Source organism: Bubalus kerabau, chromosome 19 (assembly GCF_029407905.1).
Source record: "Bubalus kerabau isolate K-KA32 ecotype Philippines breed swamp buffalo chromosome 19, PCC_UOA_SB_1v2, whole genome shotgun sequence".
Classification (NCBI taxonomy): Eukaryota; Metazoa; Chordata; class Mammalia; order Artiodactyla; family Bovidae; genus Bubalus; species Bubalus kerabau.
The window spans coordinates 26709062-26853240 of record NC_073642.1 but is presented as its reverse complement, the minus strand read 5'-3'; the positions used below and the strand labels follow the sequence as shown (position 1 = coordinate 26853240).

The 144179-nt window shown below is 43.4% G+C and overlaps 3 protein-coding genes and 2 non-coding genes across 9 annotated transcripts; 2 read left to right on the top strand and 3 right to left on the bottom strand.

Annotated features, from left to right (window-relative positions):
- Positions 1 to 25718: 25718 nt before the first annotated feature.
- On the bottom strand, positions 25719 to 25790 carry TRNAC-ACA (transfer RNA cysteine (anticodon ACA)). The gene has a single exon. It is a non-coding gene; the product is annotated as a tRNA-Cys (tRNA).
- Positions 25791 to 30216: 4426 nt separating this feature from the next.
- On the top strand, positions 30217 to 30882 carry CTXND1 (cortexin domain containing 1). Its single transcript, XM_055556656.1, has one exon. The coding sequence runs from the start codon at positions 30277 to 30279 to the stop codon at positions 30454 to 30456; it is 180 nt and encodes a 59-aa protein (XP_055412631.1). The 5' UTR covers positions 30217 to 30276; the 3' UTR covers positions 30457 to 30882.
- An 11146-nt stretch (positions 30883 to 42028) lies between these two features.
- On the bottom strand, positions 42029 to 74161 carry FAH (fumarylacetoacetate hydrolase). 3 transcript variants are annotated; one of them, XM_055556017.1, is made up of 14 exons: positions 74033 to 74161; positions 70290 to 70400; positions 68780 to 68901; positions 68214 to 68263; positions 62327 to 62417; positions 60060 to 60157; positions 59902 to 59954; positions 57591 to 57690; positions 56189 to 56319; positions 54156 to 54231; positions 53680 to 53726; positions 52172 to 52273; positions 51275 to 51392; positions 43573 to 43793 (listed from the first exon to the last, which is right to left on the bottom strand). In XM_055556017.1, the coding sequence occupies exons 1-14, from the start codon at positions 74111 to 74113 to the stop codon at positions 43714 to 43716; spliced, it is 1260 nt and encodes a 419-aa protein (XP_055411992.1). In that variant the 5' UTR covers positions 74114 to 74161; the 3' UTR covers positions 43573 to 43713. The 3 variants fall into 3 exon arrangements, with proteins under 3 accessions (XP_055411994.1, XP_055411991.1, XP_055411992.1); XM_055556016.1 differs by lacking the exon at positions 51275 to 51392 and having other exon boundaries at positions 43470 to 43793; XM_055556019.1 differs by lacking the exons at positions 51275 to 51392; positions 56189 to 56319; positions 57591 to 57690 and having other exon boundaries at positions 42029 to 43793.
- TRNAW-CCA (transfer RNA tryptophan (anticodon CCA)) lies at positions 64752 to 64824 on the top strand. The gene has a single exon. It is a non-coding gene; the product is annotated as a tRNA-Trp (tRNA).
- Positions 74162 to 85946: 11785 nt separating the features above from the next.
- ZFAND6 (zinc finger AN1-type containing 6) lies at positions 85947 to 140256 on the bottom strand. Of its 3 annotated transcripts, XM_055556573.1 has the most exons (7): positions 140031 to 140179; positions 109593 to 109753; positions 95339 to 95509; positions 94014 to 94122; positions 93008 to 93108; positions 89159 to 89272; positions 85947 to 86862 (listed from the first exon to the last, which is right to left on the bottom strand). In XM_055556573.1, the coding sequence occupies exons 3-7, from the start codon at positions 95490 to 95492 to the stop codon at positions 86714 to 86716; spliced, it is 627 nt and encodes a 208-aa protein (XP_055412548.1). In that variant the 5' UTR covers positions 95493 to 95509; positions 109593 to 109753; positions 140031 to 140179; the 3' UTR covers positions 85947 to 86713. The 3 variants fall into 3 exon arrangements, with proteins under 3 accessions (XP_055412548.1, XP_055412551.1, XP_055412549.1); XM_055556576.1 differs by lacking the exon at positions 109593 to 109753 and having other exon boundaries at positions 140031 to 140256; XM_055556574.1 differs by lacking the exons at positions 109593 to 109753; positions 140031 to 140179 and adding an exon at positions 129728 to 129825.
- Between the last annotated feature and the right edge of the window lie 3923 nt (positions 140257 to 144179).

Below are 144179 nucleotides of genomic sequence, written 5' to 3'. Positions count from 1 at the left end.
TTCTGGAGAGGAGCAGCCTGACGGACCATAGCTTGGCAGCCCTACGCTGCCCCAGGGTATCAGCCCTGAGATCTTCTATTATTGACAGATGATTCTTGCCTAGGCTCACAGGAGCCCCTGGTGGCCCAAGGGAGCCTCTGCAGTTTCAAACTTGCCACCAAATCCCTGAAAACACCCATGCCTAGTCACTCAGTTGTGTCTGATTCCACTCTTCTGTCCATGGGATTTCCCAGGCAAGAATAGTGGAGTTGCCATGCCCTCCTCCAGGGGATCTACCCAACACAGGGATCGAACCTGTGTCTCCTGGATTGGCAGACGGATTCTTTACTGTGTGAGCCAACAGGGAAGCCCCCTGAAAACACAGTGAAGGGCATCTGGAGAGAAGGAGCTCCTTTCAGGACCCGTCCATCTCTCCTGCCTCTCAACAGAGCCAGTCACTTGGAGTGACCGTGATGCAGTCATAATGCAGCACCTGTCTCTCTTTAGGGTGTGCCCAAGTCTTCTCAACCTATGTCACACATAACGGGCCAAAATACTGGAGTTGGTAGCCTTTCCCTTCTCCAGGGGATCTGTGTGATACCTAAGGAACCAGTTTCTTTATTTCTAAAGCAGCTACTAAGCTGCTAAGTCACTTCAGTCGTGTCTGACTCTGTGCGACCCCATAAACGGCAGCCCACCAGGCTACCCCGTCCCTGGGATTCTCCAGGCAAGAACACTGGAGTGGGTTGCCATTTCCTTCTCCAATGCATGAAAGTGAAAAGTGAAAGTGAAGTCGCTCAGTAGTATCCTACTCTTAGCGACCCCATGGACTGCACCTACCAGGCTCCTCCGCCCATGGGATTTTCCAGGCAAGAGTACTGGAGTGGGGTGCCATTGCCTTGAGGTACCATAATTCTCCCTCACTTCTGAGACCAGGGGACAGTGCATGAGCACTAAGTCTTTCTGACATAGCAGCTGGTACTGGCCGAATTCCAGCACTTTCCCCCGTAGGGCTGGTCTCCCAGGGGCCTGTTAGGAAGCAGGACCAAAAGGAGCAGAAAGTCAGGTTTCTCTTGCGGACTTGCCTACATCCCAGGATGTCCGGTTGACTTCGGAATCACGATGCTGGCTGCTAGAAAGAAAATAACATCCGTCATTAAGGGCTCCTTGAGCATTTACATGCTTGTTTTATTTTCCCTTAAATGTGACAGTTGCCACTGATTTTTATATCTTGTACAAAGTGCCGCCAATAAACAGATGTATTTTTAAAGAGCTCCCATCAGTGAATCAGTGAGATAAATTAGCTTCTAAAATCCTTCTCCCCTTAACAGATGTCTGGAAAGTCCTCAGGACTTCCAGAAGGGAGCCTTCATGGAGAGACATCTCATTTTACCAGGTGATCAGGAACTGATTCTGCTGCAGAGAGTGTGGCATGATGTGTTCAGAGCTTCATCGCAGCTTCACGGGTGTCAGTATTGCATGCCAGTCCAGTAAGAAATCAAGAGGAGCCACATAGATGGCTTGGCCAGGCCATTTCAGGCTGGGAAAGCTCCCACACAAGACAGTGGTGTGGAATCCACTTTGGGGAAGTGGGGTGTCCAGGCTGCTCAGGGGCCACGAGACAGGAAAGCACATGGGAAGAGATGGAGCGTGGGAAACGGTGTCCGGCGCTGACCAGGCTTTGGAAACAGGCTAACCAGTGTTTGCTTAAGGAAGCAGGGACTTCCTTGGCGGTCCAATGGTTAAGACTCCACCTTCCAATGCAGAGAGTGTGGGCTCAACCCCTGCTCAGGGAACTAAGGTCGCACATGGAGCAGTGCAGCTCCATCGCTCGGTCGTGTCCGACTCATTGCGACCCTATCCATGGACTACAGCACACCAGGCTTCCCTGTCCAGCACCAACTCCAGGAGCTTGCTCAACTCATGTTCACTGAGTTGGTGATGCCATCCAACTTTCTCATCCTCTGTCGTCCCCTTCTCCTCCTGCCTTTGATCTTTCCCAGCATTAGTGTCTTTTCCAGTGAGTCAGTACTTCACATCAGGTGGCCAAAGTATTGGAGCTTCAGCTTCAGCATCAGTCCTTCCAATGACTATTCAGAACTGATTTCCTTTAGGATGGACTGGCTGGATCTCCTTGCAGTCCAAAGGACTCTCAAGAGTCTTCTCCAACACCACAGTTCAAAAGCATCAATTCTTTGGCACTCAGCTTTCTTTATAGTCCAACTCTCACATCCATACATAACTACTGGAAAACCATGCTTTGACTAGACGGATCTTTGTTGGCAAAGTAATGTCTCTGCTTTTTAATATGTTGTCTAGGTTGGTCATAATTTTTCTTCCAGGGAGCAAGCATCTTTTAATTTCATGGCTGCAGTCACATTCTGCAGTGATTTTGGAGCCCAAAAAAACAAAGTCAGCTACTGTTTCCATTGTTTCCCCATCTATTTGCCATGAAGTGATGGGATCAGATGCCATGACCTTAGTTTTCTGAATGTTGAGTTTTAAGCCAACTTTTTCATTCTCCTCTTTCACTTTCATCAAGAGGCTCTTTAGTTCTTCTTCGTTTTCTGCCATAGGGTGGTGTCATCTGCATATCTGAGGTTATTGATATTTCTCTTGGCAACCTTGATTCCAGTTTGTGCTTCATCCAGCCCAGCGTGTCTCATGATGTACTCTGCATATAAGTTAAATAAGCAGGGTGACAATATACAACCTTGACATACTCCTTTCCCAATTTGGAACCAGTCTGTTGTTCCATGTCCAGTTCTACTGTTGCTTCTTGACCTGCATACAGATTTCTCAGGAGGCAGATAAGGTCATCTGGTATTCACATCTTTCAGAATTTTCCACAATTTGTTGTGATCTACACAGTCAAAGGCTTTGGCATAGTCAATAAAGCAGAAGTAGGTGTTTTTCTGGTATTCTCTTGCTTTTCAATGATCCAACAGATGTTGGCAGTTTGATCTCTGGTTCCTCTGCCTTTTCTAAATCCAGCTTGAACATCTGGAAGTTCATGGTTCATGTACTGTTGAAGCCTGGCTTGGAGAATTTTGAGCATTACCTTGCTAGCATGTGAGATGAGTGCAATTGTATGGTAGTTTGAGCATTCTTTGGCATTGCCTTTCTTTGGGATTGGAATGAAAACTGACCTTTTCAAGTCCTGTGGCAGCTGCTGAGTTTTCCAAAGTTGCTGGCATATTGAGTGCAACACTTTCACAGCATCATCTTTTATGATTTGAAATAGCTCAACTGGAATTCCATCACCTCCACTAGCTTTGTTCGTAGTGATGCTTCCTAAGGCCCACTTGACTTCTCATTCCAGGATGTCTGGCTCTAGATGAGTGAACACACCATCCTGGTTATCTGGGTCATGAAGATCTTTTTGTATAGTTCTTCTGTGTATTCTTGCCACCTCTTCTTAATATCTTCTGTTAGGTCCATACCATTTCTGTCCTTTATTGAGCCCATCTTTGCATGAAATATTGCCTTGGTATGTCTGATTTTCTTGAAGAGATCTCTAGTCTTTCCCATTCTATTGTTTTCCTCCATTTCTTTGCATTGATTGCTGAGGAAGGCTTTCTTATCTCTCCTTGCTATTCTTTGAAACTCTGCATTCAAATGGGTTTATCTTTCCTTCTCTCTTTTGCCTTTAGCTTCTCTTCTTTTGTTAGCTATTTGTAAGGTCTCCTCAGACAACCATTTTGCCTTTTTGTATCTCTTTTTCTTGGGGATGGTCTTGATCACTGCCTCCTGTACAGTGTCACAAACTTCTGTCCATAGTTCTTCAGGCACTCTATCAGATCAGATATCAGCACATTGGTACAGGATGTGGTCAAAAATTAAAAAAAAAAAAAAGACTCAAAAGCCTGTCATGACCACCATAAACACATGAAAGCCAATACAGTGGAGTCTAAAGATCAAGTCAGACAAGCCATGGTTTGAATCTTGCCACTTTATAGCCAGGGAAACCTTGTTATGCGTGGCCTCTTTATACACAAATCATTGTGGACCATGGAAATCCACTCCAGTAATTCAAACTGAATGTGTTTCCAACTGAGCTTCTTCTTGGCCTGATCCCCCAAATGCTGCTGATTCTCAAAGGCCTTAGACTGGAGGGGACATGAGGCCAGGGGTAGGGAGTTGGAGTAGAAAGAGGCAGTGTTCTTTTTTTCAAAAAACAACACAACAAGTTTATGTATTTATCTATTTATTTATTTGGGTCTGCATGTGTGTGTGCGAAGTCACTCAATCATGTTTTTTCACCCACCTGGGAAGGCCCAAAAGGGTTATGCTCCAGTGAGGCTCAAACTCACAGCCTTGGCATTGCTTTGCATGTACTACTGTATAAGTACCATGTACTAACCTATTGTGCCACTGGAGCTCCTAGTTGTGCTCAAACTGGTCATGAGCATAGTGCCCTCATGAATGAAATTAGCATCCTTATCATAGAGACCCCAGAGAGTTCCCTGGCCCCTTCCACCCTGTGAGGACACAGTGGGAAGTCTGCAACGTGACAAAGGGCCCTTACTTGTCCATGCGGGTACCCCGGTCTCGGTCTTCCAGCCTCCGGAAGTGTGAGAAATACGTTTGTGTTGTTTCCACGCCAGCCAGTCTGCAGGACTTTGTCACAGCAGCCAGAACAGACTGAGGCCTCCGCAAAAGATAAGTCCATAGAGACAGCTGGTTGAGGAATATTATATAGTATTCGCTATGAACCAGACATGTTTCTTTCTTTTTTTAAAATTAATTAATTAACTTGGTTGCTCCGGTCTAAGTTGTAGCACGGGGGAAATTTAGTTGTGGCATGTGGGATGTAGTTCCCACACCAGGGATTGAATCTGTGCCCCCTAGGTTGGGAACACAGAGTCTTAGCCACCGGACCACCAGGGAAGTCCCCAGATGCTTTTCTAAGTGCTTTGTGTATATATTAATTCTTCTTATTTCTCATCAGCACCCTTTGGGGTAGTTACTTCTGCTGTTCCCATTTTGCAGATGAGCAAACTGAGGCTCAGAAGGGTTCAATAGTTTGCTTCAGGCCATCATCATGAGGGGACAGAGATAGGTTCAAGCCTGTGGAAGAGGAAGGTGTTGGCAGAGTGGTGCTGCGATGTCGAGGGGGTGAGGGGTGGGTGGAGGGCTATCTAACTACTGAACTATACCAGGGCACCTCTCTGTGGCCAGGAGCAACAAACCAGGACATCCCAGGGAGGACGTCCAACTGGCAAGATGGGCCCTCAGGACAAAGGTCGGGCTGGAACTAGAAACAGGGACTTGGTTTCCCTTGCAGCCTTCCAGAGTGACATGATGCCACCCACCCCCACTGCTCCCCACCAGACAAGCTTACAACTAGGTTATGCAGATGAACACGAGTTGGGGCAAGCTCATTCTGAGATGCTGAGCTGAAGAGGTCAGTCAGGCTGGCCAGTTCCTCTCCCTGGGAAACACATGTGCATGCAACATGGCCAAAAGATCGGAGGGTGGGGGGTAGCTTCTGTCCTGAATCTCTTCTCTAATTCACACTGAAATGCACTTCAGATACCCAGAGAGAGAGAGAGAGCATTCTCTAGGTTTTTGCTACTCAGGTGTCTTACCGAGTCCCTGGAGGCACTGGGGTAACCCAACAGGACACCCTAAATGGAGGAACACAGGAGCCTGTACACTGGTTCTCCTTCTGCTTGACTAGATGAAGCTTCTCCTGCCTCATCATCTCCCCCAGACTCCACAGGGAAGAACAAACAGCTGAGGGGCAGGGGAAGGGGATGGACTCTGGTTGAAGAGCACAGAGAGGCCATGCAACCTGACCAAGGTCACACAGCCATCAACAAGCAGAGCCATTACTCAAACTCCACGGGGATTATCCCTCAGCCTGCTGCTCTTTGCAGCTCACTGTCCCTGCCTCACTGAAGAAGGCCACAGCCAAGCAGCAGCCTTGTGTTCAGAGCTGACCTGGGGTATCCGGAACACTGTGGGGTATTGGGGAGTAGACCAGTGAAGCTGCAGTTGTGAAGAGAGGGGCATTAAAAATTTTTTTTATTTATTTATTTTTGGCTGTGCTGGGTCTTTGTTGTTGCACCAGCTTTTCTCTAGTGTTGGAGAGCCATGGCTATTCGCTAGTTGTGGTGCGCAGGCTTCTCATCGTGATGGCTACCGTTGTTGCAGAACATGGGCTCTAGAGTGTGGTCTCAGTAGTTGTGGCACCATGGGCTTAGTTACTACTCCAAGGCACGTGGGATCTTCCCGGATCAAGGATCAAACCTGAGTCCCCTGCCTTGGCAGGTGGATTCTTTACTACTGAGCCATCAGGGGAGTCCGAGAGGGACATTTTGACAGAGGCAATGTGACACAGCCAAAGCAAAGAGTCCTCATTTTGACTTCTAGATGTTGTGCATAATAATAGGCAGCCCATCTTGCTCTGCCCTCGACCCAGCTTCTGCCCAGACTCGCACCCACCCCTGACCCCCATCACCCTCCTATTTAGCACATTGCCTGTTGTTTGTTTTTTAAATATATGTGTGTGTGTATATGTACATATATTTAGTGATTTCTTTTCCAAGTTTCATCCAAGTGCCCCCGGTCAGAGGGTCAGCCTCCAAAAGGTCAAGTTGCCATATTCAATCCTTGTCACCACCCCACCCCACCAAGAAGTCTGCAAATGCATTGAAGGAAGAAGGCTGGTGCTCCTTGGTTTCTGGCTTTCACATGGTGCCCTGCGCACAAGGATGGAATCCCCCACAACAACCTGCCTGTTTTCCTGGTGAGGACGCCGGGGCTCAGTGACTTGCTCAAGGTCATTTGGACTTTCCATAACAGTTTGCTCCCACTCTGAAGGATGCCCGCGGGGGCATCATCTGTGCTCACGAACATCTTCACATATGCAGAGGAGTCTTGCAGCTCCGATGCACACAGCCACTGTGGCTGTCTGCCTTGAAGGGGCCGTCAGTTTCAGGGAGATTAATTACTCCCGGGGACAGCCAAGTCAGTGTCCTGCAGCGTGCCTCTGCTGGTCTGAGTCATTTTGGAGACACTGGCTTGTGCGGCTCCCCTGAACCCCTCGTATCAGCAGGTGCAGCCAGCGGACTGCGGCCCCCAGCCCTCTGATCCAGCCTAGGTCACTCAGTCACTGTGGGATGTCCCCTTGTCAGAGGACACCAGGTGATCTGCCATGTGGTCTTTTGTGTCCCGGGGAACCCAGCTCTGAGAGCAGGTGTGCAGGCTGAAGGATGAGATCCAGTTTACTCCGGCAGTCAGCGTGGGGCACGGACACCTGTGGAGTGTATGCATGCTCAGTCACTTCAGTTATGTCTGATTCTTTGTGACCCCATGGACTGTACCCACCAGGCTCCTCTGTCCATGGGATTCTTCAGAAGAATACTGGAGTGGGTTGCCATTCCATCCTCCAGGGCATCTTCCCGACCCAGGGATCGAACCAGTATCCCTACATTTTCTGCATTGGCAGGTGGGTTCTTTACCACTAGCACCACCTGGGAAGCCCTGAGACACCTATGGAGGGAAACCATCAAAAATAAGAACAACAGTGACTTTTAATAATGTGTTTACTCTCTGTTGGACACTCCACTTAGCACTTTTGACATATATCCTCATTTATTCTTCTCAGAGATCCAGTGAGATTTGTGGGCTATCATTATCCCCCTTTTATAGATAAGATTGATGCTTGAAGAAGTTACATTACTTGTCCAGGGTTACCTCGCCAGTAAGCCAAGTGGCCAGAATCTGAGTCTGGACATCTTGTTCTAGGACCTGAACTTGTAACTACTTCTCTCCCCTCCTAAGAAAGGAACTTCCTACAAGCGTCTGCTGTTTTCCCATGAGAAAGGGCTTTGAGATTTTAACTATAGTGGTGAGAATTAACCAGAGAAGGCAATGGCACCCCACTCCAGTACTCTTGCCTGGAAAATCCCATGGGTGGAGGAGCCTGGTAGGCTGCAGTCCAAGGGGTCGCTAAGAGTCGGACACGACTGAGCGACTTCACTTTCACTTTTCGCTTTCATGCATTGGAGAAGGAAATGGCAAGCCACTCCAGTGTTCTTGCCTGGAGAATCCCAGGGATGGGGGAGCCTGCTGGGCTGCCGTCTGTGGGGTCGCACAGAGTTGGACACGACTGAAGCGACTTAGTAGCAGCAGCAGCAGGTGAGAATTAACAGCGGAAACGGCTCAATATACCTGAGTCAGCCTGATTATTTATTAAAGGGACCCCCTGCTGAGGCTTTGGGTGGGGAGGGGGAAAGGAAGACTGAGCCGAGCTGGTTGTATCACTTTCCTCAGGGACTCACTGCTCATCCATGTCGTGCAACCCAATTTCAATATGAGGAGATAAAAGGCCGATTCTCTCCCTTTATTTTTTTTTAAACAGATTTATTTATACTTATTTTTGGCTGTGCTGGACCTTTATTGCTGCACAGGCTTTCTCTAGTTGCGGGGGCTACTCTCTAGTTGCAGCGTGAGGGCTTCTCACTGCAATCGTTTCTCTTGTTGCAGAGCACAGGCTCAGTAGTTGCAGTAGCTGCTCCTTGGCGTGTGGAATCTTCCCAGACCAGGGATCAGATCTGTGTGTCCTGCATTGGCAGCAGATTCTTTACCTCTGAGCCACCAGGGAAGCTCTGATTCTCTTCCTTTAAAAGAAAAATCTGTTAAAGGCTCTTTGCCAGTGTTGAAAAGGTAAATAATTACATAAGGACGCAAATGAAATGGCACTCAGATTAGAAATGTAGGTTCAATTTCCTAAACATCTCTTTGGCTACTGGTCTGTTGTAAGACAATTAAATCGCTCCAAATGAGTGAGATTTGTAAATGAGTTCTTTGTGCTTCAGGAAAAGAAGGGAGGGACAGAAAAGCCAAGGGTTTTCCCTTTTTCACTGACCTCTTTGTCCACACTTTGCTGGTCCTCACTGCCACTGCCCTGGTTCACAATGCTCACATCGCTCCGCTTGTTGACAGCATGTCTTTAGGTGTTCAGTGTTCCAGGCAGATCACACCCCATTCTAGCCTGGCTGTCCCCATGCCCACCCTTCAAACATAGGAAGGTAGGAACTCCTCAGAGTCACTGTGGATCCTCACTTCCAATCCCACTCTGCTCCCAGAAGCATCGAACCATCTATGTGCCCAAGACTGAGACATAATCTCATGAACCTGCTTAGCTCAGTAACCAAAGCAGTCCATTGTTATTGCTTTAACAACAACCGTGAATGGAAACCGTGTTCCAAAATAGAAACTCTGTACAGGTATTGACCATGGCTGCTCTCAATGTGCACAGACCCTTCCATAGTTGCAAGAAGGGAAGTATTTTTACCAAGTTAATGGGATTTTCTCTTTCACCTTCACCTGATTCATCCTGAACAACAATCTGCTGGGGAAGAGATTAGAATGCTACTGGCGGGATGCAGAAAGGAAGGCCACACTCATATTCAGTTCCTGACACAATCAAAAATATGATTATGCAGCAGAATAATAGCCTTGCAAGCCAGACTATTTTCCTGAGAAGAAAATTTCCAAACTCCCTTATTTTCTTCTTTATTTAGTGTCTTACAAACCAATTTAGAGGACTTGGCTCATAAATTTCTCCTGTGGTTTAGAGCCTTGTCCATATTCTTAATGAGATATTAGCTGCATTCAAGAAGGAGAATTAGACCCAGAGGAAGTAAAATTAAAAAAAAAAAAAAAAAGAAGGCAGGACCAAAAAATGGCAGACAAAATGGGAAAGAGAGATTGAAGGTGATGAGATGTATCTCCCAACATCTCTTCTCACTTGGACTTGGAGGGGCATGGTGCATTAGATAAGTTGAGGGATGACTGAGGACTGGGGGTCCCCGCCCCTTTAGGACAGTGGGATGGACACAGAGAAGTAGTGGTGGACTTCAAAGCAGCATTAAACTCGATATCAATATCAATAACAAGAAGGCAACCAGAAAATCTCTAAATGCTTGGAAATTAAGCAACACACTTTTAAATACCTATATGTCCAAGAAGGAATTGCAGTGTAGATTTAAAAATATTTTGAGGACTTCTCTGGTAGTACAGTAAATAGGAATCCATCTGCAAATGCAGGGGACATGGGTTTGATTCCTGGTCTAGGAACATCCCACATGTCTCAAAGCAGCTAAGCTGGTGCAGCACAGCTACTGAGCTTATGCTCTGGAATCCAGGAGCTGCAACTACTGAAGTCCATGCGCCCTAGAGCCTGTGCTCCTCACAAGAGAAGCTACCACGATAAGAAGTCCTCACACCACAATGAAGGGCAGCTCAGGCTGTCCACAACTTGAGAAAGCCTGCATGTAGCAGCAAAGATCCAGCACTGCAAAAATAGATAGATAAATCTCTAAGTAAATACAAACTTAAAAAAATATTTTGAGTTTGTGGGTTACAGCTAAGCACTACTTATGGGAAAATGTATAGCTCTAAATGCACAGGCTGGAAAAGAAGAAAGGTCCAACATCAGTGATATGTGCTTCCAACTGAAGGAGGTGGAAAATGAATGGCAATATCAAAGGAAGGATATAGGAAAGTCAAGGTAGATCTCAATTAGATAGATAGCAAACATGCATCCAAACCATCAAACCCAAGCATGCATTTTGAAGGGATTCATAGAATTGATAAACTGGTAAAGAAACAGAAAGAAAATGCTAATTACTGATAACAAGAATGAATGTGGAATCTAGAAAAATAGTATAGATGATCTTATTTGCAAAGCAGAAATAGAGACACAGACATTGATAAACGTATGGATACTAAGGGTGGCGGGGAGTGGGTGGAATGAACTGGAAGATTGGGAATGATATTATTGACTGATACTACTGACCCATTATATCAATACTACTGACCCATCATATCAATACTACTGACCTGTAGTATCAATACACACTATGTATATAATAGATATGTATATATACACACATATATATGTATATAATAGATATGTATATATACACACATATATATGTACATATATACATATATATGTATACATGTATTCCCAACCCAGGGATCGATCCCAGGTCTCCCACATTGCAAGCGGATTCTTTACCAGCTGAGCCACAAGGGAAGCCCTGCATTTTTATACTACATATAAAATAGATAACTAATGAGAACCTACTGTACAGCACAGGGAACTCTTCTCAGTGCTCTGTGGTGACCTAAATGGGAAGGAGCTCCAAAAAAGAGGGAGTGTATGTATTTGTGTGATTGATTCACTCTGCTGAGTAGCAGAAAGTAACACAACATTGTAAAGCGACTCCAATACACATTAGTTAAAAACAGGGGGCTGCTGCTGCTGCTGCTAAGTTGCTTCAGTCGTGTCAGACTCTGTGCGACCCCATAGACAGAAGCCCACCAGGCTCCCACGTCCCTGGGATTCTCCAGGCAAGAACACTGGAGTGGCTTGCCATTTCCTTCTCCAATGCATGAAAGCGAAAAGTGAAAGTGAAGTCGCTCAGTCGTGTCCGACTCTTAGCAACCCCATGGACTGCAGCCCATCAGGCTTCTCCGTCCATGGGATTTTCCAGGCAAGAGTACTGGAGTGGGGTGCCATTGCCTTCTCCAAAAAACAGGGAGGGGGTGGGATTAAAGAGCTGCATTATAGATCCTACAGATCTATAGATCCTATAGATCCTACAGATATTACAGAATAGTAAGAGAGGGGTATAAACAAACAACTTGTGGTCAGTTTAACAATTTGGATGAAGTGGACTTGTTTAAAAACACAGCTTACTGAATGTAGTGGTCCCAGTGAGGTGGCTGTGGAGTTTGGCTTTGTCCAGCTTCTTGGTTTTTGTGTGTCCTTGGAGCCAGTGCTGAGGCTCACCACCCTCTTCCGGAGCTGCACAGCCGTCAGGCGGATGGAGTAGAGAAGAGGGCTCAGAGATTCTTCCGCCTAGGCGAGCTGGTGAGAAGCTATGTCAACCAAAGCACTGAAACACCAGCCTCAAGTTACTAAGCCGACAGCTTGAACAGAGAAAAGCTGGGGGTCACAGAAACCAGGATGACCAGGAGACACAGAATCCACACCCTCTACCTCCCTGGAACCCAGGTACCACCTTCTGTGTGTGCTCATTAGCTCAGTCCTGTCCAACTCTTTTGCAACCCCATGGACTACAATCTGCCAGACTCCTCTGTCTGTGGGATTCTCCAGGCAAGAATACTGGAGTGGGTTACCATTTCCTCTTCCAGGGGATCTTCCTGACCCAGGGATTGAACCTGCATCTCCTATATTGGCAGGTGGATTCTTTACCACTGAACCACCTGGGAATCCCAGTATATAAAGTGAGCAATGATTTATTCAATTCATTAATGAAGGGGCTATCAGGCTGGTAAGGCTGACTCCAAGAGAATTGGAAAAAGTAAATTGTTCCAAGTCCCTGAAAGCAAGACTGCTTGAATACAATTGCTGATTTACAGGCAAAATTTCTAACATGCTACAGAGCAATAAACTGTAACCTTTGGGGTGATTTTTCTTCCAGGCAAAATTCTTTGCCTTGCTACCAGGCAAGAATCATCTGCATTGCTATCAGTTTTCCACAAGTTACATCCACTCTTCAGATCTGTAAAATAGTCTTATCAATAATAGTAAGGAGTGGACCCAACAGAGGCCCACTGGCTGAGGTGGTACTCCTGGCTCCCCACTGCCTGGGCACAATGGGCAGGGCACCCAGACATCACTAAACATCCTGGGATGTGACATGTGAGAGGGGCAAGAACCCAGGGGTGGGAGGAAGTGAGACCATGGAGGACGACCCGGAAACAGGCAAAGCCCGTCGTTCCAAAGGTCCAGAAGGGACCAGCAACACTCCAGCAGTTGCCCTTCCAGGAACAGAAGCCAGCAAAGATCCAGAGTGGGATGCTCGGATCTGAAGGTCTTTCTTTTCCACCACTAGGACGTCCTAACCCCTCATATAGCCAGAATCAGCTGGAGGAAGAGGAGGGAGGAGAGAGAACTCAGAGAGCCAGCTCGTTTACATAAAGATGCGGGCCATTGAGCATCACCGACTCAATGGTAATGAATTTGAACAAACGCCAGGAGATAGTGAAGGGCAGGAGAGCCTGGCATGCTGCAGTCCATGGGGTCGCAAAGAGTTGGACACGACTGAGCGACTGAACAACATCAGTAACAACAGACCATTGAAGTCAGCCTCCGTGCAAAGCAGACAGTTGAATGACAGATAAAGAATGAATAAAGGAAACCGAAATGCTGAAGTAGAAGACTGTGATATTTACAGTGGAAGACTATGGTATTGTTGATGAGTCAGTGCCCCGACTGCTCGCCAAGGTGGGTGCCTGTGAAGGACATTCAATCTGCTGTACAAAACACAGGGACATTTTCTTTGCATGTCAAGTTTACTGTGTTTGATTTGTTTTTCTTTGTAACATTAAGGAAGGAGCTGGAATTCAAGATTTGGGGGAAGCACGAAGGAGATTATGTATTTCACGGAACAGAGGTAAAATTTAAATAGAATGTGCTATGCTCACTCAATAAAACTCAGTAAACCATGATCCCCAGAAATAAGATACGAAGACTAGACTGGTTAATAGACAAAAGAGCAAAGATATGGGTGAAAGGGAAAGTGTTAGTCTCTCAGTTGTGTCTTTTTGTGACCCCATGGGCTGTAGCCCGCCAGGCTGTTCTGACCATGAAACTTTTCAGGCAAGAATACTGGAATGGGTAGCCATTCCCTTCTCCAGGGGATCTTCCCAACCAAGAATTGAACGTGGGTCTCCCATATTGCAGGCAGATTCTTTACTACCTGAGCCACCAGGGAACTCTCAAAAAAGATATAGGTGGGAGGGGGACAAATCTTGCTCATTTCAAAATGAAGAACTGATTATGTTTTTCCTTCTCTTGGTTCTTTACATCCACTAAAATTACCAAAGAAATAAAATGCAGACCAAACAGGTACTTCTCTTGTGGTCCACTGGTTAAGAATCTGCCTTGCAATGCAGGGGACACGGGTTTGATCCCTGGTCGAGGAACTAAAATCCCACATGCTGTGCTACCACTAAGACCCGATGCAACCAAATAAACAAATTAATTAAAAAAAAAAAAAAGCTGACAAAATGTAGACACAGACATCTGTAACAGTGCTGGAAAAGGGGTTAGGGTGTCCTCAGTGGAGCAGAAGGGTATAAAAATTTCTGGAAGCTGTGAAGCAGACAGAATCAGGTTGACACCAATGACTGAATGCTCAACTCTTATGTCAGAGGCTGACTCCCACAAGACAGGAGTGGGGTCTGTGTCCCGCAGCAGCAGAAGGCTCAGGGCCAGAGCAGCAGGCACGGGCAGCAGGAGCACTGGAGCACTCAGCCCCAGGGAGCAGGAGAAACTGACAAACTCCAATCTGAGAACCATGCCAGAGCCTCCTGCAGGAGAAGCTTGCCATTTGCCCCCAGGGCCTGGTGCATGGACTGCCTCCTAAATGAAGTAGAGAATATGCTCTTGGAGACTTGCTAACCCAAGCAGGAGAGCCAGGGAGAAGAGCAGGGGGAGGGGACACTTGGCGCCCTACCCTCACCCCACCCCCAGCAAATACTGAGCAGGAGGAGAACTCTTCGGAAAGACCTCACAGCAGGGAGTCCAGTGTTACGACTTCACCTTCCAGTCCCCGGGTGGGTTCGGGTTCAATCCCTGGTCGGCAAACTGAGATCCCACATGCCTTGGGGCCAAAAACCAAAACAAAAAAACGGGAGTAATGCTGTAACAAATTTTCATAAAGACTTTTAAAATGATCCATATCAAAAAAAAATCTTAAAAAAAAAAGACCTCACTTCAGGAGTTGGAGGAGAAACCAGGTTAGGCCGGTGGATGTTAGAGAAACACGGACTTACAAAGCTCTGCCCTCAACCCATCACAGAAGTTTTTTAAACTTTTTATTTTGCACTGGGGTCTACCCGATTAACAATGTTGTGATAGTTTCAAGTGGACAGTGAAGGGACTCAGCCATACATACACACGTATCCATTTTCCCCCAAACTCCCCTCCCATCCAGGCTGCCACATGACATTGAGCAGAGTTCCCTGTGCTGTACAGTAGGTCCTTGTTGGTTATGTGCCCTATTCTTTCTTTATTGGCTGCAACTGGGATTTGCTTCTCAGAGTGGCTTTTGAGCTGCCACCTTCCCTAGGGAGGAGGGAAAAACTAAACTCTTCCCTCTGGGTCTGGCCCAAGTTCTCCGAAATAAAACTCGCCCACTGCTCTCCGCTTCAGTTACTGTGCCCAGGGTGGAACCCCACAGCTCTTAGAGCAGATGACTGGGGGCGTCAAACCCAAGTAATTGCTGAAGGAGCCACGGTGGCTTCCAATATCATTTCTACAGCTCCTTTCGTGGAAGTGAGCAGACAGAAATATGAGGATATCCAACATCCCAACAAGCTGAGCACGACTCAGGATAAAGCTAGCATAAGAAAATGTGGTTTTGGTAAAAAGAAAGACAACAGAACCAGGATAAAGAAGTCCAGAAATAGACGGTTCTGGTCATCTATTACTGTGTAATCAACTACCCAAATCTTGACTTAATAGTAACTATTTAACCTAGGGGAATGGGCTGGGGGTGAGTGGGAGGGAGGCTTCAGAGGGAGGGGATATATGTATACATATAGCTGATTCACTTTGTTGTATAGCAGAAACCAGCACTACATTGTAAAGCAATTATCTGCCAATTAAAAATATTTTTTAAAAATAGTAATCATTTATTTTGATCACATATCTGGGAGCTGAAGTAGGCTCCACTAGGCAGTTCTGCATCTCTCAGGTCATGGCAGCCAGATGCTGGTTGGGAGTGGGGTCTCCAAGTCTCCTCATTCACTTGTCTGGCATGTGGGTTGGGAAGACTCACACAACTGGAACGGGAACAGCCTTGCCCACGGGCGGTTGAGACCGGGTGGCAGCCCCAGGCAGTTCCTGGCCTGATGGCAAAAGGCTCCTAGAGCCAGTGTCCGAGAGAGACCACAAATGTTATGTGACCCTTTCTAACTCAGCCCTGGAAGTGATACGACATCACTTCCACCTCATTTTATTCCTTGAGGCAGCCACAGGGGCCCATCCACATTCAGGGGCCGGGACCATGGACTGCCCCTTTTGGAAGGATTTGGGGATGTATTTTTAAATCACTACATCAACCCGCTTATATGGATCACTTGACTTGTAATACAAAAAGAGAAAACATGGTGTTATCAATAAATGGTGCAAGAGAGATCAATGTCTGGGGAAAAAATGTGAACCTTACTTAACACCAAACATGGACATTCATTTGCTCCTAGAAATTATATATTTTCTAATTCTGGGATATAATATATAATTTTAGGGAGCAAACATAGGAGATCTTTATGATTTGGGGGTAGGAAAAAAATTCTTACATAGGATGTAGAAAGCACTAACCATAAAAGGAAAAATTAATGATCTGTATTTTATTAAAATGTAGACCTTCTGTTCACTAAAGACATCAATAAGGGAAGGGAAAGGAAACACAAAGACTGAGAGAAGATATTTGCAATACATGGATCTGACAAAAGATTCTTATCTAGAAATACGTCATGCCTACGAATCAAAAAGACACATAGCCCAATAAGTAAATGCTCAAAAGACATGAATAGGCATTTCATAGAGGAGGCTAGACAAATAACTAAAAAAAAAAAAAACCCTTCTCATTTCACATTAAGGAAATGACCCACAATATAACCCATCCGAATGGCTGAAATGTAAAAGTCTAAAAATACCAGATGCTGATGAGGACACAGAGGAACTAGAATTGCTGAAAGGCATGCCAGTGTGCGTCTAACTTGGAAAACTCTTTGGCGATATCTGCAGAAGTTGAGCGTACAGCTACTATACAGTCCAGCCACCTGACCTCAAGGAATACAACCAATTGTAATGAGTACATACATTCACCAAAAGATAAGCAAAGAAGTACAACAATTTCTTAGCAGCACAGTTCATAAGAGGCCCAAGCTGGAAATAACCCAAATGGCCAACAGCTGTGGAGCGAATAAATAAATTGTGCTGTGGTCACACAATGGAATTCTTCACAGCAATAAAAAAGATCTATTGATAGATGCAGAAATGTGGTTAAAAAGTCATAGACCATAATATGAGCAAAAGAAGTCAGACACAAAAAAGTACACACTTGGTTTCATTTATATGAAGTTTATAAACAGATAAAATGAATGCATGGTGATATCAGAATAGTGATTTCTTCTGAGGAACAGGATACATGCATGTGTGTGTGTGTTGTGTGTATGTGTAACAAACAGGTATAAGAAGTTACATTATATAGTCGTAACTGCAATACCTCTATCATAACCAACAAAAATTAACTCTAACTCTACTTAACCCTAATATCATACAGTATTCAATCTATGTTCAATTTTCCCCAATTATGTTAAAGAAAAATCATAACATATATATTAAGTACTCAGAAATAAGCAGAAAATAAGCATTTTCACATAGAGAAAATGATGAAAGATGATCTATGAACATGTATGATAGCCTGAGTAATTTTGTCACGAGTAGAAAGGCTCCATGCCATCAAGATGGCAGTTCATTACTAATTTATGAATTCAGTGGATTGCCAGTCACCATCCCAGCAAAATGATTCTAACATATATGAGGAGCCAAGGAGCTCTTGAATAAAATTACAAGATGGAGGTCTTCGACTAGTATATATCAAGATGTACTATAAAGTTTTTATAATGGAATTGAAGACAGCATGTACTAGCACAAGAAGAGACAGTAAAGAGATTTTAAAAGGATAGAGAGCCCAGAAGTGTGTAGATGGAAGCTTAAGGTTGTGTTACAAATCACTGGAGAAAGGACAGACTAGTCAATACATGGGGATAAGATGATAGTTTATCCATAGGGGGAGACATAGCTCTAAACTCCGTATCAGATAACATGAAAATCAGTTTCAGATGGATGAAAATCTAAGTTAGAAAAACAAAATTTCAAACTTCTAAAAATATATATAGGAGAATATATCCAAGACATCAGGATAGGAAAGGATTTAAGAAGTCACAAATGGGACTTGCCTGGTGATCAAGTGGTTAAAACTCCACACTTCCAATGCAGGGGGCAAGAGTTCGATCCCTGGTTGGGGAACTAAGATCTCACATGCTGTATCAGTTTAGTTCAGTTGCTCAGTCGTGTCCGACTCATTGCAACCCCATGGACTGCAGCACGCCAGGCTTCCCTGTCCATCACCAACTCCAGGAGCTTGCCCAAACTCATGTCCATTGAGTCCTTTTCCAATGAGTCAGTTCTTTGCATCAGGTGGCAAAAGTATTTGAGTTTCAGCTTCAGCATCAGTCCTTCCAATGAATATTCAGGGCTGATTTCCTTTACGATGGACCTGATTGATCTCCTGCAGCCCAAGGGAATCTCAAGCATCTTCTCCAAAACCACAATTCAAAAGCATCAATTCTTTGGTGCTCAGCTTTCTTTATAGTCCAACTCTCATATCCATAATCCATCCTATCCATCACATCACATCCATCATATCCATCACATCACATCTCACATACTGTATAGCACGGCCTTAAAAAAAGTTACAGAAAGTATAAATTATAAAGGAAAAGATGAATGAGGGTGACTATATTAAAATTTAAAACAATTTGAGCAAATACAAATAAGATTCTCTGAACAAATTTAAAGGACAAGCCACAGATGAAGCATGGGGACATTTTGCAAAGCACAGGACCAATAAAGGAATGAGATCTAAAATGAAAAAACAAACAAGAAAAAGAAAAGTAACCCAACAATTCAAAAAGAGAAAAATGAAATGGCCAGTAAATGTAAAAAATATACCCAACATCATTAGAAATAAGGGGAATGCAAGTTAAATCCACAATGACATACATTCACGCCACCAGAACAGCAGTAATGCAAGTCTGACAATTCCAAGTCCTACAAAGGATATGAATGGTAGCAGCTTCTAAAGAATGCTGGAGAAAGTGGGGATTGGAACAACCACTTTGGAGGAAAAATTGGCAATATACAAGGGGCTTCCCTGGTGGCTCAGAAGGTAAAGAATATGCCTGCAGTGCTGGAAACCTGGGTTTGATCCCTGAGTTGGGAAGATCCCCTGGAGAAGGGCATGGCCACTCACTCCAGCATTCTTGCCTGGAGAATCCCATGGACAGAGACGGAGTCACAGAGTTGGACACTACTGAACAACTAAGCAAAGTACAAGGGTCTTTCCCAATTGCTCATTAGGTAAAGAATCTGCCTGCAATGCAGGGACACAGAAGATAAGGGTTTGATCCCTGGGTTGGGAAGATCCCCTGGATTTGGAAATGGCAACCCACTCCAATATTCTGGCCTGAAAAATCCCATGGACAGAGATGCTTGGCAAGCTACAGTCCAAAGGGTCGCAGAGAGTCAGACACCACTGAGCTACTGAGCACAAGAAAGTTAGAGATAGTCTAATTATAGGACTAAAGAATTGCAGTCCAGTTAACACACCGTAGCAAAAAAACCAAAAACCAAAAAAAAAACAAAAACCTGGCCCAATGGTATATGCATAAGAAAGTTCATTGAAACGTTATTTTCATCATTAAAAATTTGAAATAATACAAGTGTTCATCATTTGGAGGGGAAATGAACAAATCGTGGTCCAACCACAGAATTCTATGCAACAGAGAAAAGGTATGACCTAGCATGTATCAATATGGGAAATGAAAAGTGTGAGTGGCTCAGTCATGTCTGACTCCTTGCGACCCCAGGGACTGTAGCTCTCCAGGCTCCCTTGTCCATGGGATTTTCCAGGCAAGAATACTGGAGTGGGTTGCTATTTTCTTCTGCAGGGTGTCTTCCCAACCCAGGGATAGAACCCAGGTCTCCTACATTGCAGGCAGATTCCTTACTGTCTGAGCCACCACAGAAGCCCCAGTAAGAGAAAACCATTACAATTTTATGTCACTGAAGTTGAATATTTACATAATATGGACAATTTCTTCCTGCAGAAAATTGTTTCCCTAATTGCTATAAGAAGAGGAAGAAAATCTAAATACGCCAACATCCATTAAAAAATTGAAAAAGAGGCTTCCCCGGTGGTCTCGCGGTTAGGAATCTCCATGTCAATGCAGAGGACACGGGTTTGATTCCTGGTTTGGCAAGATTCCCATAAGCCCCTGCACCACAACTACTGAAGCTTTTGTGCCCTAGAGCCTGTGCTCCACAAAAACAAGCCACTGCAATCTGCAGCTAGAGAGTAGCCCCTGCTCGCTTCAATTAGAGAAAGCCTGCATGCAGCAACGAAGACCCAGCACAGCCAACATAAATAAACATTTTTTTTAATTGAAAAGTATTCTTCATCACGCATTTCCAAAAAAGATCACACAAGTTGAGTTCAAAAAACTTCTAAGGAACAGATATGAACTACTGGAGACAGAATTATACAGAAATCTTCCTTTTGTGCTTAGAAATTAGCATAACCTTGATACAAAAATCTAACAGAATAGCACACAAAAGAATCAATAGATCCATTTTACTTAGTCATGGTAGTAATATCCCCTAGATAAAATATTAATATTTGAATCCAGCAGTGTTTTAAAAATAGTATACCAAGTAGAATTTATTCCAGGATGTAAATTTGGTTCAACATTAAGGTATTTATTCATAGACAGTGAAAAATCCACATGTTCATCTAGAAAGGGAAGTCCCATGAAAATTGTTAGAATACTAGAATTAATAGGAACAGCTAGCATTTATTCAGCATTTACTAGGTGCCAGTTTCTGTGTTGAGAATTTCCCATGTTTTATTTAATCCTCACAATAATCCTATCATCCCCTTTTTTTCTACGTAAGCAAATTAAAACTTAGAGAAATAAAACTTACTTAACTTGGTGGAAATCATTTACCAGGAACCAATAGCCAACACCATAGTCTTTTTTTTTTAACTTTTTATTTTGTATGGCAGTGTAGCTGATTAACTGTGTTGTGATAGTTTCAGGTTCACAGCAAAGGGACTCAGCCATAGGTATACATGTATCCATTCTCCCCACCCCGCGCAAATTCCCTTCCCATCCAGACTGCCACATAACACTGAGCAGAGTTCCCTGTGCTATACAATAGGTCCTTGTTGGTTATCCATTTTAAATACAGTAGTGAGCAAATACCATAATCATTGAAATAGGACTCCAACCCCTTGCCTGCTTGAATCTCCAGCAGCCCTCATCTTTGGCAGTTTTGTCTCAATTTCCTAGATTTTTCTTTTTAGAGCTGTGTTGCTATGCAATCCATAGCAGGACAGAGGCCCAGCTTATCACTGGCACAGACAAAAAACACAGGATGAATTTTCTGCCTCTGGTCCTGGCACTAGCACCTACCTTCTGTCATTGGAAGGAATTCAGGAAAACCAGAGATGTTTGTTGGAGAGATCATGGAAAGTGTCACATCACTGTCCTCTCCAGCAACCAGCATTCCCATGGAGGTCTGGTGGTTAAGACTCTACGCTTCCACTACAAGGGGCATGAGTTTGATCCTTGGTTGGGGAACTAAGATCCCACATGCTGCATGGTATGGTCAAAAAAAAGAAAGAAGAGTGCTGGTCCTATAAAGGGATCATTAGTCCCATCATTTGCCCTCTCTAAGCCTGTCTCCCTAACTCCAAAATAATGGCACTGGGTTGGATGATGTCCAAGTTCATTGCTTCTGACTTTACAAGACTGATTACCCAAAACAAGGCTCAAATTACTTTTGAGAATTGCAGCATAGGAAATGTCAGCTTGTTGGCCCCCCTGCTGCTAGATAACACTTGTAAAATTTGTAAGAAGGAAGTGAGAACATCTCAACTCATGGCTGGAAATGAATTATGTTCTTCAGAAAAGAAACACCTCTTGCCAGTTTGCAAAACTTTGGGCTCTTGTTAGTTTACCCTTCAAATGCAGGAAGGCAATTTGTGGAGCTCTGCAGAGGGGATTTGTGTGAATTTGGGGGAAATACTGTCAACAGAAAGTGTTCTCTTTTGCCATATGTGTAACACAAGTAGAGGCAGAAAACATACGTGCCGTGCAGTTTACGGAGCCCCAGCCCTCTCAAACAGGAAGACGGTCTTCAAAGTTTTCTATCGCTGGAGGAGATAAAGACAGACATTTTTAAAATGTCATGTTGGTCCTATGTGGCAGAATATTCAAAGAGGTGGAACTCTGACATTTCTTTCTGGGAGATAAACTGCTGATGCACAGATCTAGAGAAATGCTGGGAGAGGCGGGCATATTTGCATGAGTCGTCTGAGAGCCTCATGAATGGATACTGATTGAGACTCTAACCCTTTGCCCCTGAGATTCATGTTCTGGAAATCTGCCTCAGTAGCTCACGCCTTGCCTAAACAGTATCTGGAGGGAGGAAAGAGCAACACAGCCTCTAAAATAAAGTCATCGTGAGGATAAAAGCATTAGACTTTGGGGCAGGTCCCTGCCTGGAATTGGGGGTCTCTTAAGAAAGGAATGGGTTGGTTTTTGGTTTTTTATTTTTATTTTTTAATTGGATAATAATTGTTATGTTGGTTTGCGTTGTACAAGAGGAATGCTTTTTTTTTTTTTTTGCTTTTGCTTTTCTTTTTTAATTTGGATGGCAATTGTTCTGTTGGTTTCTGCAGTACCAACAAAGTGAATCAGCCATAGGTATACATAAATCCCCTCCCTCTTGAAGGGGAAGGAGAAAGTGGGATGAATTGAGAGAGTAGCATTTTCGTATTTATTTGGCTGCATCAGATCTTGGTTGAGGCACATGGGATCTTCGTTATGATGCCTGGGTCCTCTAGCTGTGGCACATGAGCTTAGCTGCCTCAAGCCATGTAGGATCTTAGTTCCCCAATCAGGGATTAAACCTGCATCCCCTGCATTGCAAGGTGGATTCTTAACCACTGGACCAGAAGGGAAGTCCCAGGAGAGGAATGGTTTGAACCTCTGGGGCTGTGGATCCTGGGATGGATGGCAATCAGCCATCCTGGAGGTTAACTAGAGGCCCAGGAATATGGTTGGTGTATAGCAGCAAAGCTAAGAAGCTGGGTCTCTTCCCAGGGTGTCTTGACCGAGCTCTTGGGAAGGCTGGAAGAGCCCACACCTGGGAGAACTACCTATGCTGTAAAGTAAAAACTTCCTAGCTGTTAATATCAACCATCTTCCCCAGGTGATGTGGCATCCTTCGGGTACTAGGAGGACACTCTATCTGGAAGGCATGAGCCAACTCGCCCTTTGGTCATAAATAAGCACCTTGGGGACTTCTTAGTCCCAGGAAATGTATTCAAACTTGGTGACATTGGCGCTTGAGCTGTTCAGTAGAAATATTGGCAAGGAATGTGTTCTTGTTGTTTTGTAATCTCAGAGTGGCAAAGGGGAGCACAGATGAACGAGAGGAGAGGAATCCTAATGGTGGCTCCCAGGCTGTCCCCAGTTCTCAGAACAAGGAGGGGTGCCCTTCAGTCCAGGGGCACTCCAGGTAGACCATGATGCCCTGGAGGACTTTATGCAGCTTCACGGACTTGGCCTTGGTCTGGCTGCTGTACCCCAGCCCAACTTGGATTGCTTAGACCCTCTTGACAAACACCTCATGGAGATTGCTTAATTTTATGTTCCAGTACATTTTTAGTCCATTTTGACCATTTACATTCTAGAAAACATCCATATCATTGAGTTTTCCAAATGTACTGATGGGTTTTACACAGCACCACCCCTTCTGTTTTTAATCTCCTTAGAATCCTTGGTTATAGCCTCTTTCTCACTCCTGTGGTTGTTCAGTCGCTCAGTCGTGTCTGACTCTTGGCGACCCCGTGAACTGCAGCATGCCAGGCTTCTCTGTCCTTCACCATCTCCCAGAGTTTGCTCAAACTCACGCTGATTGAGTCGATGATGCCATTCAACCATCTCATCCTCCACCCCCTTCATCTCCTGCCCTCAATCTTTCCCAGCGTCTGGTTCTTTTCCAGTCAGTTGGCTCTTCTCATTCTTAAAGGTGTATACTTGTCTTTCCTCTTTCTTTCTAGATTAATTTTGCCAGAGGTTTATCCAGGTTCAAACTATTATAAAGACCTTTCTCTGTGGTTTATTTTTAATTCTACTGGTGCTCTGTTTTGTGAATTGTTAAATTCTGCTTTTAATTCTTATTTCATCTTCCAGATTTCCTTGATGCTGTTTTTATAATGGTCCCAGTTTATTTCTTCTTTCCCTGCATTTAATTCTTCTTGTTCAATCATGAAAGCTATGGTTTTGGCCCTGAGTATAATAAACAGCTGTCACTCACCTCACTCCATAACTTCTAATATGTAGTATTCTCATTAGAGTGATTTTCTAAATATTCTGTAATTATGCTTAATTTTCTCATTAGCTCAATCATTATTTTTTAACATTATTAAAATCAAATAGCTTGTTGCTCTGTTAGTTTGTTTGATCTTTTGTGGTCAGAAAATATAGCCTGTAAAATTTCTACTTTTTAAAATGTATAGATGTTTTCTTTGTAAATAAACATCAAATCAATTTTTGTAACTATTCTGTAAACATTTAAAACCAGTGTATATTCCCTATAGGCAAGAAAAATGTCTATTCAGCTAACTAATTTAATAGTCAATTATTTTATATCGTTCTCCTAGAGTTATCTTTAAATGTATCTTAATCTACACTGTTCTATCAGTATTAAAATAAAATTTGCATTAAATTATTGAATTTATTAAAATATTTACACTACCCAAATGATATAAAAATTTTATTACATTTTGATTTAGTTCCACCTTCCCTCTACTAGTTTTTATTGAAATAATGCAGAATTTTAGATACAAGTTATCTTTATGAAGTTTTTGTTATGTAACTTTTATATTTTTAATTCTTTTTTTAACATTTACATTGTTTTATAGCTATATTTGGGCTTCCCAGGTGGCTCAGTGGTAAAGAATCCACCTGCCAATGCAGAAGACACAGGTTCCATCCCTGGGTGGGGAAGATCCCCTGGAGAAGGAAATGGCAGCTCACTCCAATATTCTTACCTGGAAGATCCTATGGACAGAGGAGCCTGGTGAGCTATAGTCCATAAGGTCACAAAAGACTGGGATACAATTTAGGACTCAGTTCAGTTCAGTTCAGTTAGTTGCTCAGTCGTGTCCAGCTCTTTGCGATCCGATGGACTGCAGCACGCCAGGCCTCCCTGTCCATCACCAACTCCGGGAGTTTACTCAAACTCATGTCCATTGAGTTGGTGATGCCAGCCAGCCATCTCATCCTCTGTCATCCCCTTCTCCTCCCACCCTCAATCTTTCCCAGCATCAGGGTCTTTTCAAATGAGTTAGCTCTTCGCATCAGGTGGCCAAAGGATTGGAGTTACAGCTTTAACATCAGTCCTTCCAATGAACATTCAGGACTGATTTCCTTTAGGATGGACTGGTTGGATCTCCTTGCAGTCCAGGGGACTCTCAAGAGTCTTCTCCAACACCACAGTTCAAAAGCATCAGTTCTTCGGCACTCAGCTTTCTTTATAGTTCAACTCTCACATCCATACATGACTACTGGAAAAACCATAGTCTTGACTAGACTTAATTTTCTCATTAGCTCAATCATTATTTTTTAACGTTATTAAAATCAAATAGCTTGTTGGCACAGTAATGTCTTTGCTTTTAAATATGCTGTCTAAGTGAAGTCGCTCAGTTGTGTCCGACTCTTTGAGACTCCATGGACTGTAGCCTACAACGCTCCTCCATCCATGGGATTTTCCAGGCAAGAGTACTGGAGTGAGTTGCCATTTCCTTCTCCAGAGGATCTTCCCAACCCAGGGATCGAACCTGGGTCTCCTGCATTGTAAGCAGATGCTTTACCATCTGAGCCACCAGGGAAGTCTATGCTGTCTAAGTTGGTCACACTTTCCTTCCAAGGAGTAAGTGTCTTTTTATTTCATAAAAAATTTAGGACTAACAAGTAACATATACACTTTAACAATGTAGCGTTATCTTTTTTTTTTTTTTTAACCTGCTCCTCATAACCAGTAGAAAGCTAGTGCCCTTCTTGGCACTATTCAATTTACTGCCTTTCAGAAATGAAGATTTCTTTTTGAGAATCATCTAGAGTCACTAGAAAGTCGTGTTTTCTATTTGAGAGTGATTCTATAAGGAACAGAAGTTCACTAAGGTTACCACAAATAACAGATCTTTTAGTATAAGGACAAGAAGAGCCTTGACCCTGTTCTCCTCTCATTGCCTCTCATGGTCTCTTAGTGATGCCCTTCCTCTGACTGTTCTTGTCATTTTTGCCACAACCAAGGCTATGACTGCCACACCTGGTGGATCAGCAGACTGGGAAGGGCACCGGACTTTCTTCTTTTATTTTTTCTGCCATACCACACCGCATGCAGAACTTCCCCAGTCAGGGATCGAACCTGTGCCCCCTGCATCGGAAGAACAGAGACTTAACCATTGGACCACCAGGGAAGTCCCATGCCTCAGATCTTGATGTTACAGTGTCAGCAAGACCGCTGATGAAACCCTCCATATCTTTGTGCAGTTTCTTTCCCCTCACTATATGGCTACTTTTGTCCATGGAATTCTCCAGGCAAGGATACTGGAGTGGGTACCCATTCCCTTTTCCAGGGGATCTTCCCGACCTCGGGATCAAACCCAGGTCTCCTGCATTGCAGGCAGATTCTTTACCATCTGAGCCACCAGGGAAGCCCTGTCTGACTGCAAAAGTGCCCAAAGCTGGTATACTCTTGTTCCACCTTCATTTTAGTTTTCCTTTCCCTTCTAAGATGCATTTTTCCAACAGCCTCCCAGTGAGTCGCTTCTTCTCTAGTAGCTGGACAGTGTGTTCTTAGGCACCTTTGACTGATTTGTTTGCATTTTTCCATACCTGGGGAAATAGAACAAAAATAGCCAATGTTTTTTATAAATCAAATGTAAGAATCAAAATATTTAAATATTAGAAACTAACAAATTCTCTCCACAATATTGCATGAAGTCCATCCCCTCCATGTATCTTTCCAGCCCTAGTAGTAGTTATGGTATGTATTTTTGGATATACCATTTTATTAATATTTAAATTTCACCAAGAGTTCAAGTATATGCTAGCTTTATGTTCAGATTTTTGAAATGAAGATAAAATGAACAAACAGCTTAAGGGTGCAGTGTGTTTAACACTGCACAATATATTCACTTGGGATTCTCAGGTGGCTCAGTGGTAAAGAATCCGTCTTCCAATGTAGGAGACTCAGGAGACATGGGTTCGATCCCTGGGTCAGAAAGATCCCCTGGAGGAGGAAATGGCAACTCACTCTCGTATTCTTGCCTGGAGAATCCCATGAACAGAGGAGCCTGGAGGGCTACAGTCCATGGAGTCCCGAAAAAGTCAGACACTACTGAACAGACATTCCCAGTATATTTAGCAACTAGACGATGTAGGGGGTGGTTAACTGTCCACTTACGAACACAAGTATAGGGACAAGGCCTGCCAGTGGAGGAAATACCCACCATTCAGGTCTGAACAGAGGTCCTTGGTTGCTGGCAGAATCTCCCCTCGACTTCAAACTTGAGACAAACCACAGAACATACAAAACTTGATTGAGACATGCCACTCAGTATACCAAAATCGACTTCAGAACAGTAACAGGATAGACTGGGCAGAGCCAGTTCGGGTTGTGGGGCCCGGTCTGAAGCAAACAGGGTTGCCCAGAGGCTGGGAATGTGGCAGCTGAAGCCTAGAACAGGGAGACGAGAGCAGCCGTCTTCTAAAAATCGCTGATTTCCAAACAAATTCCTAAGTTGTTTTTGGTCTTAATCATCTCAGCACAGACTCATCATCTCCCTCTGGCAAGCCTGTTAACTGCTCTGATGAAAGAGTGGGGCCACCGAGGGCACTCCCACAGGACAACACAATCAGTGTCGGGTTATGACACTGGGCCTCTTCTGTGTCCTGAGCAAATGCCTTCCACTTAACCCATCTGTCATCTGGGGAAGTGATTCTGATGGGTCACCTTTCATAATGACTCCGCCACTATTTATAGAACCAGCAGATTACTGCACGTGATCAGCTCTGGTCTTTGTTACCTGATTGAATTCACACTGTCGATACAGCCGGTTGTTTAGCCCCGAAGTAATAAGTGATGTGCTTTTTCAGTCTCCTTGCCTTCCTACCGTTAGTGTCCGGAGGGCAGAAGCTAAGCAAGTTTGCATCTTCTCTGGTATTTCCTGTGAACCCACAAGGCAGGGGCCTGTCCTGGGTCCAGGTTGGTAATGGCCCTTGGTCAGTCTTGGAGCCTGCCCTTGAGAAACTGACATGCTGCTCTGACTGCATTCTGCACCCCCAAATCCATATGCTGAAGTCCTGACACTCAACAGGAGTGTAGTTGGAGATAAGGCATTTAGGAGAGTACATGCTCAGTCTCATGTCCAACTCTTTGCAACCCCATGGACTGCAGCCCACCGGGCTCCTCTGTCTTTGGGTTCTCCAGGCAAGAATACTGGAGTGGGTTGCCATGCCCTCCTCCAGGAGATCATCCCTACCCAGGAATGGAATCCATGTCTCCTGCATTTCCTGCATTGGATTCATTACCACTAGCGCCACCTGGGAAGCCCCCATTTGGATCTGCTACACCCAAACCCTAAAACTGCTTGCTTTCACAATTGTGCCAGGTCAGCCCACCAGCTGTTCCCTTCAGGGTTGCTCACTGGCCCAGATCAGAAACCCTGACTTGGGAGCAAGTTCCACTCCAGCCACCCCGAGAATGTGGCAGATGGAGTGTCTGGCCTGTGCAGGCTCCATGCTGAAGGACGGTTACATTCTGCTGGGGACCACTGAGCTGACCCTTGGGAAGGCCAGCCCCTCAGCTCCCAGGGAACGGCAGCTGGGATCAGCTGCATCACTGCTGGGCGTCAGGTCCTCACTGGGAAGCGGGGCTGGAAGGGATGTGTGTCCGCCCTGTAATTAACGTTAATCAACGCACACCATCTGGAGGATGGAAGAATCTGTTCTTTGCATCCACGCTCTTGGCTTTCATCCCAGCTGAAGGATCCAGAAAAATGCCCATAACCTTCCTCTGGGGCACGTTGCCAGGTTATAGGGCCCAGTTCTGGCCCCAGACAAGACAGGGGAGAATCACCAGACAATTTTTCCAAGGTCTGACTTTTATAATCGGTGCGGGGTCTCTGATACTAACTTAGGGCAGACGCTGAGCCGAGGATTTCGGTCTGAGTTTGAGAGGCCAGACTGAGTCCAGCTGTGAAACACAGCCCTAAAGCCACTGAACTGTTCACCTCACCATGGTCACTTTGGTAAATTTTATAATATGTATACTTTACAACAATTTTTTACAGTTTTATTTTACCTTTAATTAATTTTTATTGGAATATAGTTCTCCAATGTTGTGTTAGTTTCTGCTATACAGCTAAGAGAATCAGACTTACATATACATATATCCCCTCTGTCTGTATTTCCTTCCCATTCAGGTCACCACAGAGCATTGAGTAGAGTTCCCTGTGCTGCACAGTAGGTTCTCAGTAGTTATCTATTTTATACACAGTATCAGTAGTGTACGTATGTCAATCCCAGTCTTCCAGTTCATCCCAGTTGTTTCATGGGCACAGTTTCAGTTTTGCAAGTTGAAGAGAGCTCTGGAGACGGATGGTGTGATGGCTGCACAACGATTTGAACGCCCTAAAGCCACCGAGTGTGACTTAACCATGGTCACCATGGTAAATTTTATGTTACGTCTATTTTATCACAATTTTTAATGTCATATTTTTTAAAAGAGAGAAGGAAAGGAAAAAAGCATCGGTGTAAAGTGTGACTGCTCCCACCACGATGTCCAGACAGGAACTCTCCAGACCAGACTTTCCTGCCAGTCCAGCTCAAGTCTGGGTGTCATGGGAAGTAACCAGCCTTGTTCTGTCATATTCTGTTTCAGCTGCTGCCAGTTTGGGTCCCTGCTCTCTAAAGGAAAGGCCACTGCTCTCTCTGGCTTCCAGCTGTGATGTCTGGTCACCCCCGCCTCCCTCCTGAAGCAGCCGTACCCAGGGTGCGTGCCCACCCAGTGGCCCTTATGAAGTGGTGATCACTCTGACCAGCAGGTGAGTGCCCTCTGGGAAGAGACCTCAGTGGGCATCTGAAAATGCGGTCTCAGCTCTCACGTGCAGGAGGGAAGGGGAAGAGGCCAACTTTCACTCCAGGGGGGCATATAAGAACCCAGGGTTGTGCTCTGCTCCCCACCCCTACCCCCACCGCAGGCAAATGGGCATGACCCTTTGATCTGCACTGCCCTGGCTTTCTGCAGGGGTGGAAGATGGTACCAGTCAACCCTGTGCCGGAGGAGGAGCCAGAAGCTGCCACTGAGAGATGGAGGACCCCACGCCTGAGCCCGTCTACGTGGACGTGGACAAAGGACTGACCTTGGCCTGCTTCGTCTTCCTCTGCCTGTTCCTCGTCGTGATGATCATCCGCTGCGCTAAGGTCATCATGGACCCTTACAGCGCCATCCCCACGTCCACCTGGGAGGAGCAGCACCTGGATGACTGAGGCGCGGGCGGGCAGGGGCAGTGGGGAGGGACCAAGACCCTGGCGCTCTCTGGACGAGGTTGCCCCGGGACACACCTCCGTCCCCTGGCCACCAGCCTGCTAGCGCCTGGGGGCAAGCAGGAACAGATTCGGCTACTAGGGATGGAGGTGGCTCACCTTAGCCTTGTCCACTTCCACACGAGCAGCAGGTTGAGATGTGTGGGATGCTGTGGGCGGTGCCATGGCCAGCCGGTCTGGGGATGAGAGGTCTGCGAGTCAGTAGGCCCAGGTTCCAGGCTGGGGCCTCAGTGTGAGACTATGGGTGGTCACCTTCCCTGGCTCCCAAACCCCATTTGGCATTGGATACAGGACAGATCATATAACAGTGGTCCAGTTTTGAGGAGACCCTTGCCCTGATCATGCCAAGAAGCACACGTACTAGCCCCAGGGTTGCACAGCACAGACATCCACCTGAAACCCAGCCCCTTCCCAATGGGCTGGCAGTGGAGCCAGGGTGGTGACCCAGGGAAGCAGATGGATTCAAATTCACAAAAGGCACAGGGGCTGCTTCCCAGCAATATTTTTTTAAACTAAAATATAGAAGGGTATATTTTTTCCTGTTATAAATGAAATGTGTATTTTAGAAGTTTGGAAAAATACAGAAAAATAATAGAAGGAAAGGGGGAAAATAATACTTATAGTTCCACTTCCCCAAAGCTGCCATCTTGATATATTTTCTCTCAGTATTTTTACATATATTTTTCAATAGTCAAACTGTGTGCATGGTGTTGCATCACTTCACATTAGAGCATGAACACTTTCTCATGTCATCAAACTCTCTTCAGTTCAGTTCAATTCAGTTGCTCAGTCATGTCCGACTCTTTGTGACCTCATGAACCACAGCACGCCAGGCCTCCCTGTCCATCACCAACTCCCAGAGTCTACCCAAACCCATGTCCATCGAGTCGGTGATGCCATCCAGCCATCTCATCCTCTATCGTCCCCTTCTCCTCTTGCCCTCAATTTTTCCCAGCATCACAGTCTTTTCAAATGAGTCAGTTCTTCGCATCAGGTGGCCAAAATATTGGAGTTTCAGCTTCAACATCAGTCCTTCCAGTGAACACCCAAGACTGATCTCCTTTGGGATGTACTGGTTGGATCTCCTTGCAGTCCAAGAGATTCCCAAGAGTCTTCTCTAACATCACAGTTCAAAAGCATCAATTCTTCTGCACTCAGCTTTCTTTATAGTCCAACTCTCACATCCATATATGACTACTGGAAAAACCATAGCCTTGACTAGATTGACCTTTTTTGGCAAAGTAATGTCTCTGCTTTTTAATATGCTGTCTAGGCTAGTTATAGCCATCATTTTTACTGGCTACAGAGTATTCCATTGGTGGATAGGTCATGGTGTAATAATTATCTGTGTTGGTCATATGTTTCTTTTTTTCCCCCACTATTCTTCATGAAAAATTATTTCACCCAGTGACCTCTTGAGAGCACACAGTATATGAGATGAATATCAGACAGGAAGACCTGGGTTCTACTCTTGTCTGTCACTCTAAGGCTGTGTGACCTTGAGCAAGTCACTTTACCTCTCTGCGTCTCCATCCCCTCGTTGTATAAAGGAGGAGGAAAAACCTTGCCCTTTTTGTTTTGTGTAAGCCTCATGTGAATGAAAGGGCAGGAGGGGGAGTGCTTTGAATGTAAATGTGCCGTGGGGGGAGACAAGGAATAAGTTTTTGATTATAATGACTCCTTTCCCTCTTTTCCCACCCTTCTCACCCCCCTCACACTCCATCACCTAAATCTACGATGTTGCAGCAAGAATAGTGGACCAGAGTCCACAAACCTGGTCCCAAGTCCCAACTCCTACTTTCTTGCCCTATGATCCCGAATAACTCAGCCTCTCTGATCCCCAATTTCTTCATCTGTAAAATGAGGGAATAACATCTACCTCACAAGGTTGTTGTGAGGATGAAATGAGAGAACATGGGCAAACATTCATGTCTTTTCTTGATTTTTACCACCCCCAGGAGAAGCCAGAGGTCTGAACTGGGAGAATGAGGGGTCTGGATTCCCCTCTCTCAGAGGAACCTGGAACCCTGGGTTTTCCTTGTTTCCCAGGGCCCTTCTGAAAGACCAGAACTCCTAGCCAGGACCTGGTCAGAGGAATGCTCATAGCAAGCTCTCCCACCCAGCACCTGACGTCAAGGACTATGGTGTCTATTAATCTACATAATCATCATTATCATCAGTAATCCTGCAAACACAATATGAAGTTAAATGAGACCGCCCGAACACCCCCTGATTCTGAAGGTATTTATTCTATCCCTCTAAGGCATGCCTGCCATCTCCCTCAGAAGTGACCTGCAGCTGGGAAGAAGCTCAAGGCTCCCTTCCCATCACCCGCGTCCCCGCCGTCAGTACCACCCCATCCCGGGTCACCTGCGAAATAGCTTTCCAAAGCACCGTCACCACTAGGTGACCACCTTGAAAGTGAACAAGGGCACCGCTGTTCAGGTGGCATTCCAGGGCATTTCCAGCTGTTCCCTATGCCACCCTCCACGGTGTGGGATGCAGTAAGGGACAGCTGGCAAAGGCAGTGGACTGAAATGCATTGGAGGCTCCATCTGAGGGGACAGACTAGAGCAAGGACCCTGCACATTGCCTCAGGCCCAGCAGCAGCCTTCACTCTGCAGACTACCTCAGAGATACCAAGCACTTCTGTGAACAGCTCATCAGCATGGATTTACAGTGCCAGTCAGAACCAACTCCCAATCAGCAAAGATCCTGAGGAAAAAGAGGTCTTGAAGACCTCACTTGGAGATATTTTAGAGCTCTAAGGAGTGAACAACAGGTGCCCGAGGGCTGTACTACTCAAGCCCTGAAGAAGGACAAATAGCACCTGCAGCATTGAGGAACTTGCTAGAAATCCAAAATCATGGACCCCCACTCCAGACCTCCAGAACTCTAATCTCTGCAGGTGGGGCCCAGAAATCTCTTACCAAGATCCACTGAATGATTTCTGTGCATGAACGTGAGCTTCCCAGGTGGTTCAGTGGTAAAACATCCTCCTGCCAATGCAGGAAACCCAAGTTCTATCCCTGAATTGGGAAGATCCCCTGGAGGAGGAAATGGCAACCCACTCCGGTGTTCTTGCCTGGAAAATCCCATGGACAGAGGAGCCTCGCAGGCTACAGTCCAGGGTGGTCACAAAAAGTCGGATGTAACTGAGCATGCGCACACATTAATTAAATGCATCAATATGTTTTTAGAGAAGGATATGATCAATTAGTTTGAGAAGCACTGCCTTGAGGGTCCTCTGGTCTCACTTATTTCTTTCCCACACCTAGAGTTGCTAATATTTCCCACCCTATCTCTTGACTTTTTTGGTGGCAAAGGGAAATAATAACATTTCAGCAAAAGATGGAAAATGTCAAAATCACTCCTGTTCTAAGCCTCCAGATAATAGTGATTTCCATTGTGTGTCCATGTGTTCCCTTCTCATCTTTGTCCACATGCAAAATATATTTTTTCATAAAAGCCTTCTGTCACAGTATTTTAATCAGTATCTCATAACATTTCTTCATAAGCATGTTTCTGCTACAGTCTTCCTATTTATCATTTTAGTGGCCATAAACCATACCACCTAGTGCATGTGCATAGTTATCCAGAATCCTGTTATTAAGCATTTGGATTGCTTTCATTTTTCCCTAGTATACATGTTGCAAAATAAAAATAAAGAAAGCTTAAGACAGATATGATGAACCCTGGGGCTTGCTCAGGATGGTGGATAATAAATATTTAAATGACACCCGCTGCACCTTAGAGACACATGGGGGAGGGAGAGCCATCTCAATATTTGATCATAATAAGGGAAAACCAACTGAAATTTCAAGCTTTTGTTGTTGCTTTAGCTGCTAAAGGATGGAGGAGATGGTCCTTTGTCATCAGAGCATCTTAGCCAGTTTGTAGCTGGCTGAGACGAAGTTAGGGCTTGGGATGGAGAGGTAAACTGTTCAGCGAAAGAAATGGAGAGAATTTTTGAAGACTGGAAGCTGGCAGAAAGAAAATGCAAAGCATCAGAGAGAAAGAGGTGTTGACCTCCTCAACCCAGGATTTAAGGCAAAATATGATCAGAGAAAAAGTCCCCCTGCAGGGTATGGGCGATGGGGTCTCCAGACAGTGGTGTTTTGTGGTTGATTTTAAGGTGTTGCCTGTTCTGTGCTCTGCTCCAGTCCCTTCCTGTTACTCCAAACTCTCAGTAAAGTCTGATACACAATCCACCTTGTGGCCATGGTGTTTGCGGGGCAATAAAGACATCTGGGTGGGGGAAGATATCTGGGAAGTGGGTGATGTGAAGAAATGTTATCTGGAAAGGGATGTCATGCTAGGGACAGGTGAGGTAGAGAAAAACAGCAGAAGCAAGAAATCAATGACGGTCCCTAGCAGAAACATGAGCCCTGAGGATGCTCAGACAGGCTGGTATGACTAATAGAGGACACTAGTTTTACCCGCCTGGTCTATCAATTCCCATCAACTCTGTTTCAATTTTTTCCAGTTAGTTGCTCTAATCTACATGTTCTTATTGAATTGCTACTCTTTTTTTGGCGGGGGGTTGGGGGGGGGGGTGTTGTGCCATGCTGCATGCAGGATCTTAGTTCCCTGATCGGGGATGGAACCTTCCCCACTGCATTTAATGCGCAGAGTCTTAGCCACGGGACCACCGTGGCTAAGAAGGGAAGTCCCTTCTTATTGAATTGAAACACCCATGCTTCCCTCTCCTATAAAATTGCCATAGAATTTGAGGCTAACTCAATCCAAAAGGAGCTGGTTCTGCTTCAAAACATCAGGTGGGGAGAATTTCAAAGCCTGGCATGTCCACAAGTGTTTCCACGTCCACAGTCCTGCATGTGTGAAGGAGGACAGCCTGCAGTGCCCTCTTTGTTTATGGCCCAGTCTGCTGAGAGGCACTTGAGCCGAGCTCCCTGGTCCATGTTCACATACCCAGTCATTTCGTCCAAACAGTACACCAGGCTGGCTATGTCCAAAGGGACAGACAGCCTCAGCCATGCCAGCCCTGAATCCATAGGTCCTTGGTCATCATCAGCTAAGACGACCCAATATAACATTGCAAAGCAATTATCCTCTAGCCAAAAAAAATAAAGATTAAATTAAATTATAAGAAAACGTAGCAACCCTAGGATGCACCCAGTACATGCAGCAGAGTGGTACACACGAAGATACTACACATTGCCTCAAAAACCCAAAGAGGTTCATAAACCACTGAGCCTCTATCTTCATAGTGGATGGCACAAGGAAAAGCGAGGTTTCTCACCTACCAGGGGATATCCCAACATGCCCCCAGTCGCTGGAACCCAAGAAATTTCTGCAATGTGGAGGGCACATGCAGAGGCCCCACACTGACCTTGGAGGGTGCCTGCTACCCACTGGGTCTTCCAGACACAGGGTGATGGCAGAAACTAGAGACAGGGCTGCCATCCTTACTGCCCAGCCACTGAGCAGCCCCTCTGCACCAGAACAGAGAAGAGAGGTGCCTGGGGGTCCCTGCCTTCAAACAGTGGGTGGAAAGAAAGATGGACACATGGCTGCTGAAGACTTTCCACGTTAGACCAGAGCACACACTTAAAGCCAAGTCATAAGAAACCCGAAAGGAGATCTATTCAGATCAGAAGGGCTAGTGTTGAACTTGGCCTGAAAGATTGCTCCAGAGAGTGGGCTTTAAGAGACAGCAGGATCTGCATGAACAAATCATTTCCCCATGGAAGTGGGGAAAGCGAATTTTATTTGGAACAAAGGTTTTCATTTTAAGAAGTAAGAGATATATTCACTTGTTTGTTTTAATTGGCGTTAGTATACATTGATGATGGGCTTCCCAGGGGGCTCAGTGGTAGAGAATCCTCCTGCCAGTCCATAGGGGTTTGCTCTCACCTTCTGGCAAGCCCGTGCCATTTGTGGTCCTTGCTACATTCCACTCAGCAGAGGCAGTTAGCACCATGTCATCAGTACAGCACGACTGAGCAACTGAGCACAAGCATCAATATAGCAGCCATTCGTGAGGTGCTGTGGGCTGACAAGATGATCAGGGTCCCACACAATACAACGAAGAGAAGAGCGGGCGAACCCTGGAGGCAATACAATTAACGTGTGCCACCACCTCCTGCCTGATGAAGGTGAACTCTTTCTGTTATCTTTATTGATCGGGATGCAGCAGAATGTACTTTCTGGTACAGTGGTTCTCAAACTTTAGCATGCATCAGAATCACTTGGAAAGTTTGTTCTCACACAATTTCTGGACTCCCACCCCAGAATGTTTAATTCAGTTCATCTTATTGTCTGTCCTTTAATTTGTCAATCAAAGTACTATAAATTTTTTTTGGGGGGGGAGGTTGTTTACTTTTTAAAGTATAGTTGATTTGCAATGTTGTGTTCATTTCTGCTGTACAGCAAAATAGACATCCTATGGTTTGTATTTTTAACAAGTTTCAAGGTCCTTGCCTCAGCTAAGAGACTTTATTGACACACACAATTACCTGGCATTGCACGGTTCCCTGGCACTGCAACTCTGCAAGCCAGACCTTTGTCTGTCCTACAGCTGAGGAAAGTCACTTTACCAGGCACTGCATGCATGCCTTCTGCTTCTCCATCTGACACTTCAGTTATGAATTCAAGATTTGGAGTTTATCTTGCTCTTTACGTAAACTCTCCAGGGCAATCAAGAGCAGCCCACCCATCCTAGAATCCATGTAATCAGCAATATTCCCCTAGCAACTAAGTGCCAATGATTTTTTTTTTTAATATCTGTTCTTTCATTCATTTATTTAGCTGTGCCAGGTCTTATTGCTGCACACGGGATCTTCAATCTTCACTGTGGCATGTGGAATTTTTAGTTGTGGCTTGTGTGATCTAGTTCCCCGACCAGGGATTGAACGTGGGCTCCCTGCATTTGGAGCACAGAGCCTTAGCCACGGGACCACTAGGGAAGTCCCACCAGTAACTCTTCTCCTAGTGCTTTACTCTCAACCTGCACTCCATCCTATGCCAACACTGATAATATTCCAATAACTGTGATAGCATCACACAGTACAGACTATTCATGTCCTGCCTCCCCCAGTCAGGAGGTTACTCTGTGCTCATCTAATATGCAAGAAACCCAATCCCAGCATTTATTTTGAGAGCCTGTTTCCTGATGCCACTCCTGGTACCAATGGCTTTATTAGTCAGGAAGCAACTGAAGAGGGTTTGATTGATTGAAGAGGGTCTAATTTAGGGACTATTTTCAAAAATGTAGGCAGGGTTTAAAAACGCAACACAAATGAACATATCTACTAAACAGAAACAGACTTGCAGACATAGAGAGCAGGCTGTGGTTGCCAAGCGGGGAGAGGGCACAAGGGAGGGAAGAACTGGGGGCTTGGGATGAGCAGGTGCAAACTGATATCTGTACGATGGATAAGCAAAAAGGTCCTGCTGTATAGCACAGGGAACTATACTCAGTAGACTGTAATAAATCAGAATGAAAAACAATATATATATATTATATATATATATACACACACGTATATGTGTAACAGTCACTTTGCTGTACAGCAGAAATTAAATACAACATGTAAATCAACTATTTTTCAATAAAAAATATTGAAAATATTTTTAAAAAGAGAGAGAGAGAAAGGGATGGTGGCTAGTTCAGGATTGATGACCACAAGAAGGCACTGGCAGCCCTTGCTTAGGGAGGGAATGGTGGAATCAGAAACAAGCAAGTGTTATTGAGCCATAGGTAGGCAGGGAGACGCTGGCACAGAGCCACCCAAACCCTAGCCCAGCAGGGAAGGGGTGACCAGCCTGGGTACCCCCGCCTTCTTTCTCCTCTTACATTCCACCCTCAGCTTGTGCCTCTACTGAAGCCAGGCAGAAGCCAGAGGGTGGGAACCTGGGTGACATCATGCATGGAGGTCTTCCTCCTCCCAAGACATGGCAGGACAGGGAAGGATGACCAGCAGTTCTGGAGGAACAGAGGGAGAGGAACCTGCATGGAGCCCCGGATGCTCTTCCTGCCAGCAGATCTTAGGCATGGCCCAGCAAGAGCTTCTAAACTGGCTTTCAAACTGTGACTATCTGGGAGAGGGGATCAGTGTCAGTCATTGATGCCTCTCGGGCTTCTTATGAAGTTTGGTCCACTCTCTCTCCTCCCTTCTGCACCAAGAACAGGGTGACCTCACTAGGTTCTGTTGTGCTCACTTCTCCAAGAAAAAGGGTGTCCTCTGGCCTAATACAGTCATTAAGAGGGACTGGGGAACTCAGACTCCTTCAGCCTGACTATACAGAGAAGCAGCTGATTAATCCACAACTCCTCCCAGTAATTATACTCCTCCCTTAGGGGTCATGTATCATATTGTTTGATAGCATGTAGAATCTCCAGCTACCTTCTACTGTCATAAAATATTATAGGGCTAAATCTGGTTTTTGTATTCTTGTATTGTTTCTGTGGGGGTTTCCCAGCTGGTTCAGTGGTAGAGAGAGAGAGAGAAAGGATTCGCTCAGTCGTGTCTGACTCTTTGCGACCCCATGGACTGTAGCCCACCAGGCTCCTCCGTCCATGGGACTCTCCAGGCAAGAGTACTGGAGTGGGTTGCCATTTCCTTCTCCACAGTGGTAAAGAATCCGCCTGCAAATGCAGGAGATGAGTGTTTGATCCCTGGGTCAGGAAGATCCCCTGGAAAAGGGAATGGCTACCCACTCCAGTATTCTTGCTTGGGAAACCCCATGGATAGGGGAGCCTGGCAGGCTACAGTTTATGGCATCACAAATGAGTCAGACATGACTGAGCAACTAAACAACAACAAATACTACAAGTCAGCCCTGTTTCATATCAGTCAGTCCATTAAGTGGGGAAATATTGGGTGTCACCTTGAAGATGGAATGGGGGCTCTGGCTTCCTATGAATAGACACTAAGGAAGGAATGACTCCAGAGGGCTGTGATGGGATGACACCCACAGGGCTGAAACTTGGGCTACATCAGGAATGCTGCAATGCCAATCCTTAAACACATGATTTTTTCTTTCTCTGCTCTGCTCAGATACTCAGTTGTGTCCAGCTGTCTGTGACCTCATGGACTGTAGCCCACCAGGCTCCTCTGTCCATGGGATTTCCCAGGCAAGAATACTGGAGTGAGGTGCCATTCCCTTCTCCAGAAGATCTTCTTGACCCAGAGATCGAACCTGAATCTCATCTCCTGCATTGGCAGCTGGATTCTTTACCACTGCACCACCTAGGAAGCCCTTTTCCTTCTCTTGGATTACCAAATGCAGCTCTAATATAATTTGGAAAAGCTTCATATTGAGCTCATAGTGATGAGATAGGCAACTTTGTGATGCAATGCCACACATGTTTATGAGCAGCTACTGTGCTGGGTTTCCCTGATGGCTCAGTGATAAAGAACCTGCCTGCCAATGCAGAAGATGCAGGTTTGAATCCTGGGTCAGGAAGATCCCCTGGAGGAGGGTATGGCAACCCATTCCAGTATTCTTGCCTGGAAAATCCCATCGACAGAGGAGCGGTGGGCTACAGTCCATGGGGCTGCAGAGTCTGACATGACTGAAGTGATTAAATAGCAACCTGTGTAAAGGGGTTTGGACACAAAGATAAGTCAAGCACAACCCTGCCCTGAGAAGCTCCAAGCTTCCAAGGATCAAAATCAAGGTTCCAACCACTGTTTCACAATTAGCCCTAGAAGTCCAAAGCTGTGGAGTCCAGTCTCAGTTCTACCACTCTCTAGTTATGTGAAATGAACAAGTCTCTTCATTTATTTTTTTTAATTTTTTTTTTTTGATGTGGACCATTTTCAAGGTCTTTGTTGAACTTGCTGCAATATTGCTTCTGTTTCATGTTTTTGTTTTTTTGGCCAAAAGGCATGTGAGATCCTAGCTCCCTGACCAGGGATCAAACCCACACCCCTGCATTGGAAGAAGTCTTAACCATGGACCACCAGGGAAGTCCTTAAGTGTCTTCATTTATACAAAAAGATATCTGAGACAGTGTGGGGGTCCAGAGATAGAGGTAAAGGCGCAGTATTGCCTGTAGGCCTGGGGAGGAGGTAGGCTTTCCCTGGGATCCATGCTCCAGAGGGCCTAGCCTATCACAAACACACACACACAAATGAATGTATTCAAGAGCACATGGGGGGACTTCATTGGTGGTCCAGTGGTTAAGGCTCTGAGCTTTCACCACAGGGGGCAATAGTTCGATCCCTGGTCAGGGAACTAAAATTTCACATGCCAAGTGGTGTGGCCAAAAAGTGAGAAAAAAAATAAATAAATAAAGAACACATGGGCCCTTGTCTCCTTGGGACTCAAGCCCCAGGGACTCTTCACACCTCTGGGTGGTGCCCTCAAAACAAAAGTGCCATGTGAATGCCACACAGCTGTGTGGTGGATCAGAGCCAGCACTCTCGATGGACACTTCCTCCCCCCTCCAGGGGGCGCAGGGCAGCAGAAGCACTGTGGTAAGAGAACCTGATGGTCAGTAACTACTTCCTACAGCATGAATGCAGAGGATGATTGCCCCGGTGTCATTCCTCAGTCCTACCCTAAATTCATTTCCTTGCTTTTCAATGTGTGGTTCCGGCATGGCATTCACAACAGCTGCACATGGCAGCTAGGGCCCATTTTGCAACGTCAACTAATTCATATTAATGTATCCTTACATAAAATAAACAGAGAGTGATATTAATTCTTTACTTTGCAACTAGGTGACGCTGAACACTAGGATTGCAAATAGTTTTATTTTTATAACAAGTATTTAGTAGAATTTAATTGAATTAAAAAAAATTTAAACATTTCAACTTGATTTAAATAAATTTGATGTTAATGTTCTTTAATTATAATTTGTATCTTACCTTTGAATTTTAATAGATAATTTTGAATGTCAAAGAAAAATTATTGAGGACTTCCCTGGTGGTCCACTGGTTAAGACTTCTCCTTCCAATGCAGGAGCTGTGGGTTCAATCCCTGGTCAGGGAGCTAAGATTCCACATGCCTCAGGGCCAAAAAACCAAAACGTGAAACACACGCAATATTGTAACAAATTCAATAAAGATTTTAAAAATGGTCCCCGTCAAAAAATCTTTTTAAAAAAGAATAACTGGAAATGAATATAAATTTTTCAATTTTTAACATTTAAGGTGTTGAAAATATTTACATTTCATACACTTTGAGTGTAACTCAATTTACTTTATCATCATTTACATTAGTCTGTCAATAAAACCCAAATTATGTGAATAGCTTAAGAGAGTATAATTAGTGATTCTAATGAAATTAAGGCAAGAAAAACTAACTTAAATAATAAAATTTTATTTTAAAAATATTGATATAGCAATTCATGAATTTGTACATCTTTAGTGCTCATCCCACAATCGCCATCCCATTAACATTTTTCAAGGGTAATGATAATTATATTCATTTATAGTTGATATCTGGTGAATTTTCAATCATATAAAAACCATAGCTTTGCAAATATTTTTTGTTTTGTAATTATGAAAACATGTAGGCCAGGGAGAAGAATAAAGAGTATTTAATAGTTTGTTGGCTTCGCTCATTTCTCTTAAATATTGAGACATAAGTGAATCTCCATGTATATTCTTGGCTAGGCAGAGGTGGACCTATGAATACAATCTGTCTAAGCACAAGTTAGAAAAGAATTTCCAGACACAGAGCATTTCAGAAAGAAGCGAGTTTATTAAGAACAAAGAGCAGAGATGATGTGAGCTCTGCAAACACAGCAGGCTGACCTCCTGACAGACCAGGGAGACTCCACGGGATGCTGTTAGAACAGCGGGCTGGCTCAAGGGAGAGCCGACCGTTTTCATGGGTCAATAGCCAACCTTTATAGTCTCAAGACAAGGAAAATTCCTGCTAGAAGGGTGGCATTAGGTGGTTGGTTAGGGTGGGTATTTTTACTGGTCAGGGAGCTAACCACTAAGGATCAGGGTGACTCACAGCAACCTTGGCTAGGGGGCTCAGTCAGTTCCAGAGGTGACCTCGGTGCTGGGCTCTGCATCTGTGGCCTTGGAACAAGACCTCGCACCTGTGACCTTGGGATAGGACTCCACAAATGTGAGAGGTACTGCAATGGGTAAATCTGTATGTCAACTTGGCTGAGCCACAGTACCCAGAAATTTGGTCCAATATTAGTCTAGATGTGGCTGTGAAAGTATTTTTCATATGAGATTAACACTGAAGTTGGTGACCTTTGAGTAAAGCAGATTATCCTCTCTAATATGGGGGTGGGCCTCATCTAGTCAGCTGAAGCCCTAAGAGAAAAAGGCCTACTCTCCCTGGAAGAGGAGGGGGCTCTGCCGGGGATACCTTCAGACTCACACTGCAGCTCTTCCCTGAGGCTCGGGCTGCCCAGCCCACCCTACCCTGTAGATTTTGGACTTTCCACAATCACACATGTGCTCGCTAAGTTGCTTCAGTTGTGCACAACTCTTTGCTACCTTATGGACCCACTAGGCTTCTCTGTCCATGGGATTCTCCAGGCAAGAATCCTGGAGTGGGTTGTCATGCCCTCCTCCAGGGCATCTTCACGACCCAGGGATCAAACCCATGTCTCTTATGTCTCCTGCATTGGCAGGCAGGTTCTTTACCAATAGTGCCACCTGAGAAGCCCAATCACTTGAGCCAGTTCCTTGAAACAAACCTCTCTCCCTATAAATCTCCTATAGGTTCTGTTTCTTTGGAGAACTCTTCACCAATACGAGTGTCATTCTTTTCCCATATTCCGGAAAATACCAGGAGGCCCAGGATGTCTGATGAAAAGCATCAGACCCTCACCCTCACTAATAAAAACCGAAAAACAAGTTAAAGAATGCCTCTCAAGGAAGCAGTACACACCTTGACCCACCAAGTCAAACCAAGAACACAAGGACTTCCTGGTAGTCCAGTGGTTAAGACTCCAAGCTTCCAATGCAGGGGGCATGGGTTCAGTCCCTGGGATGGGAAATTCTGCATGTCTATGGTGTGGCCATGAAAAAAAAAAAAAAGCAAACTAACAAAATAACAGAACAAAAACAAACCAAGAACATGAGTAGCCATTGTGCACAGCCGTGCCAGGCTCAGAGCATGAAGACAGAGCACAGCAGCTTTATTATTGAATGAAGAACTAGGCCCGCAGCCACAGTGGGGGCCCCTGGTCCCCCCAGGGAGGTGGAGGGGGCGGCGTGCCAGTCTGGTGTTTCTGGGAGAGCAGAGAGGACCTCAGGCGAGCGAGAGGGCAGGCAGCACTTTTCCCGCACACTGGCCGAAGCCAATGCGGTACCCATCCCCCTGGCAGTGCCCTGTAACAGAGAGAGGACAGGGGGTCAGCCACAGAGCCGCCAAGCTCAGGGAACCAACGCCCAGGCAGCCACAGCACCGGTCAGCACACGGCTGGGCCCGGGGCAGAAAGGCACCATCAGGATGACAAATAGGTATATTCGACAGAAAACTACCCTCCCCAGGACCTGGACAGAGCACCAAGATGGAACTCCAGGCCCATCCCACTGTTGGGGACCCCAGAAAGTAGTGCAAGGATGGAGCGATGGCTCTCCTGAGAGGCGAAGGAAGAGACAGAGGTCAACTCTCCCTCTATGAGTCTGAGTTCAAATCCTAATTAGGTCTGCTAATTAGCCTGAGGCCAGGGTTCAAAGTCTGGCTCCTGCATCTACTTGGGTTTCCTGGGAACTCAGTTTCCTGATCTGTGAAATGGATCTAATGATAGTACCCACTGAGCAAGACTATAACAAAGATGACGTGAGTTAATACACAGAGAATTCCCAGAAGTGCTTGGCCCAGGGCACATGCTCAGTGTCAGCTATTAGGAGAATTATAAGCTGGGGGTCTGGGGGCAGCTTGTTTAACCCCTGAGCTCAGCTACTCCCTTGTCTACAAATGGGAATAGCAATCATTTCCTCTTGGGGTGGTGAGGATTTAATGACAGACTTGGGTGAAGTCCCAGCATGACACCTCCCCCAAAGCAGATGTTTAACAAATTCAATCAATTCCAGAAAGGCAGACAGCAGGAGGCCTTTGTCCCTGTACCTGAGAAGGGTCCATTCACCAGGAGCTGCCCAACTAATATGAATTAGAGTAGAAAAGTCTATGAGGTGCTGGGAGAGCAGTGTGGAGAAGACAGGAGAAGAAAGGAGGGAACTTGCTGCTGATGGGAACCCCACCTGAGTGGGGATTTAATGGGTGGGTAGGAGTTCGCCAGGAGGGGCACAATGAAAAGGGCATGCCCAACAGAGGAAATAGCATGAGACCAAAGGCAACCTTGAGAGATGGGTCAACTCAGTTCAGTTCAGTTGCTCAGTCGTGTCCGACTCTTTGCGACCCCATGAACCGCAGCATGCCAGGCCTCCCTGTCCATCACCAACTCCCGGAATCCACCCAAACCCATGTCCACTGAGTCCGTGATGCCATCCAACCATCTCATCCTCTGTCGTCCCCTTCTCCCCCTGCCCTCAATCTTCCCCATCATCAGGGTCTTTTCCAATGAGTCAGTTCTTCACATCAGGTGGCCAAAGGATTGGAGTTTCAGCTTCAACATCAGTCCTTCCAATGAACACCCAGGACTGATCTCCTTTAGGATGGACTGGTTGGATCTCCTTGCAGTTCATGGGATTCTCAAGAGTCTTCTCCAACACCACAGTTCAAAAGCATCAATTCTTCTGGACTCAGCTTTCTTTATAGTCCAACTCTCACATCCATACATGACCACTGGAAAAACCATAGCCTTGAGACAGACCTTTTTTGGCAAAGTAATGTCTCTGCTTTTTAATATGCTGTCTAGGTTGGTCATTGGAGAAGGCGATGGCACCCCACTCCAGTACTCTTGTCTAGAAAATCCCATGGATGGAGGAGCCTGGTAGGCTGCAGTCCATGGGGTCGCGAAGAGTCGGACACGACTGAGCAACTTCACTTTCACTTTTCACTTTCATGCATTGGAGAAGGCAATGGCAATCCACTCCAGTATTCTTGCCTGGAGAATCCCAGGGACGGGGGAGCCTGGTGGGCTGCCATCTATGGGGTCACAGAGTTGGACACGACTGAAGTGACTTAGCAGCAGCAGCAGCAGGTTGGTCATAACTTTCCTTCCAAGGAGTAAGTGTCTTTTAATTTCATGGCTGCAATCACCATCTGCAGTGATTTTGGAGCCCCCCAAAATAAAGTCAGCCACTGTTTCCACTGTTTCCCCATCTATTTGCCATGAAGTGATGGGACTGGATGCCATATCTTAAAGTCTTCTGGATGTTGAGCTTAAAGCCAACTTTTTCACTCTCCTCTTTCACTTTCATCAAGAGGCTCTTTAGTTCTTCTTCACTTTCTGCCATAAGGGTGGTGTCATCTGCATATCTGAGGTTATTGATATTTCTCCCAGCAATCTTGATTCCAGCTTGTGCTTCCTCCAGCCCAGCGTTTCTCATGATGTACTCTGCATATAAGTTAAATAAGCAGGGTGACAATATACAGCCTTGATGTACTCCTTTTCCTATTTGGACCAGTCTGTTGTTCCATGTCCAGTTCTAACTGTTGCTTCCTGACCTGATACAGATTTCTCAGGAGACATGTCAGGTGGTCTAGTATTCCCATCTCCTTCAGAATTTTCCAGTTTATTGTGATCCACAGAGTCAAAGGCTTTGGCATAGTCAAAAAAGCAGAAATAGATGTTTTTCTGAAACTCCCTTGCTTTTTCGATGATCCAGCAGATGTTGGCAATTTGATCTCTGGTTCCTCTGCTTTTTCTAAAACCAGCTTGAACATCTGGAAGTTCATGGTTCATGTATTGCTGAAGCCTGCCTTGGAGAATTTCAAGCATTACTTTACTAGCGTGTGAGATGAGTGCAATTGTGCAGTAGTTTGAGCATTCTTTGGCATTGCCTTTATTTGGGATTGGAATGAAAGGATGTCCCCAAAAAGCCCTCCCAGTGAGTCCGCACAGCCACCTGTGCCCTGCTGTCCCAGCCTGTCTCCTCCCACCTCCCTCCTCCTGTCTGACCAGCCACCTCATTCTCCCTGTGTGGGCTATTCCAACTACACCCCCAAACCTGCCCCTCACTGTCCCTGGCATCCCTGAGGACATCCTGGCCACCCCAGCACTAACCCCTAACACTCAGGGTCACCTTTGGTCCAGAGCAATATCCTTGCCTATTCTGTTGCTCAGTTTCATTATTGTTCTATCAGTCACTTTTGAATCTTGATGCTCAGAAACATTTGTGTCCCCGGGGCGGGGGTGGGGGGAAGCCTATTAAAGCAAAACCTGGCAGAAATGCATCAATCATCTATCAAGACAAGTCACTCCAAAAGGCAGTATTTTTTAAGAGCCTTCTTCCTGGAGAGCTGCAAACACTGATGGAGTGTCTTTCTCCTCCCCACCCCCAACGCTAGGCACTGTCAGTCACATGGCTCCTTCCTGCCCTGGGCACAACAGCACCAACCCTCCCAGCAAACAGCACTGCCTGCTTCCTTAAGCACAGATACACAGTGACATCCTGGTAGGAGAGCCAGACACTTCCTCCCCATCTTACAGCTGGAGGGCAGGTGCTGAACAGGGTTTCTGAACCTTAGTGACTAGTGACAGTTAGAGCTGGATGGATGATTCTCAAGACAGGCTGTCCTGTGTACTTGGGATGTCTAGCAGCATCCCTGGCTGCCCTTCAGAGTCAGCCAAAACTGGCTCCAGTTGCTGCCAAATGTCCCCCAAAGACCGTGGCCCTGAGGATGGAAGTGATGCTCTGCACCCAGGACCATCTTCTGGGCCCTCAGGCCGCTGCTCCCCAGGCCAGGGAGGAGAAGCTGGGGGCAGGTGTATCCAGGCAGGGACCAGGGGCCCAGAGAGGCCAGAGAGTGAGGAAAGTCCACTCCCAAGTCAGAGCATGCCACTGAGACCTGGGCAGAGCGGGAAGGCAGCTCCCTGGCCTCACTGAGTTAGTTCCATCAACCGTGAACACGGAAGGGAAAAGCGTGCTCGTCTCCTCTGGGATGTCAGCCAGTCGCTGGCTTTTTCCTGGAGACTGACCCTCTGCCTGGGGCTTGCCTGGTGGCCCAGATGGTAAAGAATCCACCTGCAATGCAGGAGACCTGGGTTTGACCCCTGGGTTGGGAAGGTCCCTTGGAGAAGGAAATGGCAACCCACTCCAGCATTCTTACCTGGAGAATCCCATGGACAGAGGAGCCTGGTGGGCTACAGTCCACGGGGTTGCAAAGGGTTGGATACAACTGAGTGGCTAAGCACAGCGTAGACCCTCTGCCTGCTCCCCACTGCATCCCAAGGGGAACGAGTGTCCTAGTGACAGCTCAGTTTTCCAGCTTCCCAAAATGCCCCACCTGCCAAAGTATAATTTTTATTCTTGTTCCTGAGACTTCCACCCATCTATCTCCATTTTCCTCTTTTCTTTCTAAAAAATTTTAAAAATTTCATTTATTTGTTTTTGGCTGCACTGGATCTTTGCTGCTGCACGAGGGCTTCCTCTAGTTGTGGTGAGCAGGGACTACTCTCTAGTTGGGGTGCCAGGGAGTCCATTGCAGGGGCTTCTCTTTCGTGGAGTAGCTCCAGTTTGCAGAAACTAGAGAAAGCTTGTGCACAGCCGCAAAGACCCAGTACAGTCATTAAAATAAGTAAAGAAATAAAATTTTAAAAATAATATGCATTTAAAAAAAAAGAAGAAGAAGGGGTCAGGATGCTGGGCCTTCTCAAGAGTGGGTTCTGGAAAAAACATCAATAATGATGAGGACAGGGGTGACAACCGTTGCGAATTTTAAGTGCTCACAAAGTAACGCGTGCCTTGTGAGGCTCTTTAGATGTTATCAAAGGGGTGAAGAATCAGGGTTCTGAAAACCAGCTACCTGGATGGGAAATCTCTTCCTGACTTACTGGTTGCAAGATCCAAGGCAAGTCATTTACCCACTGCTGGGCCTTCCATCTGTAAAACAGTGCTGCAGCGGTGGTGGAGCACAACCCCAGACGGGTGGGCCCTGCACCTCCCAGTTCACCACGGGAACCCAGGGGAATCCACAGCCCCTGCCCTGAAGGATTAAACTGGGTCATGCCAGCAAATACGGAAAACTCAGCAGTGGCCACAACACTGGAAAAGGTCAGTTTTCATTCCAATCCCAAAGAAAGGCAATGCCAAAGAATGCTCAACTACCACACAATTGCACTCATCTCACATGCTAGTAAAGTAATGTTCAAAATTCTCCAAGCCAGGCTTCAGCAATACGTGAACTGTGAACTTCCTGATGTTCAAGCTGGTTTTAGAAAAGGCAGAGGAACCAGAGATCAAATTGCCAACATCTGCTGGATCATCAAAAAAGCAAGGGAGTTTCAGAAAAACATCTATTTCTGCTTTATTGACTATGCCAAAGCCTTTGACTGTGTGCATCACAATAAACTGTGGAAAATTCTGAAACAGATGGGAATACCAGACCACCTGACCTGCCTCTCGAGAAACCTGTATGCAGGTCAAGAAGCAATAGTTAGAACTGGACATGGAACAACAGACTGGTTCTAGATAGGAAAAGGAGTACGTCAAGGCTATATATTGTCACCCTGCTTATTTAACTTATATGCAGAGTACATTATGAGAAACGCTGGGCTGGAGGAAGCACAAGCTGGAATCAAGATTGCTGGGAGAAATATCAATAACCTCAGATATGCAGATGACACCACCCTTATGGCAGAAAGTGAAGAAGAACAAAAGAGCCTCTTGATGAAAGTGAAAGAGGAGAGTGAAAAAGTTGGCTTAAAGCTCAACATCCAGAACACTAAGATCATGGCATCCGGTCCCATCACTTTATGGGAAACAGATGGAGAAACAGTGGAAACAGTGGCTGACTTTATTTTGGGGGGCTCCAAAATCACTGCAGATGGTGATTGTAGCCATGAAATTAAAAGACGCTTACTCCTTGAAAGGAAAGTTATGACCAACCTAGATGGCATATTAAAAAGCAGAGACATTACTTTGCCAACAAAGGTCCGTTTAGTCAAGGCTATGGTTTTTCCAGTGGTCACATATGGATGGGAGAGTTGGACTATAAAGAAAGCTGAGCACCGAAGAATTGATGCTTTTGAACTGTGGTGTTGGAGAAGACTCTTGAGAGTCCCTTGGACTGCAAGGAGATCCAACCAGTCCATCCTAAGGGAGATCAGTCCTGGGTGTTCATTGGAAGGACTGACGTTGAAGCTGAAACTCCAATACTTTGGTCACCTGAGGCTAAGAGCTGACTCATTGGAAAAAACCCTGATGCTGGGAAAGATTTAGGCCAGGAGGAGAAAGGGATGGCAGAGGATGAGATGGTTGCATGGCATCATCAACTCGATGGACATGGGTTTGGGTGGACTCTGGGAGTTGGTGATGGACAGGGAGGCCTGGCGTGCTGCAGTTCATGGGGTTGCACAGAGTCAGACACGACTGAGCAACTGAACTGAACTCATTTTTACAACCACGCTGTGAGACTAGGCACTGTATCCTTAGCTCCATTTTAAAGATGAGGAAACTGAGTCTCAGAAAGATTCAATAACCTGAGGAAGGTCCCAGGGCTACTGGCGATGTGGGAGTCCAACCTGAATCTGTGTGACTCTGACCACGGTGGCGCCTTCCTCTCCAGCAATATTAAATGATAGGCATAATGGCCCCTCAAAGGGGTAAGGGTGCCCTAACCTGCTTGAAATGTGCGTGCTCATACGCTCAGTCATGTCCAGCTCTTTTGTGACTCCGTGGACTGTAGCCCTCCAGGTTCCTCTCTCCTTGGGGATTCTCCAGGCAAGAATACTGGCGTGGGTTGCCATGCCCTCCTCCAGGGCATCTTCCCAACCAAGGGATCGAACCTGCATCTCTTACATCTCCTGCATTAGCAGGCAGGTTCTTCACTACTAACAGCACCTGGGAAGCCCCTCAGAATGGGCCGCTAGAAATCTTGTCACTAACTCAGTCAGGTAATAGGCACAGGGTCAAAGGGCACAAGGTCAGAAGGCACAGGGTCTCTGCAGTGCAAAGTTCAGAACGTGAAACCTGCCATTATTTTATCACTTTGATCTGGGGGGAAGGAGACACTGAGCTGGACTTCCTTGGTCTTTTTGCTCCAGGAAGACTCTGATTTAAAGTTCTCGGCAGGGACTTCCCTGGTGGACCAGTGGTTAAGATTTTGCACTTTTACTGCAGGGGACACGGGTGTGATTCCTGGTCGGGGAACTAAGATCCCACATGCAACATGGCTTGATTAAAAGATTAAAAGTAAATAAAGCCAGTCCCTGGCAGGCAGGGCTAGGGTGAAGGCCAGAACAAGCAGACACAGAGCTGGGACTTCCTGGTAGTTCAGCTGGTAAAGAATCCACCTTCAATGCAAAAGACCCCAGTTCGAGTTCTGAGTCACGAAGATCCCCTGGAGAAGGGTATTCCCGGGGAATACCCACTCCAGTATTCTTGGGCTTCCCTGGTGGCTCAGCTGGTAAAGAATCTGCCTGCAATGCGGGAGCCCTGGGTTTGATCCCTGTGTTGGGAAGATCCCTTGGAGAAGGGAATGGCTACTCACTCCAGTATTCTGGCCTACAAAATTCCATGGACTGTATAGTCCATGGGGTCGCAAAGAGTCGGACACGACTGAGCGACTTTCACTTCACTTCATTTCAGTCCCTGTCAGGCAGGGCTTGGGTGAAGGCCAGAAGAAGCAGACACAGAACCGGGAAGGCCGGAGTGGGGACAGTTGGGACAGATGGCTTCCCGGCAGACGGCGAGGACGGCGAGGAGGAGATGCCGCCCGTGGGCCTGGCGCCCTCCCTCACCTGTCATGATGACTTCATCCCCGTCCAGCAGGAACTTCCTGGTCTGGCCATTCCCCAGCTCTATGGCCCTTGTGCCCTTCCATGACAGCTCCAGCATGCAGCCAAAGCTCTCTGGCTCCTTTATAGCAAGAAGGGGCAGAAGTTGTCACAGGCATTTACATCACAGTGTTTCCATCACCGTGGGCGGGTCAGATCTGGTGCGGACAGTGGTTAGCAAGGCGAGGGGTAGGGGTGAGGCCTGGGAAGGAGCAAGGGACCCCACAGCCCCCAGAGACCCTGCCTTGGTGGGAATCACCCTGGAAATGTCCTCAAGTCCAGGTGCCTTATGTGCCCTACTTACTTCATTCAGGATTTAGGCGTTGGGGGGATGCTGGGCCAACCTGCCCAGGCCCATCCTGCCAGGCGCCTGCCCACTCTGGAGGCTGGGGCTTACCCAGATGCTGTTACGCTTGGCACCCCCCCACCCCACCCCCCTGCTAGGAAGAGACTTTCCATCAAAAAGAGCCTGAGGTCTGGACCTTGCAGGAAGTGGCTAGTCTGTGCACCAACCAAAGTCATCACCAAAGGTTCATGGTGGGGGCGGTTAGCAGTGGGGCCACCTCATCCTGGAAGGATGTGCTGTAAGGTGGTGACAACCAGATACAACAGTGGCCCCCTGTGTCATTCTCACTCCCCCCAGTAGACAGAGGCAGCCTCTCACCCCTATCCCGATCTCTTCTGCATTTGAAAAAGGAGCCCCTTCTGCACCCAGAGATGGATGAAGCTATGAGGTGGACAGGGTCGTAAGATATGCATGCTCAGGCTGGACTCCCCTCTCAAGGGAGAACCTTCCAGTCTGTACAGGGAATAGGGATGCTCCACGCAGGCAGCTCCCAGGGGAACCAATCACATACTTACCGGCCCACTGATGGTTCCAGAAGCCAAGAGGTCGCCCGGCTGCAGGTTGCAGCCATTGACAGAGTGGTGGGTAAGCTGCTGCAGCATTGTCCAGTACATGTACTGCGGGCGAGGACACAGAGATGGGGACGGGCAGGACAGGCTTCTCCTGAGCTGCCCGGAGCAGCAAGCCCCACTCACAGCAGCCCGCCCCGGCCTCTCTCCCAGTCCCTAGAGCAAGGACAAGCTGTCCTCCTGCACTTACCCTGTGACCTACCCCAGTTCTCTCCCTGCCCCTTCACCAGCTAGAGCCCTAGCTCCTGGGCTCCTTCTAGCCCAACCCTAACCCACCTTCTCCAAGAAGCACTCCTGGAGTTGCAAACCTCACTGCTCAGACCCTCAACGTGCAGCATGCTCAGGAGTCCATAATCCCACTTTGTCCTGAAATCACCCCAGAGTCCTGAGTTGACAAGGTCTAGGTCCTCACTACAGCAAAACTGTCTCATGAGCAAAGACCTCAGGCCTTGGAACAGACACTGGGCAACAGAGCTGAACAACTCAAACAGAACCTCAGAGCAGCCTAAAGGATGAGGGAGCACTACGGGAGGTCAGGCCTGGTGGGAAGTGACCAAGGACCACGTGCCCGCTGAGCATCTCAGGGGCTGCACTCCTGCGCCTCAAGCCCACAGCTCCTCAGGTCTGCCCCTCCTGAAGCTACACACCCAGGAAAAGGAAACCTCAGAAATGGATTTTTGCACAAAAGCCCCCTTAAGCAGGCTCCCCCATTCCTTCTTAGCAGCCTAAGGAGTCCAGAATAAAGTTAAATTAAGAGGGAGACTAGAAGAAACAGGAATACATTGAATCAGAGGATGTTCAGTGGTCAGCAAGCATATGACAGGATGCCCAGCTGCATTCGTCCTTGTCATTGTTGTTCAGTCACTCAGTCATGTCCGATTCTTTGCAACCCCAGGGACTGCAGCACGCCAAGGCTTCCCTGTCCTTCACTATCTCCTGGAGTTTCCTCAGACTCATGTGCTTTGAGTCGGTGATGCCATCCAACCATCTCATCCTTTTCCGCCCCCTTCTCCTCCTGCCCTCGGTCTTTCCCAGCATTCATCTTTAGGGAGATGCAAAGCGAAATCACAATCCCCAGAACAGCTGAAATGAAACTGCCAGCGGCTCACCTGTTGACCAGGATGTGGAGCAGCCGAAATGTCAGATGCTGCCCGTGGTGAGTGCAAACTGTAACAAGCCCTTGGGAAAAGTCTCTGGAAGGACTCCTCGGCCAAGTATGGATATACACTCTCTATGACCCAGCACTTCTATCCCTGGATATCCAGACATATGCACATTCATGCACCCAGAGACATGGACTAGACTGTTCACGGTAGCTCTACCAAAAAAATGGAAACAACCCACCACACGCTGACCCATCATCACATCCCGACATGGATGCTTTTCTCCTGGTCCTGCCAGGAAGAAAGGTCTCCCCCGTCTCCAAAAGCAGTCTGCCCAGCCTTAAAGCTTACCTTAAAATTAGACCTGCATATGGTAGCTGCCTGGCTCATTCCTTCTCCTGTTAGGAAGACAAGTAACATTGACCAGAAGACTTAATTCCATTAATCAAGGAGTGGGGATCCCACCTTGTAAGGGGAACTCTTTTGTGGCTTAGGCTTTCCATTGTCTAATATGACTCCACCTAAAGAGTCTATGAACCAATAAGCTCATAGGCTAGGGTCTCAGAGCTGGGGGACTTCCACAGAGAAGTCAATACCATCATTATCCCACTGCCAGGTGACAAACTGGACAGATTTAGTAACAGATAGATTCAGTAATATGCCCAAAGTCCCAGAGCTGGTCAGGGGAAGAACCAAGACTTGAACTTCAGCTGTAACCTTCAAAGCGGGGCTCTCTCACTACTGATCCACTGGCCTTTAACTCAGCCCAGCCGAGCAGCCCCAGGGGTCCACCCAGTTGGACACAGCCTCCGACCCCCAGGCAGTACCTTTCAGGGCAACAGAGAGGTTGATGTCGAATGTGTAGGGCTGGTCATGGCAGAGATACGGCAGGGGCTTGGGGTCCTGTGAGGGCAGAGGAACACAGAGGGGCTGGGTTGGCTGGCCGAGCTGGCCAGGCTGGCCCCACAGCAGAGCAGCTGGCCAGGAGGACCTGAGAAGAAGGGGCATCCCCTCTTTCCAGGACAGTGCTGTGTCCCTGGACACTGGGGGGTGAGGGTGGCAGAAGACAGAGTGGTCAACAAAGGGTGCACAGTCCCCCTAGTGCTCCTGGACTCAGTGATACAGGCCACTTTGACAGCCAGGCCAGAAGGTCTGTACTTTGTCCAAAAGCAATGTCTCCCCCAAGAGCCATCTGTGACTCCCTAGTGATCCATGAGCTAATGTGGGGTGACTTTATTTTCATGATTATGTGTTTCTTTTCATGATTGACTTGGTGGCTAGTTACATGGATAGGGACCTAGAAGTTCCTTTTCTAAATATACTATGTTTTCAAATGGAAGCTGCTTTAAAGAAAAGCATTCAGTAAGTCATCATTCACAAGTGGCAAGAATCCTGAAGGTTGCACTTTAACAGTATTTGGGATGGATTGGTATATAAGGAGATAGAGCCCAAAGGTCTTTGGTGAGGGTGAGCAGTGCCTGTGAGCGAAGAGCTGGACCAGGGATAAAGCCTGGAGGGGACAAGCCAGGGATGTGACTGCGGGCCAGGCGGTCCTCGGAGAGTGGGACTCACCGAGGAGGGAGGAGACAAATCTCAGAGACTGAAAAAGATGGGGAGGGAGATGCTGGCAGGAGTGGTGGAGGAGGGAGCCTCACGAGGAACTGGTCTGCAGGGAAAGACTCCCAGTGTTTCGGTACAGCTCCATGAGAAGACAGCAGGCTGAGACATGTCCAGGGAGCCACATGTGAGGTGGAGGCAGAGGCCATGAGAAAGCAGGGTCAGATGTTCAGGGGAGCAGAACCGGTAATGAGGGAAGAGCAAGGCTGAGAGCTCAGCCCGGGCTGCCCCCACATGGAGGCTAGAGTCCACTGGAGCATTGCAGGAGATACAGGACTGAGACTGGTCACATGCCAGAAGCCAGGGGCAGAGCGTCTAGGAACAGTAGGGGGCTGCCAAAAGGTCAAAAGAAGTTCAAACCAGTCGATCCTAAAGGAAATCAACCCTGGGAATATTCACTGTAAGGACCAATGCCAAAGCTGAAGCTCCAACACTTTGGCCACCTGATGCGAAGAACTGACTCATTGAAAAAGACCCTGATGCTGGGAAAGATTGAAGGCAGGAGGAGAAGGGGACGACAGAGGATGAGAGGGTTGGATGGCATTACAGACTCGATGGACATGAGTTTGAGCAAACTCCGGGAGATGGTGAAGGACAGGGAAGTCTGGTGTGCGGCAGTCCATGGGGTCGCAGAGTCAGACACAACTGAGCGACTGGACAACAGCAAAGAGGTCCATACTGAAGAGGGCACAAGACCATGGCGTCAGTCAAGGTCAAGTGCACTTTGGTGGAGGTCACTGGGGGTGATGGGATGGAGGCAGCAGCAGACTGTGACAGCCTGAGGAGTGAGGACCAAGATCCGGAGTCGGGCCAGGACAGTGGTACAGGGACCAGGAGGCTCGGCAGCAGGATGCCCTGTGGTCTGACTCCACACTGCAGTTTGTCAGTCGGCCTCCAGGGGGCGCCATCACACAGACCACAACTTGGCGACCCGGGAGGTTGTGCAATGTGATACTGGAAGGGACCCCTTCTCCTGCCAATTGGCCAGTTCCTGTAGCCTCAGAGGATTCTAAAGGTTACAAAACTCCATGTTTTTTCCCAGAACTGTGCAAGGAACAGGGAAAACACAAGGCAGAATGACTGGCGCCATGCTTGCCTAGAGGTCCCTGCAGTCAAGACCCCCCAGCACGTGGGCATGCTGGGGACACGGCACTTACCCTCCAGACCCTCTCCAAACTGGATGGGTAAACAGCTGGGAGGCAGAGGGGCCCGGGTTTGGGACTTCTCATAGAGGACGTCTTACCTGCTCCGGGTTGGGCACAGCAAAGGGCATGAGGGCATCCATGGGCACCACCCATGGAGAGATGGTGGTTCCAAAACTCTTCCCAAGGAACGGCCCAAGGGGGACGTACTCCCATTTCTGGATGTCTCGAGCTACAGGAGAAGGGACAAGCAGGGCTGACAGAAGCCAACGAGGCCACCAGCCAAGTCTCCCCTCTCCCCTTGACGAAGGACCAGACGCTTGGCTCAGCCTTGCTGACCCCTGGTGCTCCAACCCCAATGAGCTGGTTGCCCTGGGACCAAGGACAGAGGTCCTCTGAGGTCACCGTGCCAGGCTGCGGCCAAGAGCGAGATGACCAAAGGGCAGGAAAAAGAAAAGTACTCTTCCAGTACCAGGAGGGAGAGAGACGTATTTGTCACAAGAGACAGGAATTCAAGGCCAAGAAGAGACTGCAAACAAATCTTGTTACTTCTTCAATAATTTAGCACCCCAGACCCAAAATCCTGTGTTTTGTCTATTGTTTACAAATTTATTATTTGTTTGTAAAAAGGTATAAAAGCTGCCTGCTTTGTTCACTTCCTTAATTCTCTTCTGTGCACTCCTGTATTTACAAATTATATTTGTTTTTCTGCTGTTTAACTAAAAGGGGGGAGCAGGCAGGATATTTCCCCATGAAGGGTCTGGAATCTCAACCTCATAGTTCCTGGGACACCTGGCACCAGTTTCCTCCTATATAAGGCAGAGGGGTTGAGACGAACTCAGAAATGGAGCTTTTTGGTTTGAAATCTTAGCTCAGCAATCAGCTGAAATCACTCTGTGCCTCATTCCTCACCTCCGTAAAATGGGAATAGTAATATTATCATTGGGCTTCCCAGCTGGCACTAGTGGTAAAGTGCCTACTGATGCAGCGGTCATAAGAGACGTAGATTCAATCCCTGGGTTGGGAAGATCCCTTGGAGAAGGGCACGGCAACCCACTCCAGTATCCTTGCCTGGAGAATCCCATGGAGGACCCTAGTGGGCTACAGTCCACTGGGTCTCAAGAGTCAGATATGACTTAGTGACTAAACAACAAAAATATTACCAGTGCCCAATTGGTATCTGGCAGGAGAGTCCACGGGAGGAGTTCAGCCCTGGGGCCTGGCACAAAATTGCTCAAACATATTAGCCATGTCCCTCCGTTCAACTTACAAGAACACTGGAGCTCAGAGAGGTCAAGTGACTGGCCAAGAGCTCAGAGCCGAGAGGTCTGTTGGATACCCAAGCCTGCGCTCTCAACCACTGACCACCTGCTGCCTCTGACCAAACCAGACCCAGGAGACCACCTTGGCTTCTGCAAAAAGTGTCCCAAACACCCAGCCTTCCCCCAGACCCAAGAGTGCACAGGATGCTCAATACCAGGATGCCCGGCTCCCCATAATTACCACTCCAGTCGTTCATAAGGACCATTCCAAAAATGTGCTCGTGGGCCTTGGAAATGGGGATTGGCTCTCCGAGTTTGTTCCCAGGGCCTACAAAGAAAGCCTGACATGGGAAAGCTGATGAGAATCTGGCTCTAACCTGCTGCCCTTGCCTGGAAGGCAAAGGTCAGGCATTTCCAAACCCTGGCTGATACCTGGACTGCTACGTGCAAATCCACCATACTTCTACACTGCACCTGAGTTGACAGACAGCCACAGCCCTGCTCACACCCCTGCTCACAGCTGGGGCCATAGTGAGCAGCAGCGGGCCAGTGCCCACCCAAGACCCCTGCACATGGTCCCTGATCACCACGGCAGCCCTTTTCATCTCCTTCAGCCCACACCTCTGCCCTTTCCCACACTGCATTTTCAGATTTGACAGCTACACAAGGCTTGTGAAAAGTGAAAATACCAGGGTTTGTATTCATGTCATAAAAAATCAGAAGGCTGACTCCATGATGTGGCAAAGAGAGCCCATGGGGGCAAACTCCACCCCTTAACCCATCATACAATTCCAAGTAGATGAGAGATCTAAATATTTGCAGAGTAAGGCTCTATCTAACAAGTACTAGAAAAACAAAACATCCCCCAAATCTTCAAATTCTTCAGATGGAGAGAGTCTGCTGCTGCTGCTGCTAAGCCGCTTCAGTCGTGTCCGACTCTGTGCAACCCCAGAGACGGCAGCCCACCAGGCCTCCCTGTCCCTGGGATTCTCCAGGCAAGAACACTGGAGTGGGTTGCCATTTCCTTCTCCAATACATGAAAGTGAAAAGTGAAAGTGAAGTCGCTCAGTCGTGTCCGACTTTTAGTGACCCCTAAGATGACATAAAAGGAAATGCCATAAAGGAAGTGATTGACATGTTTGACTTTATAAAACTGTAAAATTTCTGCATAAAGAAAGACAACAAATAAAGGCAAAATGATACCACACTGGGAGTAACATATTTACAATGTATTACAGTGAAGTGTTAATTTCTATTAAATACAAAAGTGTATTAGTCACTCAGTCATTTCCGACTCTTTGTGACCCCATAATCTATAGCCCACCAGGCTCCCTTGTCCATGGGGTTCTACAGGCAAGAATCATGGAATGGATAGCCATTCCCTTCTCCAAGGGATCTTCCTGAGCCAGGGATCAAACCCACATCTCTTATACCTCCTGCACTGGCAGGTAGGTTCTTGTCCATCTGAGCCCCCAGGGAAGCACTTCAATACAAAACAGACTTTCAAACTGCTAAGAGAGCACTGTGCAGAAAACTGGCAGAGAGTAGCCGAGAATATCTGTGAAAGGAGAGCATCGCTAACACAACATCCAGGAAACAAGAGAGCGTCTAGACATCACTGCGGGAACATGTTGGGAAAATAACTACCAAAAGCGCACAGAATCAACTATGACGTTTGCAAGACCCAAGTCCCAGTTATATTCATTCTATGATGGTGTTTAAACATCGCACATTTTTCATCAAGATTATAAAAAGAAAGATGCTGTCTTATAGAGAATCTCACCACCATCGTCAAGATGATCTGTGCTCGCTACCCACCCAATACACCATTTCTTCACACTCCGACTTTCCATTTACCTTCTGCCCACCCCTTCTGCCCCCCGACAGGAACCACCATAGGTAAAGCATCTGCCTGCAAAGTCCTCCATACTCCCAGAGAGAAGACCCTGGTCCCATTTAAACTGGGGCTCTGCACCCTGCTCTGGGGCATCTGGCTTGGGGACACCATCTCTTAGGGGCCACGTGGCAGCCTCACAAAGGCAGTGAGAGGCAGAGGGCTGGTTCGGCATGCCCTCCTGGGACTAGTGACTATTTGTCTCCCCTGGATGGAATCCAAAGATATCACCAGGCAGGATTGGAAATACAGGGAGATCCAGCCTGCCTCCAATCAACCTAGAGGCCCACGCTCACAGTCCAACCAGGGGACCCCAAAGCGTACACCAGGGAACCCACACCAGGAAACACTCCGAGGACCACCTAAACCTGAGATTCAAACTGTCTGCCACCCTGTGTGTGTCCTCAGGTGACCCCTCAAAACCTCTCCGACTACTGATTTGGAGGTTACAAATGAACGGTTAATGAACTTACACATACAGAATCAGTGAGTAAGGAGGCTGGACGGTACTTCCGATGGCCAGGTGGGGACCCAGAACTGCCATTAACATGGTTGAGATGAAGGAACCGCCCATTGTCCAGGGCAGCCACTGGGAGAGCCCTCTTGCTCTAGCGTATATACAGACCCCACGCCAGTAAAACACCGAAACAAGGCTTACCATCTCCAACTCGAAGTCCAGGAGTTTGCAGGCACCATAAACGGGAGGCTTAGCTGGAATAACAGCAGAAAGAGAGGTTAGTGGGTGCCAGGCATGGACTTGGGCGTGTGGGGACAAAGGGCAGAGCCCGGCAAGGCCTGGGCACTGGGGGCACTTACAGTCGTCGGGCCGCATCTGCCCCAGGGGCCTGCGGATCGGGGTGCCAGACACCACCACGGAGGAAGCGCGCCCGTGGTAGCCCACTGGCAGGTGCAGCCTGAGGAAGGAAGGCGAGAGGAAGCCTTGATGCTGTTACATGTACAAATGAAATTTCGAAATGTTTTCAGATGAAATGAAAGGGAGCCAACATATATATACCTGAGCTTCCCTGGTGGCTGATGGTAAAGAATGTGGGAGATCTGGGAAGATCCCCTGGAGAAGGGAATGGCTACCTACTCCAGTATTCTTGCCTGGAGAATCCCTTGGACAGAGCAGCTTGGTGGGCTATGGTTCACAGGGTCACAATGAGTCTGACACAACTGAAGCAACTTAGCACGCACACACATATATAAAATAGATAAGTAATAAGGACCTGGGGCTTCCCAGGTGGCACAGTGGTAAAGAATCCATCTGCCAATGCAGGAGATGCAAGAGATGCAGGTTCAATCCCTGGGGTGGGAAGATCCCCTGGAGTAGAAAATGGCAACCCACTCCAGTATTCTTGCTTGAGAAATCCCAAGGGCAGAGGAGCTTGGTGGGCTACAGTCCATGGGGTGGCAAAGAGTCGGACATGACTGAGTGACTAAATTTCAAAATGCTTTCAAGATAAAAATGAAAGTGAGTCAACACATACATGATTCAAATATCGAAAAGAACTCCCAAGTGTCCAGAAACAAATAAATGGATGAGCAAGAATGTGGTCTCGATAAGACAATGGAATATTTTCTGTTGTTGTTCAGTCTGTCAGGCTTCCCTGTCCTTCACCATCTCCTGGATTTTGCTCAAACTCATGTCCATTGAGTCAATGATGCCATCCAACCATCTCATCCTCTGTCATCCCCTTCTCCTCCTGCCTTCAATCTTTCCCAGCATGCTCTTTGCCTCAGGTGGCCATTGCTCAACATTAAAAAGAAAGGACTTCCTTGGTGGTCCAGTGGTTAAGAAACTGCCTGCCAATGCAGGAGACACAGGTTCAATCCCTCCTCCAGGAAGATACCACATGCCAGATACCAGATACCATGGGGCAACTAAGCCCAAGCACCCTAAGAACCTGTGCTCCACAACAAGAAGCCACCACAATGAGAAGCCTGTATGTATGTAGGTATATGTATGTATGTATGTGTGTACATGTATGAGTGTGCATGTATGTGTGTGAGGCTAAATAAAAGCCCCTGCAAAGATACCCATGTCCAGCACAGGGACTTCTGCTCAGTGCTATGTGACAACCTGGATGAGAGGGGAGTTTGGGGAAGAATGGATCCATGTGTATGTATGGCTGAGTCCCTTCACTGTCCACCTGAAACCATCACACCATTGTGAGTTGACTATACTCCAACATTAAAAAAAAAAAAGATATCCAGGTCTTAACCTCTGGAAGCTGTGAATATCACCTTCTGAGGTAAAAGAGACTTGCAGATGTGACTTAAGTCAATGATCATGAGATTATGGAGATTATTCTGAATTATCAGGTGGTCCCTACATGTAACCATGTGTGTGTGTGTGTGTGTGTGTGTGTGTGTGACTGCTCAGTCATGTCCAACTCTTTGCGACCCTTTGGACTATAGCCCGTCAGGCTCCTCTGTCCATGGAATTTCCCAGGCAAGAATACTAGAGTGGGTTGCCACTTTCTACTCTAGGGGATCTTCCCAGCCCAGGGATTGAACCTGAGTCTCTTATGTCTCCTACATTGGCAGGTGGGTTCTTTACCACTGAGCCACCTGGAAGGATCCTTATAAAGGGAAGAAGGTCAAAGGAGGAATTAGCACTGTTGCAGATGGAACCGAGAGGCTGCAGTCATCTGAGGAAGGGGTCCCAAGCTAAGCAGTGCAAGCAGTCTCTGGAAGCCAGAATAGACAAGGAAATGGATTCTTCCCCTAGAGCCTCCCAGAGGAACCAGCACTAGAATTCACCAATAGAACTGTAATTCACAGCTTACAAATCAAAGGAGTTGGAAGGATGTTGGTGACTCAGTATCTAATTCCAACCCATGTTCTCTAGATCAAGCCTCAAGGGACTGCCCCGCGATTCCACAGCAGGTCCAGGGCTGAGCTGAGAGGAGAACCAGAAGCTGGGGTCACTGTTTCCAGGTGTGGTGATGTCATGACCCTTGTGGGCTTTCCTCCCTGGTTCCTTTAACCTGAGAGGACCTGGCGGCTCCCAGAACCACAGGCTGCTGGACACAGAAAGACAGACTTGGAGCTCAGCCACACCAGGGTACGGGACATACCAGTTTGGCATCAGTGCATTCTCCTTGCCCCTGAACATGACCCCGACATTGGTGGCATGATACCGAGAGGAATAGAAGTCCGTGTAGTCGCCTGCAGGGGAAAGGACGGAGGTGCTGTCAGCAACCTGGATGCTGAAGGATGGGGAAGTGCCGCTTCCAAGGGTCAGGGTCCGGGCGGTTGAGCCAGGACGGCTAGCCAGCAGGGGCTGGAGGCGCATGCCCGGCAACACTGGCACATCCAAAAGCTATTCACACCACTGAAAATTTGTTTTGAGAACTCCCAATTGAAAAATCAGAAACAAATTGGGGGATTTCCCTGGAGGTCCAGTGGTTAAGACTTCAAGCTTCCCACTGCAGGGGCATGGGTTCGATCCCTAGTCCAGGAACTAAGATCCTATAAGCCGCATTTCGTGGCCTAATAATAATAAATAAATAAAGGGTATAAAAAATAGTTCCAAGTTAATAATAAAAAATAAGTTCTTAAATTTGTAAAGAAAATAATAAAAATAAAATAGATTTCCTGAAACAATGAAATTTGCAAATGAATAGCTGATACCCCTCCCACCCACCAGCTCCGATTACCAGGCCTTTGCTCAAGCTGTGACTACCCCTGGGGGGACTGGCATCTTCCTTGGGTCTGTGTGCCCAGATCCTGGCAGCTCAGTTTAGGCCCCGCCCCCTAGAGCATGAAGCCACACCCACTCTCCCTAGCTGGATCACCCCTCCTCCAAGTCCACTGAGCATCCAAGCCAGCCCTTCTCCCGGCCGGAGGGCTCCATGTCCCACTTGTGCCCCAGTCATGTGTGTGCAGGTCTTATCCCTCTGCAAGACTGAAGTCATTTCAGAGCAGCCTAGCCCAGGCTGCATTTTGTTTGACTCTCTCTCAGTGACAAGAACAAAGGGGCTTCCTTGGTGGCTCAGATAGTAAAGAATCTGCCTGCAGTTCAGGAGACCCAGGTTCAATCCCTGGATCAAGAAGATCCCCTAGAGAAGGGAATGGCAACCCACTCCAGTATTCTTGCCTGGAGAATCCAATGGACAGAGGAGCCTGGTGGGCTACAGTCTATTGGGGTTGCAAAGAGTCGGACGTGACTGAGCAACTAACACACACATAGTGCCAAGAACAAGGTCTCAGTGGGGCCTGGTGATGAAGACTGGAACGGACGAGGTGGACTGTATGCTATCGGCACAGGCTCCCATAAGACAGGGAACTGATCATATACGCAGAAATAGTAAGTTGGGGCAGTTTGCCTGTTTATCCTCCACAACCTCTCTTCAAAAAAAAATTTATTTTTAGTAGGTAAATAAAAAGTTGGACAGGGCCAGTACCAACAGCCTAGACTAGAAAAGGCAGTGGTGAAGGATGCATGCTTAGTGTGTGCTTAGTCACTCAGTCGTGTCCGACTCCTTTATGACCCCACAGACTGTAGCCCTCCAGGCTCCTCTGTCCATGGGATTTTCCAGGAAAGAATACTGGAGTGGGCTGCCATTTCCTCCTCCAGGAGATCTTCCTGACCCAGGGATCGTACCCAGGTCTCCTGAGTCTCCTGCATTGCAGGCGGATCCTTTACCACTGAGCCAAAAAGTCTACGAGGGTCCGTTAGAGCAGGGGCACCCTGAGCTTTCATGGCTGCTTTCCATCTTCAGTCCCAAAGCACAGACAGAACAGCTGAGATATTTGTTAGAAGCATAAATCCATAACAAGAAGGCACCACTGGCCAACTGGAAATCGTAAGGGATCCTGGAAGTCAAGCAGTGAGCCAAAATCCAGCGGCCCCCAGAGAGATGGGAAGGCAGGCGGGGGGTGGGGGGGTGGGCTGAAGAGACTGCCGGGGATTGAGTCCCTGCTGGCCATCCCCATCTTTACCCAGCTTCGCCCAAACAGCCAATAGCAGGAGACTGTGCCCGGGCTAAGGGGTGGGTCCGGGGAGCCGAGGTCATGACCCCAGAGACTTTAGCAGTAGGGAGAAGCAGGGCAGTCTCCCCACAACCACGAAACAAAACCAGAGCTCCCCATCAGAAGTAGACCACGCCCCTTTCCTTGGGGCTGGTTATAGGAAGAGCTGCATTCACCAGCACCTGACGGAGGAGAGTTTCCTACACAAATAAAGATGAGCACAAGGGACTTCCCTGGTGGTCCAGTGGTTAAGAATTTGCCTTCCAATGCAGAGGATGTGGGTTCAATCCTTGGTCAAAGAACTAAGATCTCACATGCTACAGGGCAACTAAGCCTGCATGTTGCAAAGAAGACCCAGTGCAACCCCAAAAAAGATGAGCACAAAAAAACCCAGACTCACCAAACGTCCGGAAGAATCCTCACCATGAGAGAGGTACTAATTCAACTCACAAAAGAAATGAAAGAGAGGAAGCAGGATTAATAGAGACACCAGAAGGAGACTGAAAAAGAAGCATCCTTTAGGGGACCTCCCTGGTGGTCCAGTGGTTAAGACTCCATGCTTCCAATGCAGGGGGCGCAGGTTTGATCCCTGGCCAGGGAACTAAGATCCCATATGTCTTATGATGGGGCAGGAAAAAAAAAAGAGAAGAAGAATCCTTTAATATATCTAATAAAAAAGGATGTTGCATCCACAAATCAAGAAGGGGTCTTTGGGGGACTTCCCTGGCAGTCCAGTGGTTAAGACTCCATGCCCCCAGTGCAGGGGGTGCACTGGGTGCAGGTTCAAACCCTGGTCAGGGAACTAAGATCCCACATGTGTGGCCAAAAAAATAATAAAAAAATTATTTTTAAAGAAGAGGTCTTTGGGGGAAAAAAATAATCTGGGATCTTAAAAATGAAAAGTGGCTGGACTGCGCCCACCTCAGAGTCAGGGAGGGGGTCCTGGGCTCCTGCCTGTCCTCCTCCCTCCCTGGGAAGCCTGGCTAGGTTCCTACCAGTTGTTGCTGGACATGTGGAACTCTCTTGCATGATGGAAAGCATGTGGGACACAGAAAATCACTTACAGAAAAACAAAACTCCACATTATAGCTCTTCTCTTAGTTACAGAAACATGGAAATAAGTGCCTTTTATTTCATAAAATCATAGGTCTCAGGGCCAGAAGGAACCTACTTTAAAACGATGCCTTCAGGTAGATCATTCTATTGTTATTTCACAGATAAGCAAGGCCCACACAGTAGACAACATGCCCAAACCTCCCTGTGAATTCTGATTCTGCTGTTTCTTGGCTATGTGTGGCCTTGAGAAAGTCCCTTTGATGCTTTAGAACTCAGTTTCTCCATTGGGAGTGATAATGCCAATCACAGGCATATCGATACAGTAAAGGAAATAATACATCCATATAATATATCTTATCATAGTGCTTGGCACAATGTTGCTCTCGCTGTGCTCAGTCACATCCAACTCTTTGCAACCCCATGGACTACAGTGTACCAGGCTCCTCTTTCCATGAGATTCTCCAGGCAAGATACCGGAGTGGGTTGCCATTTCCTTCTCCAGAGGATCTTCCCAACCCAGGCAAAGTCTTTACCGCTGAGCCATCAGGGAAGCCCACGCCTGGCACATAGCAGGCCCCAAATAAAATCCCTTCCCTTCCTCCACTGGGAGTCACTGCTGCCATGGTTATTCCACTTTCAATTTCTCCTTTGAGAGAATCCAGGCAGACTCAAAGACTGAATCTTTTTTTAAATCATAATCTTTCCAAACAATTATAAAAACTTGTCTGACACACTATAAAGCGTAGTAGAAGTGTATGTCGCTCCAGCATTTACTTTAGAACAACGCGGTGCTGAATTTTGCAATAAGACCTGCCCAGGAAGGAGCCCAGGGTAGAACCAGCACACTATTTCAGAGCATTCCTGCCAAAGAAAATTAACAGCTTCTACTTCCTTGTTGGTTTTCAGTATCTATACACAAAGTCCATTTCATGATCACTTAAAAAGGATGGGAAAAGATGGTGTCCAGGCCAGGCTATAAGACAGTGAGAGAGGAAGAACCCCAGCCACTCACCCACTCACTCCACACCCCAGCCAGTGGTACTCGCAGCCCAGTTTAGCGGGCAGGACCTCCTGTTCCAAAAAGCTAAAAATAATATGGGGGACAATGTCATGTACTGGATACCAGTGATACACTTAAAGATCATGAAGATGGTAAACGTTGTATAATGTGTATTTTACCACAATTTTTAGCACATTTTTTTTAAAGACCTCTTAGACTACAAAGCTGAGTGGTTTGTTCTATGTGGATGTGCACCACGTGGCATGTGAGATTCTAGTTCCCTGACCAGGGATGGAACCTGTGCCCCCTGCACTGGAAGCGTCGAGTCTAAAGCACTGAACAACCTGGGAAGTCTCTGATTTTCATTTAATAAAAGAATACACGTTATGAAAAAATAATATGAGGGAAAGAATAATGAGGGGGAATACCAGCTGAGATAGACACAGCAGACCCGCATATGGGGTAATGCTATTGATATGAAATTACTAGAGGTAAAACTGGGGGCAGGCCATGGTTGCCTGGAGGGACAGCAGGCACTGACTACAAACAGAGGCTTTGTGCTGACTGAGTGCTTTCCAATGTGATGGTGGGAATGACTGCACAGCGGTATATATTGTCTAAAACTCATTAAACTGCACACTGACAATGGGAGAATTGTGGGCTGTGTAAATCACACCTCAGGAAAGCTGCTGCAAAGGCGGAGCATTTAGAAAGAAGTCGAGAAAGGGAAGAACCAAGAGAAAGGACATGAAGGGGGTATGGGAGGAAAAGCAGGGAGCCCAGGGGTGATGATTAGAAGGGAAACAATTCCATTCTCACTACACTCAGGTTTGAGCTATGAGCTTCTGAGCACAGCAGCTCAACTGCCTTTCATCCTCAAACCCTTAGATGAGGGGCAGCAAATATACTGAACCCGTGTGTGCCTGTCTTCTGGAAGATTATCTTCAAGGCAGGCCTTGGGGTGCTGCTCCAGGACGTGGCCCACAGAAACGGGGGCAGAGGCAGAAGTCACATCTTCCCAGAAGGACTGGCAGGACCACCTGGCCTCTCAGCACCCAGGAGCCCAGGCTGACTCAGCAGGCAGGCGCTCACCCCCCAGGCTGGTGGACAAGGAGGAAGGGCTCAGCCCTCTGCCTGATCGGGCCAAGAGGGTTTAGACAACTGTAATTTTATATATATGTGTGTGTGTGTGTGTGTGTGTGTATAGGAATTCTCCAGAATTGCTCAGAGGGTAAAGAATCTGCCTGCAGTATAGGAGATGCGGGTTTGATCCCTGGGTCAGGAAGATCCCCTGGAAGAGGAATTGGCAACCCACTCTGGTATCCTAGCCTGGAGAATTCCACAGACAGAGGAGCCTGTAGAGTCAGACATGACTAAGTATCAGCAGCAGCAGCAGCAGCAGCAGCATATATATATAATTTATTTGGCTGTGCCTGGGCTTACGGCATGTGGGACCTAGTTCCCTGATCAGGAATGGAACCTGGGCCCCCTGCATTGGGAGCGTGGACTCCTAGCCACTGGACCCCCAGGAAAGTCCCTGGACAACTGCAAATTTCAGACTGAAATTCCAATCAGACATCCAACTCACGGCTCAACCTGGGGCCCTCCAGGACCCTCTGGCCTCTCTCCTCAAAGCTGCTGACTCATGGACTGATCTCTGAGCACCCCCACCACAGCCCTGTGGGAAAGGAGAGTGAGTTCCTGCACACATAGGGAGCCAGGGAGCCAGCTACAAATCTAAGCAGTGAGCAACTACCCTTAGTGAAAGTGCTGGCTTTTAGAGACGCCTGGGTCAATGCTGGGCCTGGGTCCCTGATGGGGAGGCGTTGACAGCCCCAGAGCCCCTCCTCCGTGACCTTCCCCACAGGAAGCAGGGACAGGGCCCTGGGCAGGCAGCTGCTCCACACACATCCTGTTAAAGAGACTAGACTCACCTATGGCAGCCGGAAGATACATCGTAGCGGAAGCCTGGGATGCGAAGGCACTGAAACACCAAAGAAGGGGCATCAAGGTCAAGCATGCAGCAAAGCAGGGTCCCTGCTCTGGCCATCCACAGACTCAGCCTGGATCAAACCCTGCTCTTGCTCTGCAGCGAGCACTTCCAGGCAGGCCTGGCGCCTCACCAGGATGGACGTCCACCCGCTAAAGGCAAGGTGCCTCCCTCCTGCTTCTATGTTCCACTCTAGGAAACAAACCAAACTACCCCTAGTTTAGAGACCAGACAAGCACATGGATGATGCTGATGAGGAATAGCTGAGTGAAAAGGGAGGGGGCCGGGGGCGGGGGGCGGGGGGCCAGACATAGCCTGGACACCCCAGTCCAGCCAGAGAAGTAATTCCTGTTGGCCCAGAGCCTTCCCACCAAAATGTACCCCAGGTGGGAGCCAGATGAGGCCAAAGCAGCCAGACCATGACTCAGAATGTCCCTGATGACCACACTGTCCCCCTCTGCCCAGGCAGATCTCCTCATCCCTGCCCACCAAGGACCACGGACTCCTCACCGCTGCCGAAGCTCCACGTCATCTCTGAGCCTGGCTTGGCTGGCAGACAGCAGGTTCTGCAAGAATGCTCTAGCCTCCTTCCAGGCAGCCTGACCCAGGCCCATGAAGCTGTTGAGAGTTGGCTAGGACCAAGATGGGGAAGAAGAAAAGGAGATCACCGGTGGGAAAGCCCCTTGCACTATCCCTCCTGTTGACAGGAGCCAGCCTAGCAGCTCTCTGGGGCCCCTGTCACTTATCTCCAGTTCATTCAAACCCTCAGGACTTGAGTTCTTAGTTCCATCATTTGTTCATCCAGTGGAGGAGATGTGTCATTGTTCCTATTGGGGTTTCATCCCCACGTGGCCTTATAGGCAATTGGCCAAGCCCAAGAGCTGCCTTCTGGAATGGCTGCCCCGTTAAGCTCGGGCCAGCCTGCAATGAAAATGGCTCGTCCCTCCAGCGGAGGCCTTCAGTCTGCAGGGGTCTTGCACCAACCCCCTTCACATAAGCTAAGAAGAGGTTTCTGAGCCACTGAGGTGCAGCCTAAAAAGCACTTGTGGATTTTCAAGGCCAGAGTTCCAGTCCTGGCTCCAATCCTTGCAGCCATGTGACCTGGGAAAATTGTGTCTTGTTTCAAGTTAGACCCTCATCAGATCTAATGAGGATGCCAGTCCTATGCCAGAGGGTCATTGTGAGTATTGAATGAGAGGTATGTGTAAAACTCCTGACGCATAGGGAGGTACTCAATAAATATCACCTTCCTTCCGTGGAAGGAGAGGATGCACATCAAAGCACTTAGACAGGGACTTCCCTGGTGTTCCAATGGCTAAGATTCTGCACTTCCAGTGCAGGGGGCTTGAGTTTGATCCCTGGTCAGGGAACTAGATCCCACATGCTCCAAAGACTCTACACACAGCAACAAAGACACCCTGTGCTGCAACTAAGACCTGTGCAAATAAGTAAATAATTTTTTTTTTTTAAAGCATTTGACCATTCACAGGGAAGTACATTCACATCCATTGCCCATGTACATGTCCTTCAGGCTGACTTCTAAAGTGGTGGCAACACAGAGGGCACTTGGGGCCAGCTGTCCATTCCTCCTAGGCTGTATTTAAACCTAGAGAGCGGAGCTCCTGGCTCCCAGTATTCTTGCCTGGAGAATCCCATGGACAAAGGAGCCTGGCCAGCTATAGTCCATGGGATTGAAAAGAGCTGGACACAACTGAATTACTGACTATCCAAGGAAAATCCCTGAGATCTCAAGGCACCACCGCTGTCAGAAATGCAAGGCAGGGACTTCTCTGGTGGTCCAAGCCCACACACTGCCAATACAGGGGGCCTGGATTTGATCTCTGGTCAGGGAACTAGATCCCCATTATGCAACAAAGATCCTGCCTGCCACATCTAAGACCTGGCACAGCTAAATAGATTTTTAAAAAGAAAAGAAATGGAAGGTAAAGACCATTTTCTTAGTGGCATTTGCAACAAATGGCCACTGAGATCCAGTGCAAGCCACATCCCAATGTTCTACCTTATTGAAGACATCCTGGTGTCCGGAGAGGATCGGGCCAGTGAAGAGGTGCTTGATGACACTGAGGTCCAGGATCTGGTCCCCAATGGCCACGCCGATCCTCGGTCTTGGCTGGAAGGAAGATGGCATGGTCATCACTGGGAGCAGTTGGCCAGGCTGGGCTCACATACCCAGCAAGTCTGTCTATCTAAGAGCCCAAGGGCCCTGCTTTATAGATGGCCCTCTGTGGAGAGGAAGGGCTTCCCAGGTGGCTCAGTGGATAAAGAATCTGCTTGCAATGTAGCAGATACAGGAGACTCGGGTTCTACTGCCGGGTCAGGAAGATCCCCTGGAGGAGGGCATGGCAACCCACTCCAGTATTCTTGCCTGGAGAATCCCATGGACAGAGAAACCTGGGGGGCTCAATCCATGGGGTTGCAAAGAGTCCAACACAACTGAAACGACTATGCATGGATGCACACTGTGGAGAGGGGCTGAGGAATTGGATCCTTAGCACCATACCCCAGCTGCTTTTGCCTCTCAGAGGGCTGAAACTGACCTTGTCATCTCTGTCTGGGCAGAGCCTGGCACCATCTCTGCCTCGAGGACACAGAGAGGAAAGAATGTTTCCTGCATAATCCAAGACCCTTATCCAGGCCAAGTCCCCAACAAAGTTTCTCAGGTGTCACTTAAATGCCTCTGGTGACAGGGAGCTCACCACCTCACCAGGCAACTGGATTATTTCTTAGGTTAAACCTAGGCTTTTTCTTAGGGCAATTCCTCTGCACAGCAGAGCAGAGAGTGTCCCAGGCACAGAGGAGGGTCAGGGGCTTGGGCTAATGTACTCTGTTATGGCTCAATCAGAGCAGAGTTCAGGTCATGAGGAAGCAGGAAGCCAGACTGTTCAGAACATTCGAGGGAAGTTCCTTTCTGCACCATCAGATCCAGGCTTCAAGCCTGAATATGAAGATGTCTCAAGTATTTGGCAAAGTCTGGCCTTTGTCCTCACAGTGCTGAACTTGGTTTATCAACGAGGAATTCAAGAAGGACTTCCTGGTGGTCCAGTGGTTAAGAATCTGCCTTGCAACACAGGGGACATAGGTTTGATCCCTAGACAGGGAACTAGGATCCCTCATGCCATGGAGCATCTAAGCCCACATGCCACAAATACTGAGCCCACATGCCAGTGTGCAGCAACTGAAGACCTCGTATGACACAATGAAGATCCTATGAGCCACAACTAAGATCCGGCACAGCCAAATGAATAAATAGAAAGTGTTTGACTCTTGGTAAAGCTTTAAAAAAAAAAAAAAGAAGAAGAAGAAGAAACCTGAGAGCATGTTTACAGACTCAACCAGCTGGGCTCATCCTGAGCTGAGCTTCCAGTTCTCCTGAACTACCAGCTTTGCCATCTCATGTCCAGTGAGTTTAAGAGGTAGGGCTAACGGCTGGCTTTATCTCCACTGGCTGCTCATTTTCGGGGACTAAGAGAAGATGGTTACCTCTCCATGCACGTCAGCCCCGGGGACAGGTGTAGAGCAGAACCACACCCTTACCCAGGCCTGAGGCCCCAGGCCAATTGGGAAGAGGCTGATCTGCTGGTAGACCCTTGAGCCATTTCTCTGACCCTGGCACCCACACTCTGCTGGAGGAAGAAGGGAGCTGAGGCCACTAGCAGCAGCCAAGACCTAATCATAAGCGTGGCTGCCTGCTTCCTCGGCTGCAAATAAAGGTGAGAAGCAGCCCGTGTGTCCGACCAACCCTGACCCTAGGACTCAAGATAGCAAGTCCCTCCATTAATTGTTGGGACTTCTCTTTTTTTTATGGCAGTATACTTGCTCTACAATTTTGTTTAGCTTCTGCTATACAGCAAAGTGAATCAGCCGTATGTACATATATCTCCATCCCACCCCTCTAAGTCATCACAGGGCACCAAGCTGAGCTTCCTATGCTATACAACAGCTTTCCACTAGTAGTGTACATATGTCAAGAATACTGGAGTGGGTTGCCATTTCCTCCTCCAGGGGATCTTCCCAACCCAGAGATCAAACCCATGCCTCTTAACATCTCCTGCATTGGCAGGCGGGTTCTTTACCACTATCGCCACCTGGGAACCCTTGTTCACTACTGTTCCACCCAAATGATGCATGGTTGGCCTCTGGCATAGAGGAGAGGGAGGACTCTGCCTTGGCGACCTGACCAGTCTGGAGAGGTGGTCACCACCTCTGGAATGTCCAGCGCCTGCAGCCAGAGCTTCAACACAGCCAGTTCCACTTGAAGGGCCTCAGCCTTCTGGAATGTCAAGGAAGCCAACTCACAACCCTCAGCATTCTTCTCAGAAGGCAGTGAACCTCTGTACAGTGGCTGTCCTTGCACAGTCTAATATGAAAACAGCTGGGGTATGGAGTCTGCAAGCCACTGGCCACACTCTAAGGAGCATTCATTCTAGAGTTCTCTGGGATAAGTCAGAGCACACCCATGCCTCTTGCAAAGGCTTCAGCCTATGCGATTTGTCCTCCAGATGTGCACCCTGAGGAGAAGTGCAGACCCTTGGCTGAGAGCAGAATGTCAGAGGAGTGCAGAGGGAGGGCTGGCCAGCAGAGTGTGCTTGGCCAACACAGGTTAAGGTTTAACATGCCTCAGGCCCTTCAGGGGACTGTTAACCTTTGGCATCCTTGCGACATCTAGTCAGGCTTAGCAGTTGTGAAACCACATGCTGACTCTTCTAGATCCAAGCATTTGCTGCACATGGGGACAAGGATCAGTCATGGGGGTAGGAAACCACTTTCCAGAAGGCGCTAACTGCCACAGGCTCCGTTTAGCAAACGGTTCCTGAACATTGTTGGGTGCAAGCAGGTTTGGGAGTTCGAGGCTTCTCAGAGCTAATCAGGAGCTTACCATGAAAGCTGGAAGCAGAAAGCTAAGCCAAAAATGCCATGAATAAATCCAAGGGAATCTGCTTTCCCCACCCACGGAAATTCTTGTATATTTGATGATAAACCCCACAGTTTTCTTTCTGCCCATCAGACTACACTAAGTGAAATTTCATTTCCCTACCCCTAAAGGGCTTCTTTTGATCGCCAGGAAGCCCAAGAAGCTGAAAGAAAGCCAGTTGGAGGTAAAGAAATTAACCTCTTGGATCCCAGGGCTCTTATGTGAATGAATTCATTCCTCTGAGTTACTAAATACACCGGTTCAATGAATATTTCTAGGGTTAGGGGCTAACATGGAGGATGAACAACCGGCCATAATGAGGTGTCTCCAGGGAAGAAAACAGAGCGAAATGACTTCGGAGTAGGCAGTATGACTGCGCTTCAACTTCTCTGTAATAATAATATTTAATATAACTTGCTCTGCTTGCCTGAGAGGGAGATCCATACTTCGTTTCATTTTGCATTTAATTTTCTTGCAAATGTGCAGAAACAGGCTGACGGTTTCAACAACTCACATCTGGAAAGCTACCAGGAGGGATCTGAACCAACAGCAGGAGGGTTCCGAACCAACATTCACCCTCGGCGATCAGCCCCAGCCTCCAGCCCCCTCCCAGGAGAAGGAGAGGCACCGCTCATGGGGCCCAAGCGACCCCGGGGGTCTTCACGAGGGGCGATGAGCCGGGAAACGACGGGCCCCACATCCAGCTCGGTCGGGTGCCGGCAAGAGGGGGCAAGGCTGGACTGAGGCCAGGGGCGGGGCAGGAGGGTGGGGGTCCCGAGCGGAGGGGACGCCCTCCCTCCCCGCGCCCGGAAGCGAGCGCTGCAGCTCACGTTGCCTCGAGTGGAGAAGACGCCGTAGGGCAGGTTGTGGATGGGGAAGTCAGAATCCTCGGCCACCGGGACGAAGGACATGCTGGCGAGCACGGAACAGGGAGGCAGGGTGCGCGCGGCCTGCGGGACAGGACTCGCAGAGATGGGCAGGCAGGGCCACGCCCCCTGCGGGCTCCGCCCCCTCAGACCCCCCCGCCTCCCGCCAGAGCTGACCCGGTGACACACCAGGGCCCGGCCCGCCCCTTTCGAGGGCTCCGCCCCTTCCCGATCCCCTCCCACAAGAGACGCCCCTCACGAAGCCCCGCCCACCAAGGGACCCCCTTCTCGACCCCTCCCACAAGAGACGTCCCTCACGGAGCCCCGCCCACTAAGGGGACCGCGCCTTCCCGGGCCCCGCCCACCAGGAGAACGCCCCTCCCGGGGCCCCGCCCACCACAAGACCGCCCCTTCTCGGGCCCCGCCTCCCCTGGGGCCCCGCCCCTCCACAAGGCCTGTTCCTCAGTAAATTCCAGCCCCGCAATATCCATCCTGTCCCTCCCACTACAGCTTTACCTCTGCGCAGCCCAGCCTCCTGTTTGAGGGCCCTCCGACCCCGGTCCAGCTGCCGGGGGTAGGGCCCTTGTTCCTACCGAGAGCAACACCCATCTTGGCATTTAAGGCTCTGCCCCGGGTGACTTCAGCCTCATCCCGCATACCCCGCACCCCACCCCAGCCCGCCCCCTGCTGCATGGCCCGATCTTCAGCTCAGCACTAGTTCAACACGAGTCTTGTCGGGTGTCCTGGTCACAGCAGACACTCAGAAGTCAGACGGCGCTTCCGGGGCTGGAGCTATGTTTCCAGTCGCATCTTTTCTGCCTTCATCAGCTATGCTCATCTGTCAGCTATGGCATTTCCACTTTATCGGTGAAAGGAACAGGCATGCCTGTTTGGAAGGCCTAAACTAATGAAAATTAATATTCTAGAAAATATGTCACCTGTTTATTTCACATTCCAGTGTTTAAATGACATTGATAAGCTGTTTGACCTTGGACAAGTTACTGAACCCCTTTCTGTCTCAGCTCTCTTCTCTGAATGAGGTTGATGATAATGGTTCCTATTTCACAGAGTTGATAGAATTGAATGAAGCGTGGAGCACCTGTGGAGCTTCTGGCATACAGTAGCTCTACGTGTTTGTGTGTAAAGGTTGAAAAGAGAGACTGAGGGGGAAAAATACAGAAAGAAAAGGAAGAGAAGGAAAGGGAATGAGGGAGGAAAAAAGAAGGGAGGGAGGGAGAGAGGAAGAACAAATTTACACAGTAATACTCTTTCCAGTTCTGAAAAGAATGAAGCTAAAAGGATGAACATTTGAGAGCCACCTCTGACAGTACCCTCTCCAATCATCAGTTTCCTTATCTGTTAAAGAACTGTTGTTCAGTTGCTCAGTCCTGTCTGACTCTGCAGCACACCAAGGTTCCCTATCCTTCACTATCTCCCAGAGTTTGCTCAAACTCCTGTCCATTGAGTTGGTGATGACATCCAACCATCTCATCCTCTGTCGCTCCCTTCTCCTCCTGCCTTCAGTCTTTCCCAACATTACGGTCATTTCCAATGAATTGATTCTTTGCATCAGATGGTCATGGTATTGGAGCTTCACCCTCAGCATCAGTCCTTCCAATGAATATTCAGGGTTGATTTCCCTTAGGATTGACTGGCTTGATCTCCTTGTTGTCCAAGGGACTCTCAAGAGTCTTCTCCAAAAAGAGATTGGATTTCTGTGATAGTCAAATAATGCCTGGCACAGACTTGGTTATCAATTAACTACTTCTTCCTCCCAAGGGACATCCAACCAGAAAGGTAACCATTTCTTAGTACTTGAGTTTTGCTTTTCTTCTTTAGAAGACCATCAAAAAAGGAGAGAATACAGCTGTTAAGGTAAAGTGGTCAGCACTGACGTTTATAATAGGAATGCAAATTTCTCACAAACCTCACAAAGTATTTTTTATTTTTTTTATTTTTTTTATTTTTTTTTACAAAGTATTTTTTAAGTGAGTTAAAATTATTAAAGTATAGGCTGCACAATACATATCAACACACAAACCAGTATTTGAAACACTGGCTTTTGATTAATTTGCTTGGAAATTCTCACAACCTTAGAGGCAAAAGTTAATGAATTAATTGATATGCAAGCAGAGCTGACTGAATACATTTGAAAACAAATTTAAGCCAAAGTCCTACAAACTATTATTTGAAAAAATTTTTTTTATTATTTATTTATTTGGCTGTGCCCGGTGTTAGTTGCGGCACATGGAATCTTTAGTTGTAGCATTCGAACTCTTAGTTCCAGCATGTGGGATCTAGTCCCACTACCAGGGATCAAACCTGGGCCCTCTGCTTTGGGAGCGCAGAGTTTTAGCCACTGGGCCACCAGGGAAGTCCCCTAGGAATTATTTTAAAAGAGCATTTTAAAGATTGAAGAATCATCCTAAGGTTTGTAAATATAACCCTTTCCCTTCAAAAACATTTCATAATGAATAATAGAAAGATCAGAAAGTAAATAAGAAGTTCACCTCCTTTTCCCACAACATCTTGCCCTATATCTCCTGTCATCCACTGTCCAGCTCCCTAAATCGGATTCAATTATCTTCATTCTTGAAGTACGCATTTGTCAACAGCCAGTCCCAAATCCCCCAGCAGTTCTTCCCTGTCTTCCTGCCTCTGTCCTCACCTCTAAAACAATGCTGCCATTTCAATAAGATCAGCAGTAATGTGCGTACCAAGTATCTTGCTGTTAAAATCAAGTACTAAAATGTTAGTGACAGGTAAAGACGGAAGCTCGGAGGGGATCAAAGGGAAGGGGAGGGAAGGAAAGGGGAGAGGAGGGAGGGAGAAAAGAATGTTAGGGAGAGTTCAAGGTTTTGTTTGTCATCACTCTTGTCCAGTCAGCTAGAACTTTTCAGAAACAAAGTTACATCCAGGGCTCTGAGAACACAACATGAGAAGGTTATCTGTGTGGGCGCTTCAGACACACTTTTTTAAAATTGGGGTTTAGTTGCTTTACAATGTTGCCTTGGCTTCTGCTGTACAAGGAAAGTGAATCAGCTATTGTTGTTCAGTTGCTCAGTCCACGGACTCTTTGCGATCCCCTGGACTGCAGCATGCCATGCTGTCCTTCACTAATCTCCTGGAGTTTGCTCAAATTCATGTTGGAGCTATATGTATACACATATCCCGCCCTTCTTGAGCCTCCCTCCCAAGCCCCTATCCCACCCCTCTACATCATCACAGAGCATTGAACTGAGCTCCCTGTGCTATACAGCAGCTTCCCGCTAGCTATCTGTTTTACAAACAGCTCATGAAACTCAATTATCAAAAAACTCAAACAATCCAATCCACAAATGGGCAAAAGACCTAAATAGACATTTCTGCAAAGAAGACATATAGATGGCCAAAAGGTACACAAAAAAATGTTCAGGCACACTTAACCATCCAGGATGCTGTCAGATCCTAGCACGGTTTAAAAAAAAGGAGTCAGTAGTCAGGCAAGGGTAAACTCTGCAGAGTTAGATGGGGAATATAGCCAATATTTTATAATAACTATAAATGGAATATAAGCTTTAAAATTGTATCATTATATCATACACTTATAACATATTGTATATAACTATACTTCAATTTTTAAAAATTAAAACAAAAGTTTTCAGAGTTCGGAAGGCTGTCCTGCAAGTTGGCTTGGAAGGAGGAGGGGCTGGGTCAGTGGGAACATGTGAGATAAGATGGCCTGGAATCAGAAGGCCTGGGATGAGGGGGCATTACAAGAGGGGCTGGTTGCTGACCCCCTTCTCTAGGCCCAGCGATGATTGAGGCTGACCAGTGATTACCCTGTAAGAGGCTGAGTCTGGCTCAGCCTCTTCTTGGTTCTCATCTCCTGTTCTGAGTACCTCTGCCGAGGCTGGACCTTGGTTTTGGTTAAGTCTGCCCTGGAAAAGAAGGCATGAAGGGCAGTCTCTGGCAATGGTAGGTGGTCTGACTCATTTTCTGTCATGGTTCTGTCGTGGTCCCTGTGCAGGTTGGAAAAGAATTTTCAGACATAAGGTGGAATGAGAGGAGAACAGTTTATTAGAGTAGAGGCCCTGTTGGAACAACAGGCAGGCTCAAGGGAGAGCCGACGCTTTTCATGGGCTAGTAACCAATTTTTATAGCCTCAAGATAAAGAAAATTCCTGCTGGGAGGGTGGCATTAAGTAGGTGATTTGTTAGGATGCTACAGCGTGGGTGCATGCGTGTGTGCCAAGTCACTTCAGTCGTGTCTGACTCTTTGAGACCCTATGGACTGTAACCCGCCAGGTTCCTCTGTCCATACGGATTCTCCAGGCAAGAATACTGGAGTGGGTTGCCATGCCCTCCTCCAGGAGATCTTCCCAATCAGGGATTGAACCCATGTCTCCTGTGGCTCCTGCATTGCAGGCAGATTCTTTACTACTGAGCCACTGGGGAAACCCTATAGAGTGGGCATTTTACCTAATTTGGAGTCAGGAAGCTGGAGGGGCTTAGGTCAGCTTAGGTCAGGGGGGCTCATGGCAACAAGTGCTATGGGGGTTGGTCAGTTCTGAGAGGACCCTGGCACAGGGCTCTGGATCTGGAACCTCTGCACAGGTTCCAGAAAGGGGGAAAAGAAAGAGGAAAGGGTCCCAGCTCTGTTCTGTGGCTTTATTGTCAGAGGCCTTCTGCAATGGAGTAACAGAGCAGAAGGCCTCTTCCCCTCCACTCCCCTGTCCGCAGCCTGCCTTTTCTCTCTTTTAAAATCAGAGAAGTGAGAAAATGCAGAAGCAAAGAAAAGGAGTCAAATAGGACAAAACAATAGTATTTTAAGCAGTAGGCAAAGTCAAGGACCTTTCATGCCTTCTCAAGGGCTACGATAATATTCTGAGCCGTATCGTTTGAGCTCTCTTGTATTGATAGATACTGAAACCGGTACCAGGTGGAAGAAGTTAGCTATATGATGATCAGACTGTAGCCACACACTTCCAAGAATTGGCCTCAAAGAAATGGAAACAAATTGATCCTGGAAATGAAGATTAACTGTACCTAAAACAATCAAGATGACTCTGGTCAGACCACCCATGACCGATTTGAAGATGACTGTGGAGCTAGCTGACTGTGTTGTTTCTGCATGGAGCCCCCTCCCTTGGGCTATAAGAGGCCCTGCCCACTGATTGTCAGTGGGGGGCAGCCAGCCTTTGGACAGGAATCTGCCTACCCCACCCCACTCCCTGCTGGCATCCAAAATAAAGCAGACTTTCCTTTCCACCAACCTGGCCTCTTCACTGGCTTTTGAGTGAGGAGCAGCCAGACTCTTTTATTTTTGGTTCCCCTTCCAGGTACCACCTAATATCTACCGAATTCTAGCGACTCTTCAGCTACAAGGCAATGAACTATTTGGGGTTCCTAGGATGGCTCAGCGGAGAAGGCAATGGCACCCCACTCCAGTACTCTTGCCTGGAGAATCCCATGGACAGAGGAGCCTGGAACACTGCAGTCCATGGGGTCGCTGAGGGTCGAACACGACTGAGCGACTTCACTTTCACTTTTCACTTTCCTGCATTGGAGAAGGAAATGGCAACCCACTCCAGTGTTCTTGCCTGGAGAATCCCAGGGATGGGGGAGCCTGGTGGGCTGCTGTCTATGGGGTCACACAGAGTCGGACACGACTGAAGCGACTTAGCAGCAGCAGCAGCAGCAGCAGGATGGCTCAGTGGTAAAGATTCCGCCTGCCAATGCAAGAGACACAGGAGACTTGGATTATATCCCTGTGTTGGGATGATTCCCTGGAGGAGGGCATGGCAACCCACTCCAGTAGTCTTGCCTGGAGAATCCCATGGACAGAGGAGCCTTGTGGGCTACAGTCCATAGAGTGGCCAAGAGTTGGACACGACTACGTGACTAAGCACACACAGTGAACTATTTGCTTGTTCCATACTGGCCTGGTCTCTCCCCTTAGAGACAGGAACTGTCTTACTCTTTCTGTAGCTTTGTTAATGCCCAGCAAAAATGTCTGGCACAGAATCGGTGCTCCATAAATACTTAAGTAAATAATACAAAACTGTTGACTAATGGCAATTAATCAATAACCAATGAGCACCCCCACCTCATCCAGGCACTACTGGGAATAGTGCACAACTGCTTCCTTATTTACTGAGTGTGTGCTGTGTGAGCAACGGGCCAGGAACTTCCACTGAACACATAAGCTAGTGAAAGCCTAGATTACAAAAGCTTCAGTTGTGTTTGACTGTGACCCCATGGACTGTAGTCCACCAGGCTCCTCTGTCCATGAGATTCTCCGGGCAAGAACACTGGAGTGGATTGCCATTTCCTTCTCTGATAAAAGCCATGTAGAGAGAAAATCAACCTTTTGGGGGAAGGGCATAGGGCTGATGTGTGTGTGAGAAGGGGTGTGGGCGTGAGATGGCTGTAGGGAGAGTAAGATTTCATAGTTTTAAAATAGACTTGCCAACCCACTAATTATATATAGTGTCTGAAAAGTACCAAAGCTGTTCTCTGTTTGGAAAAAAATTGAAGTAAATAACTTGCAAGTACACTATATTTTCTTTCTCCTCTTCTGGGAGGGAGTGTGTTGAGCATGTACAACAATCATAAAAAAGAATTTTAAGGAAAAAAATGTCTGTAATCCCACCATCCTGCAGTTTTCACGTTATTTGCTCATTCTATTTGTATGTGCATGATTTTTTCCACCTTTACAGAAAAGCTAATTTTCAGTCTTTCCTTAGACTTTTCTCCTGAACATTTTTCCTTGTGCCCAAATAAGCTTCGTTATTATTTTCATCGGCTGAAGAAATTGCAGTGCTTGAGACTGTTGTAGTACTGGAGCCATGGAGATCTGCATGCACAAAATGTTTTCCTTTTCCTACTCTGCTGCCGGAGTGTAAATTCCTGGGTGGCAGGGTCTGGATGCTTTCAGGACTGGAGGCGAGTCTGGCACCTCCATCATGAAGGGCTGGTTTGAGCCTCTGTAGCACCAAGCTCAGTGCCTCCCTCGGATGCGAAAATGCAGCACAGGAGACTCCCGCGGCTGCCGCTGACTCTGAGAACTGGAGAGGGCTGTCTGAATACAGAGTGAAAAAGTCTTGCCAGAGGCTGGCCCCTGCCATTCAGATTTGTAGGATGTGGAGCTGCCTGCACTGGGAGCAGGGGAGTAGCCTTTTTGGGCAACACTCAGGAGTCCATCCATTCCCCTTCTCCCCACCCTACAAATTTCACTTGCACATCAATTACCTGAACTCATTTCCAAGGTTCTCTAAATATTGAACTCCTTGCAGAGAACCAAATGTCACTCACGTTTGCACAATATATCCTTCTGATGCTAAAGTGTATGGTATACATGCCAAATACATGGTGTGCCCTTGAAAACGTGTACTGCTCTGCTCAGTTGTGTCCAACTCTTTGGGATCCCATGGACTGTAGCCCACCAGGATCCTCTGTCCACTGAATTTTCCATGCAAGAATACGGGAGTGGGTTAACATTTCCTTCTCCAGATCTCTTGCATCTCCTGCATTGGCAGGTGGACTCTTTACCACTAGCGCCACCTGGGAAGCCCGACAAACACAGTGTGCCCTCTAAAATATGTACTATAAGCATTTCTGAGCTTGAGCCTTAAGAAAAGACATTTGCTTCACTGAAGTGCTTTGTCTTTTATCATAGTTCCCTCTTTTTCTCAACTATTCTGAACAGAGCTAAATGAACCAGCTCAACAAGTGCTGGGTTTTCTGCAAATTTTCTTCTTTCCTGCCTTTTTTTTTTTTTTTTTGTCTTTGAACGTGAACGTGAAGTCGCTCAGTCGTGTCCGACTCTGCAACCCCATGGGCTGTAGCCTACCAGGCTCCTCTGTCCATGGGATTTTCCAGGCAATAGTACTGGAGTGGATTGCCATTTCTTTCTCCAAGGGATCTTCCCAACCCAGGGATCGAACCCAGGTCTCCCGCATCGTAGACACACACTTTACCATCTGAGCCAATGTTGCAGACACTGTTCATCCATGTTTTAATGGAATACTGCCTCAAAGCTATTTCTCATTGTTTTTTAAACATATGCCAGCTGAGTTGGCCTTTTTTAACTGGACCATTTTTAAAGTCTTTATTGCATTTGTTACAGTATTACTCCTGATTTGTTTTGATTTTTAGGCCTGGAGGCACCATGGGATTAGCTCCTTGACCAGGAATCAAACCTGCACTCTCTGTGTTGAAAGGTGGTCTAAACCCCTGACCGCCAGGTAAGTCCCAGGGTTTTTGCTTTTTGTGTTGTAGGATTCTACAAGTTTGGACAGATGCATAGTTATGTATCCACCATTACAGTGTCATGAAAGCTGTTTCCCTGCCTTAAAACCCCGTGCTTCACCTTTTCATCCCTTCCTTTTTCTACCTGAACACAGAGCACCTCTTGACTGTAGTTTTGAGTTTTCCAGAATGTCATATATTAGCGAGTCTTTTTGAACTGCTTCACGGAGCAATATATATTTAAGGTTCCTTCACTTCTTCTTGTGCCTTGATGGCTCATTTTTTTTTATTGCTAAATACCATTTCATTATACAGATGTACCACCGTTTATCGGTACATATGAAGGACATCTTGGCTAATTTTTGGCAATTATGGATAAATAAAGCTGCTAAAAACATTTGGGTGCAGGTTTTGGTGTGGACATGGTCTTTAACTCATTTGGACAAATACCTAGGAATGCAACTAATTGCTTGTCTGTAAGACTATGGCTAACTTTAAGAGACTGCCCAACTTCTTCCTTCTGTCCCATGTTGCGTTCCCATCACCAGTGAACTCAAATTCCTGTTGCTCCACATCCTCAATAGCATTTGGTGTTGTATTTTGGATTTTAGCTATTCTTGTAGGTATTAGTGTCATCTCATTTTAATTTGCTATTCTCCAATGACATTGACCACCTTTTCGTTTTATTTGCCATCTGTGTATCTTCTTGGATGAGGTGTCTAGATATTCGGACCATTTTTTAACGTTGGGTTTGTTTTCTTATTTTTTATTTAGGGTAAGCCTTTGTCACTGTGTTTTGCTCATCTTTTCTCCCAGTCTGTGACTTGTCTTTCTGTTCTCTTGGCATTGCCTTTTGCAGAGAAATTTTTAACTTTGAAGTTCAACTTACCCATTTTTTTCTTTCCATGAATCGTGGTTTTGGTGTTTCATTTAAAAAAACATCAAACGTTAGAAACAGTCTATATTAGAAACGGTGGGCATACTAGTAAACTGAGTTACTCAGAACCAAAATCTCAATTAAGCAATTTGTATAATAATCTTGAAAAATGATGACCTCCTTTAAGTATCTGGGGCTTTTTCCTTAAAGTTTTAAGGAATAAATGATGTACATGGGAAAAACATATCAAAACAAAAAAACCATTACCCAGACTCCCGACTTTAACATGTGGTCACCTAAAAATCTTTGTAATTAAGACCATGGACTTTGGGTACTTCTATTTTGCTGTCTCTAGGGCCCACTAGTTTTGATCACTATTTATACTCCATTGTAAGAATATGTCACATTTTATCCATTCTTCAAAGGGAAGGAGTGGTTTCTGGATTTTTGCTTTCTGTAAACAAGGCTTTGAAAATTGCTGTACATGTGTATTGTTCTCTATATGCAGGTTTTTCTTAGAGGAGTAAAACTTGTGCATTATAGGATATATAAAAGTCCAATTTTAAAAGGTACTAGTTTCCAAACCGTCCTAAAGACTGAACCACTTTTGGTTAATGTCAGCAACCTTTCAAACACTGCTGCTAAGTCGCTTCAGTCGTGTCTGACTCTGTGCGACCCCAGAGACGGCAGTCCACCAGGCTCCCCCGTCCCTGGGATTCTCCAGGCAAGAACACTGGAGTGGGTTGCCATTTCCTTCTCCAATGCCTGAAAGTGAGAAGTGAAAGTGAAGTTGCTCAGTCGTGTCCGACTCTTAGCGACTCCATGGACTGCGGCCCACCAGGGTCCTCCGTCCATGGGATTTTCCAGGCAACAGCACTGGAATGGGGTGCCATTAAGAACTAGATACTGCCAAACACTTTTAAATCCTTGCCAACTGAATGGGTATAAAATACTATCTTATTGTGGTCTTAATTTACATTTTAACTTTTCCTGGTTTGTAACTTGGCTTTTCACTTTCTTTGATGGTTTTACCATATGGTATTTTTGGTTTAAAATGCCTCATTTTAATAGACAAATTCATCAGTAACACTTGCAGTCAATACTCTGTGTCTTAAACAGTCCTTCTATATCCAAGGTTGAAGCAGTAATCATCTTTTTTTTGAGAGTTAGAAAATTTTGTGTTTTACATTTAATTCATGAATTTTTTCCTTGTGGTGTGAGATAGGGAGCAATTTTCACCTCTTTTCTATGCTGACGACCAGTTGGGCTAGCTGTCATGATCACAGTCTCCTTCCCCTGATGTGGTGTGCTGTATCTCTTACACCCAGTTCATTTCGTGCATGGCTTTTTTGGGGTATTTTGGTCTAATCTATTAGGATTCTGTACGACCCTTAGTGAATACCATGCTATTTTAATGAACGTGGCTTCTTGCATAGAGTGGAAAAATGCCCACTTCCCTGATTTTTCTTTATTGAAATGTCCTAGCCTTGGGCTCATCTTTATCTTTTAATTTAGAACCACCTTAACAAGTTTCAGGAGGAAACTTGGTGGGGCTCTGAGAGGGACTGCTTTGAATCTATAGGTCTATTTGGGTACAAAATACATCTTCTTGACATTGTCTGCCTAGCCGCAAACTTCTCTCTGTCCCTACTTTTTCAGGTCTTAGTTATTATCTCTTAATAATGTTGGAAAATTTTTTCTTAAAAGAGGTCTTCAACATACATTGTTAATTTCCTAGGTACTTGGTGTTAATACTATTGTAAAATGTGTCCTCCAGTTTTCTGATTGTTACTGATACAAAGAAATGCAACTGGCTTCAGAAAATTAATGTTACACCTACCTCTGTAATGAAACCCTGGTATTTCTGGTACTTTCTCTTTAGATTTGAGTTTTCTACAAAATAAGAACGTGTAATGTACAAATAATTAGTGTTTCCTACTTTTTATTTCTTATAACATTTTTTATTCTATTGACTAGGATCTCCAACACAATTTTGAACATAACCAGTCATAGTGGAAAACCAGCCCTTTGTTTCTGAATTTAAAAGGGTATGAAATTTCCTCTTTGTGGCAGACGCTTGTTTTTTGTTTTACAGATTTACACAGAAGCTACCACCTTAAAGAAATTCCTTTCGAGTCCTAATTTATCAAGAGTTTTTATTATGACTGGGTGGTGTTAAATCCTATTATATACTTTAATTGGATCTACTAAGATAGTCATAATGGTTTTCTCTTATTTAATATTTACAGATTCCAATGCTAAGTCATCATTACAGATGGAGGGAGAATACACATACTAAGATGGAATACACAAGTATTAAGTAAACAAATATAACCTTAGAAATCTGTATTGTAAAATACTATTTAATCTGTTTTACATACTATTTCAAGTTTTTAAAAGGCTGGCTGCCAGATAAGTTTAAAAACCACAGAACAAACGGCTTTTTGGAGATCTTTCTACTCCACAGTTCTCCAGCTCTCCGTATTTGAGTTGTGCTCTTTCAGTTTCTCTAATCCTACTAGAAAAAGAAGCTTCTACTAGATACTAATTCGTTGTGACAGAGTTCAGAACAGAGAAACAAACAAGAGCTAGAAAATATGACACGTTCAACTCATGGGAATGTAAGATCACAATTTATCATCGTTAAGTATCAGTCACAGATAGACGTGAGAGCTCATCTCACAAAATCAGTAAAGCAGAAAACTAAAGGACCAGAAGTCAAAATGAACTACCAGCAAGAGTAATGGAGAAAAAGTAATACAAGGGAACGTTATGGTTTTCCTTTTTATTTAATCAAAGACTGGTGGATAAACATAAATACAGCACAATTACTTCAGATCATTCTTCATATTGTATACACACAGACCGATGAACATCATCTGAAAGAAACCTGCAGTCAGCAATGAAATGCGTACAGCTTTTCCTTCCTTCGCTCAAAAAAACTTAAAAACACACAAACTTAGAATCTCATCAGCACACACTCTCCTGTGACAAATGATTCAGACATAAATAGTGGGTGCAAAGAAACTATATGCTAACATATGTATAACCTTTGTTAAGGAAAAACAGAAGCAGCCATAATGATTAAGATACATTCAGTTACTGATAACTAGCTGTGCCCTAAAGGACATTATCAAAACAGAAATCGTGCTGCAGAGAAAAGCTATATATACATACACAATGAGAAAATAAACTGCAAGATTAAAGCATGCATGTTTAATACTGGGAAAAATCACAGCCCTCCAAAATTTCTCCACGTTTGTTATAAAAGCCCTCTGCACTCAACTAAAATTTAAATGATCTTAAAAGGATAATACTCGTAAAGTTTACTTTTTTCAGCCACAGAAACTGCAATGGAAATAAATGTTCAGAGTCATTTTCAAAACAAAAACAAAAATCTATTCTTCTGATGACATGTATGATTAAAGGTCTATGCAAGATACATTGCTCTACATTCCCAATGACTAGGAAAAAAAAAAACCTCAAGTCAGTTTTTAGTTTGCAGATGGTCAAAGGATTTTGTATTCCATCAGGAGTTCAAATCTTCTGGATCTTTTCACCAACAACTACTGGATTTTCTTTTCTGATTTTCTCAGCAGCATCAGCTTTGTAATTGTAAGAGCAATTGTGTACATCTGAGTAACGGTGTACACCACAGTAAACATTTCCACACCGGCATTCAAACCCTGAAAATGGATCAATACACGTACATGAGTTGAGTGCAAGGTCTAAATATTAAACTCTCTACATAATTAATGTTAAAAAGATCATGTCTGTAGGGCAGCAATCTAAAGAATCATTCCAAACTAGCAGTTGCACAACCTAGTATACTCTCAAATTCACCAGCTGATGGCTTCAGTTCTTGTTACCACCTACAAACACAGGTCTGTGCCAGCCCAAGTCACAGCCACTTCTCTGAGCTCAAGTTTCTTCACCTGAAACACAACTGCTTCCTATCAAAAACAGGACTGATAAACTGAAAATGTAAGACACTTCTCAAATACTAAAATGTGAAAAAATAAGCATACTGTCAGAAGACAACCTTAAGATTTAGTTAAGAAAGATGAAACTTTGGACAGAACTGTTAACAAATAGAACAGCTCTCCCTGGCCAATCTCTAATGGAGATATGAACTGTAATCTGGCTCAGTGACTAAGAGCATGAGATCCAGTTGCGGTTGCCTAAGCATGAATCTATTTACTAACACAGGCAAATTACCAAGCCTCCCTGAGCCCCAGTTTCTGCACCTCTAATTCTGGAAATCAGTTATAGTAAGAATTAAACAAGGAAGTATTACCTGCCTAACATACAGTGAAGATGCAATAAATGCTACTTATTTTAGGGAAATGCCCCAAGAATTTAAGCCAAAAGAGAGAAATAAGCAGGGTGAATAGTCTTTAAATAATACTAGTCCTGCACCCCTAAAAAGGATTTTACTATATGATGGAATTGTTAGAACACAGCAATCAATATTTTAAATGTTGACATTTGATGCAAACTTCCTTTACCACATTTTTTTAAAACTTCCAAAAGATATTCTGTAACTTCATTTTATTTTTTAAATTTTATTAGTATTATTTTGGCTGCACTACATATCTTGTGGGATCTTAGTTCCCCAGCCAGGGATTGAACCCAGGAGTGAAAGTGTGCAGTCCTAACTCCTGGACCACCAGGAAGTCTCCTGTGACTTCGTAATAATGAATGAAAAATGAAGCCAAAAGTAACACCAGACTAACAAGACTGGACAAGATAGAAGTTACTAAGTCACAGCCTTCTATTCATGAAGTCTAAGTTTCTGAGATTTAGAAAGATAGTATTTGATACTATACATATATATTAGGTAGTATATATATACACACAACCACTTTAAAATGCCTTATTTGTTCATGTTTGTATTCTTTAAATAAATACACTCGCCAAGGCATGAGCCAGTCTTAAAACATCTTTGATATCAGACTATAAATCTCCTTTCCTCTTATATCTACTCCTTAGTCATATAACCCTCCTAAAACATAATTTTGCTCAAAATCCTATCTATTCTTAAGTCAGTTTCTTAGGCAGAGTTTTCAGCAGAATGCCCTTCACACAGTAAACAATAAATGGAAACTATTTATAGCTGCCACTCTTCCTCATCAGTTAACCAGAGTACACATCATCAGCCTCATCTGATGGTCTCAAACACCCTTCTGCACATATTTTGTGCTACATTCCCTATTTATTTATGGTCCCTCAACATGCCCTATTCTTTCCTTTCTCTGAGCTTTCATTCAAGCTATCTTTTTTTCTGCCTGAAATGCTCCTATGTCCATCAGTTGTAAGTCCTACTCACTTTTCAGGACCCAGCTGAAACATCCTACCTTCCAGATTCTTTGATGGGCCTCTGCTCCTCTCCTATGAATTATCAATAATTACGCACATCTCTGAACTCCCAAAGCAATCTACTTGACTGCATTTAAATGTACTTGCTTTGCCAAATAGCCAAGTAGTATTTCGAACATTTCCCCGTCTCTTAATACCATCTAATAGCTCTGTTACAGCAGTCAGCATGTACTGATTACTTACTGGGTGGCAGGACAGGTCTATCACCTTACATGTATGAACTCTGTGAGCCCACACCACCAACCAATGACTGGCCGTTTTACACACAGCTCACCAAGTACTTAAACACCCTCTCTCACACAACAATTTCTGGCTCTCTAAAGGCAGGAGACACACCCCTGCCCTTTCACAGAGCCTGGCATACTGACTTTACTTGTCTAACATTCTCAAATGCAGCTAAAATGAATTTTAAAAGAAAAGCTATTCATTTCACTATTAGGTATGTAATTAAAGCTACTTTTACTTAAGAAAATTCAGGAGGTGAAGCATATCCATTATTAACTCACATGGAAACAGAAATAATCTTAATTGAAGCCATTAATAGTAAGTCAAACATTATCTTAAATAAAATCTTAATTTAAACCTTGTGACTCAGGCCCTTACCAGTAAGTCCCACTTTCTTTCTGCACATGAAACAGCGATTCTTTTTCTGTTTTGGTTTTTCAAGAGACTTGCTTTGCTCTTCAGATGCCTGTTGTGCCGTTTCTGATACTGAAGCTGACAAAAATAGGAAGGCAGTGAAACTTAATTGTGCAATGAGATTCTGAGGTGAGGTGGTTGCTACCCCAACTTGCCCCCACTGATCTGTTTATTCAGATAATTGAGTGTTTATTTATTAGCATGGAAAGATGCCCACAGTTTAAAAAGTTACAAAGTAGTTTATATAATATGACCCCCTTTGCATATATGTATGTTAAAATATGTACATATTTTCTGCATATGTATACACACATGCGGAAAAGCTGAACTATACATTGAGATTTTAACAATAACTCTAGAAAGTGCTGTATTTTCAAAATTTTCTGGTAATTATGTATTTGACCCATAAAAGACATACAACACACAAACACTACTTGGGTATTCTAAAGGAGAAAGCAAGAAAATGTGTAAGAAAATGGTCACATGCAAACTTCTAAATATTGCTGAGTCAGAACTATGTAGATTTCAAAGAGTACAAGGGAAAGAAATCCTAAAACCAAGATTCAGTGGAATACTAAGTATGTTCAAAATTCTCAGAATATTTCATATAAAACCTTTAAAATATGGGTAATAAGATATATTGATTAAAACACTACAATTAAGATAGTAAATTAAGTAGTGAACCCAAGGCCATCTGCACCAAAATTCAGGTCAAATTATTGCCCCTACACCCTAACTTATGGGTTTAATAAACTGGAAACCTGTCACTGGAAACCTGTCATTCCTAACTGATACACATTCCTCACTGTATAAGTGAGATACTGCTATTTATTAAATCACAAGGCATAATTAAAAGAGAAAGATGTTTTAACACAGTAAATCCCCAATTAAACATGAAAAAAATTCTTCAGAGTCATGAGGACCAAATGGAAGCAGTACCACCCACCTGGTGGCAACATATCGTGATTTATGAGCAAAATACCTACAGAAGCAAAATATCTAAAAGAGCTGTTTCAAGGACACCACTCTGAAAACTCCAATAAACAATGTTAGGGAATTCTGGTTTAGGCACACAGCAGCTACTCGTGTGCCTTCTTCCACCTGAGATGATTTTCCTATCCAATAAATTCTGCTTGAGGGATACAAGTGGAACAAAAAGGAAGAGAGAGAACAGATACCTGGGCAAGTCACCAAACCAGCTGACCCTACCCTGGGAACTGAGAGGGGCTGGAGCTGGCAGCAGGAACACACACACAGAGAGCCAACTCCAGGAAGCACCACAGCTGTCTAGTGGAAAGAATAATGGCCTGGAGTCAGGTGCCCAGGTTCCAGTTCCAGCTCAAATGACTACGGCACTTGAGTCAAAGACATCTTTTCTTTTTGTCCATCTATTAAGTAGATGGAAAAAATATTCTCTGCATTTATTCCTATCAAATAGGGAAATCACAGGTATATTGTGTGTCATGAGTGTGTGTATCTGTATAGATACACAGTTGTATGTGGGTTTATAATAAAACATTTTCAACTCAACAGTATAAGCAAGACTTACAAAAAAAAAAAAAAAAAAAAAAAACTAGCCTAAGAGATTTTACACATGGAAAACTAACCCTCTCAAACTCAAATGAAACTTACACCTGATTGTTCAATAATTCTGCTATGCTGAAATTATGAATGCTAAGTTCTTGAAAGGTACTTAAGTTAATACTGGTTTAACTTAAGTCACTGAAATTACATGTGAAAAAAAAAAGGAGTCTATACAATTTAAAACCCCACTATTTAAAACCTCAACAGTGGTACAGAAAGCGCTTGCCAATGCAGGAGACATAAGAGACATGGGTTCAAGTCCTCGTCAGGAAGATCTCCTGGAGGAGAGCATGGCAACCCAGTCTAGTATTCTTTCCTGGAGAATCCTATAGACAGAGGAGTCTGGCAGGCTACAGTCCATGGGGTTGCAAAGAGTTTGAACACAACTGAAGCGACTCAGCATGCACAATTTCTCCTAACATAGCATCAAGACCATCTTTTCCATTAATGTACTCAACACTAGGCGAAGAAAATTGTTATTATTATCCATATACCATAAATGGGTCTTTGAATACAAAGACCCATTTATGGTATATGGATAATAATAATTTACCAACTTAAAATCTTTTTTTTGGTCAAACTTGTAAAATAACCGCTGTTTTATTCTTAAGCAGCATGTAACTTCCCACTACCAACATTCTAAAATTTGTTCAACTTTAAGACGTAAATAACATCTTCATAGTTAGCAGCCTGTTTTCATTCTTCCATCCTTAGCTCTCTCTGGAGACTGCCAAGCATCCCCTGTTTCTCAATTCTCTGCATCTAGGGCCTGAAAGTAACCAGGATCCAGATAATGTATCCTCTCCCTGGTGCAGACTTGGTACCCTACCTGCTCTTCTCCATTCTGCCTCTCATCTTCCAACCTGGGCCAAGGACTTCCAAACCTCAGACTGCTCATACATATAAACACCCATTTACCCATCTACTGCCTCCAATTGAGTCTTTAAGTTTTGAAATGTGACCACTTCCAATTTGCTCTATCTAAAATCTTGTCTCACCATTACTTCTTTCAACCTCCCTGTTGAGAACAAACACATCATTGCCGTTTTCAACTGTCATCCAACTGAAAGCTTTAACATCACCCTTGTCTTATTTCCCATGTCTAATGGATAACTAAATTTGGGGAATTTTTCTATTTCTCCTTTAAAAAATACCCTTTGTCTCCACCCATCCTTAAACTTTTCTATTTAACTAAAAATAAAAGTTATTCACTTATAGTAATCATATTTACAATATTCATAATTGCATGGAATATTTATCCTGATCAAACAGTTAACATTCTCTTTCTACAGCAAAATGTGTAAGGAGGCAAATTATGCCAATCATTTGTTGGGCATGAAATCAGAGGAAGGGGAATTAGCTAGCTTAACTAAATTTTAAACTAAACTTTAGCAAACTTCAGCTAAGATTGCCAGGTATATCTGTCGTCACCCTGTGAACACCATGTACAGTGGAAGGGTTCAATAGGTACAGCATCGTGTCTGTTTAAATCATGTCACAGGTCAAGTGACACACAGCTCATCTTCAGGCTTCTTTCCAGAGTATCCTCTTCAATTAATACATCGTTTCCACACACTAGTAGAATATCATTAACCAAGCACAGATTTTTCACAGCATCCTAAGTGCCTCCTCTACTAGCTCTGCCCATGAAGAAAGCCTTCATACACATATTCCAGTCTTCCTAGATCCACTTCACTTTGGTTCACATAATGGGGATACGAAGAGCATGGGCAAGAACTTGAGATGCCATGCTATAAATAAGAGTAACTGAGTGTGACTGTTGTGCTGGAAGTCACATGTGGGGAAGGGGGGGGTCACTGCCAGTTGAAGTAAATAGATAATCCAAGTCCAAAGCAAGAGATTCCTCTTAAACCAGCAGCCCTGGTTCATGGGAGAGGGAAGAATATTTAGGTTAAAACAGACAAAACAGTAAAAGAGAACAGTATAACACAACCACTCATTCATTTAATTATACTGCTCAAACAAAACAGATTTTAAATTTCTATGTTGATGCTGATGACCTAATTACATATAAGTGGGAAAGGGCTCCCTACATTTCAGTCAATTAAATACTTAAGAATGTAAAACACCCTGCTCATAAAGAAAACAAATATAAAAAATCTGTATCAGGCAGGTAATTTTAAAAACACATGCATCTAGGACAGTGACTGGCTAGGAATACTCAAACATTAAATAAATGACCAAACATGTGCTAGATCATGTGCAAACCTTGCAGGTCTTCTGTTTCAGGTATTGCTTTGTCCACAGATGTACTGTCCACTTGCGAAGACGCTACAGATTCTGATAAAAGTGACTGATTTGACACAGGGCTAGAAAAGCAAAAATATTTAGATTTTAAAAGATGATTTCTATTCATGACTAGAAACTAAGTGATTAATAAGTAAGAGTTCAACATATCTAAGCAGATCATTAAGACAGGAATTAACCAGAAATGCTTTTTTTTTAAAAAATAACTTTCACATAACTACAGAATTTTGAAACTTAAGACCAATTTGGACCAGAAATTTTTTGATTTTGAAAGCAATAGTACATGTCCACTGTGTATGAATTTACTAAATGAACACTAGTATGATAAAGACATGCTTCAGGAACCCTAACACAAAGTTGTATATGATGCACTGATGGACACAGGAGAACTGGAAAAAGGAACTTCAGAGCAGAAACTTAGTATATGTTTCCTAACAGCAGGGTAAGAATGAAACAAGTATTTCTGTGTTTCCAACTTCTAAAAGACTTCAGTTAAAAAGAAAATACACTACAATACAAATAGATATCAGGACGACATCATGATACATTACACAGAGAACAGGATCACACGATATTAAACAGAGAACCTGTGACAAAACCGTTTTTTAATACAAAGCACTAGTATTTCCACCAAAGGCCTATGACTAGAAGAACTTAACATGCTTCAAAAGGACTTCAGGGGTTGGTCAGGATACATTATGAAGAAAAATAAAGAAAAAAGCTGTCTGAAAAACAAAATCTTTTCATTAAATTTTAAGACAACTCCCTACTCTCACTGTAATGTAATACCAATAAAAAGATTTTTTTGACTAGTCAGTGATAATAATGAGACAGATAACAAGTTTCTGCTAGTTAATCCTAAAGTGACTTTAAATAGTTTTCCTTAAATAACAGAACTGACCAGATACGGAAAAAATGCCTTACTTTTTGATAGCTCTCTGGCCACAGCTCAGAGGCGGCCTCTTACCTTGGCTGCATAGATGAAGCTGTCGAGTCTAGCGCTGACTGAGCCTCTGGGACACTACCGTCTGTGCACTGGACTGGTAAGGACTCAGACAGACTTGTGACAGAAGGCGCTGCAACAGGACCACATCGCACGTTAGTGACTCTGTGCCCTGGGAGGGCCGGCACCTTATCTAAAAAAACCAAGACCAGTTTCCCACGAAATACAGTATACGGGTTTTGTTTTACTATGTAATATACCAGTTCATTACTTTAGCTAAAAGTTTTCAATAATTTTCCTATGAAAAGGATGCTAATTTTACCACATACAAAATATACATAGTCAAGACCTAAACTACTATTTTTCAGGATTATCGCACAAACTCTTTAATTCATAAATGTCTTCCAAATAATAGTGCACAATGAGATCTTTAAAATAAAAAAGAATTCAGGAGTAAGGCAAATGTAAGTTCAGAATTAAAACCTGCACTCAGGTTATATTATTTTACCTGTTCTTCATAAGGCAAAAATGTAGATAATGATTTTACAAAACAATATAGTAACTTATATTCACTTGATTTTAGCCTCAAGAAAATTTAAAGTCCGGCTTGAACAGGAAGCAATGATGAAATAGACTCCACAAGCAATTTTAAATGAACTAAGTAACAGCCTACACTTTCATTAACCACAGAAACCTACATTCAGGCATTAACCTACATGAGAACTATCCTAGATGAGTAAAGCTCATGTTCAAAATCCCTTTTTACACAATCACTGAAGCAAAAGCCACATCAATTCCAGGAGAATCCTCTGACATAAAACCGCATAAAGAACTCAAGTGAACTGGGGATGAACAAACACCCTTTTCTCTAAGTCAAACTGCCCCCACCTCTCCTTCCTATGCAAAATGGAGGAAGGCTTTCTCTGAAATCATCTGTGGCTATCCATCTGGAACTCTCTCCTCCAACTACCTTGGCCTCAGAAGTCATCCTAGAGAAAAGAATCAAGGTCCTCCTACAGCCCCCACTCCTTCAGAGCTTATTTTCCAAGACACCTCTACATACTTGGAGTGTGCATCTATTTTATTAATTAGTAAGATAAGAGTTCTCAAGCACAGCACGTAAGACTGAGATGGATCTACAGTAGTTCTTTTCAATGAGTGGAGATACTCCTCTTTCTCTTGCCCTACCACTGATCATTATAATATGTAATGAGACATTTTCCTGATGAAAATGTAGTAATTCAAGTACAGTGTGGAAGCAGGAAGAGGTGCTGGGTATCCTGTGCTACTCAGGTGTATCTCAGTTATGAACAGCGCTGTGTTTTACTTACCAGGTAAGAACTACTTACCAGGTGGGCTTATTCTACCATTACTACTATTCTGTCTTTGAAGATGTTCTTTATAGCACACTGAACACATGCCGTTCGTACGAGGGTTTCCATAAAATCCGCAGCCAGTGGAACAAAGCATAGGCACTTGGCTGTGATTAGTTTCTTGAGCCATGTTCCTCTGTTGCACACCTGAAATTTACACAGAATGAGCAGAGAACTCTGATACATACTACAATCATATATTATCCAAATCTGTTTTATGCAATAAAGGAAAATGCACATATACTCCTCCCCAAACCACTCTACAGCTGTCTGGCATAGAGAGAGGAAAAAAAAAATATCGAAAGGATACAAAAACTGAACTTTTATCTCCGACCCTCACTGTACAAAAGGAGGATTGTACTGGCTCAAACAATGTTATGAACTAGAGAAAGATCTAAAGACTCCACACCATCAGAATGTTAAGAAAAATCCTTTAAGTCTAGTTCAGCTTGGACACCTAGGAATGAGAAATACAGTTTTCTCTTTGTTGTATTAGTAAGGCCTAATCACTTAACTTTTGCTTAAAAAAGTTTGTTTTAACTTGCATAATGTTTTCTGTTTAAAAAGCATTTAACATAATATCAATGCTGGTGAAGATGTGGAGAAATAGAACACTGGTAAAATGAGAAAGTGAGTCAGCCATTTTAGAAAGCGACATTGACAATTCATCTTAAGGGCCTTGTGAAAGACTGCCCTTTTAAAAAAGAACCCATCATCTCCTTCAACAGAATAACTTAGGTAGAATCAGAAAAAAATTATAAATACATATGTACATATGTATATATTCACAGCTTATTTATAATGCTGACAAACCTATTAATCATCAACAAGGATCAGAAAGAATAAATCTAAGGATGGGAAAGCTAACAGATTTTTTTTTTTCTGATGTGTATCTTCTTTGTACTTTTAAAATCCTCTTAAATGAAGATACTACTATATAATTGGGGACAGAATATTTAAAGTACTTAAAATTTAAAAACTAACAGGCAGAGGAATTGTTTGGGAACCACAGGCAATAATCAATTACAGCAGACAGAAGAACCCTGTGTGCCATTTCTCCCATAGAGCAAGCGGTTCTTTGGCATGAATAACGTGACAGAAGGTAATAACAGGTTCTATCTTATTTAAAAAACAACAACAACAAAAAGCCTCCCAAATGAAATGAAGGTTACTCCAAAATGGGTATAGGTGTCTTTACAGAGGAGTCTATGTTCAAACATCATAAATGATAAGACTAACAATGAAGGACAGTGTTTTGCCACTGAAGTTTTCTCGAATTGATAAACAATGAAAGAAACCTTCACTGTTTACCACTAACGGATTTTTTTTTTTCACCTAAATTATTTGCAAACACTGTTGTGGATTGAGGGGTGAATGGGGTGGGTTTAATGCAAATTTCAGAACCAAGAGCAATAATGCATTTGACTGGATTATAAAACAAAGCAGGTTTAGGTTTAGCATTTACCTTTAAAAAGAAAAACCTAAAACTGTTGATAATCTTTAGACCTTTGGGCCTAGGAACAGAATCTGAGATTCTGAAAAACATCTTTTTTACTTTATGAAGCCAAGTCATCTCAGAATCCAATGATGAGTAAACAGCAAAGGTGGTAAGAACCTGGAGCCTCATCAAGGAGTCAAACCATGACATACAGTACCATTACATTCTTGATCATCATACTGTCACAGCAAAATTCTTAATTTATTAAATCCTGAGACTGAACACACACAACTTGTTAATATTTTGTGTGACAAACTGGGAAATACACATAAAGCATTCCTGTGGCATACAGAGGTATGGTGAGCGAAGAAAAAGCACTTGAACAATTATTTGAGTTACAAGCTGAGTCATCTTCACAGAACAGGTTTTTTGTTTCAAAGAACTGACAAACTGATTATTCAGACTTGATTATATCAGATATTTTCTCAGAAATGAATGAAGCTTGTTACTTCAAGAAAAATAACTAATGGTATTTATTGCCAAGGACAAAATTTAAATAATAAAGTAAAAAAGCTTGACAAGTAATTTTTAGAGAGTCTCTTGAAATGATTAGTGAAAAAAGTGAAAGTGAAAGTGTTAGTCGCCCGGCCATGTCCTAGTCTTTGTGACCCCATGGACTGTAGCCCACCAGGCTCCTCTGTCCATGGGGTTCTCCAGGTAAGCATACTAGAGTGGGCTGCCATTTCCTTCTCCAGGGGATCTTCCCAACCCAAGAATCAAGCCCGTGTCTCCTGAACTGCAGGCAGATTCTTTACCATCTGAGCCACCAGGGAAGCTGATTAGTGGTGATATTAATGACGTGTGAGTACTGGTTCTATTATCAACATTTGGGAGATCTGCATAAGCCAGGAAACCAATATTTTCTAAATGACCAACGTACTATGGTACAAATTATTCATGAACAAAACACTCACTCAAAGGGAAAGATAGACCCATGGGTTTCAGAGTAACAGGACAAAACATTTTTACACAGTATGAGATTCTACACTGTAACTTATCCCTTTAAGAAACTACAAATTGTCACATTTTGGTGTAATACCAAAGAAGAGAGACATCTACTATCCGAAAAGGTTATCAAAATACTCCTTCCTTTTCCTACATATCTGTATGACATCAGCTTTTTTTTTTACACATTGTTCAGTTCAGTTGCTCAGTCGTGTCTGACTCTTTGCGACCCCATGAACCAAAAGACTGAATACGGAGGCAACCATGAGAATCCAGCTGTTTGTTCTAAGCCAGACCTTAAAGAACTTGCAAAAATGCATAACAATGTCATGTTTCTTACTGAACCCTTTGAAGGGGGAGTTATTTTTCACAATAACTTTTAAATAAATTAATAACTAATAAATATTTGTGATTCTCTCACTTTAATTTGTAATATGATAAAATTTTCACAAGATATGACAGACAAAGGCTAAAAGTCTTCAACGTACTCAATAACTTTTGAGAACTCAAAGGTCCTGAAACCAAAAATTCTGAGAACCTGCTGCTGTAACCAGCACGGCAAGCAGCACCAGCTCAAGAAGACAGACTCTGACCCTGGAGATGGGAATACAAAACCCCCTTACTCTGTATGTATAAAACAGATGTACATATAATACATACATAGATAACTGCATCTGTGGAATTAAAATTTTATGGAGGTAGGAAGCCAATAAGGAAAAAACTGTTTCAAAAGACTCCTGGGAGTGGGGTGGGGGGCTATAAAGGAAAAAGATTGAGACACAGTGTTCTTATTTATTTTCACGGCTTGCTGGATCTTAGTTCCCTAAACCACAGATCGAACCTGGGCCTGGGCAGTTAAAGTGCCGGGTTCTAACCACTGGACAGCCAGGGAATTCCCAGGAAACACTGTTCTAAATCACCAACTATTCTATACTGCATATTAATGACATTAAAATTATATAAGAATTAAAAACTTTCCCTACCAGTACTGACAAATTTTTCAGTATATGCTGGCAATTACAAGCATCCAGAAAAGAGACTGGAGAAGGAAATGGTAACCCACTCCAGTATTCTTTCCTGGAGAATCCCAGGGACAGAGTAGCCTGGTGGGCTGCCGTCTATGGGGTCACACAGAGTCGGACACAACTGAAGTGACTTAGCAGCAGCAGAAAAGAGAACTATCTTATTTCTATAAAAACTCAAGCAGAGAGTCACAGGTAAGAAGTACAGCATGACCATGAAGCTTTTTGTATCACAACCTCTGCTTTTGAACAGTAAGACTAAAATTCAAAATGTTGTAACAATTTCCCCAAGCCAAAATACCCTGCACAGTAGCAAATTAGCAGTAATTTTGTAAGTCAAAAGCTTTCAAAAACTATTATCATGGCAGATAAAAAGCACAAAGGATTTCACAGGAAAAAAAGAGAGAAATAAAAGGAAAAAATCAGTTTTATTTATTCATGGTTAGGCCACAAAATGTAACTTTCCATGAAGATTCAGAAAAAAGACGAAGAGCCATAAAAAGGTGTCTTAGTTTATCTTTAAGTGTAGTGGCAAAGATGGGGTGGCTCTGGAGAAACTGAAAGTCTGGTGTCCCCATGCTCTGGTACCTTTTTGGTAGGTAACTATGAAGGGCCCACAAACCTGGCATTCAGGAAGGAAAAGAGGAAAGAGAAGGAGAAAGCAGAACAATTCCTTGATTGCTCTAGGTATTGTGGGATTATAGATAGAATCACAAATCCAAGGAGGTAAAGACTGAGATCACCAGAGAAAAATGGATCAGCACGGTGGAATTGAAAAAAAAAGTACGAATTAGAAGAGAATTCAGAAAATGTGATTTGACTCTTAACAACATTCATAATCAAATCCACACCTAACTGTCTTCTCTACCTTCCTCGGATACTTACTCAGAGCTTACTATGGGCCACAAACCACTTTCATTGTTTTATTTATATTACCTCACTAATTCTCTCCAGAACCCTATGATGTCAGTATTAGTGATATCCTCATTTTAAATGAGAAAACTGATATTCAAAGAAAGTTAGTAACTTGCCCAAGGCCACATATCTGTAAGCTTTGAGGTCAATGTCTTTTTTTTCCAATCAAAAACAAAATTAAAAGAGAATGACTTTCAAAGTCCATCCTGTCCTGCCAAACCTACAAATTTGGGAACATTCACGAATTCTTACTCTTTTCATTTAAAGATAATTTAAAATTTTATTCATTTACTCAACCTTAAGGTTGAATATGCAGCTTTTTAAAATTTTTCATTATGCAGCTTTAATAAGCTTAACTAAGTTCTTGAGAAACTTTTTTCCTGTATGTCTTTTAACCTAAGAAATTTTCATTAGCATAAAAAATGCAAGATCAAATACTTTTAAGACTACAAAGAAAGTTCATTACTAATTATTAAAATTCTGACAAAAGAACAGCAATGAATGAATGGAACATACACTCAATTATAACTGCAAATACATGTCAAACTTATTTCACTCTGCTTCATTCCCTAGAGTTCAGTCACCAAGTTCCAATAATTTTCATTTGGAAATATCTCATGCTCTGTTCTTTTCATCCCAATTCTGATTCTCATTTCATACCTGGGCTATTTTAATAGTATTTTTCCTTCTGTTCTACTGCCTCTCCTCAAAATCCACTTATTTAAATTCTCCTAGAACACCAAGTTCTCATCATATTTCTTCCAGTTTAGTTACTCTATATTTGCCCCAGGAAGGAGTACTAGACCTGGGATTCTGAGCTCTACATAATTTACTGTAACCAGTCCAAGTTCCCTGCAAAGTAAATAACCAGTGCAAAGTGAATAGGCTTGGGGTCAGAGCCCAGCTTTGCTGTTTTTATTGCCTATAAGAGCTTGAACATGTTACTAAACTTCCCTAGGTTTCAACTCCTTAAAAGGGTGTTCATATTTATATAACTAGATTAAGTAATACAATGTATACAGAAGGCATCCATAGAGTACCTGGCACAGAGTGGAAACTCAGTAACTGCTGTCTCTGCTCTGCCTAAAAGCAGAGGCTCCTTTGCTCCCATCCGTTTGAAACAAATCATGCTCATTGCTGGAAACAAAAATCTAACTCATACTGCTCCTTCCTTCATAAATCTAACTCATACTGCTCCTTCCTTCATAAATGCCGTCCGCTTCTTCACTTTGCCTACAACAATCCTATTCAGGAATCAGCTTAAATTCTACCTCTTCTGGTTTCATTTCTGTCCACCTCAATCCTCCTCTGTTTTGTATTCCAACAGACACTCTCTGTACCACCTTTTGGGGGCACTTAAGCTCACCCATTATTCAAATGCTTTACAGGTACACAAGTAATTTCCCTTTTCAAATTCCCTTTTTACCTAATATGAATAATACAAAGTATTTTGTTGAATACACACATTTCATTTTTGTTGGACTATTCACATCAGGGCCCCCAAAACGGTTATTTTCCATTGAAAGGGGGAGAAAACAGACTGATGAAAAATGTTTCAACCACAGTACCCATGATTCATATACTGAAACAGTCACCCAGCAAGAATGATCAGTAATCCAAACCAGTTATAAAAGGCACGTATAATTTTTCATTTCATTGTTCTCCCTCCTCCTGAAATAAATAGGGAGGATATATGGTTTACAATGACAAATTAAATACAGAAGTTGTGAACTGGCAAACAAGTGAAATCTGACCCACAGGCATGCTTGGTTAGCCAGCACATATTAATTTTTTTTAATTAGTTGTTAACTTTCAAAAGTTGGGGAAATGTCAAATAAAAAATCTCAGATTTTCAGCTCCTCTTGAAAATAGCAAAACCTGACAACAGTAGACTGATGTTCCCAAAATTAAATCTATCAGCTGGGATCCTTCTCAGAGAGAGCCTATACTCTCCAACTCAAGGCTACCTTCACTTTCAGTTACCTGGCTCATAAGCATCAGAGTTTTAATTCTTAGGTTAACACCTACAACCTTTTCAACTTGGAATCATTACTATTTATTTCAGGAGAAGAAAGAAATATACATGCTGAGTTACATAAGAAAGCCTACTAAACTTCGAACTAATACTGCAGGCACAGAGTGATAAAGACAAGCTTTCCCTTTGCCCCTGGCCTTTACCACTCAAAACTGGCTAATCCTCTGCAATTTTATCAAATGGAAATCTCAGAAAAGAGCAAAGTAGTTGAACATTCTTCTATAATTTGTTTTATTAATAATAACTGATCAAAGAAGAATACCCATTCTGTCACAGGTGCTTGAGATTAATGTCTCCTGATTGCATATAGTAATTTCCCACAGAGTTCTCAGCATTTGGCTCCATCAGCTATCATATAGGCAAGAGACATATGTTCTGGGGGTCAAGAACCTCTGCAAAGGTTATAGAAAACCTAGGGACATTCATAAAGCAAACAGATCAAAGAGTAGAAGATGTGGTGATGGTGCTGTTCACTCTGATAGTCTAGGGTTACCCTGTTCACTCTGAGTTAGGGTTCCTACTGTACTGAGGGTGCCCTGCAGCTCTCTCTCTGTAGAGCAGTTCCTAGGTCCCTATGTTAGCTTGTCTTTCCTGCCGCCGTGTGGGCTGAAGGACAAAATGGCTTGAGTCCAGCTAACACGAGGATGACATCCTGTGGGATACCACATATTCCTTCCCAGCAAATAATTAATCCATCAGTTTCAACACACTAAGTTATACAAGGATAAGAGACCTCTGAGCCAGTTCTAGTATACTCAAATCTCACTTCCCTGGTTATTGACATAAAGAAGTTTTCACTGACCAGCACAACAGGTCTCACAAATTGAGGCCACTATGGTGCTTCCAGGTGAAGAAGATAGGCTTCAGGAAAACTGACTGGCATTCCCACCTTAGATGACTCTACTCTGCTGCACCCAAAAATGTGTAAATCAGGGGCCAGCAAACCTTTCTGTAAATAACCAAATAGTAAATATTTTAGATTTCAAGGCCATGCAACTTCTGTTACAATTATTCAATTCACTGTTGTCGCATCAAAGCAGCCACCAACAATGTTTCAATAGAACTGTACTTAATGACCACCAAAATTTGAATTTCCTAGAATTTTCACATTATAAAATGTCCCTCTTGATTTTTACCTTCACCACTTAAAATATACAAAAGCCATTCTTGGGTCATGTGCTGAACAAAAATAGGTGATGAACGACAAGTCTGCCAATTCCTGGATTAAATAATCAAATGGTGTTAATGTAATCATCACCGGAGAGAATGTGGGGAGTCTAGGTGGGCCTGGGACTCCCAGGGGCAGAGGTCCTACTAACTGTGGGACTCTCTCTAATCCAGACAATGTAAATTTAAAGTATTATTTGCTCCCTAAGCTTCATCTCTTAATTAAGTATATGTTCATCACCCAATAAGGGGAAAAAACTATGAAAGGCAATATTTCACACAAATCTTTAACAGCAGGTATAGTTTACAGAGTTGTAGCTATGATGGGAAAAAGGACAGCAATGTTCTTGGTACAAACTGTCCTCTATTTAGCACACTGCTTTCTATTCACCAAGGCTATATAAATAACATCCATGGTGTCTTAATAATTATAAAAGCACTCAATAACTGGACAGGAAGATATCATATTCCTGAACTGACAGTTTCTGTCTGCCTGGTACATTTTCCTCCTTACCCTTTCAGACAGCAGAACCTCTCTCTCACTTGCTGAGATAGGTCTAACCCCGCCTCCTCAGAGCCAGACCTGTCTCAGAGGTGGGCATGTGATCCGAGTCTGGCCTATGACTCAGTCCCTCCTCCCTGGATCTCACTGGTACTGCTGGGAGAGAGGCAGGCTTTGCTGTGATGACACTGAGACAATACCATGTAAACCAGGTGCCAGCCTCCAAGGCGACCCCCAGAGAGCCCCAGGATTCCTGGCATTCAGGCCCTTGGTAGTCCCCACCCGCATTTTCTGGGTGTTGGTCTGGATAACAACAGAATGCTGTGCACGTGATGGTCCGTATCTGAGTCTAGTCACGGCAAACGCTGCACGCTGTGGCTGCTGCCCTGCTCTCTCTCGTGTGGATCGCTCGCTCTGGGGAAGGCCCTACGGTGCTGTAGGAGGGACCCAACTGCTCAGTCACTGAGGCCTCAGGCCACGAGGCATGTGAGTGAATCTGGAAGCAGACCCTTCAGTCCTGGTGAAGTCTTCAGATGACTACAACCTCTGCTGACATCTGAGTTGCAACCTCATGAGAGACCCTGAGTCAAAATTACACAGCTAAGCCGCTTCTCTATTCCTCACAGAAACCATGCGAGACAATAAATGTTTGTTGTTTGAAGCCATTAAGTTTTGGGGGTAATGTGCTATACGGTTATTGATAACCAATACAGTTATTGATACATCTGTCTCCCATGCTTCTCTTACTACCTTCCTATGGTGTATTTTCAATACAGCAGCCAGTGATCATGTTACATCTAAAACAAAGCACACTGCATGCTTGCTCAAAATCCTCCAGCTGACCAAGTAAAAGCCAAACTCCCGACCGACATAGAGGCGCTTTATAATCTGTTCCCCCATTACCTGACCTCCTCTCTCCCACTCCTCCGGATCACATACATTGCCAGGTATGCTACGGTCTTAAGGCCTTTGTAACTGCTATAACTTCTACCTTCCAGAAGTCACTAGGAGGACAGGAGTCCCTCATCTAACTTCAAGCCTTTGCTCACCTGTCATCTTCTGAAGGAGGGTTTCCTTCATCCCCCTATTTGAAATAACCACCAGCATCCTTTATTACCCTATCCAGTTTTATTTTTCTTCAGTGCCCTTATCTTAATCTTTACTATTAAATTACACTTATTTCATCTATCTTCCCTCTACTAAAATGTTACCTCTGTAACAGCAGCGACTCTGTCCATTTTGTCCACTGATAACTTACAAAAATGCTTGGCACATGGTAGATATTCAGTATTTGCTGAATGCGTGAATTAAACTGTATTGAATTAAACTGTGTTGCAAAGTAGCAGCCTTGTACTACAACCTGCAGTAAACAAGCATTTACCCCAAAGCAAATAGGCTGCAATAGGCTCCTTCTAAAGAAACTGAATTTGCTGTTCAAAACAGGATCTAGGTTTGCCATCAAGTACCACTAAATGTTATACAGTTTGTGCCCTGAACAAAGATGTTCAGCCTCACTCTCTTGAGCTTCGGGATATTTTTTTCTAATTCGGTTCACTCAGAGAGGGCTTCATTTAGCAATGTGCTTAAGCTGGCACACCATGTTGTTATTTTATAATGAAAGTTGTAGTCAATTTTATGTTCTCAATTTTATGCAGGTTCCATATTGCATATCTTAAAGAATTTGACATAGTCATTATCTGCACAAAACAATTCCTTTTTTTTTTTTTTTTGGCAAAATAGGGAACCCACTCAAATTTTCCCATTGGTTCCCATATTTATGTGTTTTCATTTACTTTTCTTCTCCAAACGACTAAATAAATGGGCATAGCTCTGTTCCAATAAAACTTTTATTAACAAAAAGAGGTGGTAATGGGCTTCAGTTTGCCAATTCCTGTTCCAGAGCAATGGCAGGTACACAAGAGGCACTCAAATATAAGACATGAAAAAACACCTTCAAAACTATGCAATTTAGAGTGTGATCAGAAAAGATACAGCAAAATTAAATGATTCTAGGTCGATTTTTCTTTTTATCCCAGTTCCTCATTTAAGGGGCCCTGCTTATACACTTGTGCTGCCTACTGCTCTCCGAGGTACCATAAAAGATGAAAGTTATGACAGACGGCTCTGCTTGTAAGGATCAGTGCAAGTGTTAGGATAGGAATACGGATGTGTGACTTTCATGTATATACACAGATGTCACTTTTAATTTCAATAATCCCTATGAGCCACAAAACTATAAAATGCACCCAAAACACTCTACTTTCATCGAGTTCCTCCCTTCTTTTTAATCAGTTAAAAAACTGAAGTTAGGCATGTCAACTGACTCCTTCAACTCCCTTTTAACACAGTATGTACAACCTACAGGTCTTAACTCTAATCGCCCCACTGGTACCACAGGGTATTTCCAGAAAAGTTAAGTGGAGAGGGGTGAAAACCTGACCCAATGACCCAATCTGAAAAGGTGGTGGAGAAGAGGAAGAACACCAAACACAGAAAAAGGTACCAAAGCTGTAAACCTCTTGCCAATTCCTTGAGATTTTTCACATCTCTTTTAAAATAATCTCCCACTTCCCTTTTTCAGTTAGAATGGGTATCTGTTCCAATGTGTTCTGGCCCCTGATTAGATTCCAGAAAACAGCAAGATCTTACAGAACATAAAACCATGCTTCTACTTCTTGCTATTAGAAGCAGCAGAAACACACACACACACACCACATTTCTACACACACAGTGAGTGATGACCAGTGCTGACTCCAGACTACTTTAAGGTTTAGCAGGACCATCTCCAACAGAGGAAGATTCTCTTATAATAAAACACTGGTACTGAGTCCTTCCTGAGAGACTTAAGTTTGCCATCCATTACATTGCCAAGCTTTCAAAAGTGCTTCTAGATTAGAAAGCACTTTAATCCAAGATGCAATCTCTACTGACAGAACTCAAGACCTTCAATACTGCTTAGTTCATCCATCCATGCCTTTATTTTAAAATATCATTATAATGACTCTAGTCAAAAGCTATGACTTTTCCAGTAGTCGTGTACGGATGTAACAGCTGGACCATAAAGAAAGCTGAGTGCCAAAGAACTGACGCTTTTGAACTGTGGTGTTGGAGAAGACTCTTGAGAGTCCCTTGGACTGCAAGGAGATCCAGTGAGTCCATCCTAAAGGAAATCAGTCCTGAATATTCACTGGAAGGACTGATGCTGAAGCTCCAGTACTTCGGCCCCCTGATGCCAAGAACTGATTCAATGGAAAAGACTCTGATACTGGGAAAGACTGAAGGCAGGAGGGGAAAGGGATGACAGAGGATGAGATGGTTGGATGGCATCACCAACTCAATGCACATGAGTTTGAGCAAGCTCCGGGAGCTGATTATGGACAGGGAAGCCTGGTGTGCTGCAGTCCATGGGTCACAGAGTCAGACACGACTGAGTGACTGAACTGATACTGACTTTGCTGAAGTGCCTAAAAATCACTTGACCTAAAACTCAGAGAAAATATCCCTAACTTTAACCAATATTCTTCAGTAAGTATTTTTCCTTCCTTTCTTCCTCTTGTGTGGAGTTACATCTGACACCAAGACCAATCTTTCATGTTCTAGACAAATATAGCTGCGTGTCATCAAGATAGGCCATGTTTAAAGTAAATATATTACAGATTCAAATCCAACCATCTAGAACAGCACTGTCCAATACACTTAGCCACATACGTCTACTGAAAACTGAAACTTGGCTAGCTAATACAGCAGAAGGAGAACAGAAGGCAGGAGAGTAAGGTTCTCTATTCTACTGGTCAAGCGAGATCTTCCATGATACCCAACTGAAAATACCCTCCTTTTTGAGTTTCCAATTCTACATCCTCAAGCCTTACAACTGATTACTTTAAGGACTTGGAATAGGCCACTTACTATTATTCCTATCAAAGAAGAAACAAAAGATTAATAATAAAAGCAATAATTTGCGAGTATCGATGACTCACTTAAACCTCACAATACTCCATATCAGGTAACAAATTATTACTGTATCTATTTTACAGATTAGAAAAGAGAGTCACAGAAAGGTTTAAGTCATTTGTTCACTATCATGTTAGGATCTGAATCAGGCAGCCTGACTGTACACCCTGGGCCCTTAACCATGCATGTTACATGGGTTTCAGTGTAACTCAGGAACTCCATGTTACTGCATATTGCAAGACACAACAACATAAGAAGTTAAAATGTACATATGATCTAGGCAAAACTCTGTCACAGAAGTGAGTGCAAGATCAACAAGAAGCCTATGTGGTAGGCTAAGGGTAGGGCAGGCCAGGGACAGAGCAGAAGCAGAGTTTATGAATGGTGCTCACACTCTCCTGCAAGCACTTCCTAGCCCAGGAAACTTAATTAGCTCCTCAGCACTCTGCTCTACCTGCTCAGCAGAATAATAACACAGACACGAAGAATCACCTCAGAGCGATAGAAGGAGAAATGTAAACAGGACCAATCTACTGGCATACAGTTTCCCCCCAAATCCTCCATAGTTATATACAAGCTTCTCTTGTTTCCTACTGTGTGTCCTTTCTGCCTAATTTTATCTTTAAAAATCAAACTTTCGCCTATGGCTGATTCATGTTGAGGTTTGACAGAAAACAACAAAATTCTGTAAAGCAATTTTCCTTCAATAAAAAAATAAATAAATCAAACTTTCACTAAGTATGTACTAAAGGCTTCCTTCACCTACATTTTCTTTATTCGACAATAAAGAAACACTAATTAAAGAGAAGAGCATAGAGTGCTAGAGTATTGCACAAAATAGTACCAAATTAAACTCACCCTTTACAGGGGAAATACCAAATGACTGTAAACTGGAGAGTTAAACCTCATATTATAGACCTTAAAATCTCACTAAAGTGAGACTTGTCATCATTGAACATGATTTCTTTAGAGCTACTGAAAAATTAGGACTAAGGTAACCCCTGGGGATTCATACAGTACTGTCCATTTACTGACCAGCCCAGAAAAGAAAAAAAAAAAAATCGACCAAACTGAAACTTCAAGTTTTTTAACTACTTTTGAATGTATCCATATTCCTCTCTTCATTTCTGGCATGTACTCTTTTGACTACTTGCATAAGAATATCCATATTCACTACATGTTCTTCATTATGCTTTCTAAGAGCCTCCTCACTCACTGATTCTAAAATCAGTCAATTTTTATTTTCCTTCAGTCAACACATTCTGATGTGAAAGAGAAAGTAAGCTCATCTTATTGCAAACAGCATTTCTTTTATTTCACAGTTCCCTAAATAGTTAATAAGATTTGATAAATCTTAACCTACACGGTCATCACACTGCTCATGGCAATGTCTTATATTTTAATTATCTTTTCTATAAAACCATACATTTCTCTAGTGCGGGAAATATTCAATTAAGAGTCTTACTCCTAAAAAAAAAAAAAAAAAAAAAAAGAGTCTTACTCCTAAATCCATGAAGGAGGAGGAAAAAACCCAATACAAAAACAAAAAAAGAAAGTAGAAAAAAAAAATCAGACCCCTCTATCCCAAAATGATTCTTAAGGTGATAGCTTTTAGTAAGAGAAAAAGGAGAATTCTTCTTTCCACAGGAATTTATATTAAGTATTTTAAAAACAAAGTTGGCAAGTGTAAAAGACTTCTAACTGCATTCAATAAACTAGAGTTCCTTTATTTTGAAGTACATACTCTCTCTGATTAAACACAGACATTATAAAAATTATTAATTACAATTTGTTATTAAATTATTTCCAAGAGCTATTTTCTATATTAATATCTAACATCATACTTCCAAAATACATTTTATGATTGATTAAAATATTTATTTTAAAAGCATGAAATCAACTATAAAATAGAGTGATCTACAGAATTTTCTTCTTTTGCTTCACAATAATAGAATAATGAAAAAAGAGCATGGTCACTAATGATACTTAGTTGTTAAGTTTTATTCTCAAAAATACTTTATAAATAAAAACCTATCACCCACTCCACCCTCAACATTCTACCCACCAGAAAAAAACAGACCCTAAAAAATACCTCATCATGCTGACTTAAGAGTATCTTTAAGTCCTTTAGATTTTAAAATTGTAAGTTATTATTATGCCTAAGTACACAGTGTTACAGGCTTAAGTCTACTCACACAGTTGAGGTTGATGAGCAAACAGCTGTCCTGTATCTTGAGACAGACATTAGCTTCCTCCCTTCCCTATCCTCATAAGCAGCTACTTAAAGTTTGAGTTTTATGCAAGAAAACATTTTAAAGCCTTCAGTGTTTTATTGCAGCAGACTTCAGATTCATTCCTGTAACACATTTAACATGAAAGAGAGTTGAGACAGTTCAAATTAACTATGCACACTTTAATTGTCTACAAGTTTAAGGAGTGCTTTCACTCTTACAGCTACATAAAAAGGGTTGCAATGTAAAATCAGGAATAACATTTCACTTGCTATCTGACACCAATGTATGTAACAGAACAATATGTAACTGTAACATATAGATTTTTCTACCTTTTATAATCATTTATGCCCAAAGTAAGCAAAACTAGGTCTTTCTTTTTTTCCTAAAGTTTAGCTTATTTCTTTGGCATAAATAATCACCAATGAAAGAACTTTTTTTATAAAGAGACAGTCAGTGGGGTGCCCTGAGTGTACCAAGAATATCCCTGGGGACCCTCTGACTAAGGAGAGTAAGACTCTTGGTCCTGTTGTGACAGAAAGAGGAGCTATACTTCTAACATTACAATGAAAGGTTACAGCACATTTCCCCACAGACTCAAATTCCTATATTATCATTATTGAAACAGGTTCTCCAAGTGTTCTAGACAGCTTATCTGGAAAATAAAATTGTGTTCAATCAATGTGTCCTAAAATACCTGGATAACTGTTCCCCCAACATGTGTGTATTAATAAACTCAGTTTCCATAGTAAATTTTAGGAAAAGTTTTAGGATTTCACAAAGTAAGTTACTATTTATATTAACAACATGGTTTTAAAATGCTGTAAGAAATAGCATACAAACACTCAAAATTCACTGGCTAATTTTTAAAATATTTAATGCTGAAAAACTGATTGTGTATTTGCTATGCACTAAAAGGCTAAAGGTTTTAGGATTCAGTCAAAATAACTCAAATGTTTGTTACTTTATAATCTACTTATAATGGACATATAAATAATTTAAGAAATGACTCTAAACTTTATCAAAGTTGTCACTGATAGAATAATATTCACATAAGTTAAAATATTTATTCAAGAGTCTAACTGTGCTTCAGTAACACTTACTAAAACTTTCTCATTTTCACCACAGATTTAAATGAGCCTACAATAAAAAACAACAGCTAAAAATAAATTGTACCAATCTTGGGTGTAAAAATAGAAGCATCCTTTCTATATAATAACAATAAACATTTGATGAGTGATTACAGTGCAACAGACACCATTCCCAGAATTTTACATGCACACTTAATCCTCATTCCCCCCTAAAAGGTAGCTGCAATTATTACCAACTCTTTTCAGATTATGGAACTCAAGTTCAGAGACGTTACGAACTTGCTGAAGAGGACAGAGCTAATAAGTGGAAGAGACAGGACTTGAATCCAGATTTATCTGACTCCAAAGCCTCATGCTCAAACTAGATTATAAGCAACAGCAATCTATTGTATTGAATAAACCATATCTGGAACTGATATAAACCATATCTGGAACTGGTATCTGGATTTAGTGCTAGATCTATGACATTGATAAATGAGTGCTAGCAGGAAACCAAGAGTATGATTATAAACTCAGGAAAGCTCTCTCTCACAAGAAACAACTGTTAGAAATGGGAGTAGTAACTGAGAGAAAAGACAAAAGTGGAATGCATTCTGAGGGGCTGTTACAAAGAAGAAAACAGCAGGCTTATCTCACAAGTGGCATAAAAGTACAAAATTTGAAATAATGTGTCAAAGTCTCAGAAGAGAAAATCCAGTTCAATACAAAATACTTTATAAAGCCAAGGAAACCAACAGCTGAACAGACTCCCTCCTATACTACTGGGTTTGTGCAATCAAAGACGTGAACTTCAACCACCATACGAACAATAGATTCTGGCAAAACTGCCAAAGATTGTTAAAATTTTTTGAGAATGAAAGTTTGATGATGAAGAGCATATATTAAATCTCAAAGTATCTCCCCAGAAATTGCTTACTGGAGAAAGGAAAACAGTAACTTTACCACACTAATGGGAAGATCAAAGCTGGTATCACTGCAAAGAGTACAAGTGGACACACTCCTCCTGATGAGAGGCCCTGAGAATCACACGCAGTAACGCAGCATTCCTGCTCACCTCCTACATCCAATCACTGCGACACCTCCTACATTCAATCACAAGGACACATCAGACAGACCCCATTCGAGGGAGATTCTGTAAATAAATGGTCTGTCACTCTTCAGAAGTGCCAGTGTCACAAAAGACAAAGAAAGGCTAAGGATAGGGTTCTGATTAAAGGAAACTAGAGACATGACAAGTCAATAAATGATTGAAGATTGGATCCTAGACAGGAAAAAAATTATTAAAGAACGTTACTGAGGAAACTAGAGAAATCTGAATGTGAGCTGTGTGTTAGAGAAGTGTACTGTATCAATTTCCTTGATAACTGGAATGTCCTTGAAACTATAAGAATGCTGTTCTTAGATAATATACGTCTTTAAGTACTACATGGTAAAGGGACAGGATGCACACAACTTCTCAAAAAAGTTCAGAAAAAAATAAAATGATAGCCCAAATGTAGCAAAATGTTAACAATGAGTGAATCTTGCTGGGGGTAGATGGGAACTATTTGTATTATTAATGCAATTTTCTATAATTTCAAAATTATACTTGAGAAAAATAAATATTTGGACCTGATGTTCTCAAGGAGTTCAACCAGATACCGAACAAGAGAACCATCATTTCCTATAGCCATCTCTGTACACTCAAATCCAACCCAACAGCAGTCTAAACTGATTTGTGACTATCCATTTTAATCAATTATAAGAAGCAGTGCTCTCATTTAAAACATCGATATGAGAGCTAAAGATTCAAGTGAATGTCTGCCTCTTCTCAACCCTGTTACTCTATGCAGTTAGAAACAAACTTCTACAAGAAAGCACAGCTATTCTTCAACTGGATATGCAGTAGTGGGTGTGTCCTTGCTAAAAACTCCAAATTAAGTTACCTTCTGGGTATGCCAGGTAGCAAAGCATTACCAAAGCCAAGAGATAATCAGTGATCAGTAACCTACAAGGGAAATACCGTTAATAAAACAAACGTCCCACCCAAGCAAATCCTGCACTGCCCACAATAAGCGGATAATGCCACAATGACTACAGAGCACCTGGAAAAGACAAGAGAATGTTAATCACTGAGAGGCCAAGGTATAAATGAATATACAACATTTCAGTGGTCTAAATCCACAAAATAAAGAGAGGGAGGAAAAAAGGAAAGGGGGAGGAAAAAAAAAGAGAAAATAAAGGAATATAGGCAAGGAAGAAGAAAATCCTGACAGCGACATACCACTTCACTGATTTCATGTTCTCCTTTCCCTCCAACGGCTTAACACACTCTCCCTCATTTTATCTTCAATTGTCTTTTACTAACTGTAAGAGTCAGTCTCTGTAAGATGGCAAGAGCTGTTAAGAGCACAGCTTTGACTATACAATCATTATTTGCATCCTATGCCTATCATTTTTGTTTTACTTGTCAGGAGGCCCAGAACAGTAGTCTCTCTAGTAGGAAATCTCACAAACAGTTCATCTTGAAAAGGAACAGAAAAACACATCACCTTGCTCACAGCCTAAAAGAGACAAAGGCAGGAACTGGAGGGAAAACAAGGGTCAGGACAAAGAAGGGATGATTTAGTCTATTATACTAATCTGGATACACCCTCTGTCAGGTATGAGCAACCTAACTGGTAGAATATTCACTGGTACTTAAGCTAATTCCAAGTCAGGAGCACTGTTACTGAACCGTGGCCTTCTTTCAGACAAGCTCTATATCAGATTAATCTTTGATATAGCACCAAACACTACCTTGTTTTAAAAAAAGGCACTTGAATAGGCACTTGTAGGACTGTTGTTGTTTAGTCGCTAATTGCGCCTGACTCTTTGTGATCCCAGGGACTGTAGCGCACCATGCTCCTCTGTCCATGGGACTTCCCAGGTGAGAATACTGGAGTGGGCAGCCATTTCCTTCTCCAGGGGATTTTCCCCACCCAGGGATCTAACCCTTCTAGTATGGATTCTACCCAACTACAAAACAGGCAAAATTATTTTATCCCAAACCCTGCCTTCTCTCCCTTTTTCTCAGATAGCATGTGTCAAATACTCTCCAGTACCAAACCTATCTGCTAGCTCTACAAACTTTTCCTCTGATCTCAATTCAAAACTCCAATTCCCTAAATGCTGCAGGTAAACAGTTATAATAAAAGGATCAGAACAACTCATATTGTGAATGAAATATGACCAACTCAAGCCTAAAAATTTAATCCAATTTTAAACCTAAAATCCCTAGCTCAAATATGGGATGTGCACATGGGCATCTGTATGTATACCTGTGTATGTATTTTGGAGGACAGGGAGCAAATTTTCAGGTATCACCTACCTGCTTCTAAATCAACTCTTAACCTACACTGCCAAGGAGACTGTAACACATACACATGTGAGTCAGAAAATGCAGCTCACTTCAGAGCTCTATTAAGTCAGATCAACATGGTCTTCGTCTGAATTTCCAGCAAACCCCTGATACAGGACACGACAAATCATGAACCTTTATCTGTATTTGCCATATTTCCTTAATTCTTCTGGTTCTACAGGTCCCAACTTTGAAGAGAAAGGGAGTGCTATAGAAAGAAATGAAAAAAGGCTCCAAGACATGTTAATACACAAGTCACTTTTGTGGTCAAAGTTAGACCATGTAATTCAGCCCACTATATTTTGATAATGACATATTTTAGGAGTCATCTGTCTTGCTAACCTCTGAATTTCTAGTATTTGGCACACCTACATAGAACAGGTGTTCTAGGCACTCAAATATTTATATAATGGATTAATACTTGACTTGCATTTACCCACATCACAAAAACAAGCCCTGAACCCTTATATATCAATTATATGAAATCCAATCACCCATGTAAAAATCAAATTACCAGTATCTCCATTTTTAATTTTTAGAATCTGGGAATGCTTTAACAGTGTAGAACACACTAATCCAGTTTAAACTAGTTCCTTTCCCCTTTCCAAGCCATTAAACAACCACCAGATTCATCTATGACAATCTAAAAATAGTATGCCAGATGACAAGTCTGTGTTTAAAACTTTCTAGTTTGTATGATATTCTTTTCAAGAATTTAATGTAACTCATAGTGGAAGTGAGAAATAGATTTAAGGGACTAGATTTGATAGAGTGCCTGATGAACTATGGACGGAGGTTCGTGACATTGTACAGGAGACAGGGATCAAGACCATTCCCATGGAAAAGAAACACAAAAAAGCAAAATGGCTGTCTGGGGAGGCCTTACAAATAGCTGTGAAAAGAAGAGAAGTGAAAAGCAAAGGAGAAAAGGAAAGATATAAGCATCTGAATGCAGAGTTCCAAAGAACAGCAAGGAGAGATAAGAAAGCCTTCCTCAACGATCAATGCAAAGAAAGAGAGGAAACAACAGAATGGGAGAGATCAGAGATCTCTTCAAGAAAATTAGAGATACCAAGGGAACAATCATGCAAAGATGGTCTCAATAAAGGACAGAAATGGTATGGACCTAACAGAAGCAGAAGATATTAAGAAGAGGTGGCAAGAATACACAGAAGAACTGTACAAAAAAGATCTTCACAACCAAGACAATCACAATGGTGTGATCACTCACCTAGAGCCAGACATCCTGGAATGTGAAGTTAAGTGGGCCTTAGAAAGCAGCACTACAAACAAAGCTAGTGGAGGTGATTGATGGAATTCCAGTTGAGCTATTCCAAATCCTGAAAGATGATGCTGTGAAAGTGCTGCACTCAATATGCCAGCAAATTTGGAAAACTCAGCAGTGGCCACAGGACTGGAAAAGGTCAGTTTTCATTCCAATCCCAAAGAAAGGCAATGCCAAAGAATGCTCAAACTACCGCACAATTGACTCATCTCACGTGCTAGTAAAGTAATGCTCAAAATTCTCCAAGCCAGGCTTCAGCAATATGTGAACCGTGAACTTCCAGATGTTCAAGCTGGATTTAGAAAAGGCAGAGGAACCAGAGATCAAATTGCGAACATCCGCTGGATCACTGAAAAAGCAAAAGAGTTCCAGAAAAACATCTATTTCTGCTTTATTGACTATGTCAAAGCCTTTGACTGTGTGGATCACAATAAACCATGGAAAATTCTAAGAGATGGGAATATCTTACCACCTGACCTGCCTCTTATGAAACCTATATGCAGGTCAGGAAGCAACAGTTAGAACTGGACATGGAACAACAGACTGGTTCCAAATAGGAAAAGGAGTACGTCAAGGCTGTATATTGTCACCCTGCTTATTTAACTTATATGCAGAGTACATCATGAGAAACGCTGGACTGGAAGAAGCACAAGCTGGAATCAAGATTGCCAGGAGAAATATCAATAACCTCAGATATTCAGATGACACCACCTTTATGGCAGAAAATGAAGAGGAACTAAAAAGCCTCTTGATGAAAGTGAAAGTGGAGACTGAAAAAGTTGGCTTAAAGCTCAACATTCAGAACACTAAGATCATGGCATCTGGTCCCATCACTTTATGGGAAATAGATGGGGAAACAGCGGAAACAGTGTCAGACTTTATTTTTTTGGGCTCCAAAATCATTGCAGATGTTGATTGCAGCCATAAAATTAAAAGACGCTTACTCCTTGGAAGGAAAGTTATGACCAACCTAGAGAGCACAAAAGCCGAGACATTACTTTGCCAACAAAGGTCCATCTAGTCAAAGCTATGGTTTTTCCAGTAGTCATGTATGGATGCAAGAGTTGGACTGTGAAGAAAGCTGAGTGCCCAAGAATTGATGCTTTTGAACTGTGGTGTTGGAGAAGGGTCTTGAGGGTCCCTTGGACTGCAAGGACATCCAACCAGTCCATCCTAAAGGAGATCAGTCCTGGGTATTCTTTGGAAGGACTGATGCTAAAGCTGAAACTCCAATACTTTGGTCACCTCATACGAAGAGTTGACTCATTGGAAAAGACTGATGCTGGGAGGGATTGGGGGCAGGAGGAGAAGGGACGACAGAGGATGAGATGTCTGGATGGCATCACCGACTCGATGGACATGAGTTTGAGTGAACTCCAGGAGTTGGTAATGGACAGGGAGGGAGGCCTGGCGTGCTGTGATTCATGGGGTCACAAAGAATCGGACACGACTGAGCGACTGAACTGATAGGTCATTTAAGAAAGACATTATTACTATACATAAGTAAAATGAAGGGCTTCCCTTGTGGCTCAGGTAGTAAAGAATCTGCCTGCAATGCAGGAGACGTGGGTTCGATCCCTGCATTGGGAAGATCGCCCGGAGAAGGGAAAGGCTATCCACTCCAGTATTCTGGCCTGGAGAATCCCATGGACTGTATTATGTATTAGTCCATAGGGTTGCAAAGAGTCGGACATGACTGAGCAACTTTCCCTTTCAAGTAAAATCAATGTAGTCCCTTTTCCACACCATTAAAATATTCTATGTGTATCTTTTCACTACTTCAAAAGCTAAAAAAACCACCCATAATTTTCAAGTCTCCCTAAATTAAGAAAAAAATAGCAGCATATTAACTTTAAAACTACTTAGAAGTCAACACACAAATCTGCATTGGATCTTGTTTCAATAATACATAGAGATCATTTTGATAATTTTAAGTTCCTGTTAGGATACATGCCATTCCAAGATCAGACTTTCCTCTTCTGTTTCTACGTGCAGTTATAAAACACAAAATAAACTGCTGGGCACCATACTCTTTGAAGCCATTTAGCATCCAGCTGAAATTGTATCTACTTCATCAGCAATGGGCCCTATAACACCTACTTATTTGTTTCACATCTGCTGGATGAAGTCCAACTAGTTCCAATATTAGCCTCAAAATACTGCCAGCAAGTTAAAAGTCCCAAGAACCTGGCTTTAAGTCATATAGAATCAAAGACCAAGGATTTGTTGTTTTTGTTGTTTAGTCGCTAAGCTGTGTCCAACTCTTTGCAACTCCATGGACTGTAGCCCACCAGGCCCCTCTGTCCATGGTACTTTCCAGGAAGGAATACTGAAGTGGGTTACCATTTTCTTCTCCAGAGGATCTTCCTGACTCAGGGATTGAACCGGCATCTCCTGCATTGACAGGTGGATTCTCTACCTCTGAGTTACCAGGAAAACCCAAGACCAAGGAAAGTATGATTCAAAATTTCAAGAGATAAGCAAGTTTAAAAAGTCGAGTTTTCCTCATAGTCCGAACACTCTCTGACCTAAATTTTAGCAATTCTTTTTTAATCCATCCCCTAAGACAAAGGAAATAAAAGCAAAAATAAACAAACGGGACCTAATTCAACTTAAAAGCTTTTACGGATAGCAAAGGAAAAATAACCATCGACCAAATGAAAAGACAGAGTACTGAATGGGAGAAAATATTTGCAAATGATATAAACAGTTCATACGACTCAACATTAAAAAAACAAACAACCAGATTAAAAAATGGGCAGAGGATTTGAACACATATTTTTTCAAAGAGGAAATGCAGATGGCCAACAGGCACACGAAAAAAATGCTCAATGCAACTAATCACCAGGGAAACACAAATCAAAAGCACAATGAGATTATCAACTTACACCTGTCAACAGGAATGGCCGTCATCAAACAAAAAGGACACAAATAACAAATGCTGGAGAGGATGTGAAGAAAAGGGAACCCTCATACATACACTGTTGGTGGGAATGTAAATTGATGCAGCCACTGTGGAAGATATGTGGTTTCTCAAACAACTAAAGATAGAACTATCCTATGACCCAGCAACTCCACTCTATATAGGATACATACACATATAAACACTAATTCGAAAAGATACAGGCACCCCAATGAGAAAACAAATATTTAAGAGAGAAAAAAGCACCCTGGTATCACACACTCTGCCTCAATCCTTTCCAGAGGGTGAGAACCAAACCACATGAGAATACTGTCAGTGTTACCCTCCTGTACTAATGGAAGAGACAAAACAAGTCCTTCAACATGTCTATTTCTCATGAACAACTAAGGATTTTATGAACTTTTCTCTGTTTTGTTTTTTAAATAAAAAAGGTAACATATGCGACGTGGGGCTTCCCCAGTGAGTGGCTCAGTGGTAAAGGATCCACCTGCAATACAGGAGACACAGGAGACGTGAGTTCAATCCCCCCTGGACAAGGAATGGCAACCCATTCCAACATTCTTGCTTGGAGAATCCCATGGACAGAGAAGCCTTGGTGGGCTACAGTCCATACAGTCTCAAGGAGTCGGACATGGCTGAAGCGACTTAGCATACACACGCAACAGGTATACAAATGTCTGATTTCATAGAATAAATTATGCCATTATGCCAGTATTATTCCAAGGTGGGTGTATTTTGCAGAGAATAACTTCTGTGGTTAATGTGGTTTCTTTCCCTGCTTTTTCTGAACTTCTAAAACCAACTAACTATGCAATAAAGGTTTCCCTTGAAAAGATGGAATGTCCATTCAATACACACATTCCAATTAAGCAAATGTGAATTATGAAATAATTAGACCTCCTGGGATTACGATCATTTAAAAATGCTCAGCTGTGGCTAACACCTTACAGAAGCTCTGGGGTACAATTATCTTGCTACCTATGTACTTTGAACATTACTTAATACCTTTTTATCTCTTCTAACTATTTAAGGAGCTAGGTCTAACAAATGACAGGTAATGAAAAAAATATTTTACCTGCAATACAAAATAATTCTTTTTCCTGTTAATAAACACTCAAGTTTCCTTCCCCTCGGCTTAAAAAAAAAAAACCTGACAGCCACTTTAGACTCATTTTACATGCAAGATTTCTGGTTAGTATGAAATATATTTGTTTCTGTGTTATTCATATATATATTTTTTTGTTTTGTCTTTGTGCTAAGTCACTTCAGTCGTATCCGACTCTTTGCGACTCCATGGACCGTATCCTGCCAGGCTCCCCGTCCATGGGATTCTCCAAGCAGGACTACTGGAGTGGTTTGCCATTTCCTCCTCCAGGGAATCTTCCGCTCCAAGGATCAAACCAGAGTCACTTATGTCTCTGGCATTGACAGGCAGGTTCTTTACCACCAGCACCACCTGGGAAGCCCCTGTTTTCTCTTAAGATGGACCACAAATGTGAAATCAAGAAAACACAAGCAGCAAAACAGGATATTGTTCTCTCTTTATTAACACACACCCTCAATTTATGCGGCAGTCTCATTTTAAGAATTATGGTACTGAAAATATAAGACAGCTTCCATCCCAAAATGTCAACTGAATAATCACTGCAATTGATTTGGTCTTGAGAAGTAAGCTTCCTCACTGTTATCAGACAGTAAAATTTTAAATTCTAGAATGTAAAATTCTAACGCTCACAGTCAGAGTGAGGTATTAAGAGATACCTGTAATTGGGACTGTTTCTTTGTTGTTAGCTGTACCACAAGGCATGCACGATCTCAGTTCCCTAACCAGGCAGGGACTGAACCCCAGCCCCTTGCAGTGCAAGTGTGGGTGTCCTAACCACTGAACCACCAGGAAAAGTCCCAGAATCTGTTCCTTATTAGAGACAACCAAACCAAGGATATTGGTGACAAATCAGCAAGGTTCTGTGCTATTTTTGTAGAATATTTTACCCCTGATTTTCATAGGAAGACAGCACCATAAAGAATAATATTAAAATTTTTATCTACATGGAACTCATTCTGTAAAAGGAATCAGACAAGAGGTCCTGCCCTGGCAACCCATTTCCTTCAAAGGGATAATCATTCTGAGAAAATTATCAAATCATTAAAAGGATAAAATATGGCTTGGAGTTTAATCATATACAAATCAGCAATTAAACATCTAGATTCATCACAGATTCTTGTGATTTTTTTACATTTTCTCTCATCATTTACACTTCATCTGATTTCAGGTGCATCTCCCTTTACTCATCTTCTCTGATAAATCAATCACCTAATGAATAGTGTCTGACATCCTACTGACTAAAAAGACAATACAACATTAATGAAATCTTACTTTGGAATTAATTCCTTTGATGATTTCTCTTCCCCCCTCCATGTTAAATGGGGTCACACTTATGATGACCGTTACCTTCTGAATCAAAACCTAGGATATGTGATCTAACAAGATAGAATATTTTATTGAAAAAAAAAGTACCTTCGGAAAGGGTGCAGGGAATGGGCAGAAATACCAGAATACCTGAAATTTCTATACTACTTCCAGGTATGTGACCCTGCATTTTATGGATGCTAAAAAGTTGGTATTTCTGAAATATTTCAAAAGTTGAGAAGCCAATAAAAAAATACTTGAAAACTGAAATGTCCAAAGGTGTGTGGGTCCTGGACCTGTATCTCAGTATCTCATCACCAGCAATCTGTCTTCTTATGTACAAAGTTCAAGTTTCAAAGCTCTAAGTAGCAGCTCTGCACAAATGTCTTCAAAACATGACTCTAGCCCAGACCTTTCTCCTAAAATTAGAAACTGCCTAATTTCTAGGCAGTTAGTCTCTCTTTGCTAACTGCCTAGAAATTCACTTAGATGTCTCATCAACTCTGCCAGTAAAAGATCATGGCCCAGGACAAACCAGAAGCTTGTAGCTAAATCAAAGTAGTAGGACAAGAGAAGAACAGAAATGAGAGGGTCCATGATAAATTCTTTACCTGCAATGTCTCCTCCAATCTTCACAATAATATCCCTTACAATTAGGACTATTATCATCTCCACTTCAGAAATGAGGGAACTGAGGCTTAGTGAGATTATGGAACTTGCTCAGGTCAAACGGCTAGTAAGTAACTGGTAAAACAAGGATCTAAATCCAGCGAGTCTAACTTTAAAGCCCAAGCACCTATACTTTTAAAACTACAAAAGGAGACAAGATATATACAGATTCTAACATGTAAGGTGTAGTCATTGGTCAAGTCAAGAAGCATTCTCAGAGCACCAAATATGTGCCAGATACAAAGGAGACCAAAAAAAGAGATCTGAATTTAATTCTCCACTTTACCACTTAATAGCTATGTAACCAGGGTAAGCCTCCAGCTTTACTCTCAAATGACTCAGAAAATAAAATATATATATGCCTATATTTTTACACAGAGAAAGAGAGAGAGACAATATAAAGCTGATGGGAAAAAGCATAACAATTAACTGAGAATCTATGAAGAGGGAATGGGACCTTTTTGTACTGTTCATGCAGCTTCTATGTAAGTTTGAAACTAAATCCAAGTAAAACCAAGTAAAAAGCTACAGAAAAGCTCACAGTGGTATCAAAACAAAAAATTTTGTGACTTTCTCTGGTTGCATTCAGTGGCTTAGGTTTAAAAGCAGAGTATATAAACGGTAGAACTGCTCCAAGACTAGAAGCTAAGAATACTAGGAAGAAAAATGATTGAAGAGGGAACTGAAGCGAAGGAAAAGAAAGAGGAAGTAAGGTCTTGATAGAGCTTAAGACTAAGTGTGGTGGGGAAAAGGGGAGTGAGAATTGGAATGACAGGAGGCTAAAGCCAGAGGAACAGTAGGTAGCATTCAACATTTGTCATTTAGGAAACATAAATTAACCCCACAAAGAGATGCCACTTCACGTCTACTGCTAAGTCGCTTCAGTCGTGTCTGACTCTGTGCGACCCCATAGACGGCAGCCTACCAGGCTCCCCCATCCCTGGGATTCTCTAGGCAAGAATACTGGAGTGGGTTGCCATGTCCTTCTCCAACGCATGAAAGTGAAAAGTCAAAGTGAAGTCGCTCAGTCGTGTCCGACTTGTCGTGACCCCATGGACTGCAGCCTACCAGGCTCCTCCGTCCATGGGATTTTCCAGGCAAGAGTACTGGAGTGGGGTGCCATTGCCTTCTCCATCATGTCTACTAGAACACTTAAATTTAAAAAGACTTAACTACTGTATCAAGTGTTGGCAAGGTTAAAGAGAAAAACTCACACATTCCTGATGGGAACATAGAACACAAAAGAAACTTAGGACTACAGTTAAACCATTTCTTACAAAGTTAAACATGGAGTTATCACATGACTCAGTAATTCCAGTTCTAGGTTTCTACTTAAGAGAAACAAAAATGTATGCCACACAAAAACTTACACATAAATGTTCATAGCAGCATTATTCAGATTAGCTGAAAATTGGAAACAATCCAAATGTCCATTCGGAGAAGGCGATGGCACCCCACTCCAGTACTCTTGCCTGGAAAATCCCATGGATGGAAGAGCCTGGTAGGCTGCAGTCCATGGGACCGCTAAGGGTGGGACACAACTAAACATCTTCACTTTCACTTTTCACTTACATGCATTGGAGAAGGACATGGCAACCCACTCCAGTGTTCTTGCCTGGAGAATCCCAGGGACGGGGGGAGCCTGGTGGGCTGCCGTCTATGGGGTCACACAGAGTCGGACACGACTGAAGTGACTTAGCAGCAGCAGCAAATGTCCATTAACTGGTAAATGGATAAAGAAAATAACTACTATCTGGCAATAAAGAAGGACTAACCCAAAACAGTCTTTTCAACAAATGGTGCCAGGAAAATAGAATATCCATGCAAAATAATGAAGCTGAACCCTTTACCTTATACCACGTGCAAAAATTAACTGAAAATGGATCAAAGACCTAAACAAAAGAGCTAAAACTACAAAACTTCTAGGAGGAAACACATGGTAAAAGATATAAATACTTAATATCTAGAATATATAAAGAACTCCTACAACTCAACAAACAATTTAATCCAAAAATAGGCAAAGGACTTGAATAGACGTTATTTCCAAAGAAGGTATACCCAAGCATGGCCAACAAGCACATGAAAAGATGCTCAACATCACTAATCATTAAGACATGCAAATCAAAACCAGAATGAGATACCACTTCATACCATTAAGATGGCTATTCTCAAAAAATCAGTACATTTTGCTGAGGATGTGGAGTAACTGGAACTCTTCTGCATTGGTGGTAGGAATGTAAAATGGTGCAGCCTCTGTGGAAAAGTTTGGCAGCTTCTCAAAAAGTTAAATATAGGATTACTTATGATCCAGCAATTCCACTTCTGGGTATATAACACAAAATATTTGAAAGCAAGAACTAGAACAGATATTTACAATGTTTATACCAGCATTACACAATAGCCAAAAGGTAGAAACACTCCAGTGTTCTTGCCTGGAGAATCCCGGGGACGGGGGAGCCTGGTGGGCTGCCGTCTATGGGGTCGCACAGAGTCAGACACGACTGCCTCCACTTAGCAGCAGCAGCAGAAACAACCCAATGGCCGTGGATGGATAAAAAAACAAAAATGTGATAAACATACATACAATGCAATACTATTGCCTTGAAAAGGAATGAAATTCTCATATATGCTACTAGATGAATGAACCTTGAAGACATTATGCTAAGTGAAATGGGTCAGACACAACAGGATAAACACTGTTTGATTCCACTTAGATTAAAAAAGGCGGGGGGGGGGGGGGCTGCGGAGGATGGTAGAGAAAAGAAGAAGGGAAAAAAAGAAGAGGCAAAAAAAAAAAAAAGAAAGGGAAGGACCAAGCTAATGACACACATTGCTACATGGATATACCTCACAAAAACAACCTAGGTGAAAGAAGCCAAACTCAAAAGACCATGTATTTAATGATTCCATTTATATCAAACGCTGAGAAAGAACAAATCTACAGAGAAGAGAGTAGGCTATTGGTTGGTTACCCAGGACTGGGATGGAAATGAGACCTGTTTAAAAACACTCAAAGAATCTTTTTGGAGTGATAGAAATGTTCTAAAACTGGAATGTCCAGCTAATCTAGACAAGATTAGCTGAAGTATTTAACTTTTTTGATGATACAATATTTGATATAAAATACATGTAGCCTATTTCCCTATCTGTAACTTACTCAGAAGTTTGTATGACTTGGGTTCACAGGTAGATTCTTTATAAACCTGGATGCAAAAATGAACACAAGGTTCTGGCTAACATTAAGGAGATTATTAGCATTTTAAATCTCTCAGATGAAGTCCGTTCACACTTTGCCTAATCTTCCTCTTATACAACCAGGTCTCATGCTTTTATTATATGTGAGGAATTCAACAGCTATGAAGTTCAAAACTAACCACACATGGAAAACTACCTTAATTTTTCCTATATTTCAATCTTTTATCTTCTTACATTCTAGGGATGCTAAAATGTTCTCTATCTTTTTAGGCAGGTTCCAAAAAACTGTCAGAACTACATCTTTGAAAACATTAGTCTTTAAGCTCTGGCGTTGTTGTTGTTGTTGTTGTTTCCTGAACCTCATGGCATGCAGATTCTTAGTTCTCTAACCAGGGATGGAACCCATGCCCCCCTGCCCTTGAAGTACAGAGTCCTAACCATTGGACCACCAGGGAATTCCCTCAGGCAACAGGTTTTGAGTTTGTCTTAGAAGGAAGGACTGCTAATAGCTCAGAATGGTGTGTGGCGGGAGGAGGAAGGGGCCCAGGAGATGCATTAGTAAGCAGGGGTTAGCCTAGAAGTCACATGGCTGGGTGGTAAAAAGGGACTTTGATATGGCAAACTTCAGTTCAAAGTATGCTAGCCACTCACAAGCTAAGGCAACCCTAGACAAATTATTAATAGGAAGTGTTTCTAAATCATCTCACTTGTTAAATGAAGGTAACAATACATCCCCCTCTTAAGGTTGTTGGGTAACTACCTCAGAGAACCCTTAGGACAGAATCAGCTGGTAAAAAAATTCAAAAGGTGATAAGAAATCACTATAGAACTTTAAGCAGAGACAGACGTGAATGAACAGTGAAGAACGTATTATAGAGAGCCAAAACTAAAAGTGAAGATCGGTCAGGGTGCTGTTTTAGTAATCTAAGAAACCAAACTGTCATGCGTGCTAAAACAGTGAAGAAAAAAAGGACTGATTCCAGAGTTACTATGGATTTTAAATCGATGGGAAGTTGTGGCTAACTGGGGAAGAAAAGAAGGAAGGCTCAGAGTGACACCTGGGTTCTGACATGCATGGTTATACCACTGCACATTTATTTTGAGAGTAGGGGAAAAGGACTTGAAGGACACTGCTGGGGAGGACAAAATAAGCCCCTTAGCTTTGATGAGTTTAACACAGGTGTGGAAGAAACATTCATGGAGCGTTCGGTGAACAGGAGTCTTAGGTGCAAACAAAAAATCTGTATTTAAGACACTAATCTCAGAACCATTAATATATAAAGATGTTAACTGATGATATGGGACTGGAGATTATCCCAGAAGTATCGAGTGAGAAGAGTGTTAAGGTCAGAATCCTACGAAATTCCAATACTTAAAAGCTGTAATGAGGAAACAGCAAGGATAGAGATCAGAAACAAAAGGAAGCCCAGGCACATCACTAAACTTAGGGGAGGAGTCTCAAGAAGTAAAGCGTAGTCAATATACTAAGTTCTGCTAAGAAATCACGTACCTACAAAAAACGTGGGAGTAGGGGAAGTAACCAAGATGCTTATTTGTGGAGGAAAAAAATGGGTATAAGGATAGAAAGATCTGTTCGCTTCTACAAAAACAGTACTAACCATAATGTTTTGAGTTCATTTTTTTTCTAACGATATACAAAAACACAGAAAATCAGATTCAGCCAAAGAGGTTAATATACATTATCAGTTAATAAATAAGCATTTTCAAGTTACAAAAACAAAAACAAAAAACTCCTAAAACATTTACCTACTTTTATATAGAAGCCATAAAGGGAAACCATTGCAAAACTGTAAAGTCCCCTTTTACACAAAGAGACATTGTAACTACTAAGCCACAGTTTCAAGGCTCTTTCACATTTTACCAACTTTCTGTCCATTAACCTTTTTCCTGTCATTAAGAAAAAGAAATCAACGCATTCTACTTGAATGAAGACTAACAACAGACACTGAATGTATTTAATATCCTTCCTCTAGATCACATTTTTCCTTCACTCTAAAAGAATAAAATAGAATTATTGCTACTGTTATCTGGTCTCAATATTAGGTCATTTAGAGATTCTTCTCCCCCTAGAAAATTGGCCTCTACCCTCGGAATGAAACTAATGTACTAAAAGGATACTCCTTAGTTCAAACTGTCCACCAGAAATCAGTAGTAGAGGTACAGAAGAGAAACAATGGAAGATAATCTGTTCTCAAAAGCATTGCAAGCAGATTCTGCACTGTCTGAGCCACCAGGGAAGCCCAACGTTCTAATGTTACCAGAGTACTAGGAGAGGAGGTAAATCTTTATCTTGCCTACTCACTAAAATATAATCTATAGCCAAATTTGAAATGACTTTCACTAAATCTGTTATATTTACAATTACCTTCATCTCTATCTGGCAGCAATAAGATGAATCGGTTAAGAAGAAAATTAAATACATTTTCTTAAATTCAGAACAAAGGAAATATGATACAAATGTTTAAGCACCAACATAAATTTTAAATATTTAGGTGAAACAATTGTTCTACTCATGAATCAAGTATTTAGATTATCTGTATAAAATCCTGACACACCTAGCAAACTTAAATACAGAGAAAATGTATTTCACAACAACTGCTTCATTAATTAAAAGTCATCAGTTTTAATTTTTTTCTCATCCATTTCAAATGTTAAGAAAACCAAAATATCTGGGGGGAAAAAATCACTCCTAAGCCACAACAAACAAAACAGACATGAAAAAAAACTTCCCCCATAAATATACAAAAAGCCAAAGATTTAAGTTTATCAGCAAAAATTTACAGAAAGTAAATTATTTAAACTGAAAAATGAGCTGAACTATTTAATTCAAGATTATGCATACATGCTTAACTACTGGCTCCACCAGTGAATCAGAACTTAACCCATGACTTATCACTGACTACTATTTATAAATTAGATTTTTTTAATGTCTTATAGAATTTTGCTTTAAAATAACTTTTTAAGTTTATTCTGGAACATTAGTTAACAAGGTCACATCCTGACAATCCTAGCCTATTCTATTTAACAGACTAACTGCCAAGCATATACACAATGCGGTAGTTATTGCCAAAGAATGCTCTTAAAGACAAATGGGAAGAACACAGGACTAGTGACACACTCTGTGTATATAAAGTCATCTTACCTGCAACTGAAAACCTAAGGAACACTAGAAAAGTGCTAATATTTTAAAACCTGGATCTATAACATAGATCTATGTTTCTATATTGTACTTAAAAAACCAGAAATGCACAAAGTGACAAAGGCTATTCATATCTGTTCAGAGTAAAGTTAAGTATTACAGCTCCCTCTCTAAAAATGTTTCTGATGTTTTTCTTAGAAGAAAATCCTCTGATATGTGCTACCAGAAGAAACATGTACTAAGGAAAACTTGTGTGAGCAACAATTCCAATGTAAAACATTAAGCCCTGTACTTAACTGATAGCAACACACACAATACAACCAACAAAGATATAACTGCTCACTTAAATAGGCAAAAATTCTCCCAATTTCCTTCAGCTGATTTCAATGTCCAGAAAATGGATTCAGATTCATCTACATCTTGGAAAACGGAATTTAAAATAGCCTATTAGTTTAGGCAAAAACTAATCAACAAGTCAGACACCTTCAGAGGCACACTTTAATGAGAACACTTAGGGCCTACCCATTAGAGAGATTTTGAAGCACATTTTTCTGGTGGCAATATAAACTGGAATAACCTTTTTGAAAAGCAATTTGGCTACTGAAGTGTTTACAGCCTTTGATCTAGGTAAGCCGACTCTAGGGGATTTTCCCAAAAGAAATACAGAAGAAAATATCTTAAAATTTACACAAAGAGGTTTGTTCAGCAATACCATTTAAAATGGTGAAAAATTAGGAACAATCTAAATGTAAAACAGGCAAAAAACTGGTCGATTAAGGTCCTATTAACCTAAGAGAATTCTATAGCAAATAAAACGAAAACAATTTTAATAATAAATGATACAGTTTGATAAAAAATAGAAAACTGTCTTTATTCACAATTATGGGAAAAATATAAGAATATGGTAAGGTACAGAATAGAACAGGGAAAGAAATAAGACCACCTCACAACGATCTTGTGGATATTTGGGTGACTTTTCTTGATTTTATTACATAGTATTGCTTATGCAATAGATGGAGCAGAAAGCATTAATTTAAAACCTTTTGCGTGATCTGAAAGAAGCAGCATAGTAAATACAAGTATACTGACTGAAATGCTTAGGTGGCATTTGGGCCAATTATTCAAATTATTCTATACCTTAATTTCTATGAGATCAAAGAGCAACAATATAAAAACAAGGGCCTCTAAAGAAACTTCTGGTACTGAAACATAGTACAATTATTTCTTAAGTAAGAAATGTCAATAGATTCATAGACACTTTTTAAGTTTTGGCAGCCTATCTATACTTCTTAAAAATATAAATTCATTCATTTGCTGTTTCAAAAGGGTGTTGATTGCTTTATGTCCACCTTGAAAGAAATTAAGTTTGAAAGGAGGACAAAGTTTTACCTTGTTCTATATAAAATGAATCTATGATCTTTTAAAAAAGCAAAACTAAAATTATGAGCATACTAAAAAGCGCCAACACATTGGTAGATATAAAATACACTGAAGTTTAAAAAGAGGGGATGTATGCTGGGGGGTAAAAAAAAAAAAAAAAAATAATTAACGGTTGGCATTTCCATTCTTTAAAAAGGACACATTTAAACCTACCACATATATCTGTCTTTTAGCAACTTCACATCTTAAGTTTAAGGAAAATGACATAAACAGACCTCCGCAAGATGTCATTTATAAAAACTGACAAATGACTCTTCAAACATCCAATCCGAGAGAAAAGACTGTTACTGGAGATGGTTTTTATGCAAGTATTTTTTAATGACACTTAAATTCTGAACTAAAAATAATGGTAAAAGAAAGTCAAGTTTGATTCTCTGAACACCTATTTCCTGTCCAAACAGCCCTTTTGTTCTGCTTCCCTGCTTAATTTTAATGTTCAGTCTGCATCAGAAAATACCAACAATGACAAAAGCTAGCATACACAGAAGCACAAAGGAGCAAAAGTGTAAAATAAAGGATCATTAAAAGATTAGAACAAAAATCCTACCAACAAAACCTCCACAATTTTCTGTTTGCTTCACCTCAGATTAACTTCACTTGAAGCTGTACTCCAAAGCAACCAAACCTGAATACCAAGCTCCACCTTCTCCAATTCTAGTGGCTGAAGAGTAAAATCTCCTCCCTGTTAGTGAAACTGATAATTGTGATTGGATACGGCTAATATCCATTATTTTAAAGAACTTTTCCTTGCTAGCAGGTTAGGTTAAACATACTAAAACCCCCTGGATAAGCTGGTTTCTTAAAGAAACAGTAGGTAATGTTTCAGTTTTCCCATCATATACTATTTGCTTACTCTTTTGTCTAGGTAAAAAATAAATAAGCCAAATAACAGCAATGAAAATCTCACAGAAGAAGTGTTAATTTGCAGTTCAGTGACCAAGTGTTTAAAATACAATGCCTTCAAATGAAATTATTTGATTTTTTTTTTTTTTTACAGAGCCTGAGAGTGAAGTTATGCTTTATAAAGACAAGATTCCTTTTTCAATAGAGTTCACATTTGGTATGAAAATTCTAAAACAGCAACAGAAATCCACTGCAAAAATTTTGCTAATGAGAACAAAGTAGTATTTTCTCTACGACTTAAAACATAAAACTACATCTTAAATGAAAATACACAGCACTAAAATATTGAATGCAAAAATTTCTAAGATATCAAATACAATATCACAAGAATAGAGTAAAATTTTCAGTGACATCAGACTTTTATTTCTATTTAAAACTGAATAAAAATGAGGCAAATATTTCTATGTCACCACACTTACAGGTCTGATGTCATGTTTTGCAAGGTTAATGCTTATCCACTGCAAAAACAAGGAGAAGACAACTTGTTCTAATGAACATGTTCAAGTATAAACTTCAGGATGGTTCAAGTCATTTTCTTTTTTAGTTTTTTTTAAAAGAAAAGTGAACACTATTTTGCATCCTACTGAGATATTACTCTAAGGTGGCATAGTAACCCTAAGGGAGAGCTGAAGGGTATCCTCCTCTTAAAATATGTTACATTGAATGTTATTTTTACTACAGAGATTCTAAAGAGATTCTGACTTTTGAACAAAGATCTTTGGTCACTTTGTACATTACAAAATTTGCTGTATTTTAAATTTTGCTGTATGCTTAAATTAGAACCGTTTATGTTTTTAGGATTGATCCATTAACTATTACTCTGACATTCATCATTATCTGATTGAATGACAAATTTAAAGAGTATTCACCTCTACCAAAATTGACTGACTTATTAAAAACTCAAAATTAAAACAAATCAGAGTAGCTCCTTCTTAAAATATACTTTCAGTTACTTTACATAAGAATTTTTCATTTAAATTTCATTTTCTGAGTTAAAAATCTTGCAAGCATTTTTCCTCAAAGAAAATTCATCCATTAAAACAATATTTTCTGAGTTAAAAATCTTGCAAGCATTTTTCCTCAAAGAAAATTCATACATTAAAACAACATAAAGCCAACAAACTTATTTTGAATACAACAGGAAGTCTTTGTAAGAAACTGAAAATGCACATAATTGCAACTAGACATGAATATGGAGTAATACCCCACAGAAGCCCAAACAGCTGCATAATCTATTATGCCTTTTAAGTGGACAAATTGAAAGAGCCATTCACAGAGGTCCAGTCCCAAGATCCTTTGCAAGGATTCACAGCTTTGAATGCCCAGTACTTCACAAGTCAAGTTCAGGTTTTCTTCCCACTGTGTGGACACATGCAAAAAGACCCTGGGAGTGGAAGAGGTACAGGAGCAGACAATAGAAAAAATACACAATTTGAGTTACAGCATCAAATTTGAGTTACATCATAAAACAAGTTTTAGATGGCCAAAATTTTATAGAAAAAGAGACAGCAAACATTTTACTTTTAAAATTCGGCAAACATAAAATTAGTATTCAGCTATGGGAACCAAATGAAACCTTTGTTCTAACATCAATTTTTCACATCAAAGTTAACTATTTGCGTACAACAAAGACGTAGAACATACACTAATCTAACACCAAAATCCTCTCCATTTATAACCAAAAGAAAATATAGATTGAAATATAGACTCAACTATTCCAGATGGTTCAAAGACCTCCAGGACCTATTTAAAAGAACTGCAAGTTGATAAATATCATTTTAGGTGGCTTACAGATTAAAAGTAAGAGTATTTTATTCCTCTTCTAAATCTGCAATAGAAGAAAACAACAGAAAAAATAACTAAAAAGAGAGCGATACCACAACTGAGGTTATCTGAAAGTAACTCTGCTTCCTGGGAACAGGGAGGCGGCAAAAGGGTCAAGGCTTCCCCAAGGCTCCCTGATTGCTTGTGACATCACTTTTCCAACATCAAGTATTCAAAGAGTGTACTCTTTTTGAGAGTTCAGAGGTTTTCACAAATCTATCAACTGAAAACAGTTTAGAAGAGACCAAGCCACTAAACAACTTGGTCTCATTTCACTTACTATTAAAAAGACCCTATATAAAAAGGCAATACCTAGACTTTTAGGAATAACCTTTGGTACGTTCAGAGCAGGGGGAAAACTTCCACGGAATTTTCAGGGACTGAGAATGGCTCAAAATATTCTTCCTATAACAGAAATTATTCCTTGGCAGTAATATCCCTGAGTGCTACAGGTAGTTAAGGCAACAGCTGGTGAAATAGTTGGTGACAATAGCAAAACATGACTAGGGTCACTAAGGATAAAGTCTGAAAACCATCAACTGATGGAGGAAAAAAATATTTAAGAAATATTTCCCTGACAAATACACAGTGTCTACAGAAGTGAGGTTATGTATTTGAGTTTGCAACTCCTGATGACTATCTTCTCATTAAGAGAAAAAAATACAAAGTGAGTATGGGGGAGAAGGAGGGGGGCAGTGAGGGTCCATTCAGCAGAATACCAAACACAAAGGAAACACTTAGGAAGTAAACAGGTAAAAAAGGATAAACCAAGCTGAAAAAGAGATACCTTTCTGTAAGACAGTAAATTGTTCTAAGTCTAAAGAAACAGACAAGGTCACCAATAAATGTAAATTAAAAAGGAACAGGGATCATAATATGGAGACGAAAGTATAAGTAAAAGAAAAGCATTCATAGTCCTCAATTATTTAGATTTAATAGTCATGAATTTTCATGTGCCAAACAACACACAATCGATCATCTAAGTAAACTGCTACACAAAGAAAAATGACAGAAAACAGATTGGCAGACTTTAAATTCCCTCTCTGGTTAGCAGCCTAAAGCCAGAAAAACATAACCAAAAGATGAATGATGCACAGCAATTATTTAATAAGGACAGTTCTTTATTTAGCTATCAAAAGAAAAGCTTCTTTTCTCAACAGTTATAGGAAAAAAATTTTAAATTACAGTCCAGAAGAAAACCAACAATTTTAAAAAGCAAAAGTTGAATAGGTAATGTTTTCTACCTACTGAAAAGCTTATTCATTCATCAAACATTTTGAACACCTACTATATATCTGCTGGGCACCACCGGCTGCTGTGAACGCCATAGTGAACTGTCCCTCCATTGTAGAAACTTACGATCTAGAGTCAGATCAGTGCTGACCACCTAGAAAATAATGTGAGTCCCATGCAATCTTCAACTTTCTGGTAGCCACATTAAAACACTACAATAAAGTTACATTAACTGTCCTAAATATTTTCTTTAACAGGAAATATGTAAAGTAGCATTACTTCAATATGTAATCAATATCTTAAAAATTGAGCTCTTTTCCCTTTTTTGTGCTAGAAATCAAGCTTATATTTCATACTTATAGCACATCTCAATTCAGACTTGCCATATTTCAATAGCCAGATGTGGCTACTTAAATACTGTAGCTTTTAGCCACATGATTATTCAGAAATTAAGATAAATTTTCATTACTGCACAAGATTCTTTATCTCTGCTGTCCACTGTAATAGCCACTAGTTGCATATGGATACTGAGCACCTGAAATGTGACTAGTAAAACTGAGGATATGAATTTTTTACACTATTTAATTTTAATTTAAATAGCCACAAGTGGCTAGTAACTACAAGATTGAAAAGTACAGCCCTAGGAGAAAAAGACTGCTGAAACAAATCACATGCATTTAATGAATTGCAGTTGTTACAAGTATTTACAAAAGAAATGTCCAATGGGAAATGGGAAATGAATAAATATAGCCAACAGAGAACTTAACCTGTTTTGCCAGCATTAAGGGTTAATTTATCAAAGGAAATCACAATTTAGCAAATGCGGACAGCCTATGCAAAGATCCTGAGTGGGAGGAAAGTGAAAATACAGTAGAAATAATGAAGGAAAGTACCAAGGAGCAAAATAATCCAGCTTATTTGTAAGTGACCAATTTGGATCACAGACTATAAATAGGATAGGAAGGTGGTGAAGCAGAAGCAGCCTTAGCACTTGGAAATAAGTCTTGCAATAAAGTCTGCCCCACTCTCTTCACTCAGTAAACTCCAGCCATTCCAATCTCCGGTCACCTCCTAAGTTGAGCCAGGTTCTTTTTGTCCCCTTTACTCGGGAAACCTGCCCCAGTATTTTTCAGATCTTAGAAGTCAGAATCACAGTTCCAAAATTTCTATTCCAGACAGGGTTTGAGGCAGTAATCCAACTGGAGGATATGGCGTGGAGGGGGTGGGACAGAGACTTGAACCTGTTTGCAAGACAATTTTTACAAAACATTGTTTACAGAACTAATTCAGTGTGTCACTTTTTTTTTTTTTAATGTTGTGACAGACTGGGGAAGTTAAGAAAACTTCCCAAACACACACACCATCACTAACTTTAAACGTTACATTCTCAGAACAAACATCCCAACTAGCACCTTCCAATCTCGATTATCAGTACACCCTACTTCTCTCCTTCCCAGCGGTTGTCATCTGAAAACTCTACGCAGTGGTCTGTTAACAGCCTAGCTCTTCCAACGGACAGTAAACTCCACGACAGCAAAGATCCTGTATCATTCATCTCTGTCTCCTCAACACTTAGCACAATGCCCAAGTAGCATAGAGGAACAGCTGAATGCAAACTGCAACAGCAGGGATTTTAATAAAGATATTACAGGTTTAATTTAAAGGAAAAAATACCTAAACTAGGCTCAAAGGAAAACTTAATGGCATTAAATTTTTTTCATTATACAACATAAAACATTAAGTAGAAATAACAGTATTTTCTAAATTAAAAAATTCAAGACCAAGAACAACCTGAAGACCCTAAGGAATCAACTAAAAACTAGAGGACTAACAAAGCAACAACTAAAAATTGTAGGGGGAGTGGGGGGAAGAGGATGGTAAAACTTAACAATAACAAAAGGAAAACACATTATTACTCCCAGTTACTAAAACAATGTGCACTGACTGGTACTGAATAAAAGCTAAAAAGAACCAAATATAAATGGATTTAGTATATGACAAAGGCAGCTTTATTTGAAGGCAAAAGAAAAAGTTTTCTTTTATGGGCCTAAAATAACGGATTAACTACTAAGGAAAACTAAGGACAATTTTTTCACTTCACATATTATGTCAAAATAAATCTTGGATGAACAGGAGAGAGAGATGTGAAAAATGAAACCACAAAGAACTAGAAGAAAACAGTTATCTGGGTAGGAGAGTTCAATAACTATGAAAGTAGAAGCTGTAAAAACAATGTTATTAACCTAAACTTCTTAAAAGACAAAAACTTTTAATTATTAAAAAAGTAAATAAACAAAAGGCTAATGAAGAGCAAGGGAAAATGTTAGTAGGATGAGTCAAAGGGTGGCTATCCTAAATATAAACACCACTCCAATGAGCCAAAGACAAACCAGAAGATGTCCAGAACCTATACCTCTATTCATTATCATAACTCATTAATCTAAGAAATAAATTATAAATCTTATGAAAAGAAAGAAAAAATATCATTTCTGGTAAAGATAGGGAGGAAATGTGTACTCGCTCATATTTTTCATCGAACTTCATACAGGTTTGGTCAACTTATACTGCAATGTTAGTCCAACTTTTAAGATAACAGTTGTCAGTATTCATGAGTAAAAAAAATGTTCATATACTTTAAGCAATTTTAAGACAGGCTGAACCCTAAAGAAATAAGAAATACATAGTAAGATGTAGCTCTTAAGATGTAGTTCCACACATTGTAATAGTGAACAAAAGGATAAAGAAGCAAGTTATAAACAGTAAGTGACTAGTTAAATTAACAGTACTTTCATAAAATGAAATGCCATGTACCTTTTAAAAATCTTATTTTCAATATATAGGGACCTAACAGTAAAGCTGTTTTTCCCAGTAGTCACATATGGATTTGAGAGTTGGGACTATAAAGAAAGCTGAGCGCCAAAGAATTGATGCTTTTGAACTGTGTGGTGTTGAAGAAGACTCTTGAGAGTCCCTTGGACTGCAAGGAGATCCAACCAGTCCATCCTAAAGGAAATCAGTCCTGAATATTCATTGGAAGGACTGATGTTGAAGCTGAAATTCCAATACCTTGGCCACCTGATGTGAAGAACTGATTCATTTGAAAAGACCCTGATGCTGGGAAAGATTAAAAAAAAGCAGGAGGAGAAGGGGACGACAGAGGATGAGATGGTTGGATGGCATCACCGACTCAATGGACATGAGTTTGAGTAAACTTTGGGAGTTGGTGATGGACAGGGAGGCCTGGCGTGCTGCAGTCCATGGGGTCGCAAAGAGTCAGGCACGACTGAGCGACTGAACTGAACAGTAAAGCTGAGGAAATCCTTGCCCATAAGCAGTTTACTTCAAGCAGGGGATACAGACAATAACCAGATTAATCACTTCAGATGCTAGGTTCTCAAAGGACACAAAGAAGGTAATACAGCCAGCTGACAGGGAAAGTGGTCTGAGATGGCGTCTCATAAGGAGTGACATTTGAGCAAAACACGACTGGGTGTTCAGGCAGAAAACAATTTTAAGAAAACTAAGCTTGGCATACAGCACTGCTGGGGGTACACGAGTCAGGGTGAGCAGCATAAGATAAGCCTGTGAGGCTGATGGGCTCAACAGTCTAGATCAGCCACAAACAAGGCCTGCCCAAGAGGTACCTTAAATGGAAAACACACAACCAATGGTGAAGATAGTCTGAAAAAAGATAAGTAAAATATATCCCATTAGTAATTTCTTACACTGACTGCTTGCTGAATCACAGTATTTTGGGTTAAAAAATATTTCACCTGTTTCTCTTTGTAAATGTGGCTATTAGAAAATGTTTAACTATTTATGTGGTTCCCATTTGTAGCTCCTATTGTATTTTCATTGGACACTGTTGGTCAAGAGTATTAAAAAATCTGGATTTGTTTTGAGTCTGAGAATAAGATAATCTAATTTACACATTGAAACGATTGTTCTGCACAGGAAAGGGAGAGAACCTTGAAGCAAAGATACCAGTGAGGTGGCTACCACCACCACACCATGTACAACAAAGGTGTTGAGATGGATCATATTTGGTTTAAGTTTTGAACACAGAAGCAGCCTAGTACTGCTTAGAATTCAACGTTTAATTGTTTAGGATAAGAAAAGCAAAAACAAGAGAGACTGGTGGGATACCTGCCAAAATATTAATAATTACTCATTCTTTGTTAACTTTTCTGATGGTTTAGGGGGGAAAAAAGCTGCCCTCATAATGAAATACAAAACTGAGGTGTGTTTTTGTTTTTTTAAAGCAAGATAAAATAGTCCTATCAAAACAAAGCCTCCTGACACTTGTCTGCAGGTTGCGTGCACTGTTCTTAAAAAACAAAAAACACCACTTCTCATGTCTATAAAAAAGTTTATTCAAAGATATACATAAACTCATATTACTTATACACACACCATTTTCAGGAAGTTAATACTGCTTCATAATTTATCTTTGCATTGCTGTTCACACGATAAATCCCAAATCTGAGGGGGGGGGCGGGGGAGGGGGGCGTGGATGGTGGCATAAAAAGTACTTAATTGTGTGTTGCTAACATATCCTGATCAATATCCACCACACACCTTTCTCAAAAGTGTTTCAAAGGACACACTCAATGTAATTTCAGAATAATACCTTGGCCCTAATCATTTTCCTTAAAAGCTCTGTCATTTGATAGGTGCTTCACTTAACTAAAGTCTGCGTGACTGATAGGATAAACTCAGGACCGGTTTCTTTTACACATGTGTACTACGGCACAAGAGAAGTTTTAAGAAACTTGCCAGAGATTAAAAAGTGGAAAAGGGAACCCCAGAAAATTGATTTATTTTATACCCAATCAAGTGTTTTTTTCTACTATATTTACATTTTTGCAGTGAAAAATTTGACAGTAAATAGTGCCTGACTTCTTACCATGGGATTTCCAAGGACAAGATTCATTCAGATTGACAGGAATCCTGGTTTCTCACGCAGATGTTCAAAAACTATGAACCAATTACTATGGATATGAATTTGCCATTAAAAGATAAAAGAGAATCCTAAAGTTTTTCATTTATTTCCAGTATTTCAATCTATTTTACTCCTGAGTACCTAAAATGTCCCAATGAAATCTGCATTCACTCTCAAGCAATTCTTGCACTTGTGTACCAGGAGCCAGGAAACAAGAACTGTTCATGGGACACAGCTAGTGACAGCAGAACAGAATCAAAGACATAGGCTAAAGGCCCATGAGTCGTGGAAGATTAACACAGTATTAATCTTTATATTAACAGAGCAATAAAACGAGTGAACTACAGCCACATATTCTTTTTATAAAAAAGCTCAAAAGAAAAACAAACTAAACACACAGTCTGAGCCCACAGACTTTACGTTGTGAAACTCAAGGGGATGGTAAACAAAATACACTAGACTGAAATGATTACCTTGGTAAGGACAGGCAGAGGTATAAGACAGATAAGAAACTCATAAACATATGCAAGTTTTGGTAATATTCCAACTTTTGGTTTGGAGATGGAAAGCATGGATTTTTATTACATTTTATCTCTTTATTGTGTACAGCATACTTTAATACTGTGTTGTGTGTGTTCATACCTTTGTGATATTAAATACACTTTGAATACTTTGCTTAAAAAGCTGTAATTAACATACAATAAACTGCATATACTTACAAGTGTAAAATGTGATCTGTTTTGACACAGGAAATTAAATTATCACAATTGAGATAATAAGCCAACAACCCCGAAATTCTCCTCCTGTACACTTCTGCAATCCCTGTTTCCCTTAAATACATTTTAAAACGTAAAAGAAAAAAAAGTTTAAAAGATAATCTGTTTGGGAAATATAAATGTGCATATTCTGCATAAAGAAAACATTTTCCCTTGAAGCCCTGGACTAAGGGTAATTCGGCAAAATGTCCTAAAATTGGTAACATAAATATTACGTAACTAACCTTAAAAGTCTATGGGATTTTACATTAAAAAAAACAAATTCCGAATCTGATTTGACAGAGGACTTTAAACCTCTTGCTCGGAGCATTAAATCATTAATAACGAACCAGTTTTTTAACCACCAAATAACTTATACATGGTCTGTGTGTAACTTCTTCACACTGCTGAACAACTAATCTGAGTGTGAAGATAAATCATCGCAGCGTCTTAATCGGGTGGTTGATTTGGCAAAAGTTTCTACATAAAAGTTAAAATCATCTCAGACGCATTATTCTTCTGTCCTTGTTTACGTAGTTAGACGGCAACGTGAAAACTCTACTCCAGAGGAAAATCGAGAAATTCTGAGTCCACCCAACAAAAGCAGAGGAAAGAGAGACCCCCCCCGACCCCCTTTCCTTGTCTGACTTGCTAGACTTTCCCCCTGGCTGGTGGCTGGAAATACGGCAGGTGAAAAACCCTTCCAAGAAGGGCTCGGGCTGGGAGGCGTGAGGCGAGGAACTTGACCCGGGCCGGTGACAGGGACGCGCCAGAGGGCGCCCGGGGTCCCTCTAGCCCCCGCCCGTCAACTGCTCGGAATCGGAGGACTGCGGCGGCTCCCCACCCCCCAGAGGCCTGGGGGCAATGGAGGCGGGGGTCTCACCTCGGCGCGCCGCCCCAGCCCCCAGCGGGAAGCCCAGGACCGCGAGGGCCCGCCGCGCGTCCGGGGGAGTCCGCCGCACCTCGGCCCCTGCTCCCGGGGCCAGGAAGCCCCTCACCCCTCAGCAAAAGCCCGGCCCGGGCCCGCGGCCGGCCCACCACCTGCTGCGCCCGCCGGCTGCCCTCCGCTTCCTGCTCCCCTGGGCCGGGAGGGGCCGGGGGCGGGCCTGGCGTCGCCCGAGCCAGTGGGGGAAGGGAGCGGGAGGGGGAGGGGAAGCGCCGGTCGCCGGGGCCCCACGGGCCCCACTCCTCACCTGGCGGCGGCTCCCTCCGCCTGACGCGCTGCCTGCCGCCGCCGGTCGCCGCCGGTGAATGGGGACAGGTGAGGCCGCCAAACCCCTGGTTGCTCCGGCCCCGCCGCCGCCGGCCCCTCCGTCCGCTGTTTATTAAACTTTTCTGTTTGGTTGTTCGGCCTGTGACGCGACTACGGGGCAGAGCTCCGCGATTGGCTGGCGCCCGGCGCTGACGCGGCAACCCCCCGCCCGCAGCCTAATTATTACCGGCCGGGGCGGAGCCGCAGGCCGCAGCCGGCGAAGAGGGGCGGGGCCAGGGCTCGGAGCAAGCGGCGATTGGCTGGAGCGTACTCGGAGGCGGGGCGAAGCGAGGGGAGACGCTCCTCCGGCCTCTCCGCCTCCACTGTCCTTCCTCCGCTGGGGCTTCCTCCCGGCGGTAGGGGGGTCGACAACAGGAGGGCGTTCCCTGGGGTCTAGAGGAGAGTCATCGAGTCTGGGGCGGTAGGTTCAGGTCCCTCTGCAACCTCGAAGGGGGCTGCATGTTCCTGTGGCGGATCGAGTAGCCAGAAAGAGTTGCGTTTCACCTGCCAGTTGTGCAAGAAGGAATTCTGAGCTTTTCCCCCACGTGCAACATTGTGCCCCCACCCCCCATTTTTGCAAGCGCAGAATCCAAGGCCTGGGGCACTACTCTGCCCGGTCCTGAGCCACTGCTTGGAAAGATAAGAAAACTAGTAGAAGCGAGCATGCACAGGTGTGTCCTCCCCTCCCCAACACACACACATACATGGATGCACACGCCCCCACAGGCACCCGGACCCCTTTGCAAAACTCTTCGCAGAAGTGCACGTCCACTTCCCAGCTGAGTGGACTTCCCAGCTACTGCGCTGGGGCGTGGGGTGCTGAGCAGAATGGCTCCCCCGCAGCTTCTCACCCTTGGTCTCCGATGCAGCACAAGAAATATAAGCTCATAGTTCGAGGTCATTCAGTCCTGCCGTGATTAGAGGGGTTCAGATGGGGCTGGCAGGTAGAAGTTGGACCGGGTCCTGCGGGTCCTTTTTGGTTTTATATTTGATGTTTTGCTTAGGAATATTTTGGAAGAAATTTTCATGTTAAAAAAATGGAGTAAAAAATATTATTTGATTATTGAACTTTTTTGGTGCCCCTTAAAATTTTCCGTTTCAAAAATCTCACTATCCTCACCCTAGTTGGATCTCACTTGTGTGGAGAGAGAGATTGATGTGACTGACTAAAGTATTTTGCAATAGGCCTTTGGGATAAGAAGAGGTTAATTATAGAGGAGAGATAGGGGCCAGAAAGTTTTCAAGGAGGAGGTGGCATTGGTTTTTGGCACGGAGAGTGTGTAAGGCTCAGCCTGCTGGCAACCTGGAGAAACATTTTCTTGCTGTCCTAAAGAGGCTGGAAAATGCAGTGTGGGATTGGAAGGACAGAATGTGAAAGGTTGTGAGGTGACAAACAGATGCTTTAGGGGCAAGGTAAGGAACATCCTGTAAAGTTAAACCTAGTGTGAGCATTAGAAGGGGGACTTGCCCAGGAATGTTGATTTAAAAGGCATTCAAATTTAATTGTAAAAACATACATACAAACAATGGACTCACCCAGCGCAAGAGGATTTTGCCCAAGGTCATCATCCCTGATACTGCAGACCTGGAGATCAGGTTATAATGGAGACAAGACCCTTTTAGGGTCAGTTATTTGACAGATCTTCAAAGCCACATTGAGTCGTTGACTTAGTGGGAAATAGGAAAGCATCAAATGGTGAATTAGAACAATTTGGTGGATTCTTCCCATACTAGGAATAATTGCAGCCTGGGCCACCTGGGGTACTTTCAGCTATTCACTGCCCTCTTGTCTCCAGGTAGAAGAACTATAGGAAAGAATTTAGGATTTTGGTCAGGATTCAGGTTCCTAATCAGATGGGTCACTCAGTGACCTTGATCAATACTCATAACCTCCTTGGGTCTCAGTTTTTTAATGAGTTTGGGAAACCTCAGCAAACAAAGATCACTCTCTTTATAGATTCTTCATTCTCATGGGGGAAATATAAAACACAATTAGGTCTTTTTGCTGTGAGTAAGAAGATGATAAGTAGTATAGCTTGAAGAAAAATTAGAGCAGGGTGGTGGATGGGGGAGGGTGGGTCACCATGTTCAACAGGATTGTCAAGGTGGGCTTCACTGAGAAAGTGAGGTTTGAACAGAATTGTAAGAGATGAAAGTATAGTCGTGAAAACCTGGGAGAAGAACATTCCAGACTGAGAGAACTGTTGCAGGAATGGGGACCCCCTTCCAGGGCCCTAGAGTGGGCTCTTTAACACTCGGAAATGAATTGTTGGAGAAGACACTCAGGCTGACAAAGCAAAAGACTATTGGGAAGGGGTGCCCAGGTAGAAAGCAGCAAGGTAAGGGAACTGAGGAGACCAGCTCTGCTATGTGGCTCACAGTCTCGGGTTTTATGGTGATGGAGTTAGAGTCCGAGTTGTCTCTGGTCAGTCATCTTGCTTGGCCCGTATTTGGTGACTCAGGGTCCTTCCGGTGGCCGGTGCATCACTCAGCCAAGATGGATTCCAGCAGAGGACTCTGGGAGGTTGGCAGGACATGTGGCATCTCCTTTTGACCTTTCCCGAATTCTTCTAGTTTGTTGGTAGCTTGTTCTGTGTTTCTTACCAGGACCTCCTGTCATGAAATAACTCATGCACATGGTTACCGTGGTGCCTGGATAGGGTAGGTGGTTTCAGTCAGTTTTCCCCGTAACAGAACTGCTAGAACATGGGTCCCTAGGCAGGAATGGCAAGGAAAGTGACCCTGAAACCAGGTGAGCTGGGGAGAGTAGGAAAGGAAGTTAGAGAGGTTGGGAGGACTTGCTCACGTAGGACCTTGGGGGCCATGGGCTTTGACTATGAGTGAAAGGTGGAAGTACAGCCAATGCAAGGTTTTGAACAGAAAGGTCACATGATCTGACTTAGATTTTAAAGGATCATTCTGCCTGTCGTGTTGAGAGTAGACCAATATGGCAAAAAGTGTAAAAACAGGATATTTTAGTACAGAGTGTTGGCATCCACGGCTTCCCCCATGGTTCAGTGGTAAAGAATCTGCCTGCAATGCAAGAAACACAGGAGACGCAGATTCGGTCCCTAGATCAGGAATATCCCCTGGAGAAGGGCATGGCAACCCACTCCAGTATTCTTGCCTGGAGAAGCCCATGGACAGAGGAGCCTGGCAGGTTGCAGTCCATGGGATCGCAGAGTCAGACACGAATGAAGCAACCAAGCACGCACATTAGCATCCATGTGGGAGATAGTGGTTACTTGGACCAGGTGACAGTGGAAGCAGTGAGAAGTGGTCAGATTCTGGTATAATCTGAAGGTAGAACCAACAATTTCCTCATAGATGGGATGGAGGGTGGGAGAGAGAAGAGGTAAAGGTAATATCCAGGTTTGGGGCTTGTGTAACTGACAGGAGATCAGGAGATTCTTCTTACACACACTGCACTGGAGATTCTATCTGCACATCCTAGTGTAAACATCAGGCAGGCAGTTGGATGTATAACCCTGGAGTTTGTGGCACGAGTGTCGGAGGGATACAGGTTAGGGAGTCATCATCATAAATGGCACTTAAAGCCTTGAGATGGATCAGGAAGTGAGTACTCAGAAGACCAAGGACTGAGCCCTGGGGGTTCTGACAACTCAGAGTTCACGGAGAAGTGTGGGAATTCACTGGGGAGACCAAGAAGGAGGAATCAGAGGATGAAGGAAAACAGAGTTTGGTGTCCTGGAAGCCAAATGAAACATTGTCACACAGGGAGTGTCAAAAACTGCTGATCATTCAAGTATGAAGAGGACTGAGAACTGACTGTTAAATTTAGCGACATGGAATTCACCTTGGAGAGTATCGTTTGGGTGGAGGGTAGAAACCTAATGGGAGTGGTGATAAAATTTTCTTATTGGGGATTTGGTGGGGGGGCAGTTAACGCAACACAGTAAGTCTACATGCGAACCTTTAAGTTGAAAACTTTCAAAGATGTGAATGTGATGCCAACTCCATGTGCCAGCTGTTATACTGAACTTTCCAAGGTATTGTACTGTAAGATTCAAAATGTTTTCTTTATTTTTTGTGTTTGTTTGTTGTATTATTTGTGTGAAAAATACTATAA

Coding starts and splice junctions, on each gene's coding strand:
- ZFAND6 (XM_055556576.1), bottom strand. CDS start 95,492: ATGGCTCAAGAAACTAATCACAGCCAAGTGCCTATGCTTTGTTCCACT. Junction 93,109..94,013: donor GCTTCATCTATGCAGCCAAG/GTAAGAGGCCGC, acceptor TTGCTTTTCTAG/CCCTGTGTCAAATCAGTCAC. Junction 86,863..89,158: donor AAAGAAAGTGGGACTTACTG/GTAAGGGCCTGA, acceptor ATCCATTTTCAG/GGTTTGAATGCCGGTGTGGA.
- CTXND1 (XM_055556656.1), top strand. CDS start 30,277: ATGGAGGACCCCACGCCTGAGCCCGTCTACGTGGACGTGGACAAAGGA.
- FAH (XM_055556016.1), bottom strand. CDS start 74,113: ATGTCCTTCGTCCCGGTGGCCGAGGATTCTGACTTCCCCATCCACAAC. Junction 56,320..57,590: donor CCTTATGAACGACTGGAGTG/GTAATTATGGGG, acceptor CTTCTCCTGTAG/CTCGAGACATCCAGAAATGG. Junction 43,794..52,171: donor CTGGAACCATCAGTGGGCCG/GTAAGTATGTGA, acceptor TCTCTGTTACAG/GGCACTGCCAGGGGGATGGG.